This window comes from Mesoplodon bidens, assembly GCF_964165515.1.
Source record: "Mesoplodon bidens genome assembly, chromosome: 17".
NCBI classification, from domain to species: domain Eukaryota; kingdom Metazoa; phylum Chordata; class Mammalia; order Artiodactyla; family Ziphiidae; genus Mesoplodon; species Mesoplodon bidens.
Window position 1 is genome coordinate 14488446 of NC_138174.1, and position 144179 is coordinate 14632624.

The window sequence follows — 144179 nt, forward strand, 5'->3', positions numbered from 1 at the left end:
CCACCGCCCCACCAGGGAAGGCCTCTCACATACTTTTGAAATCTGCAGTTTATTCAAAAATATAAACTAGTGGATATATTTGGTTATTTGATAATAATCATTTTAAAGTATGTCTCACAGATGCACATGGGCAGCATTTAGTGTTTTTCAGATGGGATTATATAGATCCTGCTTTTATCTTGGTCTCTATAGTAAAATTATTGACAAAGTAATGAAACAAAAGATATATTGTTCTACAATTGTATGCCTTGTGCAATAGCTCTCAGCCTCTTATACCTTCCACCAGCAATTGTCTCCAATAGGTCTCAACATTAATGTTTTAGATTTATTAGATTAATTAATTTACTTATTTATTAGAAATTTAAAAGCCCTCACTTTCAGGAAAGGTCAGATTTCATAAATAGCCTGTTATTATGTTTATCATTTATTATGTTAAACCTGTGAAAAATTGTAGTTGAAATTGCTAAGGCTTTAAAATAAATAAGAACTATTCTTTTAGCAGTTGAAAATTGTAATTATATAGTTGAGTATAAGTTTTATTACTTTGATAACAGTAAAACATGTTCAATAAAAACTATTGCCATCAAAAGGTTTTGTAAATTCTAAAATGGCAGGTGGACAAAGCAGGAGAAAGGTGTTGGCATCTAGAGTTCAGGCGCTATGGAAATGAAGCTCAGGAGGTACAAAAAATAAATCAGGAACGTGGTTGGTCAAAAGAAATGCAAATGGGACAGTCAAATGGATATTCCTCAGTAAACAGGCTTATCGGGAAGCTGGACAACAAAGACTTGTTGCACACACGGGAAGCAAGGGTTAGAAGAAATTTAGTCCAAGGTGACAACAAGCATATCAAAAGTTGTAGATCCCTGGAAGCGAGGGTCAGAAGGAGGTGGCACGCCACAGACACGAGTGACAGCCAGTTATTAAGCTGCAATGTTAATTCTGTGTCTCCTCTAGGCTCTAGTGGGTTACAGAGCTTCTGGCCCGACAGTGGTACTTGGATCCCACGGTACTGGGATACCATCCCATGGCACTGGGATGCCTTAGCATATGTTGTGGCTCAGTGCTTTTTAGAAAACATGTTTTAGCTTGTTAGATATTCACAATGACTTCAATTATATGTCTGCTAAAATTTATTTTCCTTCTGAATATAAGAATGCATTGCTTGAAGTAAACAACATATAAAAATCAGAATTAAAAAAAGAAAGAAAGAAAGATGCTGATTTCAGCTCTGAGTTCAGAGAAAAGAATGTCACTTGCACACTGGCTAAGGTTTCCAACATAAGCCTGGGGACTGGAGAGGAGTGACAGTGGCAGGGACAGGCTCCAGCAGAGGTGGATGGCTTGCTGGCGGCAGCATTAATATCCTTCAACCTGCTCCCCTGGTTTGACTCATCTATCAAGCCTCTTCCTGATAATAATCTGGCTTTCCTTGTAGATTTGTCTACAGGGGAGCAAATGAACAAGCAAGAAGATCTGGTCTGGTCCTTTGCTTTATGTTTAATTGTAAATTAATCAATTGCCATTCTGGTTATTATACATCAGTAACTGGGGATCCAATTAATGTGAGTCTTTCTGGAGAGCAGGATCTACTCTTGATGTTCTGATCGATTGGGTTTCTTAGCATGCAGGACTCAGGACCAGACCCTGAGTAGCCATGAATTCACTTAATTCACCAAGGTTGTGGCATCCTTGGGGACGTCACTGGGAAATCTTTGCTACGTTTGCTTTTCCATTCAAACCATAACAGGAGGTCTGATAAGACTGACTTTTACAAACCCCATAATGATCCCAATGGTTCGAATTGGTACGTTTGATACACTTAATCTTGCTTACCTGAGCCTTGAGCTAACACAAATTCTAGAAATTTCCCTGGTTTGGGTATTGCTCAACACAAAACCTTCATACAAATCAGTTAACTGAAAGAACAAGGAACAAATCTAAAAAGGATAAAGTTTTCTTCTGTATTTTTCTTCTTGGGGGAGAGCTACTACAGTGTGAAAGAAATGACATATGTCATAACTCAGATACAAACTCTGAAGCTGGGATATTAAGCTAGAGTATTAAAGGTATTAACAGTGAGCTCTAAAAAAATGCAAGGATTGGGCTTCCCTGGTGGCGCAGTGGTTGAGAGTCCGCCTGCCGATGCAGGGGATGCGGGTTCGTGCCCCGGTCCGGGAAGATCCCACATGCCGCAGAGCGGCTGGGCCCGTGAGCCATGGACGCTGAGCCTGCGCGTCCGGAGCCTGTGCTCCGCAACGGGAGAGGCCACAACAGTGAGAGGCCCGCGTACCACAAAAATAAATAAATAAATAAATAAATAATGCAAGGATAGTTGGAAAATAATTAAGAGTAAAAAGACGGATATAGGAATGGAAAGACATTTTATTATCCCTCAGCTGACAAAGTAAACCTTGAGGCTGAGTGGAATTTTGCCCCTCAGAGCAATAAGTTGAACTGTAGATTATATCTATAAGCTAAGCCCCATAAGCTGAAATAAAGGCAAAGCATTTGAACTCACTTCTCCTTTAATTATTTATAATTTGTATATTTCCTAAAAGGACTGTGTGGTAGTTTATGCCATCTAGCATGGATATAATAAAAGGTAAAATCCAGTTATGTAAGTGTGAACCACTTGGCCACTTGAATAAAAAGAATCTTAGGTCCACCCCATCCCCCCACCAAATATCAAACAAAATCTGTTTTTGAGTAAGATTTTGTAAGATACACAAAATCAAATATTAATTTCGGTATCTTCCCCACCTTTATTAGAGTAAACTAGTACATTGCCCCAGCAATACAGGGAGGGTACTTGTTCTTAGTTGATGGAGTTGCTGACTGTTACATTCGCTTCAGAAGTGATCGGACCTGCGCAGCTGTCTGCCCGGCCCCGATGTTGAAGGAAGATCACAGAGACCCCCCTACAGTGGCTTCTTCTTTTGTTTCAGTCTCAACCACGGAAACGTTTCCTATTGTTTTTAGCACTGAGGCACTTGGTATGCACGTGGTTCCCCCTTATCCGAGTTCCTCCCATCTGTGGGGTGATATACGGGAGGGGTCATTGGTGTCTTCAGGGGTTTACATGTGTCCACCCCTCACAGTCCCCCGTCTTGTCTCCCAGGCCCGAGGTCTTGGAAACATGGCCATCTCCTGTCTTTGTTTTCATCCTCTCATTAAAGCTCAAATCCCCAGTTACTCTCCTGTTTAATGCCCATCTCCTTATTTGCTTCTCCCAAAGTGCTAAACGTTTCCAGAGACTGGGGGAAGGAATTATTTAGAGCTCTAGTCCTTGAAACACTGCCAAGTCTCCCAAAGGCAGAACTTCAGAACTCAGACCCCAAAGGCCTTGCTGTGCTTTCTATAAAGAAAGAAAAAGAGGAAATTACTTTTTTTCTTCTTTACAAAACTGTATCTATAGTACAAATATAATCAAGACCTCCAAGTGACTTCTTTTATGTAATAGCATAGAAATAAAATAACAAGACCTAAATGGTAAAAGATGTAAAATGATTATATTAGAAACCTCAGAAAATGAAGATTGGCTTTTTTTCCACTATTGTACAAACTTTTATCTGAGCATCTCAGCAGCTATGATGATAAAGGAAACAGTGGATTACCAAGCTCTTGCCTAAAAATAGTGGGTGAACACTTATCTGCACTGTATTGATAAACTACCTACACTAGTAAAGCATCTTCAGTATATGTTTAATGAAACACAGGACTCTGCAGAAATTTGCTAAAATACTACCAGTGATTTGCAAGTAGAATTAAGCTTTCAGGCACCTTTAACTCACGTCTGGGTCTGTTCTTGGAAAATGGTCTCCAGTTAGGATTTGGGGATTGCCTATAATTGTTGTCAAGGAGTTATTCATGTTTTTAAAAAGCACTTTGGTCTGATTTGTTGATGTAACTGTTACTTTCTGGTTTTCACTGTCAAACCTAAGAGTATGCAGTTGGCAGGTCTCACAAGAAGCTGTTACTGGCCCCTGGTGTCAGGGACGTCTTGGTGGGGAGAGCTCTGGAGACCCACTGGAGGGAAGGGTGGGTGTGCAAGCAGGGGAGGAGCTGCAGCTCAGAATGGCCAGAGCAACAGCCAGAGTGCAGAGAAAAGCTCACTCTGAGCCAGGGATGAAGGAAGGTGAGGAACTCAAGGACCCAGGGCTGTGCCAAACCAGGAAATGGAAATCCACATGCAACACCCAAGCGGAGGCAGGAGCTGGGAACAGAAGGAGCTGTGGTCAGTAGTCTAGAGCCAAACAGAATCCAGAGGAGGGGATGGGAATCTTTAACCATGTTACCTGTACTGCCAGATGGTCTGTGTTTTCTGTAATGCACACACAATCCGGATGGTAGGTATTATTATCTTTTTGTTTCACTTCATCACAGTAGCCAAGAACATGGTCCAGTGCATCACTAGCTTAAATGATAGAAGAAACTCATTAATATTCAGATCCATTTACTAATAAAACCCTCAATTTATATTAATAAAACGTTTATTTGTGGACACAATAAACACTGTGTACTTAACACAAGAGTTACCATTATCTTTAGTGGGAGAGTTGAAAGCAACAAGACCTAAGGGCCCAGCCCACCAGCGATGCTCGTCTTCCTGTGTGAGATGTACTTTTAGTAACTACAAGTGAATAAAAAGAAAAAAAAGAGGCAAATTTAGAAAGGCAAGAATTCTTTTTATAAAAGATGTAATTGCATACTTAGAAAGTTCAAGGACGGTAACCAAAAATTACTCATTACCATGAGGTGGAAAAAGAGATCCATAGAAAATCTTTTAGCTTTTTTTAAAATTTTATTTTATTTATTTTTTCATACAGCAGGTTCTTATTAGTCATCAATTTTATACACTTCAGTGTATACATGTCAATCCCAATTGCCCAATTCATCACACCACCACCTCCACCCTTTGTTCTCTACATCGTGTCTCAATTTCTGCCCTGCAAACCGGTTCATCTGTACCATTTTTCTAGGTTCCACCTACCTGAGTTAATATACGATATTTGTTTTTCTCTTTCTGACTTACTTCACTCTGTATGACAGTCTCTAGATCCATCCATGTCTCAACAAATGACCCAATTTTGTTCCTTTTTATGGCTGAGTAATATTCCATTGTATATATGTACCACATCTTCTTTATCCATTCGTCTGTTGATGAGCATTTAGGTTGCTTCCATGACCTGGCTATTGTAAATAGTGCTGCAATGAGCATTGTGGTATGTGACTCTTTTTGAAGAGTCACATATATGGGTATATGCCCAGTAGTGGGATTGCTGGATCATATGGTAATTCTATTTTTAGTTTTTTAAGGAACCTCCATACTGTTCTCCATAGTGGATTTATCAATTTACATTCCCACCAACGGTGCAAGAGGGTTCCCTTTTCTCCACACCCTCTCCAGCATTTATTCTTTGTAGATTTTCGGATGATGCCCATTCTAACTGGTGTGAGGTGATACCTCATTGTAGTTTTGATTTGCATTTCTCTAATAATTAGTGACGTTGGGCAGCTTTTCATGTGCTTCTTGGCCATCTGTATGTCTTCTTTGGAGAAATGTCTATTTAGATCTTTTGCCCATTTTTGGATTGGGTTGTTTGTTTTTTTAATATTGAGCTGAATGACCTGTTTATATATTTTGGAGATTAATCCTTTGTCTGTTGATTCGTTAGCAAATATTTTCTCCCATTCTGAGGGTTGTATTTTCATCTTGTTTATGGTTTCCTTTGCTGTGCAAAAGCTTTGAAGTTTCATTAGGTCCCATTTGTTTATTTCTGTTTTTATTTCCATTATTCTAGGAAGTGGATCAAAAAAGATTTTTCTGTGATTTATGTCAAAGAGTGTTCTTCCTATGTTTTCCTCTAAGAGTTTTATAGTGTCCGGTCTTACATTTAGGTCTCTAATCCATCTTGAGTTTATTTTTGTGTATGGTGTCAGGGAGTGTTCTAATTTCATTCTTTTACCTGTAGCTGTACAGTTTTCCCAGCACCACTTATTGAAGAGACTGTCTTTTCTCCATTGTATATCTTTGCCTCCTTTGTCATAGATTAGTTGACCATAGGTGCGTGGGTTTATCTCTGGGCTTTCTATCTTGTTCCATTGATCTATGTTTCTGTTTTTGTGCCAGTACCATGTTGTCTTGATTACTGTAGCTTTGTAGTATAGTCTGAAGCCAGTGAGTCTGATTCCTCCAGCTCCATTTTTTTCCCTCAAGACTGCTTTGGCTATTCGGGGTCTTTTATGTCTCCATACAAATTTTAAGATTTTTTGTTCTAGTTCCATAAAAAATGCCATTGGTAATTTGATAGGGATTGCATTGAATCTGTAGATTGCTTTGGGTAGTATAGCCATTTTCACAAAATTGAATCTTCCAATTCAGAAACATGGTATATCTCTCCATCTGTTGGTATCATCTTTAATTTCTTTCATCAGTGTCCTATAGTTTTCCGCATATAGGTCTTTTGTCTCTCTAGGTAGGTTTATTCCTAGGTATTTTATTCTTTTTTTTGCAGTGGTAAATGGGAGTGTTTCCTTAATTTCTCTTTCAGATTTTTCATCATTAGTGTATAGGAATGCAAGAGATTTCTGTGCATTAATTTTGCATCCTGCAACTTTACCAAATTCATTGATTAGCTCTAGTAGTTTTCTGGTGGCATCTTTAGGATTCTCTATGTATAGTATCATGTCATCTGCAAACAGGGACAGTTTTACTTCTTTTGCACTTTGTATTCCTTTTATTTCTTTTTCTTTTCTGATTGCCATGGCTAGGACTTCCAAAACTATGTTGAATAATAGTGGTGAGAGTGGACATCCTTGTCTTGTTCCTGATCTTAGTGGAAATGCTTTCAGATTTTCACCATTGAGAATGTTTGCTGTGGGTTTGTCGTATATGGCCTTTCTTATGTGGAGGTAGGTTCCCTCTATGCCCACTTTCTGGAGAGTTTTTATCATAAATGCGTGTTGAATTTTGTCAAAAGCTTTTTCTGCATCTATTGAGATGATCATATGGCTTTTATTCTTCAATTTGTTAATATGGTGTATCACATTGATTGATTTGCATATATTGAAGAATCCTTGCATCCCTGGGATAAATCCCACTTGATCATGGTGTATGATCCTTTTAATGTGTTGTTGGATTCTGTTTGCTAGTATTTTGTTGAGGATTTTTGCATCTATATTCATCAGTGAGATTGGTCTGTAATTTTCTTTTCTTGTAGTATCTTTGTCTGGTTTTGGTATCAGGGTGATGGTGGCCTCATAGAATGAGTTTGGGAGTGCTCCTCCCTCTGCAATTTTTTGGAAGAGTTTGAGAAGGATGGGTGTTAGCTCTTCTCTAAATGTTTGATAGAATTCACCTGTGAAGCCATCTGGTCCTGGACTTTTGTTTGTTGGAAGATTTTAAATCACAGTTTCAATTTCATTACTTGTGATTGGTCTGTTTATATTTTCTATTTCTTTCTGGTTCAGTCTTGGAAGGTTATACTTTTCTAAGAATTTGTCCGTTTCTTCCAGGTTGTCCATTTTATTGGCATAGAGTTGCTTGTAGTAGTCTCTTAGGATGCTTTGCATTTCTGTGGTGTCTGTTGTAACGTCTCCTTTTTCATTTCTAATTTTATTGATTTGAGTCCTCTCCCTCTTTTTCTTGATGAGTCTGGCTAGTGGTTTATCAATTTTGTTTACCTTCTCAAAGAACCAGCTTTTAGTTTTATTGATATTTGCTCTTGTTTTCTCTGTTTCTATTTCATTTATTTCTGCTCTGATCTTTATGATTTCTTTCCTTCTGCTAACTTTGGGTTTTGTTTGTTCTTCTTTCTCTAGGTCATTTAGGTGTAAGGTTAGATTGTTTATTTGAGATTTTTCTTGTTTCTTGAGGTAGGCTTGTATAGGTATAAACTTCCCTCTTAGAACTGCTGGTGCTGCATCCCATAGGTTTTGGATCATTGTGTTTTCGTTGTCATTTGTCTCTAGGTATTTTTTGATTTCCTCTTTGATTTCTTCAGTGATCTCTTGGTTATTTAGTAATGCATTGTTTAGCCTCCATGTGTTTGTGTTTTTTACGTTTATTCCCCTGTAATTCATTTCTAATATCATAGTGTTATGGTCAGAAAAGATGCTTGATATGATTTCAATTTTCTTAAATTTACTGAGGCTTGATTTGTGACCCAAGATGTGATCTATCCTGGAGAATGTTCTGTGCACACTTGAGAAGAAAGTGTAATCTGCTGTTTTTGGATGGAATGTCCTATAAATATCAATTAAATCTATCTGGTCTATTGTGTCATTTAAAGCTTCTGTTTCCTTATTTATTTTCATTTTGGATGGTCTGTCCATTGGTGTAAGTGAAGTGGTAAAGTCCCCCACTATTATTGTGTCACTGTCGATTTCCCCTTTTATAGTGGTTAGCAGTTGCCTTATGTATTGAGGTGCTCCTATGTTGGGTGCATATATATTTATAATTGTTATATCTTCTTCTTGGATTGATCCATTGATCATTATGTAGTGTCCTTCCTTGTCTCTTGTAACATTCTTTATTTTAAAGTCTATTTTATCTGATATGAGAATTGCTATTCCAGCTTTCTTTCGATTTCCATTTGCATGGAATATCTTTTTCCATCCCCTCACTTTCAGTCTGTATGTGTCCGTAGGTCTGAAGTGGGTCTCTTGTAGACAGCATATATATGGATCTTGTTTTTGTATTCATTCAGCAAGCCTGTGTCTTTTGCTTGGAGCATTTAATCCATTCATGTTTAAGGTAATTATCTATATGTATGTTCCTATGACAATTTTCTTAATTGTTTTGGGTTTGTTTTTGTAGGTCTTTTTCTTCCCTTGTGTTTCCCACTTAGAGAAGCTCCTTTAGCATTTGTTATAGAGCTGGTTTGGTGGTGCTGAATTCTCTTAGCTTTTGCTTGTCTGTAAAGCTTTTGATTTCTTCATTGAATCTGAATGAGATCCTTGCTGGGTAGAGTAATCTTGGTTGTAGTTTCTTCCCTTTCATCACTTTAAATATATCATGCCACTCCCTTCTGGCTTGTAGAGTTTCTGCTGAGAAATCAGCTGTTAACCTTATGGGAGTTCCCTTTTATGTTATTTGTCATTTTTCCCTTGCTGCTTTCAATAATTTTTCTTTGTCTTTAATATTTGCCAGTTTGATTACTATGTGTCTCGGCGTGTTTCTCCTTGGGTTTATCCTGTATGGGACTCTCTGAGCTTCCTGGCCTTGGGTGGCTTTTCCTTTTCCATGTTAGGGAAGTTTTTGACTCTAATCTCTTCAAATATTTTCTCTGGTCCTTTCTCTCTCTCTTCTCCTTCTGGGACCCCTATAATGCGAATGTCATTTCATTTAATATTGTCCCAGAGGTCTCTTAGGCTGTCTTCATTTCTTTTCATTCTTTTTTCTTTATTCTGTTCTGCAGCATTGAATTCCACCATTCTGTCTTCCAGGTCACTTATCTGTTCTTCTGCCTCAGTTAATATGCTATTGATTCCATGTAGTGTAGTTTTCATTTCAGTTATTGTATTGTTCATCTCTGTTTGTTTGTTCTTTAATTCTTCTAGGTCTTTGTTAAACATTTCTTGCGTCCTCTCGATCTTTGCCTCCGTTCTTTTTCCGAGGACCTGGAACATCTTCACTATCATTATTCTGAATTCTTTTTCTGGAAGGTTGCCTATCTCCACTTCATTTAGTTGTTTTTCTGAGGTTTATCTTGTTCCTTAATCCAGTACATAGCCCTCTGCTTTTTCATCTTGTCTCTCTATCTGTGAATGTGGTTTTTGTTCCACAGGCTGCAGGATTATAGTTCTTCTTGCTTCTGCTGTCTGCCCTCTGATGGATGAGGCTATCTAAGAGGCTTGTGCAAGTTTCCTGATGGGAGGGACTCAAAACCTTTTATCTTTATATGTAGTTTTGCTACTTTTTAATCATTGCATAACATAACATACATGGGATGTGATACTGAAGAAATTAAATTCCAATAGAAATACTGGGCCAGAAACAGTCAAAAGGTCACAGTTTTTCACATTAGTTAACATAATCAGCTCATTCATTTACTTATTCATTCATTAACTCATTCTTTTATTAGTTCTTTTTGTAAATATATAAAACTATAAGCCCTGTGTTGGGGAAGTGAGACAGCTTCCAGGGTTCCTGTGAAGTTTCCAGGCTACTGGAGGAGAAAGCTGTTAAATATGTTGTTATTAGGAAGGTTGAGAAGTGCTGTCATGGGCGAGATGCCACCATTTCCCCACACACCAGCACAGTGTAGGTTTCAGAGATAATTTTTGTGTCATACCAGAAAAACAGTTTTGTTAGTTTAAGGGTCTAGCTCATTTAATCAAACAAAGACAACACCAGCCAAACAAAAACTCTCCTTTTATGCTTTGCATTTACTGGGTAGCTTTACAAAGAGATAATATTGGCAATGTTGAATCTCATTCGCCTAACTGGGCTTCAGGTGACATTTGGATCTTTTCAAAGGACAAAGTTTTGTCATCACTGAGAATATGTGAAGAAGTGTTTTAGGCCCTGAAAGTACTCCCTTCAGAGGGGCAACAGTGCTGAGTGAGACCGCATCATTACGATAAATGTCAAATACCCCAAAGGGACTTCTACGAAGGAGACAAGACTCCCGGAGCTGCATCACCGCGGGTTTAAAAATGCTGTCTCCGAACTTAAACATCACCCCTTTTATGGTAGAGCTTGACCTGGTTTTGAATAGCTCTTACTGACCCAGAATTCAGTGCTTACCTGTACTGCAACCTTCCTTGAAACACTGAACAATAATGATTTTCTTAAATATTCCCATTGCTCATGGGAACTGGGATCAGATGAACTAGATTTGGGTCTCAGCCCATCCTCAGACTGTAACCTAAAGACAGGTTTCATCTCTCTAAGCCTCCATTTTTTCCCCATTTTATTATAAAAAATTTCAACTGAAAGACTTTTACAGTGAATACCCATAATCCTATCACCTAGACTTTACCATTAACCTTTACTATACTTTCTTCATCACATTATCTATTCATGTATGCAAACTTCCATCCATCCATTAGTTTATTCCATTTTTTTGATGGATTTCCAAGTAAATTTGCAGAGAGTAGTATACTTTCCCCTAAATACTTCAGCGTATATATTGTTAACTAGATTGGATATTTGCTTACAATTTTTATTTTTGATATAAAATGGATAAATCTTGTGTATGAACCACCATTTTTTAAGTGTTATAAAATGGAGTGGAGAGTACTTGTCTCAAAGAGTTGTGAGAATAACATGAGCTAATGTGAAAAGTTCTTTGTAACTTACAAAGTGAGGTATCAGGGTGAGGCATTATTTTTACAATTGTAATTAATTTAATCATTGTCTCTTTGATAACTCTGACTATTAGATGGGAAGCCAACTCTGAGAGAGTGGCAATTTCTGTTAGACACATAACCTTCATGAGTATAAAAGCTATCACGGCCCCAATGTTAATTGTCAAACAATTTGCACACAAGCACTCACACAATAATGACAGGGCTGCTTGTATGACATCCATCGCAGTAGTCTGGGAAACTGTGCAGCGTCTGGAATATGTCTGGCAAAATGATGATGGCAACGTTCCCTTCCTCTTGATTCGATTACCATCGCTCGATTGCATTTTCCATGCTATCTGGGTGGCCCCAGAGGCCGGCCCCGGCTTTACATCCATCTTTGAGTTCTGTCACATTTCATGAATGGTTGACAAATCAGAATGCTGTGGTCAGAGAGGGAGCTTGGTTTCCTGTCCCCCCTTAACAAAACCACCAATGGCACTAAAGTTTCAAATGTGGACATTTGTCAACCAAATGCTGATATTTGGTGCCAGTTAATCTTCATTATTACTATTGTTAATGATTAGGTTATAATGTATTTGGTTAATAAAATGATACTGTGCAGAAGCTTGGATAGGACTGGTCTGGAGCTTGACCTGCCTGAAAATACTGAGCAGGTGTTGGAAGTTTGTGGCTAGATTTGGGTCATAGGAGAAAGTCCTGTCCAGTGGTGTGGATGTGGCATGGCTGCTGAGAAGAGGTAGTTGAAGCAAGTTGCCAGCATCAGAGCATAATTATTCCACAAGGAATAAAGAGGGTATAACTACACATACATGGAACAGGGACTCTAAGGGTTATCACAGACTGTGAAGGGTCTGAGATTTTTACCCTTCTTGCAAACTAAGAAGTTAGCCTGCCACAGTTTCATGGATGTTGGCAGAAGACATGAGACTCTTGGTCAGAAACAAAGGGCTTTATTTGTCAGCAAGTGGCATGAGGTCAGGTTTGCACTGCTTCCCTTGGTTCTTGAACAATGGCCAATAATCGTAAAAGCAGTTAATATTTATGAGCACTTACTATGTGTTGGCACTGTTCTGAATACTTTTCTTCCTTACTTCGTTCAACAATACAGTGGCCTTATTTGTATCCTTATTTACAGATAAGAAAACAGGCACAGTGAAGTTAAGCAACCAGCTCAACTAGCAGCATAGTTGAAAGAAGTGGAATCAGGATTCCAGAGTAAGTAGCGTCTGAGCCTGTGGTTTTAATCCCTTTGACATGTATTTCCAGGTAACCAAGTCATAGAGAGCTATGGTCAGAGCTGCTTGTTCTCAGTCAGGGAGGTTCAGGTGACGGGTACCTGACAATGTTAAAGTCCAGAGCATCCCAGGAAATGAGTTTGGAATAGAGCATGCTAACACGACCTATTTTGTTAGTATAAATACTTTCAATTGTGTAGGACAAATGTGCCTGGGAGGCTACTTTGAATGAAGGTAGCAGTGGTTTCTCTCTTTTTTTATAGAGGGTTTCCCAACTACTGCAATACTATGGTAATGTGTTTTTCTGTAACCTTATAACTCAATGTAATTACCATTGCACATTACAAGCCCCAGTGAGCTCATTTGACACTTTAAATTGGAATTCTATATATGGCAACATCCAAGCAGAAGAGTTTACAATCCTATAATTCCTTAGTCTGTTCTGTCTCCCACATTCCATATTTTGTTACTTTCCTCAAACTTCTCATCACTTCACCCCCATCCATGCTCTCAGTTGACAACTTGCTTGCTGTTTAACTGAGATCAAAGCAATCACAAAAGAACTTGCACAAGTGTCCAAAGCATATTTAACTGACTCTGCATCTGAGTACTTATAGTCTATTTTCTCTTTTGCTATTATGAATATACTATCCTGGCTCCTTGCCAAGGGCAACCCTGCACTTGTACATGAAATTGGAATGCCATTTCCTGTGTTCTACCCAAGGATATTGCCCAGCAGTTTTCTCCTCTCTTTCTTTTTTTTTTTTTTTTTTTTTGCGGTACGCGGGCCTCTCACTGTTGCGGCCTCTCCCGCTGTGGAGCACAGGCTCCGGACGCACAGGCTCAGCGACCATGGCTCACAGGCCCAGCCGCTCCGCGGCATGTGGGATCTTCTTGGACTGGGGAATGAACCCGTGTCCCCTGCATCGGCAGACGGACTCTCAACTACTGTGCCACCAGGGAAGCCCATCCTCTCTTTCTTGAATAATCAGAAAGAGAGGAGAATAATTTCCAGAACAGTTATTTGTCCCATCTACTGTGCTACTTTTCTGCTACCCTTTACAGCAAAACTCCTTAACAGGGTTGACTCTCCTTCATGTCTCCTAACTTTCTCCTCCCATTCTCTCTCAAGTCTATCCCAGGTATGCTTTTGTTCTCACCTCTCCACCTACATTGCTTTTGTCGAGTTCATGAGTGACCTCCATATTGCTAAATCCAATAATCAAAACTTAAGCATATTCAAACCATTGTGGATCACTCCCTCCTCCTTGGAACTGTTTCTTCATGTGGCTTCCAAGTTACCACACTCCTAGTTTTCTGTTTATCTCTGGTAGCTCCTTCTCAGTCCTCTGCTGTTTCACTGTATGTCTCTGACCTCTAACACTGGAGTGTCCTTGGGATTCTTTCCTTTCACATTCATAGGTCATCTCATCCAGTTTCATTGCTATAAGTGCCCTCTTTATGCTCCCAGATTTATAGCTACAATTCCTACTGCTCTCCTGAGCTAGACTTAGAGTCCCTACTCAAGGAATTGGGAATATCAACTTTTGTTAGCCAAGAATGAAGGAAGGTAAGAATTGAAAAACACAACAGGAAGGAAGTGTGGCAGACCCTGTTAGTCGTCTACTCAAAACCCATTTCCTTCCCTGTTCCTTGCTAATAATATTCTGACTTTGTTCAGTTATCTATCCATATTTCAGGAGAACAATCTCCCACCTCACTCAAGGGTAAGTCCTGTATTATCCTAAACAATGAAGCTATACTATTGCTAATCATTTGTTTGGGAGAAATCATTTCTGGCAATAAGGTATGAGGTGAAATCTGCTGGAGGAATTCTGAGAAAGGCTTCCTCACTGATGCACAAAAAAAAGATGCACAAAAAAAAAAATAAATAAGAGATGCACAGAAAGGGATGGGCACTCTTCTACCAGTGGACTTGGTGGGGGATGCGGGATGGTCTGCCTGGAGCTGTTGCAGCCAACCAACAACACAGAACTAGGGTTTGCCTGAAGACACACCCCATACTGAGGGTGGTCAAGTGGAATGAAAGGAAGGGAATGAGTGCCTGATAATATCAGTCTTTGAGATAACTAATCCAGGAGCTGCTCTACAGCTGAACTTCCTGTTATGAGGATACAGCCTTGCCTTATTGTTTAATCCAGTTGTGTTGGGATTTTTTTTTATGGCTTTTAACATTAAAGCTGACATAGTGTGGAAGTTTTCAGGGAGGTACATTTGAATATACTTATCCAGGTTTAACTGATCCAGAGTCAAGGTCCAATCAGACTTTCTTCTGATCATCTATTCTTTCTATCTCAGAAGCCACAAAACAATTAACCACTAGATTACCTGCTGATTTCCCTACTTGACTATCTGTTGCATTGAACATCCTCTTTCTCACCATTCAGCTGAGAGGTGAGATTGGAATTTTTCAAAAGAAAGTTTATAGAAAACTAAGAATACAGAAAAAGAGTAGGTATTGTCCCCTCTCCCTCCCCCTTCCCCCCCCCTTTTTTTTGCGGTACACGGGACTCTCACTGTTGTGGCCTCTCCCGATGCGGAGCACAGGCTCCGGACGCGCAGGCTCAGTGCCCACGGCTCACGGGCCCAGCCGCTCCACGGCATGTGGGATCCTCCCGGACCGGGACATGAACCCGTGTCCCCTGCATCGGCAGGCGGACTCTCAACCACTGCGCCACCAGGGAAGCCCCTCTTCCTCCTTCTTGTCCTTCTCTTCCCGCTACTTCTTCCTCTTTTTTTTTTTTTTTAATTTAAGAGCACAAATGAGACTGGTACAGCTTCTAGACACTCATATTTAGTCCCTTTCCCTGCGTAAGCTCTCCATAGGATGGAAAAGATATGCAGAGCAACTTCTAAGCAAGAACAGCTTTAGACTGGTGATACTGCCAAGGTAGTGAATCAATTCTTTGTCTCTCTCAGACTTGATCTGGATAACAGTTTTTCTTTTAAGACAGTTTTGTGTTCCTGAGTCATTTATATATTCATTTATTCAACACATATTCATTAGGCATTAACTAGAAGGAAGCCATTGTTTTAGATGATGGGGGAAGAGTGCGGAAGGTGACAGACAGTGCCCCTACCTTCAAGGAGCTTACACTCTAGTGGGGAGGGTGTGGGGGGAAGGATACAGCCAGTAAACAGGTAAATAAACTATCAAGATAATTTCTGAAGGGCTTGGACAAAGTGACATGATCAAGGATAATGGGGTGGGGAAGGATTGTGGGTGGTCAGGTTAGTGTTCTTTAAGATGACTTTGGAGCTTAGATACAAAGAATGAGAAGGACCTACCCAGTTATGCAAAACCAGGGAAGGCTAATCCAGGCAGAGAAAAGCTCACTGCAAGGGCTCTGAAGTCAGCATGAGCTGAACTTGTTGAAGGAGTAGAAAGAAAGCCAGTGGAGCTAGAACACAGGGAGGGGCCAAAGAGGTACAGATGGCAGATCATGTGGGGTTTGTGACCTTGGGAAAACATACAATGTAAAAAAGTAGAGCCATGGAAACCACTGGATGGTTTATTCAGGGAGCAATTCAAACTGATTTATATTATTTATTTATTTATCTATCTATCTATCTATTTATTTATTTATTTTTAAAGAAGATGTTGGGGGTAGGAGTTTATTAATTAATTAATTTATTTTTGCTGTGTTGGGTCTTCGTTTCTGCGCGAGGGCTTTCTCTAGTTGTGGCAAGCGGGGGCCACTCTTCACCGCGGTGCCCGGGCCCCTCACTATTGCGGCCTCTCTTGTTGCGGAGCACAGGCTCCAGACACGCAGGCTCAGTAGTTGTGGCTCACAGGCCTAGTTGCTCCGCAGCATGTGGGATCCTCCCAGACCAGGGATCGAACCCGTGTCCCCTGCATTAGCAGGCAGATTCTCAACCACTGCGCCACCAGGGAAGCCCTGATTTATATATTTTAAAGTTTCCTCTGACTACTCTGGAGAAGCAGATTGGAGGGGACAAGATAGGAAATGGGAGATCTGTTTGGAGGCTGCTTTAGTACTTCAGGCAAGAGATGATGATCTTAGATAAGGTGATGGTAATGCTGATAGAGAAGTAGCCAGATTAAGGACATATTTTGGAGGTAGAACCAGAAGATACTGATGTTTATTTAGAATTGTGAGTGAGGTTGGGATGAAGGAAATAGAGAAATTCGAGATGATTCCAAGTTTTTGACCTGAGTAAGTAGTAGATGGTTGTGCCATTTGCAAAGATGAGAAAGATTAGGAGAGAGACTGGTTTAGGAATGGTAATCAAGAGTCTGTTCTGGACATTATATATGTACATAGAGATATCTAGTAGATAAATGGATGTATTACATGCACACACACACATCTGTTTGTGGTAACAAGCATGTATTAGCTTCTTGTGTCTGCCGTAACTAATTACCACAAACTTGGTGGCTTTAAATATCTATCCTCTCACAGTTCTAGAGGCCAGAAATCCAAAATGGTTTCACTAGGTTGGAATCAAGCTGTCATCAGGGCTACACTCCTTCCAGAAGCTCTAGGAGAGACTCTGTTCCTTGCCTCTTCCAGCTTCTGTTGGCCAGCATTCCTTGTCTTGTGGCCACATCACTCTAATCCCTACCTCTCTGGTCACATTGCCTTCTCCTCTTCTGTGGTCTAATATTCCTCTGCTTCTCTCCTGCAAGGAGACTTATGGTTGCATAGGGTACACCCAGATAATCCAGGTTAATCTCCCCATCTCAAAATCCTTAATTTAAGTTACATCTATGAAGTTTTTTTTTCCATATTAGGCTACATTTAAAGGTTGTAGGGATTAGAATGTGGATATCTTTTTGGGGGCATTATTCAGCCTCTCAAAATATATATATTCAGACAAATAGAAAGTTCCTGACTCCAAGAGTAAGGGTATACATCCTACCTAGCTCAAAGAATTTTCTTTATGGGTGCCCAACAAAGATGTGTCCTCTACCTGTCTTGATGCTCTCTGTGACTCTCAAAGTTCTTGTCCCTGTTTTTTTTTTTAATTCCATCTTGTTTGATCTTCCTGCAGTAAATACTTTCTGTTTGAATGAGGTTCACGATCTAATCAACTTTCACTGTTTGTTTACTGCTGTACTCCCATGCCTAGAACAGTTCCTGGCAGTAGGTGCTCAATGAATATTGGTTGATTGAATGAATGAATGAATGATGAGGAGATGGCACTGAACAAGCAGACATGTACTTGATACTTGAGTTCAGGTGACTCTAATTTCATGGCACTTACATCGAGCAAGTGATGATGGATTTCTGTATTTATAACACTAAGTCACTGTCTAGCCTTGTATCTTTGAAGACAGGTGCTAATGTTCTCTGGAACCTGGACACATTATAGCAGTTCATTCAATGCCCAGCAATAGATTAATTTCAGATTCATATTTCCAAGTGAGTGAATCAATTTTGGAATGCACTGAATTACTACTTTCTGTCAGAAATGTTCCTCCAATTCTCACAGCTTTGCAGAATGAGGTTGATGGAGGAGTTTTTGGTCTCAATGAAGAATCAAATGCTGCCTAACTCAGGTTATTCACTCCCTTACTTTCATGGGTTCTTTGATGACCTTTAATCCTTTGGGTCACATCTTATCCTGGAAGGAGGTATTCTTTTCAAATGCCTCAGCTGCATGTGCATTCATGGTGCTAGTAGAGCTTTTTACTGTTCGTTTTAATCACACTTTTACAATAACAATAACAAACAAAACTTCATTAAAGGAAAAGAGGGTTACATCTATTGATATATCATGCTCTGCTATTTTTTGGCCACTATTGAAAACACTCATTTTATAACTAACCTAGCAAGTTATGAGACTAGGGAAGTGGTAAAACAGCTCCTATCACTTTTGTTTAAAATGTAGCCTAGAGGAGAAAATTAAAATTCTGGGAAAACACCTAACAAAATAAGGGAAATTAGGCATTCTGGTGCAGAATTAAATTTAACATACATCTCAGAATTTTCAAACTCTGCCTCTTGGAATAAACAATTTAGGCTACCAAAACATGGTGATTGTTTCTGAATTGCTTTCAAACTTGGGGACAGACTTAGGCATCATAGCAGACATATCAATAAATGTGTCTGCACAAAAGGTATCCGTAAATTGTTTGTTATTTGAATAAAATGCCAGTGTGTGTTAAGAAGAGAGAATTACTTAGAAAAATATTATGCCACTATGGAAACTGACAATAAATTTGCAGTGTCAGCACCAGGATCTTTTAAAAACACAGTATCTAAAAATAGATGAATAGAAAAAGAAACTGACAAAGTAGCGCCAAGCAAATGGCTTTATATTAAAGGAGGAATAGAACTATGGAAAGAAGGACTTATTTAAATAAGCAGTAAATAAAATGTCTGCATCATTACTTTAAGAGTATCTTCAAGAGCAGAAATATAGTAGCTGTTACTGTCATCAACCATGTTATCATCATTACTATCATCATCATCATCATCAAAATCAATTAAGAGCATTTTACATCAATAAAAATGTGGCACCAATAAAAAAAGGGAATTTCATAGTTTTCTAGGAGTTAATATTTTAAAAGTAAATCACCCTGGGGCTTCCCTGGTGGCACAGTGGTTAAGAATCTCCCTGCCAATGTAGGAGACATGGGTTCGAGCCCTGGTCTGGGAAGATCCCACATGCCATGGAGCAACTAAGCCCATGCGCCATAACCACTGAGCCTGCACTCTAGAGCCCACGAGCCACAGCTACTGAAACCCGCTCATCTAGAGCCCATGCTCCACAACAACAGAAGCCACTGCAATGAGAAACCTGTGCACCACAACGAAGAGTAGCCCCAGCTAAAGAAAGCCCGTGTGCAGCAATGAGGAACCAACGCAGCCAAAAATAAATAAATAAATTTATAAAAAATAAAATATTAAAAAAAAAGTAAATCACCCTGAAATGTCTACACAAGTGAAAATCATACTATTGTCTACTTAAGTATAAGACATGCTGACATAGAAGAGTTATAGAAATTCTCACTTAAAATACAAATCTTGTATGGGAATTTTCTGGACTATCTTCTTTATTTTTCTGTTAACCTAAAAGTCTCCTAGGAAAATAAGTGTATTAAAAAAAACAACAACAACAAACTTTAGGTTCCATTCACTTTGGAAGTGATTGAAATTTGGTAGAGGTGACACAGTAAACATTGCAGAAGTACATGAAGAATGACAAGAAGTCAAGAAAACCCTTGAGTTCTCATCTGAGCAATTCGTTAAAGCGTTATGGAGAAAAACAGTACTTTCACAGCAGTTTGAAGGATGGAACCAAGATGGTTGGAGAGGAATGAAGTCGTTGTAGCCACATGGTTCACTTTGAAAGAGGGCTCACAGGTAGCTGTGAGGTGCCTGGACATTGGAGCTTCTGCAGGGCTTAGGAAGAAATAACATATAGATCTGAGAAGAGAACCCTAAGTAAGGAACCCTGCTTCCTAACAACCAATAGTGATATTTTGGATTTAGTAAATCATAATTTAGTTTAGACACTGTGAACTTGTATATTACAATCCATGAAATAAATGGAAATTTATTTATTTCTTAATTACAAGACCATAAGGGGACGTAACATTTCTAATTGCCCTGGTCTTCTGAACAGTTTGACTAGCTTAAAGTGGAGCCTGGTTTTAGAGAGCAGACCAATGTCTGTACTAAAGTTGTCTGTTTGTGCAACTAGAGGGAGCTAGATGCAGCCGGGACTGTGAAAGAGGACTGAAAAGATTTGCCAGAAGACTGATTATTTGGTTTAGAGGACAGAAGTCTATCTCACACCTTATTTCTATATAAATTCCAGATTAATTAATAATTTCCATGTGAAGTGGAAATGACACAAATATGTGAAGTAAAAAATCAATATATAATCTTGGGAGTGCAGAAGCACCTTTTTAAGCATACCAAAAGGAAATACAATTTAAAAAACAATCAATAGCTTTTTTAGCATTTTTAGCATGAATAGCCTAAGTAACATTTTTAGGCTTAGAGCACTGGAAAAAATATTTGTTGCATACATATCAGATAGAAGATTAAGATCCTTAAAATATAATGAGTCCTTAGAAATCAATGATTAATAAACAAGTGCAACAACAGGAAAATGGGAAAAGACATGAGTAGACACTGCCCAAAGAAGAAATACAGATGGTCAATACATATTTGATACAATGTTCACTTTTACTACAACAGACAGAATTTCAAATTAAGGCAAGAATAAGATACAATCCCCCCTCCATCAGTTGGTAAAGATTAAAAATGGTAATACCCAATGTTGGCTAGGGTGCAGGGTAACAAGAAAAAAATGGTAGCAGATGTAAAGATTTATCCTTCCATAGGAAAATTTGGCAATATTTATTACAAATATTTAATATTTATTAAAAACACTCCCTCTGCCACTGGAATTCCAACTACAAGAATGAGGATGAAGGTATAAGTATATTCATCTCAGGATTTTTATGATCAAAAATTTTGTAACATCTTAGCAGTTACAATCTGAAGAGTTTTCCAACTTTAGGAGAATTGAGAAATGAGTTAAATAAATTACACACCTTACATAGCCATTAAAAATTATATTGTAGAAGAATATTAATTAACATGGGCAAATGATCAGGCTCTGTTTTTTAAAGTCAAAACAGCAGATTTTAAAACTGTGCATTGTATGAGCTTATTGCTGTAGAATAATATTATGTACACATAGAGAAGATATGGAAGAACAAACAATAATGTGTTAATAAAAACTGTGTTTTAATGTTAGATTATAGGTAATACTGAGCAGTTGGATTGCAAAGTTCCTTATGCATTGCCCAGCAAAACCTGCTTTTGTCACCTTTAATTTGAATTGGTAATAGAATTTTGAGTCAGTGTTACCTTGTTGACAGACATTGAATACAGGACAAAACTTAGGCGGGACATCTAGTATGATGAAAAGTGAATGACAAAATGATTTGTTAGTGGAATGATTTTAAACCATTCTGTGTGGCTTAAAATGAGGACTTTAGAACAAAGAGGAGAATATGATCAGTGTAGCTGGACCAGTGGCATTCACTACTGGGATTTGGATCAGCTCCTTTGGTAGATTTCTCAGGAATCTGTTTGCATAAAGTCCTGAGCAGCCTACTGGGAGAGAGCACCTCAGGACAAGCTTGCCTCGTAGCAAAGCTTCCCAGCGAGGTGCTAAGTGGCTCTGTTATCACGGTGCCTGCCACTCACGTGTGTCCCAGTATAATCCTCGAGGATTTCCTGAGTCCTGGGAAGGGACCTGTTTCAGTTTAAAAACAAAAAACAGAAAAACAAAAACAACTTGGGCACACCATCGGGACTCAGTACACTGCTTTGATACCATTCTTGTAGAAAGAAACTCCAAAGGAGAGAAAGACATTCTGCCAAATGGCTCGGCTTGAAGCTTGTGGAATTACACCATCCTCTGCAGAAGCAGCGTGGCTCCCTGAATCATGCCACCCAACCTCACCTCTCAGGTGGACCTTGTCCTGGTGCTTATGCCCTGACAGCTCCAGATCAGTTTTTTTGGTTGTTTGTTTGTTTTGCAGTACGCGGGCCTCTCACTGTTGTGGCCTCTCCCGTTGTGGAGCACAGGCTCCGGACGTGCCGGCTCAGCGGCCATGGCTCACGGGCCCAGCCGCTCCGCGGCATGTGGGATCTTCCCAGACTGGGGCACGAACCCGCGTCCCCTGCATCGGCAGGCGGACTCTCAACCACTGTGCCACCAGGGAAGCCCCTCCAGATCAGTTTTGATCAGCTTTTAGTGGGGAATGCCAAGGAGAGGGAAATTAGAGTCTGTAATACTACTGAGCCCCAAATTATGTTAATATGGAATAGGAATGTCTTTTTGGTCCAGTGGTTTTTAAACTTTTCTTTTTAACAGTAAGATACTTTTTTGTGAATTAAATATTACATGTAATCCAAAATGTAATATTGATAAGGCAGAGCTGATTGACATGGGAATGAGGAGGGGCTAGAAACCCAGCTGCTCCATGTCACCCCCTCTCTAAGCTAGGGGTACTTCCTAGAACCACTAAGGCTGAAAACCACAAATACATCCAACTTCCAGAGATGTGCAATGACTTAGTCAAGATATGCAGCAGCAGGGGGAAGGCTGGAATCCAGAATTATTTACCCTGTGGTGTTTTTCCCACTACATCACTTTCTCTACCACTCCTGTAGCACTTCTTCCCTAGAAATCCTCCACAAACACTAGGTGAAGGATGTGTTAACTAACCTTATTGTGGTAAACATTTAGCAACATCTATGAAGATCAAACCATCACACTGTACACCTTAAACTTACATAATGTTATATGCCAATTACATCTCAATAAAGCTGGGGAAAAAATCAAAACAGAAAAAGAAAAAAAAAAAGGAGAAAACTTCTATGGTGCCGCTTTTAGAGAAACAGACTAAGTCTTGCAGGTAGAAATGGAGAGGAACAGAGTAGGTGTCACAGGTGGGATGGCTCTGGAGAGACATGACAAGCTACAAAAACCCCATGGAAGAGCCACACGGGGCCTCGACACATCTGCCCCTGAGCCCCTAGACAATACAGCCAAAATCTCCTTCGGGCTGTTTCCTGGGGGACGTGAAGGGGCCCTGACCTGAGTGGGTTCTCTGCAGGCGTTCCCTCCTGCTGTCTTCCTTCAATGTGGCTTGAATCTGCCGGGCTTCCAAGGTCACCGTGGGCCCTCTGATGGAGCCTTTGATTTAACATGTAAGGGAATTCCCACTGGCTGATAAAATATTTTTCTATTTTATCACTTTCCTGCAGCTAGCAGCTTTTGGCATGCAGGGTATTTTTATAAATGTTATAAGTAAATATTTTGGGGTCAATCACCGAGATGAGCATAGACCTGCAAGCCTGGGACTGGAAGATATTAGGCTCCACTGGAAAGAAGTGGGAATAGAAAAAGTAAAATATTGAGGACCCGAAATACTTGTCAGAGCACTGCAACTCTGCACTGTGGCTCCAACATCCAAAGTAAATAGAATTAGACCAATAAAAGCAAATTGATTTTAAGCAATATATCTAGATATCCAAGGGCTTTAAGTGCTTTTACTTGGATTATGGGCCATTTACTAGAGGAAGGAGAGTTAGTAGGGTTACATTTTCACATTAATGACCATCACTTTTGTTTTCCAGACAGAACCAGACCCCTCAAGACCCTTCCACAAAGCACGGCAGACAGATTCCTAAGATGCCAAGCCACTACTCAGGGTTTCCAGGAGTCATGGGCCACTTTTGGTCCAAATGTCCCTTTGAAAAATACCCCCCAAAATAAATAAAGTGTGGGCTATGGTGGTGTTATGCTCTAATGCCCTTTCGAGTAGTAAAGTCTCAATGAGCTGCTTGGAAGCTGAGGTCAGGAAAACTCTCTTTAACACTGGGTGATTCACTATGTAGGAAACTTACTCCTTCCTGGGGAACTGCTAAACCTCAGCAGTGGCTGGAAATCCGGGGAAATCCATGCAGTGTATTGGTCAGCAGATCCGAAGTGACATCTGCCCCGAGACCCACACAGCATATTTTCCACTTTTCTCTCAGCTCCCATAGTCCTTGGCGCAGGTCAGAATGAATGGGGGGTGCTCAACAGATACATTTAACTTGCCTTGTTGATCTCTTTTTGCCCCCTTAGTCTCACCCCACCTACTCTCCCAGTGGTTGGCTGTTTGCCCCATGCTCCCTTGAGTCTAAACTTATTTGAGTCCAAATCATTTCACAATTTTTCTAATTACCTCCAGTGCATTTATTCAACACACTCATAAACTTTCTTCCTGTTCAAGGTGCTTTCAACACTATTTACTGTCATCTTCAAATTTAAGAGCTTCATGTAAACTCAGATAATTAACAAAGTCTTAGTGCCAGGCATAGAGCAGACAGTCAATAATATATTGGCAGGAAGGAGGAAAGGAAGAGAGGGAGGGAGGGAAGGATGAAGCGGGGGAGGAATCACCCTGGACCACAGCCCACATTCCTCCAGGGTGATTTTGAAACACCTGGTGAACATCCTGATTGAAGGGTGGGACCCGGTCCAGCCTACGTAAGCATCCTCCTCTGGTGCAGTGGAGATAAGATGACAGCAAGGGCATGGCAGGAAGAAAAGTGCTGAAAGGTCAGATAGAGTAAGAACAGGGCTGAGGAGGCAGGAGAACGTTGCTGAGGATGCAGACCCAGGTCCAGGGAGGAAGTCGTGGTAAAGAACCTGCCACGTCCCACAGCATCAGTCTCTGTGGTCCTCAGGATCCTCTGTAAACCTTGTTTGAAAAACATGAGTGTAGATTGGGACATCCCTCAAGTGGATCCAAATGGACTGAAAACATTTCTGGGGTCTAGGTGTGATGATATCCTCTATTTCCTGCTTGCCTACCTGTCCTGTCTCTGGAACATGAGGAAAAGAGCACACAGTACTGGAGCCAGTCTCTGCCTGCATGGCTGCAGAATCTTCTTACCACTCACCCCACCTTTCCACGGACGCTGGCTGTGAAAGAGAATCACAGAAGGAGAGTCTCTGCCCTCTAGAAGCTACCCTAGAAGGTTGTCCTTTTTTGTTTTCTCTGATTGGAGCCTGTAGTACCAATTGACCATTTGGGTTTAGGTCATCCTTGGAGAAGGTCTGGTGGGGTTTCAGAAGAGGATCTTCTGAAAATATGTGAGGAGGAACCTACTACGGGACACAATTATTTCAGTTGCAGGAAATGAGACTTTATTTACATCCCAGGTAAATTCTTCAAGGTCAGAACATAGCTAGGGAGGGAACAGAGGGGAAAACAGTAATTTTTTAAACTTGGCAAATTGTGGCAAATTAAGGACAAGATTTACTGTCTAGATATGCAACATAGGTCTTTGATGATAATAGTAATATTGAATGAGATGAAATACTTACTAAGGGCCAGGTTGTGTTAAACTCTTAGCTCACTGCTTACAAGAAGCCTATGAATTAGGTTCTCTCATATCTCCATTTTACAGATGAGGAAACTGAGGCTGACAAAACGTGGCAAAGTGCTCAAGGGCACATAGCTGGTAGATGGTAGAACTTGAATCACTGAATTTGTATTTCCAGTTGAAATCCTATTCTCTGCACTTTGGGCCACATGTATATATACACAAACTGAATAAATCCTGTTGCAAGATTAAAACTGACAATTGCTTTCTCCCCCAGGTTCAAAAGCGTTTTCACTACTTCAACCTGCTGTTGCCTACCTCTGGGGCAGGTTTGCTTACCCACTAAATTATACCATCTGGGCTTCCCTGGTGGCGCAGTGGTTGAGAGTCCGCCTGCCAATGCAGGGGACACGGGTTCGTGCCCCGGTCTGGGAAGATCCCACATGCCGCGGAGCGGCTGGGCCCGTGAGCCATGGCTGTTGAGCCTGTGCGTCCGGAGCCTGTGCTCCGCAACGGGAGAGGCCACAACAGTGAGAGGCCCATGTAACGCAAAAAAAAAAAAAAATTATACCACCTGGTAAACTGGTGGGATCCCTGTCCCCACCTTCTGGGTAACCCCCCCAACCCCCCAGGCCCACAGCACAAGCGCATGTGTACTCACAGGGGTTTGCTCTTTCTGGTAGGTCTGGGACCCTGGACTAAAGATTCCCATTCCAGTTGACTGACTTTACTAGTCCAACTCAAGTTTCTTGGTTTTCTTTTTCTTCCCAAAGATGCTTCAGGGCCTTCTGGCCCACTGCTTCCGACCTAATTACTCTTTCCCTGATAGGGTATATCTTTTTTTTTTTTTTTTTGCGGTACGTGGGCCTCTCACTGTTGTGGCCTCTCCCATTGCAGAGCACAGGCTCCGGACGCACAGGCTCAGCGGCCATGGCTCACGGGCCCAGCCGCACCGCGACACGTGGGATCTTCCCGGACCGGGGCACGAACCCGAGTCCCCTGCATCGGCAGGCGGACTCTCAACCACTGCGCCACCAGGGAAGCCCTAGAGTATATCTTGATTATGGGGTTCTTGAGCCATCTTCCAATTTGGGTCCACTCTGCTTTTTTGCATTTATGCAGGGAGCTCTTGAAAGGAAGTTTAGGTTTTGTTCAGCAGTTTTTCTTGACTTGATCTTCTTATTTCCAGCCTCTGTGCAAACAAGATTACATATAAAACTTCAGCCCTGGATCACTCTGTAGCTAACCACAGTCCTTCAGTATGTGAAGGCTGTTCTCAGGATCTCAACAACACCTATTCTATGGCTTCTAGAAAAGTTTCATTGAAAAAGAGGCATATTTCCTAAATTCTAGCAATTGCCATTTCTTTTTTTTTTTTTTTTTTGCGGTATGCGGGCCTCCCACTGCTGTGGCCTCTCCCGTTGCGGAGCACAGGCTCCGGACGCGCAGGCTCAGCGGCCATGGCTCACGGGCGCAGCCGCTCTGCGGCATGTGGGGTCCTCCCGGTCCGGGGCACGAACCCGTGTCCCCTGCATCGGCAGGCGGACTCTCAACCACTGCGCCACCAGGGAAGCCCCAAGCAATTGCCCTTTCTTAATGGAAGTAATTGGAATGCGTAGTCTGTTCCTATGTTGGAAGTTACTGAGAAACCACAGGCCCCCATAGCAACAGTATTGCTCTGTCCTAGCCCACTGTTCCCACTTTCAAGATATGTTGAAACAATAATAATAATAAAGCTATTTCAAATATGCCAAATCTAAAAAATCTGCACTCCCAGACTCCACTATTGTGACTGTGTTTCTGGTTGATAGTCTATAATCTTATCACTGTTGGCCACACATCCACATACCATCCTGGGTTATTTATGAAGATAAATCCTGTGCTGAGATCAAAATCAACAATCATTTTTTTGCTGCGTCTAAATTTATTTTTGCTACTTAAAAAATGATTTTGAAAATATTTTCCAGTGGGTTTATTTGTTTTAAAAAGATTTTGGTAAAGAGATTCCTCTGAACAAAAAGTAGCTCTTGGGTTGTCAACTACCAACTGCGACATATTTGGAATATCTTGAATTGTTATCCAGTAACAGACAATTCAGTTTTAAGAGTATTTGTACCCTTGGCTATGTTATTACGTTTTAATGTTTTCAGAGTTTGTCTGTCTAAAAATATAACTCCAGTTATTAATTTCTGGCTCATTGAGAGCATGGGTTTATTAGCTAACTGAACTGTATGTTACCCATACTTTCTGAGTTTCGATTTCCTCATCTCTGAAGTGGAAAGAGTAACACCCACTTTATAGAACTGCCATGAGATTTCAACGATGTAATCCAGGTAAAATAATGATTTCCCATCACACAGTAAGTGCTCAGTAAAAGGTAACTTGAAAAGAGCATCTAAAGAGTGAAGTTTAAAATTAATAACTGAGGGACTTCCCTGGTGGTCCAGTGGTTAAGACTCCATGCTTCCACTGCAGGGGGCACAGGTTCAATCCCTGGTCTGGGAACTAAGATCCTGCATGCCGCATGGCATGGCCAAAATAAATAAATAAAATAAAATAAAACAAAATAATTGGGTTACAAAACTTGTGCCCACCTTCTATCCCCACAAGCCTGCGTGCTCAGGAAGGTAATAGCCTCCTTTGACCTCCAACCTTCCCCAGCTTTCAGCTCAGTTCTGACACAGAGCAGTCTCTCAATGGATATTGGTGGAATGAAATTCACATGAGTATCAACTTGCCCTGCCCTCCATTGCATTGATTAGTAGTTGTCTATGTTTATCTTCAGATTCGATTTCTTTTTTCTAAATACATTAAAAAATTTTTAATCTCTGATTTTCAAAGATACTGTTTTTGTTTCACTCTTCTGTTTAAGAAACTGACTTTGAAATTCTAATGCAAATTCAGTACAATGGTGTTAAGAGGCTTACACCTAAAAAGAGTCAGCGGATAAATGATGTAACTGGCTTTTCCAAGGAGAGGTAAATGGAGACAACTTGGGAGAACAGGAGGAATTTGTCATTTGCTTTGGGGCTTGTCTCAAAAATAATCAGCTATGGTCTGGAGAGCTGACCTACAGCTATGGAAAAATTTGACCACACATGTGAATGCACTGGCCACTCTGCTGTGAGAAGTCCAATGTCATCAGGGCCATTGCGTGAAAGAGGCAATTCAAAGCACACTGGGCTTGAACATAGAGCTTTTCCTCTATAAGGAATATATTTCCCAACTATTCATCTAATAGACCTTTTCTACTCTTTAACTATATACAAAGAAATGTATGGGCAAATGCTCCAAGCTAATTTATAAATATTTCTGGTGCTACTGAAATATTCTAAACATATTTGGCTCAGATTTAAATGTTAGGTGTGTGTGTGTTTAGAGAACTTTATTTCCTAAGACTGTATCAACATTAGCCTAACGAATATTTCAAGCACCCAATATGTGCTATGAATGGTGCAAAAGGCTAAATGCATGGCAAAAAGAGCAAGAGGAAAAGTGCCAAGATGCTAGAGCGGAAGATTGGGGCCAGATTGTGTTATGCTATGCTTTTGAATTTGGAATATATTTTGTCTTATAGGACAAGGTTGGAACATATGCTTACCTTGAAGGAAAAGCAGTGTCAGTACTGGCTACCTGGAGAGCTGTGACGGAAACCAGTCTATGACTGAAAGCCGCTTTCCTGATAAATCATGCCACAGGAGGTGAGAGTGAGGGTGACCGCCCACATGATAAGTGTTTGTCATTCTTTGTTTTGTAGTCAAAGGCAACCACTGGAAGTGTCTGGCAAAGGAAATGGGTCTCATCAGGTCTCTTCTTAAGAAGACTGTCAACAGGTCAACAGTGAGGGAGATGAATTAGAGAAGGGGCAATTAACATATTTGATCTCCCTTCCTAGGTAGCTCTTTTCTAGACACAGGAGACACTAGCTATCTCCCTGGGCACCCACCTTCTCAGTTTATGGGAAAGCAGGTTACTGTGGGACAGGTTACTGCAATGGATGGAGGATTGCTGCCCCACTCTGCCCACCCATGAAAGGAGGGCACTCTTCATTCACTTGTCTTGTGGGAATTGAGCCGTACATTTGTTCACCTCTCAGATTACACGACCAAGTTTCATGTTACACAAGAGACATTCTCTGAACTCCAAGCTGAGTATCATCCTGCTAAATATTACAAACTCATTCAGGAAAGTGAATTCCTATCTTTTCACCCAAAGTAGCCTCCTGAATATGCTGGTATCTGAGTACATTTCACCAAAATGAGAAGCATTTCTCAGAAAGAGAAATAGCAGCCAACAGTACAATGTGTTAGAGTTCCAGCAGGAAACAGATGGCACTCTCAAACTCAGTGAGGAGTGTTAACAAAAGAGTGATTTACAAAGATGTGGAAAGATTTAGGGACGTGTACAGAGGATGTTGAAGGACCCTGGGGCTAAAACAGCAGAGGTGATGGTGATTGGTTAGCTCTTCGTTACCACCAGGTTTAAAGGAAAATGTGCCAGTTCCAGGCCTCAGGGTGGGTAGCTCTAAGGAAAGGGTCACTGGAGAAGAGCCGTGACATTTGATGGAAAGACGTGGCCAACCTGTGTATACGGCGGGCAAAGAGTTAAATGCACAGCCTCCTTCTCATCCCACTGGGGCTGAGAACCCATTGATGTGGCCTGTACAGATCAGCCTGCAGCGCACAGACTAGAACAGAGGAGGGTGGAGTGTGGGTCTGCAAGGCAAAGAGAAAATAACAAGCTCAGTGCAATTTTTGGTATGTGATGAATTCACATGAAATAATAACGATAAGTGTGGCAACTCAGCTCCCACTTTCACTCTTTAAACCCCAGGGAGAGAGCAGACCTTATTTACAAATTATTGTGTATATCTGTTCTAACATGGCTGGGGATACCGGAGGATCTGACTCGCTGTCTCTTGCTTGCATAACACAGAACACATGCAGGAAAAGCTGTAGGCTCTGCTCACAAAAGCTACAAGGAGATTACACACCCACAGACACCTGGGGAAATAGATGCTCACTGGAGACATACAGTAGACCATCTAAGGGCCAGAGGAGAAAGTGGGATGAGACTTTTTGGGAAATGAGGAAATTCAAAATCAGCCAGTTATACAGGGGAATCTAGAAAGCCACATGCATAACCAAGTAAGACATATGCTCAGAAGAAAAAATAAGAAGACCTAAAAGTTTCACCTAAGTCTGATCCCTAGTCTCAGAGCAAACCTAACTAAGTAGAAGGAATACCCCAGCACAGAGTCAGTCTACCAAGACTGGGAGTTGTAATTGCGCTCTCTCTTTTTTCTCTCTGTGTTTTTTCTTTGTCCGTTTCAGCTCCTGGCATTCAAAGAAGTTTCTATCAAAACGTTAGTTGAACACAAACTAAAGTAAAAGAGATTTCAGTGAGAACACATGGCAAGAAATACACTTTGCAAAAATGGTTTGGAAAAGTCTCAAAACAAATGGACTATCATAGCCTTCAACAATCAAACAAACAACAAAAAGTGAATTCTGGGGAAGGGGGGAAATCTGATTCCCAGACTTAACACATTATAATGATCAAATGCCAAATTTTACTTTATCTCTAAGGACAGAATTAGGTTGGAAGGGAAAGGAAGAAAAAGATATTTAATGCAAATAGTAGCTAAAGAGAATTGGGGTGGCTATACTAATATTAGAGAAAATAGACTTTAAGTAAAAAATTATTACAAGAGACAAAGAAGGATATTATATATTGATAAAATATCAATTCAGCAAGAAGATATAACAATTATAAACATCAGAGCTCTAAAATATATCAAGCAAACATTGAAAGAATTGAAGGGAGAAATAGATGCTGTAAGATAATAGTAGGAGACTTCAATGCCCCCACTGTCAATAAAGAATAGAACAACCAGACAAAAGATCAATAAGGAAACAGTGGACTTGAACAGCACTGTAGACCAGCAGAATCTATCAGACATATACAGAACACTCACCCAACGATAACAGAAAACACATTTTTCTCAATTGAACATGAGCATTCTCCAGGACAGACTATATGTTAGACCACAAAACAAATTTTATTAAATGTTAAAAGATTGAAATCATATAAAGTTTCTTTTCTGAGCATCCTGGAATGAAGCTAGAAATCAATAACAGAAGAAAAACTGTAAAATCCACAAATATGTGCAAATTAAACAACATATTCTTAAATAACCAATGGATCAAAGAAGACATCACAAGGGAGATTAGAAAATATCTTGAGACAAAAAGATAATGAAAAACATAACATACCAAAATTAACGAATGCAGAGAAGCAGTGCTAAGAGGGAAATTTATAGCTGTAAATGCTTACATTAAAAAAAAGAGGGTTTCCCTGGTGGCGCACTGGTTGAGAGTCCACCTACCATTACAGGGGACACGGGTTCATGCCCCAGTCCAGGAGGATCCCACATGCCGCAGAGCAGCTGGGCCTGTGGGCCATGGCCGCTGAGCCTGTGCATCCGGAACCTGTGCTCCGCAATGGGAGAGGTCACAGTGGTTAGAGGTCCACGTACCGCAAAAAAAAAAAAAAAAAAAAAAAAAGAGAGAGAAAAATCAATAGCTTAACTTACTCTTTAAGGAACTAGAAAAAGTAAAGCAAACTAAAGCTAGCAAAAGGAAGGAAATAATAAACATTAGAAGAGAGATAAACAAAATAGAGGATAGAAAAACAATAGAGAAAAATCAATGAAACCAAAATTTGATTCTTTGAAAAGATCAACAAGACTGACAAACCTGTAGATGGATTGACTAAGAAAAAAGAGAAGACTCATATAACTAAAATCAGAAATCAAGTGGGACATTATGACTGATTTTACAGAAATAAAAACTATAAGAGAATATTATGAACATTTGTATGCCAACAAATTGGATAACCTAAATGAAATGGACAAATTCCTAGAAATACATATCTACCAAATCTGAATCATGAATAAATAGAAAATACGAGTAGATTTATAACTAATATGAAGATTAATCAGTAATCGAAACCTCTCAAAAAGAAAAGTCATGGGCCAAATGGCTTCACTGGAGAATTCTACCAAACATTTGAAGAAAAATTAACATCGATCCTCAACAGTTCCAAAAAATTGAAGAAGTGAGAACATTTCCTAACTCATGCTATGAAGCCAGAATTACCCTGTTAGCAAACCCAGCAAAGATGCTATAAGAAAAGAAAACTACAGGTCAATATTCTTTATGAACATTGATGCAAAAATCCTCAACAAACTACTAGCAAGCTGAATTCAACAGCCTATTAAGAAGGTCATATGCCATGGCCAAGTGAGAGTTATTCCTGGAATGCAAAGATAATTCAATATACAAAAATTAACCAATATAACACACCACATTAACAGGGTGAAGGAAAACCCCCTGCATGATCATCTCAACTGATGCAGAAAAAGCATTTGACAAACTATCAAAATATCAATATACAAAATATTAATTACAACTTCTCTTTATTTGGGATGTGCCATGCGCCAAGCAGTACCATTAGGCATTTGAAATAGAATGTTTCGAATCCACAAGGCAACACCCTAAGATATGTAATATTACATTAGCACATCCCTCTTACATATGAAGAAACTGAGGCTGAGGCTTCAAAACTGAAGTCATATGTCAAAATCACATACATAGTGAGAAGTAGAGTAAGTACATACGTTCTAGATTTTCAGCTTACAAAGCCTAGGACGTGTCTACGGTGTATGGTGGCTTTTGCTTCTGCTGTTTGTTTGTTTTATCAAACCATTTTATTGAGGGGCTTCAGGGAAGGAATGAAGCCTGGGAGGACAATGAAGATACAATGTCCTTGTCCCAGGTGGGATCTCCCCAGCTTCACAGTTGCTGAAATCTGCTTCTATATGAAGGAGAATCAAAATGAAGGTACCAAGAGCTGATTTGAGAAAGTCACTACCTAACTGATGGGCTTAATAAAATGGCCTTTGATGTCTTCACCCCTGTCCCCATCCCGACTGGTAATCAAGGGCTACAATTTTGATTGCATATTAACTTTCATTGCTGGAATGGAGGTCTGGCCCATCTCACTCCCAAACTGACTTTGGACTGCTGGATGATGTCTCTTCCCTTTCCACAGTCTCCCCAGGGAAAGAGCGGTTCACCTGGAACCAGCAGCCCAAGGATAGAGCAGACCCCACGTGGCAGCAGAAAGAACAGAAAACAAAAAGGCAGTTAATAAACTGAGAAAGCTGGAATCGATCTGGTTTTGACTCAGAGTCATACTCTGTCTCTCTCGGAAAAAAAAAAAATCTCTCTAAAAGATTGGTGCCAGCTCACTGTACTTGAGTTATAAATAAAAGTCAGAATTAGAGTTTCCAATTTTCTAATGAGTTTTAATGGATATATTGTTTAGCTTCCTGACAAATTGATGAAATGCAGACCAACTAAATTGCAAAAATGCCTCTGACATTTGTTTACTTGGACGATTACAAGAAAAGAGATTGTTCAAGATTATATCCTGTTTTTGGTAGTGAAACCCAAAAGTCTGCTTCTGCTGACTCCTGAATTTGTACATTTTCAACCTGAAAAATCGCTTTCCAGCTAATACCTTGCTTTAGCCCCACAGCTGGGGAGGCGGTGTACCTGTCAGGTCAAGTGCTTCTGCCCTATGAATGGTGGAAATGGTGACATCTCCAGACTAGGAAGTAAAAGAGCATTTGAGGATCCAGCTTTTGTGGATGAGGTGAAGGGGCGTTCACCTAACCTAAAAGCCTAGGTTTTTCTAAGACTTAGAGATCGGGGATTTCTGGGGAGAAGCTGCTGGTATGTGAACTCCTTTTCACTGGAGTTATCCACAGAAGTAACCCCACATTTTGTTTAGGTTCCATTGATTGCCCTCTGCTCTTTGATGGTTTTTACAGCCTCCCTTGTCTATCACTGGGCGTGCGTGTAGAGTGACAATGACAGAGGAAGCACTTAATGTTAATCAAGACATGAAAGCCCTTAAATGCTATATGTCATGTGAATGCTGGCTGCTCTAAAAAGTTATGTGATGTTATAACATGGTATGTCATGCCAGTTTCATCATTCCAACCCAAGTTGTCTTATGTGAACCTGGTCTATTAAAGGAAAAGCCTTCCTCCTTTAAGAAAATAGAAGTTAAAAAAATAAGAAAAACAAAAACCTCTTTCATTTCCACTTCTCACCAGGTCAGGTGACTTCTGTTATCTTCTCTGGGTTGAAGGCTTCAACCACGGGAAATAGAGTGGCATTCAGCAAGAATTTTCCTATCACTGAGAAAATCTGCTTATTAAGTTTGCCAGAAGCTGTCTACCTCTCAGCCAAAATGACAGGCTGGCGAATCTCATGCCAGTGGGTGTGGGCGGCTTATCGGGCTCTCATCTCTGAAGGCAGAGCGTACAAGTAGGTCACAGGCAAAGGAATTGGTGGCTTCCTTTCAGTCTTGCCTTTCCAGTTGGGATTTTAAAGAAAACCTCTGGAGTGGAGGCTCGGAGGCAAGTTAGCAGGTATGGGATACCTGGGGACCAAGTATAGCCCTGATCATGAGAAACGATTAGGAGGACAAAACCCACGTAGGCTAATTAGAGCCTGTGGTACCATCCCTTCCTACCAAAATATTTACTAAACCCTGAAATCAAAGACTGGCAAATTCCCAAAGATCAACTCTACCCTCTGGGGTTTGTCAAAGTCAATCCCATCCTTCTGGGTCTTAGGAGATGTGACCCTTGCCCTCTGCCTGTCTGCACTTCTGAGTTCTGACCATTAGTCAACTCTGCTGTCAGCATTAACTTTTGTTCAAGTTCAAATCTGGAAATATCTTCCCTTTATTCTCGGTGTTCCTTTTCTCAACCCACTGCAACACTCCCCTGTCAAAGAAAGCCTTTGTAGAGCTCAAAGCAAAATGCTGTTTCAGAATGGTCACCACGCCAGGGTGTAGCCTGCACTCAGCAGAATAGAAGCGGAATGTGGCCTTTGGCTTGTATAATTGTCGTGTCTAAAAATAGCAGAGACGCCCCTTACTGTACTGGTGACACAGACCCATGAGGGATGAATAATCATCTTGACAGTCATTGGGGGTGGGTAAGCAATAGAGAACAATGAGTAAAAACTGATCTCAAAATATAAAAATGAGGGGCTTCCCTGGTGGCACAGTGGTTGAGAGTCCGCCTGCCGATGCAGGGGACTCGGGTTCATGCCCCGGTCTTGGAAGATCCCACATGCCACGGAGCGGCTGGGCCCGTGAGCCATGGCTGCTGAGCCTGTGCATCCGGAGCCTGTGCTCCGCAACGGGAGAGGCCACAACAGTGAGAGGCCCACGTACCACAAAAAAAAAAAAAAAAAAAAAAAGAAAAAAAAAAATATATATATATATAAAAATGAGTAGCACAAACTTCAAAGGATGTTTTCATTGTAAACTAGGGTTTTCGTTCCTTGATCAATTCCTCTGCCCCTTTATTCTTTATTTCTAAAACCTGAGTTTGCCCTCATTCACATCTTCTATTGAACAGGCTGCTATAGGGGAACACTCTGACTCCACGGAGTTCTCTTTAAGGGGCCTGACTGCCAGACTAGAAGACGAACACAGTGTCAATCAGTACGCCCAGGTCTCCAGAGATGGAAGAGTTGTGAACCCACACCCGTCTGGTAAAGACACTTCCCCTACACTTTGCAATGATAAATCCACTTTTGCATTATGTAATTCAGATTTTCAGGTGACTATAAGCAGTCATTTCTCCCTTGCAAATGTAGGATACTCTTAACCAGCAATGTGCTCATTTTCAATAAATGGTAAAATAAAAGCAAGAACCATTCACTTAGAGTGAAAAGCAAAGTACATAACTTGACTTCTTTTCCTACTTATTACCCACGTTTTCCCCTTTCTCCTCTGGATTGCATGTATAAACACTGACATGAGGGCCAGTGTCTTGTATTTCAGAGCTACAGTGTTTTGATGATAACAGCACGTGGAGCCCTGGGGTGGAATGTCTTAGTAGCAGTTAAAGGTTAAGGAGCATGAGTAGACATGCTCATCAGTGTCTTTGAAGAAGGGCCACATTAAGTAATGCAAGGCCAAGGGTGAGATCTCTGACCGTCCTAAGCCTCTCTCTCCAAACTTCAAGACACAGCAGGTATTATTGCCACAAGTTGCCTTGGAGCATGTCTGGGCATGTCTGCAGCCTGGGGGTGGAACCTCAGCTGTGGCACGGAGTAAAGGATGCTCAAAGCTGGAAGGCACTTTTTAGTTCATAGAGGCCAATTTCCTTAATTCACAGTCTAAGGCCTGTGTAATTTAACTATGGTTGTCCAAGAGTATTTGCAAGTACTCTACACATTGTGAATCATTTTCATACGCATAATGTCATTTGGTTGTCCCCTTAAATTTGAAGTACAGATAATCATCCTTTTTTGCAGTTGAGGAAATTGAGGCTCAGAAAGATTAAGTGGCTAGTTCCAAATCATGAAACTGTAAGGAGTGGGGCTGAGACTGAGGCTCAGTTTTATACATTCTGTGCTCTTGTCACTAGGTTATGCCACCCTGTCTGCAGCTAGAAGAGCATACATCATCCAGCAAACCTTTATTGTGTGCTTTCTAGGTGCCGGTATCATACACAGCTCTGTAATCTGTGTTCCTGCTGCATCTAAGCCATTAATAAGATGATGCTGGGCTTCCCCAGCGGTCCAGTGGTTAAGACTTCGTAATCACACCGCAGGGGGACACGGGTTCGATCCCTGGTCATCCCGATGCTTTGCAGCATGGTCAAAAAAAAAAAAAAAAAGATGATGCTGCATAATCGGAATAAACTTTATCTTTTGGTCATTTTTATTTCATTAGAGAAATAAATACAAGGACTTTTTTTTTTTTGGTCTTCACTTTCCTGTGCAGGTAAGGAGTCTCATTTTGGCTTCGCTCATGAAAGTGGTACTAACATACCTAACAAAGGTGATCATAAAATCTCCTGGGGAGGTACCTGGGAGAGTACCAAATCCAACTTTGTCATGTTTAGAGATGAGAAAATGAACACCAGAAACTTCAAGTAACTTTTCTAAGGCCACACAGCTAGCTAGATGCTGAGCCAGCACTGAAAACCAAAATGTCTGATTTATTTCTCCTAGAAAATAAATTTTAGTTTATTTCTCCTAGAAACTGAATCGTTTTCAGCCAAGTGTAGTTTGACTGCTTCATATGAGTACTTCTTTTTCGAGGACAGTTTTTACAAAGTGGTAAGATAAAAAGGGACACCTTTAGGTTTTAGGTTATATATAAATATGTATATACCTGATAGAAGCATACAGGAAGATTAGCAATTAAGCACATTCATCTGAAAAAAATGAGAAAAATGCAGAGCGTCTCTGTTCTCACTTATATTTGCCCTTTCTAATCAAGACCATATGGAGCTAGAAAAGAACCAAGAGCCCCGCGTGACTGCCAAAGACAAAGAAAGAACAGCAGAGAAAGAAAACCGAGGGAAGAATGGAGTAGGGACATGGTGCTGTTTCCAGCATCTCAGCACAGGGTCACACTTCCAGCTCCTCATCAGCTAAGAATATTTTGCTCACATTGGGCCAGTTCACGCTGCACAGGAAAGCCGGTAGCCATCCTCTCACAGCCCACCGCTTCCTGTGGGAGCCAGCAGATCAGGCTCAGCCCTGCCATTCCTTTGACTGACATGCTTCCAAGCCCGAAGAAGGAGCTCGCTGCTCATCCTGCCCTTTGGTGGAAAAGGGTCCACCGTCACCTCCCGACAGCGATCAGGAAACGACTGTCCATTTCTCAGGTGTCTTTTTCCCACCTGTGTGTGTGTGTGTGTGTGTGTGTGTGTAGGAAAGCTCAACCTTCTTCTGGCTCACAGCACTCCAAGTGCTCACCATTCATGCAAGTTAATTATTTACAGTTGTAATCATAAGTTTCCTTTTTCCATGACAATGCAAGCAGCATTAGGTACAGGAAAAGGCCTTCTAACGGACTCCTTCCACCCCTTGGTTACCACAACATCTCTCCTGCAGGTTCCAGAGCCTTGCACCTGCCTGCAGAGAGATGAGAGACACATTGTTTCTTTACAGTCCCTCCTCCTAGGAGAGGAAAAGTTCCTTGCTGAGTCTGCCTGCTGAGATTCCCTCTTTGGATTTTCATTCTTAGATCAACTTCTCGTGAGGCCAAATGGCAAAAACAGATCAATAATATGGGCTCATTTAAGTGGTTCGAAAACAGTGCTCAAAAATGTTTGCCCAGGGCTTCCCTGGTGGCGCAGTGGTTGAGAGTCCACCTGACGGACACGGGTTCATGCCCTGGTCTGGGAAGATCCCACATGCCGCGGAGCGGCTGGGCCCGTGAGCCATGGCCTCTGAGCCTGCGCGTCCGGAGCCTGTGCTCCGCAGCGGGAGAGGCCACAGCAGTGAGAGGCCCGCGTACTGCAAAAAAAAAAAGTTTGCCCGTGATCATCTTCAAACTTCTTCCCAGCAATCCTCTGCCCTTCTCTTCCCTCGTCCTGCTCCCCTCCCTCCTTGACTACCTGTAGGCCACCATCCCCAAGCAACTGTTAAGCAGTTCTGTCATTCCAGCCTCCCACTTGGTGTTCCAGCAGGCGTGACATGGGAACCAGGAAGAGGATGTAGCTGGCTGACCTTGTTCAAACCCCCTGTCCCCAGAGCACTGCTTTTCTGTCTTGCTCCTCTTTGAGGGTTTTCCCTGGGGGGCTCCGGCCCCTCACCCCAGCCCGAATCTACTCATGTGAAAAACACTGCTCTAGCTGGAAGGTTCTTTAAGCCAAATGAGCCCTCAGAGTCTCTGGTCTCCTTGCACCTGCGGGCGCTCACCCTGGAGCCGATTCTAGGCTGGCATTGTGAATATGGGAAACAAAATGGTAACTTCTCGCTCAGGACCTGAGCCCAGTGCGATGAAATGACGTGCCCTCCATCACACACTTAGTGGAAAATGCAGTAACAAAAAGACTCAGATCTGAGTTTCAACTCCATTTTCTTTCCAGCATCCCAGTGTTGGCTGAGGCAAGCATCAGGGACCACTGGCACAGGGTCAGCTGGGGAAATGTCCTGCTCAGAGGACTTGGTCCTTCGCTTTTTGATTATATTTCTTACTGAGTAGAAGGAAATATTTATTTTCATTAGGAAAGCTAAAAGAATAGAAGACCCAGACGTCCTGGGTGGGATTGTATAATTCATAGAGAACTCCGTGGAGGGCAGGGCACAGGAAAAGAGAATGATTGATGTGCCCAAAGGTTCAAGAAATGAAAGAAACCCAAAGATCTTCATAAATGTCAGATTCTCAGATATTCTAAAGACACTCTTGCTCAGTGTTTTCCACATTTTTAAACCCACGTTCTCACACAATGCTTTTTCAATGAAGCCTCCATGAATCTCTAAAACCCAAGAAGATTTTGAGTAATTTCACTTGTTATATTTGGGATCATGAAAATATACACCCTTATAGATTTATGGGTGTCCCCAGGGCAACTAGGTACTTCTCCTCCCCACATCCACTGATAATCCCTGTAGCCCAATCCTGCAGATGAAGAAAATGCCAAGAGATGACCTGCCTAAGATCCTCTAGCTGGTTAGCTGCCTGCCCAAGATAAGAACATATGTTTCCTGTCTTCTAGTCAAGAGCTTTATCCTCTATAATGTCCTGTGTCCCAAGAGTTCAAGTGTATCAGAAATGTGAGCTGTACTTAGAGTATTCAATTCTTCAAATTCTTTAAAGCGCTCAAAATATTTCCTTGGGGAAGAGTTATTCTAGGCATCTTCTGGGAAACAAGCACATGGTATATCCATTATCCAAATGGCTCTTTAGTCAGAGAAAGAAACGTTGTTGTTAGCTGCAGAGAATAGAGCCCCAGCCAAAGTCTCAATCTGCCTCTGAACAAAGGGGTGGGAGAGTGAATGAGAAGAAGAATTACAGAAAAGAAGACACCAGTGTCCACTTGAATTTGGCGTAGTGAAAACTGATGAACACATAGCCCAAAGCAGTGTAAGCCCTCATTCCTAGACTTAAAATTGTAAGAAGAAAACTAATCAGCCAAGTGAAATGAGAATTATTAAATGCTTGGAAGTGCCTCAGGAATCTTTAGAAATTTAAGCAACACTCTATAATTAATACATATGGGATTTTTGTTTTAAAGAAAGGAAAAGTACAGCTGTACTGTGGACTCACAAAGGAAGATAGAGGATTTCATCTTGAAAGACAGAAAATGATCTCTCTCTGAGAATATGAAAGAAGGTGGACTCACACTGGAACATGCCTGAGAACTGCAAGGGACAGGAAAGGCCAGCAGCAGTCCCTGGAAGGAATGCGTGGGCAGAAGGATTATAGGAACTTTCAAGGCTTTTATAAAAGGATCGGAGAGAAAAGAAACATAGGAGGCCCATTAGTAAATCAGAAGAAAGATGGATTTAATGATGCACATGACATTATTGAGATCATGAACTGCATCATTAAATTCATCTTTTAAAAAGAAGAAAGAAAATATAGCCCCAGGAGTCTCTTTGTGGGGAGAGGAGGGGCAGGGAGGGTAGAAATCTGAATCTTTTAAAAAATGGTCACTTGTAAACAAGAAATTTTAAAACCAAACGAATTCAAAAGTAAGCAAAGCTAATCAATGGCGTGAGAAGTTGAGAGAGGGATAACCTTGGAGAGGAGGGGTGGGAGGCTTCTGGGATACGGGTGATGTTCTATGTCCACACCTGTGTGAGATTCCGGGGGTGGGAACTTTTTTATGAAAATTAATTGGGCTGGACACTGTGACCCATGTACTTGTGTGTATGTGTCATACAGTAATAAAAAGTAAAAATAGAAATGAAATGAGAGTTTTGAAAAAGGTAATTATTAAAATGATAGTGATGTGACACCAGAATCCAAGATGGGGTGGTAAGGTGATGAAATTATCAAGCAACACATAGGTAGTTTCAAAAATCATTAGAGGGCAAAGGCCTCCCTGGTGGCGCAGTGGTTGAGAGTCCGCCTGCCGATGCAGGGGATACGGGTTCGTGCCCCGGTCTGGGAGGATCCCATATGCCGCGGAGCGGCTGGGCCCGTGAGCCATGGCCGCTGAGCCTGCGTGTCTGGAGCCTGTGCTCCGCAACGGGAGAGGCCACAACAGTGAGAGGCCCGCATACCGCAAAAAGAAAAAAAAAAAAAAAAGAAAAAAAAAAAATCATTAGAGGGCTGAAATGTAATAGAATAACAATCAATCAGGGTACAACCACATTTTACTTTGCAATCAGTATATTCCTGTACAATTATATGTGTATGCATTTATGCATGTAATTTTGTGGTGGATAGTTCTCATTAAAAGGAATCTTATACCCCATTTGAAATTAAATCACCACTGTCTAATTTTTCTTATTTAAAAGCAAATCCAAATTTCCATATACACAATTTGTTTAAATTGAAGTGTATCCAAATTGGCAGAAAGGAATGAAATCATATAGCCATATGTGACTTTTAAGAAAAAGACTAGTCAATTCAACCAGAAATAATTTGATTGCTAATTACGTGGCCAATTCAGTACTAGTTATCACTGAGGATAAAAAAGAAGTAAAAGATTTTGTTTCTGTTAAGGACTAGTAATCTGGTTGGGGAGAGAAGACTAATAAATGTGAGTGGCACAGAAATGCTACATTGTTCACTCAGTGCTGTCTCTAAGTGGTAATATGAATGTAATAGTATGAACACATGGTATCTTAAATAGAGTATGATTTTGACTTTCTCTTTTCATAAAAAATGGTGAGATAAGAACTACTATATTGATTGAAATTTGTATAGACTATAAACTGAAAACTCATTTCATAGGAATTGTCTGATGGAGATCAAGTTAGATGTCATTTTATTAAACAGGTTCATTAAAATTTTCTAAGAAATTCTTTACGACAATAAAATATGCAGTTGTTTTACTAATCCATAACATTCTGTGAAAGCTCTAGAACATTTAAAAAGGGGGAAGGGGAGGAATAAGGTGATCTCTCAAGTTGAATGCCAGTACCACTGGAAATCAGTTACCAACATGGTATGTGGGAAGACATTGGTCAAGTCCAAGTGCTAAAAGCAATGCTGAGGTCAGAGTGCACAACAACCTACATTAGAATTCAGAACATGACTTAGTAGGAAATGGCAAAACAAATAAGCAGAGTCTAGGTCTCTGTCTACACAGTAGTGAAAACTCCCATGTTGAAAAGGAAAAAATAGTCTAGTAGAATGAGCAATAGCTCATCTGAATGTCCACATTTCAGCCTTGTTTCCAACCACATCTGTGAATGAATCAGAAGTTTCCCTCAGTCGAGTTGACTTCTGGCTGAGTACAATAGGCTGAATAAGGCTTCCCCCAAAATATCTCTGTCCTAATCCCAGGAGCCTGTGACTGTTACCTTATATGGCAAAAGGTACTTTGCACATGTAATTAACATAAGGTTTTTGATACGGGGATGCTCAGGGGCTCAATGTAATCCCAGTGGTCCTTATAAGAGGGAGGTGGGAAGGTCAAAAGAGGAATTAGAAGATATATGACCATGGAAACAAAAAGTTGAGCAATAAAAGGAATAGACTGTGCACGGACCAGGGAAGGCAGGCAGACTCCAGGAGCTGGAAAACACAAGGATGTGGATTCTACCCCAGACCTTTGAGACAGACCCAGCCCTGTGGACACCTGGATTTTAGCCCAGTGAAGCTTATTTCAGACTTCTGATCTCCTGAACATGAGGGAGTCGATTGGTGGTGTTTTACACCACTACCTTTGTGGTAATTTTTTATGGCAGCATTAGGAAACTAATACACTGTGTAAGACAATCAGTCTACTTAGACTTGATTTTCTCCAGGATGCCTGTCATGTCAGGCACTGGATTGGAGCATAGCTTTTGCAGAGTAACAGGTAGTTCACTGAGAAGCAGGGTCTCCTTTCAGGGTATTTCTTATGCCACTTTGAGTTTTTTTCACTGTTTTTGTGGCTTTAGAAATTCTAAGCTTGAATTTTAAATCCACGATGAAGCCCTTGGTATTATCAGCTCTGAATTATTGCAGGAAGCCAGTCCCTGAGCTAGTTTCCTGAAATTCATATCTATCAAGGCTATGGCCCACCTCTAGAATGCATGGGGACTGGTACCCAAACTCCAGGAAAAAAGAAACTAGCCACATGGCTAAAGAAAGATTGTTATAGCACACCTAAAACTAATATAATATTGTATGTCAACTATATTTCAGTTAAAAAAAAAAGAAAGATTGTTACACTTGGAAAATCATAGATAATTAAGACATCAGCTCTAAAGTGTAAGTTTTAATGTGTTTCTATAGGGATTGTTTGACTCAAATGTCCTTTTTGTAAGTAATTTGTTCCCCATCTCCACAGCAGCAAAAAAAAAGGGGGGGCGGAAATGATACTTTTAAAGAAAGGGCTTGTCCATTAACACATTTTCCTCCCTTACTGGATCATCAGCTCCTTGAGGATAGAGTCCATGAATTATTACTCTTTGGTTCCACAACAACTAGTTGAGTGCCTGCTCAATAGTAGCTGATGAGACTTTTTTTTTTTGTCCATAAGGGAGGGGAAGAAGGAAGAAGGAAGAAAGGAGAAAAAGAAACTCTTTTATTTTATTTTTTATTTATTTATTTATTTATTTTTGTGGTATGCAGGCCTCTCACTGCTGTGGCCTCTCCCATTGCGGAGCACAGCCTCCGGACGCGCAGGCTCAGCAGCCATGGCTCACGGGCCCAGCCGCTCCGCGGCATGTGGGATCTTCCCAGACCGGGACACGAACCCGTGTCCCCTGCATCGGCAGGCAGACTCTCAACCACTGCGCCACCAGGGAAGCCCAAGAAACTCTTTTAAAAAATATTTTTCTTGAAATCGTGAATTGGGGAACCTGAGTGGATTTCATCAGTCAGGAGCTGATTTTAAAAATTCATTTATAAAATTTAAAAATTCATTTATAAAAATATTGGTTTACTTTTTCATTAGTATCAGCTTACCAAGTAAGCTTACTACTGAGTCTAGATTGGAGAACAAAAATTAGGTACAATGGTTTGGGTATTGAAAAGTGATAGAAAGTGCTAACGTTGGTGAATGAAATTTCGAATGGAATTTGCAATAAATATTTTGGGTATTTTCACGCTAAATAACTAGCTCCACGTTTTTTTGGTGACTTTTGTTGTAAAACTGAGCTAACTGTATGCAGAACCTTAGGGAAGATTTCATACATTGTACGACCATGAAAATATTGGCATAAGAAAGATACTTGTCAACTCTTCTAGAAACTTAAGTAGAATGATAAGAAGTTAATACGTTAAAAGAAAAAGGTTAGTGCTTAAATAGGAAGGGCTCAATATATATTTGTTGTTTGATCAAATCTTTAGTAATGATGGCCCTAAGAAGAGAAGCATTTTAATGTGGAGACAGGAAGTACTTGGGTTACTTGTGGGATTGATGCAAAAACAAACGCTTACCAAATGTTGTAAGCTTTATTCAACTCTTCTAGGCTTATCATTTCTTTTTTTTTTTTTAGTTAATTTACTTATTTATTTTTGGCTGTGTTGGGTCTTCATTGCTGCGTGCGGGCTTTCTCTAGTAGCGGCGAGCGGGGCTACTCTTCGTTGTGGTGCATGGGCTTCTCGTTGCAGTGACTTCTCTTGTTGCAGAGCACGGGCTCTAAGCACATGGGCTTCAGTAGTTGTGGCACATGGGCTCAGTAGTTGTGGCTTGCGGGCTCTAGAGCGCAAGCTCAGTAGTTGTGGCGCACGGGCTTAGTTGCTCTGCGGCATGTGGGATCTTCCCGGACCAGGGTTCGAATCCTGGCATGGGTTCTTAACCACTGAACCACCAGGGAAGCCCCTAGTCTTATAATTTCTTAAGTGTGTTAGAATTTGCAGTATCCAGGCAAGGATGACAACCCATATGGACAAAGATGGTCTACATGATTTGTGTATGATTTGTACAAGGTATGGCATTGGACTAGCCTTGTGCTGGACCCCACCAGGAAGGGCACCCTCCATGCTCCACAGTGAAGGCATCTTCCCAGCACAGAAACAGTGGGAATTCAGGAAACATGGATTTGAGTCCAACTATGACCTTGTGAAAGTGACTTATTATCCTCAGACTTCAGTTTCCTCTTTTGGAACATGAGGGGGTTAAATTAGAGCGCTGCCCAAGTCCCTTCCTTTTCTGAAATCCTATAACTTTACACTTGGCCTAGAGAACAGCGCTATCCATTAAAAAGGAATTTTGTCCTCGGTCAAGTTCTTCTGCCCTAAATATTTCAGGTCTTGACTTGTACACAATAGGGAGCAAGAGGCACCTCCTTTTGATCCTGTGGTTAAAAATATTTAATTCTTTGGTGTTGGAAACATTTTCTTCAACTCAATATTGTAACCTTGACATAGCTGGATTTGTACATAACTATAAACACACACTATTGGCAAGACCTCATGAAATAATTGACTTACAGTGACCTTGGGGCTGGCAGCATAACAGCTCAAGTTTCTCATTAGCATTCTGTGCCAGATAAGATAATTTTCCTCCCATTCAGCTGATTTTCAGCCTTTGTTGGGAGGTGGGTAGTGAGAGCTTTAAAATGCTCAACATCATATGTTGTGATGTGAATTTCAGCAGCCGATTTTGGGGAGCTATTTTTAATCTCTTAATACATGATTAATGTGACCACTTTCTCCTTATCACTCTTAGATTTAATTAACAACTGGTGTGAGTACTCTTTTTGGTCATGATCCCAGACTATTAAGATTTTGAATCATGAATGCAGGCATGTTGGTTAAAAAGCCAACAAAACTGTTTTTGATGGGACAAGAGTGTCTCTGTGGGCTAGTGAGTTTTGTGAAGTCTGTTTGCAAGACCACATAAGGGATTGATTATAAAATACATTTAAGTGGTCCTGCCATTCAATTAGAAAGGACTATAACAAAAGTGAACTGTATTGCTCCATAAAAACCTTACGTATAAGCTTAATGAACATTTCTATTGTATAGAAAAAGACTTGGAAAGGTTACTGTTCAGCCTAGGTTATTCTCTTTCTTTGCATTATTCCTTTTCATATCAATTATATAACTGAGGAAGAAAGATGCTGGCTGCACCTCTAATATTTGACTGCTCCCATAAAGGCTATTTGTTCCTCCTAAATTAGAATCTGGTTAAATGGTGAGCAGTAGCCTTGGGGACAGGATCTTGATTTACCAAAACTGATAAAAATGTGTTTCGAGATATCTGGGAACTATGTGGCAAAATAAGACCTTTTGATCAATCTTCAGGAAGTAGATATTAACTGGAACTTATCATCTTTTCTTACTCCTGCCCACTTTATTATTCTCATCACAAATTAAAAACAATACATCAACCAAAAATGTTTAATCCCCTTAGTATTTACCCAAACTAACCAAAAGTATGAATTTGCAGTGAATCAAAGTTGCAGGACCTTGAAAGAGAAAATGGGTGAAAATAAATGAATGGAAAGAGCTTAGTACAAGGGCTGATACATTTTAGATGCTCAGTAAAAATGATAACTATTATTAACAGCATAAGATCTTTGACTTTGCCATTTGTCGTTTTGTTAATTTATTTCAGAGCAATCATACACCAGCCTTGTGTTCTGTCTTCTTCTTGCTGCTGAGGGATCTGATGCCTAAATTCACAGTAGCAAAATTCCTCTAGAATTAATTAACACATCCCATAGAATAAGTTATTATGGGATTTAAACTGCATCCCTAAAAATTGTATTATTACATTTATAAATTAAAAATCAGTTTTGAAAGGGGGTTCAAAATGGAGTCATTTATGGAGTCAAGAGGTATATACTTTTACTCCAAAAGACATTGGCTTGTGGATAATGTTATTTATCTTATAAAAGAAACAGTGTACTAATAAAATATCAGGAAGCTTCCGGAAGCTACTTGGAAGTTGATAATTTGAGCTTTGAGGGAATTTTAATCCAGACTCTATAATCAACTTGATTTGGTAGCTTAGGCAACTTAGTCATCTACCTTAATCTCTTCATCTATAAAATGAGAATTATGATATAACAGAGGATTCATATTTTATAAAATTGTGGTAGAAGTGTACATTCCTAGAAGAATTACCCTGAAATAAGGTACATTCCTTTCTTAGCATAATGGTGTAAAGTCACTTCTGACCAGGAAGATGGGTGAGATGGATCGTCCTGATGCATGTGTTTCTGTGATTTTGTGATTCTATGACTGCCCCAGATGGGGTAATGCCACTAGTTCTGAGTAGCTGAAGTTGAGGTGGCATAAAGAGAAGGAATCATGGTTATGGGAGAAAAATAATCTGAACCTCCACTTTACCTTCCCAGCTGATAAAATTTGCTTCTATTCAAATTTGAAAGAGTACAAATTTCAAGAACATATACTGGCTGATTATAGAGCTGTGATAGTAATGATGCCAAATCAAACTGGAGAAATGTTGCCGGGTACGTAGAAGGCCCTCAGTCAATGTTTGTAAAATTAAACCTGAATATAAATGATTGCAAGGCATTTTGGAAATTAAAAATTCCTTGAAATAGTAGATATCAAAAATACGAGCCAACTATTATCCAGAAAAAAATAAAGATCAAAGATGAGATGATTAGACTCCTAATCAATGATTCATCTCATAGGGATTTTCGGAGAAATGTTTAATTGATGAATATAAAGACTTTGGATTTTTAAATGACCTTCTGAATGCATTTTTAGCTTGTTTTATGAGTTTGCACATTTCACCTCTTTATCATCATATATTTATTGGCTGACGACCAGATGTCAGATACTATTCTAAGCCCTGGGGAAGCAGAAGTGAACAAACAGGAGAAAAATCATACCTTCATGAAACTTCCTTTAGAGCAGGGGAAACAAACAAATATGAAAAAGACATAGTATCTCAAAGGTAATGTTATACAGAGACAAGCAAAGCAGGGAAGGGGGGGAGGAGAACGCTTGGAGGAATGTGTTTTCATTATAAACAGAGTGGTCAGGAAAGCCTTGCTGAGAAGATGCTTCTGAGCAAAGATGTGATTCTGGAGGCAGGTAGTGAGCCCTGGGGGATCCTGGGGGACCGGCATCCCACGTAGAGCAAGGAGCACCACCTGTGGAGGCGCCGTGCCCTGGCTGTTTGAGGAAAACTAGGAGGTCACCGTGGCTGGAGTGGAGTGAGCGAGGGTGACAGTCAAGGTGCTTAGATGTCGGTGGGGGGGCGGGGCCTGCGTGGTGACGTGGAATCAGATCGCACAGAGCCTTTCAGTCAATATAAGAATTTATGCTTTGAGTCTGAGATGGGTGACCATTCACGTTATAGACATAACATAAAATTTATCATTTTCACCTTTTTTAAGTATACAGTGCAGTGGCATTAAGTACATTCACATGGCTGGGCAACTATCACCATCATCCATCTCCAGAACTTTTGCATCTTGTCCCACTGAAACTCTATACCTGTTCAACAATAATTCCCTTTTCCCTCCTACTCCCAGCTTCTGGCAACCACCATTCCACTTCCCTTGTCTATGAATTTGCCTGTTCCACATACCTCACTCATATAAGTGGAATCATACTACGTCTGTCCTTTTGTGAGAGGCTTATTTCATCCACAGGTGGATGCTCAGATTGCTTCAACCTTTTGGTTATTGTGCATAGCACTGTTATGAACATTGATGTGCAAGGATCTCTTTGGATCCTTACTTTCAGTTCTTTTGGGTCTATACTCAGAAGTGGAATCATTCAAGGCTTTTGACTAGAGTGGTGGCAGTTTTCTCTGTATTACTCTGGCTCTTATGAGAAGAATAGGCTGTGAAGAGACCAGGGTGAATAGAGGTGACCTATTAAGAAGATATTTTTTATTGGATCTTGAAGATCTTCTGAAGGAAGAGCCCACAAGATTTTCTGGCAGGTAGGCTTCTGGGAGTGAGAAATAGAGAGGGGGCTTCCCTGGTGGCGCAGTGGTTAAGAATCTGCCTGCCAGTGCAGGGGACACGGGTTCGAGCCCTGGTCGGGAAGATCCCACATGCTGCAGAGCAACTAAGCCCGTGCACCACAACTCTAGAACCTGCGCTCTAGAGCCCGCGAGCCACAACTACTGAAGCCCGTGCACCTAGAGCCCGCGCTCCGCAACAAGAGAAGCCACGGCAATGAGAAGCCCACGCACCGCAACGAAGAGTAGCCCCCACTTGCCGCAACTAGAGAAACCCCGCGCAGCCAAAAATAAATAAAGTAAAATAAATTAATTAAAAAAAAAGAAATAGAGAGGAATCAAGGTTGACTCCAAGAATTTTTCCTGTTATAATACTAAAAATGTTCATCATTTGTCATTTTGAAATAAAAAATCGACTGATGAAAGTTTCTAAATGGACATATTTCTGCACATTTCAAAGGCCTACTACATATTTGCAGGGAAGATTCAGGTGGTACAAAGAAGTCTATGCATTGACGTGGCTCTCCAAAGGCATATACTTGGTGATAGATATATCATCATATACCACCAAATATATATATGTGTGTATATATATATATATACATGTATATATATATATATATATATATATATATATATATATATGTATATATATATATATATATATATATATATATATATATATAGTAGGGCCCATTGAGGCTTTATGAGACCTTACAGGAAGCAAGAGGTAAATGCTATGTGCAAATATGACAAAGCCTCAGAAGTCGTGACCCAACATTGTTTGAATGCCTAGGAATCTGACACAAGTTTGGTTTATTTTTGAGCAAATATATTAGAGCTAAAATCTAAATGTTTATTTTCAATAAAAACTTTCATATTTACTGTTAACAATATTATTATAACAATATATAATATTATAAAAATAATATTTTACAATAATATTATAATGATAATATTTTAGTATGAAAATGCTAAATGAATCAACCTGAGGTTCAGTAGCTAGGCTTTTGTTTCTCATTACTACTACTATGCACACAAATGCTCTGTAATTATTACTTTTGAAAAAAATAACAGCTAGAATTTTAAAGAAAAATTTTTTAAAATCCTCCATTTCTTAAGCATTTGTCATGTGCCAGGCATTGTGCTCAGTCCTTTGCATGTCAAACTTTATCATCCTAACAGCTCCTGAGTCTATATGATTATTTTATAGATGGGGAGACTGATCTCTGAGAAGTGAATAATGTGTCCAAGATCACAGAGCTAATAAGTGGAGAATATTTTTGAGACTAATCAGTTGAGCAAATCATTTGCAGACTGGTTGAGAATTCAACCTCGTTAGTCTCAAAAGCTGCCTGATCGTGTACAAGGTACAGCCAGCAGGCAGATGGAAAGGGAATCTTATCCATCCCTGGACCCACTTACGCCAGAGTGTCTCAGGATTGGATGCTCTGGTCCATCAGAGCACACACCAGCTGGAAGAATGTTTTTTCAGAAGTCTGTAAACTTTTGAAAAAGATCTTTCCTTCCAGATACTCAACATCACCACAATTTCTCCAGAAAGGTTACCTGGGGATGACAGGCGAGGCTGCTAATTTTTCACTGTGTGTGAGTCCAGTGTGAAATATGCAACATGAAACCGATAACGTCACTCACTCAAAATGCATCCAAGCTCCACCTCTGGGCGTGAAGCAGCCTAGCATCTGGGCAGCTAACCTTCTCTGGCTTGACTTATGGAGGTAATGGGCTTCATAGGGTAGCACAGGTCTGCTGCTGATGAATATATCTGTGCCTGTTAGATGAATAGCATCTCGTTCTTGTGTGATGATACACGAAAAAAAAACAAATGATAGCGATGGAGACAAATTGGATTCATTCTAGCAAATTAGTCAAACCCAAGGAAGGCGTCATTGGAACCTCTGATCTATAGCCAGTGGGTCAGAAGCAAAGGTGAACTGGAGATTGGCATCTGAAGTGGGTGTGGTGGGCTGGGTAGCAGGCAGCCTTGCAGGACTTAGCCTTTTACCTGTGGGATCTGATGCTATCTCCAGCTTAATAATGTCAGAAAGGTGTTGAATCATAGGGCACCCAGCTGGTGTCAGAAAATTGCTTGATGGTATGGAAAACCCTCCACACGTTGTAACTGGTGATCAGAATTTTAGTAGTCTATTGATGGTGTTGTCCACTGCTGATCAATTATTCTCTTTGGAATCAATTTCTCATGCTTTGATTTCAATGATCCTCCACTTGTGTTCCTTCTCTTACAATTGTATCAACCTCTTCTTAGTCTGCCTTAATGTGGACTCTTTCTTTACTCACTTCTTGAAGTAAATATGCCTAAATTTCTGTTCTCAGCTCTCTCCCTGGGTTCCACTACATGCTCTCAAATGGTGACTTTATTTATTTCCAAGGCTTAAACTTCAAATCTATCCCTAAATTGATTCCTTAGTTCCATGAATTATTTCCAACAATCTTTTTGATATTTGAGCTATGATGTAATAACACCACGATGCTGAGTAATCCAGAGAAAGTCACACCTCTGACACAACTGCTCTGCTTTTGTGATATAAAAGAGTTTATCTTTCTGGTTTCACGTTGTCAGTCAAGGTTCTTGGTTGGAGAGGGAAATCTGAGCAGAGAGTGAATTATTATAGGCTATCTGTGAGTTTTAGAATTGTTAGCAAGGCTGGGGAGGCAGACTTAAGGACTGGCATAGGACACCTCCGGGAGTTTATGTGGCTGGAATTACCAGTCCTAGTAAAGGAAAAGTTGAGCTTTGCTGACAACCACTGCAGCCATGACCATGGACACTGTTGCCTCCACCACCATGACTGTGTCCCATGTGAGATGAAGTAACTCTACCTGGTCACCATCTTGGTATCACATGCAGGATTCAGTCTCCAATTGGCACAGCCAATGGGCTGATCCTGGGTCACATTGCCTGTGCCCTTGGAGCAGGCAGAGGAAAGATCTAGCTGACCCAACACACAAAGGGGATTTCCACCCCACAGGAATGGGGATTGGATGTGGGACAGCAAACCCCTCTCCTGATAAGAAATGTTACCATAGATTTCTCACGGCTACCTCAAACACAAGACACTTAAAGCAGGACACTGTCTGTTACCCAGGCAACTTGTGCCTGAAACATCTACCTCATGTACTCAGGCTAAGGAATCTTGCTTCACAAGGCTTTATTTTAATAGTTGTTTGGTTTTATTCAGTAATTGCATTGGTCAGAGTGTTAAATTTTGATCACTTCTTTCTTTTCTATTCCAGTCCTGGCACATAGGTTTTGTTAGGAAGTGATTGATGAAGGAATGATTTAGGGACTCAAGCCAACACAAAGCGAGTCTCAAGGCAGAGTTTTATTGATCCAGGGCAAAATAATCTTGACTTGAATTCTTGCTCTTTTATGTGATTTTCGTGACGGATTCTCCCTTGTAATTTTCAATGAGCTTCAGTTACCAAGCAATGCTTTTTCAACCCCTGAAACACCAATGACAGAGAGCAGAACCTGGTGATTCAGGGCTTACCTTCTATTAGAAAAGGAATGATTATGCATAAATCTCATGATTAATATCTAAACCAAAATTGGTGTCTTTAGAACTGACTTGACTGGCAGATATTATTGTTTTGCTTAATGCTTTTTGGTTTGTATGTTGGATAATAGAAAACAGAAAGTGTGTTTGGTAAGCCCTTTGGAAGAAATTAGAGAAAAAACATGGACTTAGAATAAGGAGTCCATGTAAAGGGTTGAAGAGTAGAGAGCCCTGGGAACAGTACCTTTTAACATTGTCTGAGTTCGTGCTGATTTGGAAATCTTTTATGTAAAGCTGAGACTGGTCCCCTTCTTTTTCAGTTCTTCCACAGTGCTATAAATTGTTTAAAGAGGCCATTCCAGCAGAAATCAGTATATAACAATTGATTACTCCTCTCTTTCTTTTTCTCTCAACATTATTGAAGGCCTTGTCTCTTTTGATTCTTGTCAGGCATGGTATTTTAGAGTGCATGCAGTATATCGTTGAGCATTGTAACCTCAAGGAAAATATTTTTGGTTTGGATAGGTAGCATGGTATTATTCCTTAAGGCAGAACTTTAAAGAACTTTCATACAAGGTTCTACAAGGTTCTACAACAATTGTATTTTTTATAATATTTTCCCTTGCATTGTCATTTTAAGTACTTATCATTTTATAGTACATGTGTAAAGTTAAGATAGATTTTAAACATCTGAGCCTTGTATAAAATAATGATTCATTTAGCTGGGTTGTATTGACTAAATATTGACAATAAATCTATTTTATATTGACTGAAGTTTGTTAATCTAGCTCTGTAACATCTTGGAGCATAATTAAAATGAATACTCTCCCCATTTAAAAAAAAGAAAAGAAAAGAAGAGCATACAGAGGCAAAGCTTTCCTTGGTCTTTTTTTTTAAATTTATTTTTGACTGTGTTGAGTCTTTGTTGCTGCACGCGGGCTTTCTCTAGTTGCCACGATCGGGAGCTATTCTTCGTTGCGGTGCGCGGGGTTCTCATTGTGATGACTTCTTTTGTTGCGGAGCATGGGCTCTAGGCGCGCAGGCTTCAGTAGTTGTGGCTCGTGGGCTCTAGAGCGTAAGCTCAGTAGTTGTGGTGCACGGGCTTAGCTGCTCCGTGGCATGTGCGATCTTCCCCGACCAGGACTCGAACCCATGTCCTCTGCATTGGCAGGCGGATTCTTAACCACTGTGCCACCAGGGAAGCCCTCCCTAGTCTTTTACTCTTTCACTATGAAGCAGATCACAACACCCTCAACACTTAGAATAATCACCATCTTTGGAAAGTATATTTAATTCAACTATTTAAACATTTTCATGTGTTGATGAGGAAACCATCCCAATACATTAAGCCTGATTTGTACCTGTGGAAGTCTACAGACGAAGTGGAGGTGAAGGTGTGTCCTTGTTCAAAGACACATATTTCCCCTTGCTTTTGTTGATGAAACTCAGCATGTCCCCTGCATTCACAAAACGATAAAGGAGATAATGTGATGTTATTTGAACATCTATAAATATCCACAGAGGATAATAAACGCCTTTGCTACCTTTAAGCCCATGTGTTACATGAATTTTCAGTGTCTGGCAGTTATCACAGATGCACTTTATGGTTTTTAAACTTAGGATCTGATTATATACTCGCTGGGCTCTTCACTGAATTACCTATTTGAAAAAGGAAACCACCCACCATATTTAAAATTAGAACCTCCCCCTACCACCTAAGCATTCCTAATCCCTTGACCCAGCTCTGCTTTTCTTTTTATTTCCTATAGCAACCTGTAGCCTTCTAAAATACTATATGATCTAATTTTATGTGTTATTTATTGTCTATTTTCTATCTCTTTCTGTTAAACAGTAAGTTCTGTGGGGCTTCCCTGGTGGCGCAGTGGTTGGGAGTCTGCCTGCCGATGCAGGGGACGCGGGTTCGTGCCCCGGTCCGGGAGGATCCCACATGCCGCGGAGCAGCTGGGCCCGTGAGCCATGGCCACTGAGCCTGCGCATCCGGAGCCTGTGCTCCGCAACGGGAGAGGCCGCAACAGTGAGAGGCCCGCGTACCACAAAAAAAAGTAAGCTCTGTGAGGACAGGAGACTTTATCTGTTTGATTCATTTATGTCCTAAGAGCTCCAAACATTACTTTTGCACATTCTAGGCATGTAATTAACATCTGTTGAATGAATGAACAAACAGCATCCAGATGGCATTGAGTCCAGCTGTCATGCCTGAGACCTATGTCTCTGATGTGTCTCCTATTGTGCTCAATTTGTGGTCTGTGGTCCCTTCCCCCATAAAAATCTGCTTTTCCAAGGGATCTAAAACCTGCTCATAGCAAGCCTTCAAAGACTCCTCACAGGTTAATGCACTCCTATTTCCTGCAGTAATTGCATTTTAACAAGGATCACAGTATCAAGCTACAGTAATACAATTTTTTTGAGACTTTATTTTTTTCAGAGCAGTTTTAGGTTCACAGCAAAATTGAGAGGAAGGTACAGAGATTTCCCATAGGTCTCCTCTGCCCACACATGCATAGCCTCCCTCATTACCAACATCCTTCTTCAGGGGGGTACATTTGTTACAACTGATGAACCTACATGGACATATCATAATCACCCAAAGTCTATAGTTTACATTAGTGTTCACTCTTGGTGGCGTATGTTCTATGGGTTTGGACAAATGTATAATAACATGCATCCGTCATTGTAGTGTCATATAGAATAGTTTCACTGTCATAAAAATCGTCTGTGCTCTACCTGTTCACTCCCCACCTTCCACAACCTCTGGCAATTCCTGATCTTTTACCTGTATCCATAGTTTTACCTTTCCCAGAACGTCATGTCCGTTGGAATCATACAGTATGTAGCCTTTTCAGATTGGCTTCTTTTATTTACTAGTATGCATTTATCATTCTTGCATGTCTTTTCATGGCTTGATAGGTCATTTCTTTTTAGTGCTGAATAATATTCCACTGTCTGGATGTACCACAGTTTATTTATTCATTCACCTACTGAAAAGCATGTTGATTGCTTCTAAATTTTGGCAACTATGAATAAAGCTGCTATAAACATCTACATGCAGGTTTTGTGTGGACATAAGTTTTGGTATTTACCCATAACTTCTTTGGATAAATACCAAGGAGCACAACTGCTGGATCATATGGTAAGAGTATATTTAGTTTTATAGGAAACTGCGAACCTCGCTTCCAAAGTGGCTGCACCATTTCGCATTCCCACTAGCAATGTATGAGAGTCCCTTGGGGACTCTTGGTTGGGGATCTTAGTTCCCCAACCGGGTATCAAACCCTCCCCCACTGCAGTGGAAGCATGGAGCCTCACATCTTCACCAGCATTTAGTGTTTTAGGAATACAATTTTAACTGCAAAATTTCCACCACTTTTTTTTTTTTTTTTGGGGTACGCAGGCCTCTCACTGTTGTGGCCTCTCCCATTGCGGAGCACAGGCTCCGGATGCGCAGGCTCAGCGGCCATGGCTCATGGGCCCAGCCACTCCGCGGCATGTGGGATCTTCCCGGACCGGGGCATGAACCCGTGTCCCCTGCATCGGCAGGGGGACTCTCGACCACTGCGCCACCAGGGAAGCCCTCCACCACTTTGTGTGTGTGTGTGTGTGTGTGTGTACATGGCTTATATAGTCTAGCAGGGGTAACTTTGGTTTGAAGAGAATTAGACTCAATCTCTTGGATCATTACAAGAGATTCCTAATGTATGCATTTGTTGTGAAGGGATATTTGTCCAAGGAGAGTTGTGACCTCTTTTTCAAGATTTTACTGAAAACTATGTGTTACGTAGAAAACAAAATAAGCATAAATCATAGTCTAATCACGTGATGCTTGGTATTTTCCTCAACTGCCCTAGAAGACCTGAACTCACCATCTTAATGTGAATTGCTTTTATTTTACTTTCTTTCTTTTTAAAATCTATAAATCATCACCATCATCATTGTCATGGTCATCATCACCATCACCAACATCGGCATCATCATCACCATCTCATCAGCATCAGCATCATCAGTATCATCACCATCGCTATCACCATCCTCATCATCCCAAGAAGTTTGTTATTACATTATTTAAAATTTCTTAACCAAATACAGTAAAACCTTGCTTATCTGAAGGTCATAACCAGAAACCACAACTCTGGAACTGAGTCAATAAATGGTCTCTAGCTGTTTTGAATCACCTAATTAAAAGTATCTTTTCCAGATCTCCCTTCCTTTCTTCTTGCCAGCTTTTACTATTCTGCTGGCTCTTGGCCTGCAGTGGAGGTCCTCTGGGGCAACCTGGTTTCTTGCAGCCATTTGGCCTTGGCTGTTAAAGGGGAATTAGGAAGAATGTGGTTGGGCCGGAGCTGGGGAGGAAAGCAGGGCCTGAGGGAAACACGATATGACTACGCTATTGTTTTCTAAGCTAATCTCATTGTAAATTAAAGAAAAGAAAGTTTAGTCATTTGAGATGCCTATTCTAACTTTACACTTGATTTATTGTTTGAGTGGTCATTAGAAGTTAAATTAAAAAAATTTTTTGCTGATTTTAGAGGCATTTCTCCTTTGGCTTTTATCCCTGTATTTGGCCTGTTTTCCTTTTCTTTCTCTTCTTTTTTTCTTTTGTTTTTGGCCACGCCACATGGCATGTGGGATCTTAGTTCCCCAACCAGGGATCAAACCCTCCCCCACTGCAGTGGAAGCATGAAGCCTTAACCACTGAACTGCCCTGGAAGTCCCCTTCTTTCTTTTAAATCTCTACAAGCTTTTATTTTCTTCATCATTAGTGGGCTGAAATTTCTAATTAGTGAGTCCTTACGTAGGTCTCTTTTCGAAACAAAGTTGTTTTGGCTATATGTTTGAAGAGCCGTCTCAAAACGAGGGTCCTGAATCCTTCAGTCTGAGAAATTTTTCTTGCATAATTTCTTCTTGGCTTTTTTTTTGTTTTTGTTTTTGTTTTTTTTGTGGTACGCGGGCCTCTCATTGTTGTGGCCTCTCCCGTTGTGGAGCACAGGCTCCGGACGTGCAGGCTCAGCGTCCATGGCTCACGGGCCCAGCCGCTCCGCGGCATGTGGGATCCTCCCAGACCGGGGCACGAACTCGTGTCCCCTGCATCGGCAGGTGGACTCTCAACCACTTCGCCACCAGGGAAGCCCTGTTTGTAGATTTTTTGATTATGGCCATTCTGACTGGTGTGAGGTGAAACCTCATTGTAGTTTTGATTTGCATTTCTCTAATGATTAGTGATGTTGAGCATTCTTTCATGTGTTTGTTGGCAGTCTGTATATCTTCTCTGGAGAAATGTCTATTTAGGTCTTCTGCCCATTTTTGGATTGGGTTGTTGGTTTTTTTGATATTGAGCTGCATGAGCTGCTTGTATATTTTGGAGTTAATCCTTTGTCAGTTGCTTCATTTGCAAATATTTTCTCCCATTTTGAGGGTTGTCTTTTCGTCTTATTTATGGTTTCCTTTGCCGTGCAAAAGATTTTAAGTTTCATTAGGTCCCATTTGATTATTTTTGTTTTTATTTCCATTTCTCTAGGAGGTGGGTCAAAAAGGATCTTGCTGTGATTTATATTATAAAGTGTTCTGCCTATGTTTTCCTCTAAGAGTTGGATAGTGTCTGGCCTTACGTTTAGGTCTTTAATCCATTTTGAGTTTATTTTTGTGTACGGTGTTAGGGAGTGTTCTAATTTCATTCTTTTACCTGTAGCTGTCCAATTTTCCCAGCACCACTTATTGAAGAGGCTGTCTTTTCTCCATTGTACATTCTTGGGCAGGCAGATTCTTAACCACTGCACCACCAGGGAAGTTCCTGCCTTTAATTTGTATTTGTGTAATACAAATTTATTTAGCTTTATTTAGTTCAAGTGATCAGCTCCTTGATCATTTGGAAGCTGATTTTGCTTTAAGTTACATATTTTCTCAATTTTGGATGAAAAAAGACAATTTTTGGAGGTTGGCTGGAAACTTACTTCGGTTGGTAAGTTAAGAGCATCATTCGTCACCACTGGCTCCTTCTCCAGTGCTCTCTAGCTCGGTAGCTGATATCACTAGTGTCTCAGGGTACGAGTTTCCTGGGCTGCCTTAACAAATACTGCAAACTGAGTGATTTAAACAGTAGAAATTTATTGTCTCACAGTTCTAGAGATTAAAAGTTTGGGATCGAGGTTTCAGTAGTATTGGTGCCTTATGAGGGCTGTGAGGGAGGATCTGTCCCATGCCTCTCCCCTAGCTTCTGGAGCTTTGCTGTCAATTTTTGGCCTTCCTTGGTGTGTAGAACATCACCTTGATCTCTGCCTTCATCTTCACATAGTGTTCTTCTCATGTGCATGTCTGTCTCCAAATTTCCCCTTTTTATAAGGACACCAGTCATATTAGATTAGAGCCTATGCTAATGAACTTGTTTTAACTAGAGAATCTCTGTAAAGACTCTATCTCCAAATAAAGTCACATTCTGAGGAACTAGGGGTTAGGACTTCAACATATGAATTTGGTGGGGTCACAATTCAACCCACAATACTCAGGAACCTAGATGTCATTTCTGGAACCTCATTCCCTTCCCTCTCTGCATCCAATCCATGGCTGACTCTAAGTGTTCAGCCAGTCCTACCTTAACCACTTTGAGTCTAGCTATTTCTTTCTATCCTTAAGCCAACACTATCATGCTTTCTCTTGGACTATGGTAGTAATTTCCTCACTAGTCTTCTTCTTCCACTCTACTCTCTCCTAAACTATTTTCCAGACACTAGCCAGAGAGCTTCCAAAAGTACATATTTGATTATATCTCTCCTCCTCTTACAGCATTCTATGGCTTCCCACTGCCTAGAGATAAACGTAGAACGCCTTCATGTGGCTTACATGCAATTTGGCTCCAGCCCTGTCTCTCTTATTTTATTCTCCCAGTGCTCTGAGCTGGGGCCAAACAGGAACTTCTTTCAGTTCCTTGATTGCACCATGCTCTTGCCTCTACGATTTGGACATGCTATTCCCAGTCTGGAACACTCCTCAACCCCAACTGCCCAGACACTGAGTCATGCTTTAGGCCTCAACTTTAACGTCGACTAGTTTCAGGAAGTCTAGCTCTCTGTAACAGGCTGGATTGTGGCCCTCAAAAAGATATGTCCATGTCTTCATCCCTGGAATCTGTCACTATGACCTTGTCTCAAAGGAAGGTCTTTGTAAATGTGATTAAAATTCATGGCTGTATCCCCAATGTGTAGCCCAGTGCCTGTGGCACATCACAGGTGCTAATAGTCAATATTAACAATGTTAATAAAAATAACCTTTCTTGAATAAATAAATGAATGACTTAGCCCATGCTTCAATCTAGGCACTATTCAAATAGTACAGATTGGGAAAAATATCAGAGATCTGGCACCCGTGAACACTCCATAGATCTGACCTTCCTAGTATCTTAAGAAATTTTCAGTCTCCCTAGCAGACAAAATGCTCACATCTGGCGAGATACTTTATAAGCCCCCAAATAACACCACTCCCCAAAATGAAAATAAGTACAATATAACTTGACTTTTACAAATATTTTAAGGGATTCTCATATCAAGACATTTGTCAAAATGTAATTTTTATGGAATGCCACGTTAGTTATTTAAAGCTGTTCTTAAAGGAGTGACCTGGTTCTTAACCTAGAAAATTCCATAGTTTGAATGAGAGAAAAGGAGAACACCAGTTTTCTTCTTATATGCAAAAAATTCGAAATATATGAGAAGATATATATTATTAAAGACTAAAAGAAAACTAACAATGACAGGAAGGAATAATAATAAGCAAATTCACAAGTTCCATGTCTGTTTACATTCCATTCTTAGAGCTCAACGTCATAACCAGTGGTACTTCCTTGAATGTCCAGCTGCTTTTCCTTTCAGAAATGGCTCCTTCCCAAATTCCTGGTGAGCAATAAATCCCATGACCCTACCCCTTCTGCCTTGGGAGGGGCTGATGAGAGTATCCCTTATTCCTGGATATCACAATTTTTTCAACGGTGAGCATGAATTTCAAGTCAGATCAATCAGACTGATTTTCAGGAATCGCTGTGGATTTCATGAGAAAGAGGTGATTTTATTATTTTCTTTTTCTTCTGAGATTGCTCGTTCTAAAGACAGTGCAATCTAAGCTTCTCATGGCCATCATACCCAGCATGGAAGCCAACAAAGAGGAAAGCAAAAGCAAAAAAAGGAAGAGAGAGACAGAATCTTGTTGAAGTTGTTTCAACGTTGAGACCCAGGAGTGCTTGGGACTCAGTTTACCCTTAGATTATTCCTATTGTGATACAAGATAAGAAGGGGTCTGGGTGATGTGCTAGGGAGAGGACGGATGGAGGGGAATGTGACAGAGATGGCTAGATGTTCTTAAAAAAACCGATGCTCCCACTTCCATGGGGTAGAGCTGTCACTGGGCAGTGGCTGTCCATTAGGGACTACATTTCCCAGCTCCCTGGCAGCTGGATAAGGACATGTGATGTTGTTTTTGCAAATGGAATGAGGGTGGGAATGAAATTTGCCCCTTTATTTATTTTCTGTGAATAGACTTAAACATTTTCAAAATTCCATGTGAATCATCCTGTTAATATTATAAAACTAAGCAACTTTTCCCAGTTGTATTGAAATATAATTGACATAGAACATTGTGTAAGTTTAATAAGCCTGTCCCCTTAGACCCGAGGAGGTTCAGACCTGGGTGTGCTTCCTCTACACTCTCTTGCCCTCCTTTGTGGTTTCCAGGGCGTTTTTACTTCAGATCAATAGAAAAGGGAGTCGATTCCTGAAAATTAGTCTATAAAAAGATGCACAGGAATTTAAGACTGAACTAGTAAGAAAGGGACATTTAAAGAATATCTCAGTGCTGAAATGTTTTGTGCCGTTTTTGAGCTAAAAGAAATAATCCAATCTGATTAATGGTGATGACAGTTAAAAGACCTACCAAACCATGTCCCTATTACGTGAATACCAAGCATCATAACCTTACTTTCCTGGTCTGGAAGCTCTCTGCCTCACTGGAAAAGCATTTGGTTTTGGTCACTTCTCAAGCCCTCAGTTTCGTCATACAGATCATTGTTTCCTTCCCGCCCTACTGCCCAGATTCCATCATCTCTTTGCCTCATTGGAGCTCTTGCAGCCACCAGCCTACCACTCACTGGGGGACATTTCAGCCCAGACTTTGTGTTGGAGCCAAAGAGTGAAATTGTCAGGGCTTTGTAGTTGATAGGCTTTCCTGTCTGTTAAAACTTAGTCCCATTATTTTGCCAACAAAGCCTCCTCTGTTTGGCCTATGCTGTTCTACTATTTTTAGCCTTTCTTCCGGGTGTGTGCAAGTTTGAAATTTAAGCTGAAATGGGACATGGATTCTTTAACTGTATCTAGGAGGCTCAGTGGATATTTGAACTTTCAAGTAAGAATTAACCAGTTAGCCACAGAAAGAGAGGAAATGTTTCAATTGTTTTAAGATAACAGTAATCCTATTGTTTTGATTTGGAAACTTTAGGTTTGAAGAAACCTTCCAGAGCCTAAATAGACTTTGAAGATGTGTCCGTACTCCGCCACAGGCTAACTTGCACTGTAAATGCCAGACTCCTGGGATAGTTGTTTAGCTTTATGAAGCAGCAAATTATAGGTCCCCTGGAGCCAGAAGAACTTTTCTCTTTTATATTATCCATGTGATCACCTATTCCAGAAGCATCCCTGGCAGTCATGAATGTTGCATGCTTGAGAAATGTGCTTTCTTCTTCACTGAGCCAGTTGTTGGTAATTGGGTTATTATTAAAAGATAGGTAGTCAGCCAGAGCACCACTGCTTGACACCGATATTCTTCCCCTGGGATCTTTGGATAAGTGACTGTCCATTTTGATTGTCTTGTCCTTGTAGACATGCCTTGAACTACTTTGGATTAGCAGTGGGATGAGTGAGGAGTGGTGGATGGTGTTGGTTTGGAAAACAACAGATTGAAAAGCCAGAAGTCAGGAATTCTTTGGTGGTCCAGTGGTTAGGACTCAGTGCTCTCACTGTTGGGACCCCGGGTTCAATCCCTGGTCAGGGAACGAAGATCTCGCAAGCTGCAGGGCGCTGGGGGAAGCAGGGGGGAAGAAAAGGCAGAAATGTCGTGAAGAAAGACATGAGAATGGGAGAGAGAGGAAGGGAAAGTGAAGGAGAGGAGTGGGGAGGGGAGATCAGTCCAAAGGCCAACCAGCTGGGATGATTTCATAATATTGTAGGAATAGAAATGTTGGCTGAAGGAGTTGGAGGGCTGCCCGCATGAAAACTATGGCCAAGCACGTTTGGATCATCCATGCATTTATTATTATAGACAATAAACATGTAATTGAGTTGCCCACTATGTCCCAAACTTCAGATCAGAAGCCACATCTTCTGAAAGAAGGCCATTATTTTACCTCGGTATTTTGCAAGTGTTTCATGATAATTTTCATGAGTGCTGACACTAATGTGCACATTTTGCAGATGAGGAAATGTGAACCCACTGAGAGGTTAAGTGACTTGCCTAAGGTCACAAAACAAATGACTGGCTGCGTAGTGATTAGAAGATAGAGACTTTTAAATTTCAAATGTATTGCCTCTGGCTAGATAGCAACTAAGGTTTAATTGATCTAACATGATCTTTTAAAGAACAATTTTCTTCTAAGAGACATAAGACTGGGTTTATCAGCAAATATAAAGCTCACAATGCTTGCCCTTTTCCGGGACCGTTCCCTTGTAGTATGAAGCCAAAAACATTGAATGCTAATTACTCATTTGATCATTTTATAAAACTTATTATCAGATGATGTCCTTGGTGGAGAAAAGGCTTTTTGATTTTTTTAATATGCTTTTGCAAATCGGGGCAAGAGCAGTGATACTGTAGCATCTGGGCTTTCTTCACAAACATCAGCCATTTGTGACTGTCATCTTGTCTCCTAGACTAAAATTACTCATAAAATTGGACTCCAGAGCATAACATACCAGAGAATGGAGCTACAGGAATCCCAACTAATATGAGAAAGAAGAGAATCAAAAATCAAGGAATTATAATCTCAAGAGGAACCAAATAATTTGAACTCTTGAAGTGTAGGAAGTGCCTCGGTCCAATTATACTTCACCCAGAGATAAGCCAATAGATGTATAAAGAAGTGAGAAGGGATTGAGTGAAAGGGTGAAGATTTGCAAATTGTCTGAGATCCATCAATTCCAGCCTGATGTTGGTCATTGGATAAAGAATTTGAATCCTCTCAGCCTTGCTGAGAATTATCCTGCCTGTTTTAAACTTCAAGGATAATGGCTTGATGACTAGTGATGGAAGCCAGTCTTTCTTGGTTGCTGTTGGGTGGCACTTCCCTTGATTTATACACCCTGTAAGAGGGACAGAACCTGACATCCTGTTTGTTGTCACAAACAGCTATAAATTGTAAATCAGGTGACAGACATACTCGTCTATTTAAAGGATATCCTCCTTTTTTTTTCTAAACAACTTTTTCTGCCTATTGTCCTGGCTTTATAATCTTTGGAAGCAACCGTTTGAAGCATGAGGGTTTTCCTCAGTAAATGCATCAGACCTCATGGCAAATGCCACATTATCTCCTTAACCAGAAGGTACTGAACTGCAGATGGTAGGTGGCAGTTAGAAATTGTGTCAAGTCAGACAGGAGTTTGAAAATTACCTTCTCATGAACTCAAAGTTGCCTATTCCTCATTTTGGAAATAGAGGATTCACATTCAATAGTCAAGGGGCTATGAATGGCTTCCAGGGTCCGGAAACCTAACTTCCTCTCTGCTTTTTTCTGAGACAGAGGTCCACTGCTTTTAATAAATTATGTTTTAAAGTTTAGGACCCCACTGTAGTATTGCATACCTGCTTAATTGTGCATTTTGGATTCTCTTTAGCCAAGTCTGATATACTGAATATGATTTGACAAGGGGACCAGAATGGGAGTGCCAGCCCAGTCTTTATGTCTGCTTGTATCTGACCATTTTTAGATATATATAACCAATGTAAAGATTTCCCATGCTGATGGAGAGAAGAGGTGTAAACAATACACAGAAAGGTGGCCGAAAAGGTGAAATTGGCTCTAATATCCCATGGGAAGTTCACATCCAATGAGACATACAATCATAAACTTATATTGTGTCTTACTGTGTGCAGCACAATTCCATCTCGTCATGAACATATCTTTGAAAGTCTGTCATGTCAGGCAGTTGAGCGGGTGGACCTTAAGTCCTTATGAAGAATCTACATAACAGAGAGTGTTCTTTCTCATGACTGACTGAGAATTACTAGTTCTTTTCCGTGGTGCAGCAGTCTCAGTCATGTCTGCTGGGATGGGAATCAGCAGGTTCTACTGGGGAAAATAATTTTGGATGCATCAGAAGGGATTGGAAAGAGAACATTGGATGAGGTGAGCTTTCTGCCTGAGAAGGTGCTAGAAAAGGTACACGTCTGACCATGACCACGTCTTCTGTCAATAAGAGGTGACCTATTGAATGTCTGCTTTTTCACAAGAGCCAGTCATCTGGAATTCAAGGAAGAAGCAGATGGGAAAAGTACTCTTGTAGTTCAAGATGAAATAATTCAGACCTTTGAAAGTGATCACTTATTTCTGTACTTTTCTTTGAACAATTCCGCACTCTTTAAATAATAATTCATTCCTATATTTTCCTTCTCATTTTCATTTTTATTCTGTTTCCAGCAACTCCCTTCCTACTATATAATCCCATAATACTCATTCTTCTCATCTCAGTAAATGTGTGATCTGGGCAAAGATGATGAGATGGAGCTCAAAACTGGAAAAGAGAAGGGAGACTGGTGCTTTCTATTGGGTGTCCGTCAAGCCATGTCAGTCTGTGGCCAGATAGTGGAGGAAGGCATGTGGGCTTTGGAAAGAAAACATCTCTCTGTTCCTGCATGTTCGTTTTGGCCTTTCTAATGTGTCTTCTCTGTATGGACTCTTGAAAAACTAACCTCGATTGTCTTGAAATTAAGAGAAAAGGGATTTGCCCACACTCTGTCAAGAATGGTTATAGGCTTTACTGTGAGACGAGGGGTAGCAGTGGAACAGCCAGCTCTGAATGGGAGGGGAGTCAGGAGAACCAGTGGGACGGGGAGGGGTTGGGGCAGTGATGGGAAAAGGAAGCAGGAAGCCTGGATGGACTCAGGCAGGCACAGGTGGGTGTGCCACCTGCTTTCTTGAGTCTTTGAATGCAGGCTCTTTCCAATGGTGTGTACCCTTTCTCCTTCCCCAACTCACTACAAATAGTGCACATCATGAATTACTGGAGGCTTCCCTCTTAAGAGGACCAGATATCCCAGTTGTACTCGGCAGCCTCCCCCTACATTTCAGTGTTCACTTTTCCTCATTTCCATGGCTCCCCCAGCCCCAGCATAATTTGGGGGTTTGGCTAGAGATAGAGGTTGTCCCTTTTTCTATTTTGTCCTTATCCGGTCGTCTTTCATTCCTTAATACCTTCTAATGTATTTCTCCCTAATACTTAAACATGATTCCATTTACATAGGTTTTAAACGTTTTTGTTAAACATTCAAAATTATTCTTTTACATAATTTGAATATCAAATCGTTTTTCAAGATTTGTTTTTAAAACAACCCCAGCAAGTGCATCCTCTACACTTCCCTCCTTTCCCCATTTCTGAGAGGTTATCATTTTCAAGTATTCATCTCCATATTTCCAAATAATCTACTTCTTGGTTTTTCAGCTTCAGGCAATTTTGGACCTCCTGTTACAGGTGAGGACTCACTCTCTTTTGCCTTGCTTGACATGCTTCTTCTATGCATGTCTTACCTAATCAGCAATCACATAGTTATGACAATGTAAATGCTGCTTATAGCTGAGTCATATGAGAAATGGAAGTTTTCTTGTGTAACTTTATATTCTCCTTGGAATTTTTTTCCAGTTTTATTGAGATATAATTGACATCCAACACTGTAAGCCTAAGGAGTACAGCGTGACTTGACATATATATTGTGAAATAATAACCATAATAAGAAGAGTTAGCATCCATCATCTCATAGAGATTTTTTTTTAATGTGTTTTCCTTTTGATGAAAAGTCTTAGGATCTCTTAGGATTGGATGAAGGTGGTCAAAAGGTACAAACTTCCAGTTACAGGGTAAATTACTATTGGGGATGTAACATACAACATGATAACTATACCTAACAGAGCTGTTCAGTATATTTGAAAGTTAAGAGAGTAGATCCTAAGAGTTCTCCTTGGAATTAATAATTACCTTGGTTCTGGTTTCCTCGGCTTTCTATGTCCTTATTACTAAACACCCCCGAACTCTCCTCCAGTTTCTCCATTGTCTGTTCTAGAACTCCTAATTTCTTAATGTTGGTCATCCTAGACTGATCCTCCAATTTTCTTCTCTTTTCTTTTCTACTTTTTCAAAGATTTCTCAGCTTTGCAATCCAATATCCCTATCAAGTTTTTCATTCCTTCTAGTATATATATATATATATATATATATATATATATATATATATATATATATATATATGTTTGTTTGTTTTGCGGTACGCAGGCCTCTCACTATTGTGGCCTCTCCCGTTGCAGAGCACAGGCTCCGGACGCGCAGGCTCAGCGGCCATGGCTCACGGGCCCAGCCACTCCACAGCATGTGGGATCTTCCCGGACCGGGGCACGAACCCGCGTCCCCTGCATCGGCCGGCGGACCCTCAACCACTGCGCCACCAGGGAAGCCCCCCTTCTAGTATATTTTAAATTTATAATTCTTTTTTTCAGAATGTTTCTTTTAAAGAATAATATTCTTGTATTGTGCTTTGTGGAGCTAATATCTTCTCTGATTTCCGCAAAAATATCGATAGTTTTTTTTTTTATCTCCCTGCATAGGTTCTGTTTCCTCAACTTGTTTTTTTCCTATTCGTGACTGTTGGTCTCTGCTATTCGTGATTGAGACTTTTCTCAGATAGTTGGAGATCCTCTGCTGCTCTGCTAAAATTTAGGAAAGAGGCCCTCGAAAGCTGAAAGGCAGCCCTGTGTGTGGTCCCACCTTTAGGACGCACAAGAGGGTGATCTGGGAACCCCCACTGTCAGATCAGGGGTCTGATCAGGATGGTCAGATTTCAAGTGAAGAAGGTTTTGTCCTCTGTAGGGTATGAGCCTGGCTGCCAGTGTCCTGGAAACTGAGTCGTTATAGAGGATTTATGGTCCCAGTATTCAACAGCCGAGTGGACTTTGACTTGACCACCTATTTTCAATAGGTACCCCCATCTTCCACTGTGCCTGTTTTCCCTCATTCCAGAGACCCCCTTATTCTTCCTGTCCTGAGAACAAACCTCCAGGCTTCCACCAAGGTGGGGAGATGCTGAGCTGAATGAGAACTGTTCAGGGAATCTGACCGTCTGAGTGTTTCTTATGCAGATTTTCAGATAATCACCCTGTCTTCATCTCTGCTGTCATTCCCAAGTCCATAGTTACCTAGTGCTGCCAATTTCTAATCTTTGGGGAGGGTTCTACAGTGCAAATCATGTTCAGCTGTTACCACTGGCAAGTTTAGTATTCATTTTAATTCCCGCTATTTCACTTATCATTCATCCCTTTGCTTGCTAGCTTTCACAATTTTATTGCTATTTCTTTCTCTCTTGCTCTTTTTGACCTTGTAGATGAAGGCCTTGATTTTTTTTTCTTTTACTTTCATTTTAGTGAGGTTTCAGGAGAGTGAGTTCAACCTACCATATTTAACCACAAGTCCTCTTGTGATCTCTAAAAGTAGTTTTCTCAGGAGCAAGGGCACAAGAGCAGGGTTGTCATGTGCAGTTGCATAGGTTGTACAGGGCACAACTCGAAGGGGAACTATTCCCATCGTATGTTGTACACTTCTATATTTATTTCAACAAATGTCTGGAAAATGACAGTAAAATGTCTTGTTCTATAAAAATAAGTATAACATAGCAATTGTTTAATAGATAGAAGTAAAGTTTCTTCAGGAAGAGATTACTTTTTCTAAATTCAAGCAAAGGAGCCATGTGTGCTAATAGCTGTTCTGAACAAGGGATTTGAACGAGACTTCTGAATTCAATGATGTTTCTGAGTCTTCTAGTTTAAGTTGGACCAGACTGGCTTCCAAAAATGGGCTGAGAAGAATCTGAGAGTGCCAAGCAAATAGGGAGTTTCAACAGGTGGCCTCTCCGTAGTCTGATCAGGATTTTTAAAATGTCTACTGTGAGGGAAATAACCGAAATTCTCTTGCCAACATGGTGAAACAAGATCTTCCTAATTGGTAATAGTTGTAGACAAAATTGTATTTAAAAATAAAATCAGCAGCAGATTTCTGGTTGAAAGTCAGTTGGCTAACAGATCCTGACAGAACCTCTCTTAACTTCCTATTCAAATAACCATAAAGACAGCAAAAAAAAAAAAAAAAAAAAAGAACATTTGTACAAAACCCAAACTCACAGCCAACCTATTGACAGAATCTTGGAAGAAAGTCCACCAATAATGAGGTCTATGGGGTGAAACTAGACATCAGAATTGGTGCCCTAGGTGTGCGTTTCCAGCTGAAATGGAACTCAATCAACTGCTTTAGATGAGGTAGGAGATCTGAGGGGCCCGGTTCAGAGATCCAAGGTCCACATAAAGCCCCAAACAGGGGGCTGGGCCACCATGCAGTTGCATGGATACTTCTTTTGGATTCACAGGACTGATGTCTCCGTATACACCTGACCCCATCAGTAATTTCCCTTCCTCATTTACTTGGAAATTTTAACCCCTTGGAAAATATGTAGCAGGAAGTGTGTCTGGAGGGAGATGAGAAGAGAAAAAGGCAGGAGAAGGCGTGGCAGTGGCATGTTGCATCCTGGGCAAATCCCAACAAATAGATAGAGGTGGGAGCAGATACCAGAAGGGCATGCTGGGATTCATTTATCAGGATAAGGAACCACATTGGGTGTAAGAGACTGCCTCAGTCTACAACAATTGTACTAGTGGGATGTGGGCCAGTCACTGGGAATTAGGCAAGAAATTGTGCACCTCAACTTGCGCTCCAATTATAAATCATTTCCAATTGTAAATGAACAATGCATGAGGTCAAGGGCAAGTCACAGTTCTTGTCTTCTGGAGAACACCAACCTCTAAGATAAGCAAATAGGAAAAACTACAATAGTACAAGGAGTATGTGAGAAAAATACTGTAGAGCAATAGAGTGGAGACTTGAGAAAGTCTCCTGAAATATCACAAAATGATTTCCTGGATGTTTGGTAAACTTGGTATCATGATTTCAAGTTTTACACACATTGTTACCATACCAGTAAGAAGGAAAGAAACAATATTTTTTAAAAATTGAAAAGACACAGCTGGTGCCACACTGAAAGATGCGCGTCTCTGTGCACCAGAGGTAGAGCAGAAATTAGAAAGCCGTCAGGGACTGCTTAAGCTCTCACACTAGAATCGATCAAGGTAACTGGGTGGAGCTGATTCCTTTAGAATATTGGAAACACAGGATGCCCCATATGTGTCAGCAGCCCAAAGCCAGCCCACTGCTGAAACCGGCACTTGCGGTGGGGCACCCCAACTCTGAAAGGAAGTGGAAAAACTTACAATTGCTGCCGAGAGCTTTGGCTTGCATAAATGTACTTACACGGGCTACACAGAGTGAGCAAAGATAACTGGGTAACCAGGACCTGGGCCAGCTGCTGCTACAGGCTCTGGGGCTGGATCTGTGATGCACGCCCAATCTCATGATGGAAGGAGCCCAAGCACCAGTCCAAAACCTGATTCTGGTTATGCTGCTAGATGTGTGTGTGTGTGTGTGTGTGTGTGTGTGTGTGTGAAAGAAAGAGAGAGAGAGAAATGAGATAAAATAGCGAAGAAATAAGAACAATAAAAACAACTGGAGAATAAACTCCTAAAGAAATGCAAATAATAGAGCAATATAAAAATGACTTATTATAAAGTTCTTGTAAACTATGTCTAAGAAAGTATAGCTCATAATGTATCAAATCCTTCTAAACCTAGCTCTATGTCTTATTAACTGTGCGACCTGAGCAAGTCACTGCTGAGTCTTGGTGTCCTCATCCCCAAAAATGGGGATTAAAATAGTACCTATTTCATTGAATTATTGGGACTATTAAATTAGTTACAACAGTGCCTAGCATAGATCAAATTAAAATGCAATGATGGAATTAAAATCATCATTAGAAATGGTAAAAAATCAGAATTCGTAACAGAAACTCTGATGAATAACCTAGAAGATAAACTTGAGAAGTTCTGTCAAAGTTTCTAAGAAAATGAAAAGAGATTAAAAAATAATGATAGAAAATAAAATAAGCATAGAGGACACAGAAAAGCATCCTGACATTTAAATAAGGACGTACATTTTTGAATTATTGTTGATAACCTTGAATTAACAATATATAAATCTGTGTGAAAAGATAGTTTGCCTTCTTTTCAAGGATCCATGAAATATATCTCTTGATTATATACTAAGACACATTGTGCTATGCAAAGCCATAGGTTTTCAAGAGATCCTTCGGGTTGCCTTGGTCAAAACCAAGAGTCCCTAATTGTAAGTAGGTTTCTAGGCCTCTCAATTCTCCATTCAACTAAAAATGTTCTGCTTTTTATCTTTTTTACAAATAGTAGTTTCAGTTAAGGTTTACATTTTTTTAGTGTTACATTGGTTAAAAAATAATGGATTGAAAACTGCTGCTCAAAAGTTAATAAATTCCTAAGAGTTGAGATAGGGTATATAAACCCAATTCTCAGACTATCAGAAAAGTGATACCAGAAATTAGTAATGAAAGTTAAAAACAAAGCAAAACACCCCCCCGGCTGTTTGGACATTAAAATTGTTGTTATAACACATTATTGACTTAAAGAGGTAATCAAACTACAATTATAATCAAACTACAATTAAATTACAATTTCATATACATGAAAATGTAAATGTTACATATCGAAACCTATAAGATGTGATGAAAAAATAGTCAGGGTATAATTATAACCTAATATTTCCATTATTAAATGAGATTTTTTAAAAAACATGTACTTCACTCTCCTATTAGGAAATTTTAAAAAATTAACTCAATGAAAAAGGGAATTTTAGAGATAAAAGTAAAAAATAAGTGAAAGCAAGAAATAAATATTATAATCAATACATCTAAGAGTTGAAACTTTGTGAGTTAAAAAACAAACAGAACCACTAAATTAGACAAGTCTCTGGCACTTATAATTTTTAAAAGGAGAAAAAACACAAATTAACAAAATTCAATTAATAAAGAGTAGTAATGAGGTAATAAGGAGTAGTAATGTATAGTAATGAGGAAGTGGTTATAATCCCAGACCCAAAGGATATCATAGGTTTATAAGAGAATTTATATACTCTGGGCAGGGACTATAAATCAATCCCATACATTAGGAAAGAATTTGATATATGAGTCAAAATTCTGTAAAATGTGCCAACGTTTTGACCCAGAAATTTGTTTCTAGTCATAAGTTTGATAAAATTATTATAGAGGTGAACCAGAACTTATTTAAAAGGGAGTTTATTTTTGCATTATCCAAAAGAGCAAAACACTAGAAATTTCATAAATGTTCAACCACAAGGGACTATTAAATAAGATATAGTACATTTATTCAGTTCAATGCCATGTAACCATTAAAAAGTTTTAGAATATTTGACATGTTTATTTCACTTGGGAAAGTGAAAAAGGCAAGCTTCAAAACATCAGTCCAGGCTCTTTGGGTGGATTAAATGATTTCATTAATTTATGTCATGCCATCAATGGAGAAGACATTTAACATATATTAGTTTTCTCTCCTGCTCAGGATTATTTTGAGAGCTCGTTGTATATAAGGTGGCTGCTCCAGGCCTGGCATGTGGTTATTATCCATCATGTAGACTCTGCCGCTCTACCTCTCGCCTGTGTTGAGGAGAGCTAAGGTTTAACTCTTGCACACATTGGCATTTTTGTCCCAGGATGCAACAAGCTAAAATGTGGTTTTTGATGTGGTGAGAAAACGACAACCTGATAGCGTGTGTGTGTTGACCTCTTACCTACTGCTCTCTCTAAACACGTGTTGAGCACTGAAAGTCTTGCTGATAAATCAGAAAAGAGCCACTGCATGAAAACTAGAGATCATGGGACTTCCCTGGTGGTGCAGTGGTTAAGAATCCGCCTGCTAATGCGGAGACAAGAGTTCGAACCCTGGTCCAGGAAGATCCCACGTGCTGTGGAGCAACTAAGTCCGTGCACCACAACTACTGAGTCTGTGCTCTAGAGCCCATGAGCCACAACTACTGAGCCCACATGCCGCAACTGCTGAAGCCTGCACGCCTAGAACCTGTACTCCCCAACAAAGAGAAGTCACCACAATAAGAAGCCTGCGCACGGCAAAGAAGAGTAGCCCCCGCTTGCCACAACTAGAGAAAGTCCACGCGTAGCAACGAAGACCCAATGCAGCCAAAAATAAATAAATAAATAAATAGCTTAATTAATTAAAAAACTAGAGATCATACTAGAGATCCAGCCACTATTTCTTAGTTAGTCTGGCCATGAGCCAAGCTCTCTGTGCATATGTCTTCTCTAGCTCTACAGCATGTGTTCAGAGAGACCCTGGGACATCCTACTAGTTGCCACATCCATTAGAAGACAAAACTCCCCTTATGACTGTTTTCCTTAAACTTAGTGTATTTTACCAAGAGCGTTCATAAAATTCTCTAGGTAGGAAGTCTGCAACCATTACAGTTGATTTTAATTTTTATAACGTGTTATGTTGAGTTAGAAATGGACTCGGTCTTCCTTGAAGGAATAGTTTCCCTGAAATATTCAAAATATGATCTTGCTCCTGACCCCTTCTTTTGCCTTCGCACGGTCAAGGTGATGGATCCTATTACGTGTGTCTGATGGAGGTTCTGAGGGAAAGCTGCAGCAAGTCTTTGCCGGGTACCTCAGCATTAATGACTGTTATGTATTCTGGCACCAGCCCTGCATAAAATACCATCTTTGCAAAGTGTGATGGCATAATCTGCCTAGGGTTCTCTCCCCCGACAATTGGGATTTTTAGAACTCTCATTGCAGGAACGTGTGGGTTCATGCCCTTCAGGTGCACGACTCCCTATGTGGCTTACTGGGTAGGATTTCTTTATCCTCCTGTCCTTCCGTATTTCTGATAATCCCAAGCACTATTTTGCATCTATTTCAAGCTTTCAATTATCCTTCTATTTTGTGTCTTTTATGGATATTTTTATTCCTAATTCATCTACTGTTATCCCAATATTGGGCAAGACACATTTGTTGCTATCTAAGGGCCTCTGGAGTCATTGGTTGTTTTGGTAGCACACATACACACTTATTTCCTTTCTTGGAATTGGGAAATCATGTGGTATCAACCCATTAAATTAGAATTGTTTCAGGGATCTGGTTTATGAATGTATACTAATAAGTTCAGGTTCTAGGGCCCATGGGCAAATGTGACCTCTTTGTAGAAAGAGGACTTTCATGGTGTGAGAAGCAGAGTTCCAACGATGCTCAGAAGTTTTCCTGGTTACCTAAATAATCTTACAAAACAACATTTTAATGACTTAAGTGTAAATAGATTCGACACATATGGATTCAATTTCCCTTCAAATACACAAGACTTGGTAAAATCCAGGGGAAAGAGCTTAGGGAAAAATGTGTTTTGGTTTATAAAAACCCAAACATTGGAAAATAACAACTGGAACGTTTGTCTAGCCCCAAATACCATGGGGTCAGCTTTTCCTTACCGTCAATTTACAGCTTGTTCCAGGAAAGTGGAACATGTCTCATCTATTCTTGTCTTATGTGATAAAGTACTCTTAAAATAAGGGGACATCTTTGAGAAAAATCTTTGAAGATGAACTCATCAAGCCTCCCAAATGTAGGGCATCATTTGCTCTGTCCAATGGGACTCTGATATCTTTCCTCTCCTTTTGGTTCCATCTTTGGGTCTTGGCATTTGCTTACTTTGGATTATTTGGTGAGTACTTGGCAGCTCCTTGGGGAAAACTCGTAATGGCAATAATGAATAATATATATATAAATATTATATATAACAATATATATAATATATATATTATATATAGTAATTATATATTTTTTTTCAAAGACTCAACACTCTCTGAAAATAAAAAGTACTTTGAAACACAGTATAAAATTGTTTGAAGCTCCTCTAAATCCACTGGGCCTGTAAGCTCACCCCATTTCACTGCAGTGCCTCTCAAGTTTTTGTTCAAAGAGGGGGAGTGCAATGGATCACCCCATCTTTTCGTTAAGGTGATATGTAAGAAGGGCCAGTGATTGTGCAGCCCGTGAGGATAGTGGGTGTTTAAGACTTGCCCACCAAACAGAGAGGTAATTCATTACACACAGCACAGTGTGTGTGCATGAGTGACTGTGTGTTTGGTGGTGGTGGTGACTTGTCCCTAATTCCTAAAAAAAACAGACAAGAGCTCTGAGTGGGAAAAATGTGACTAATCAGTAAATCAAGTCAAATTGTTGTTGATAGACCCTGCCTTCAGCCCGTTGTAACCATTTATATTGGGCATTGTGCATTCTGATTGTTAGAAATATTTACATTTACTTGTGTGAGTTTTTTTTTCTTTGCATTAATGCAAGGGTGTTCCAGTGCTGCAATTTGGGATACAAACTAAAAATAAAAAGGTGTACCTTGATAACAATGGAAATTCTTCAAAACGGATGCTCACGCACTGACATTCTGATGGAGTCAGCATTGCCACAGATAAATAAAATCAGTTGATAATCAAAATTGTTAGTCAATAATATCACACCCTCCCTTACTGAATCATTTTATCAGAAGTGCTCACCCGGAAGGTCATAAGGGTGGTGATAATGATAAACATCTACTAAGTGCTGTGTGTTTTATCTCAAGTATTCCTGAGCTTCACCAAAACTCTTCCACTTAGACATTCTTAACCCCATTGTCTGGATGAGAAAACTGAGAATCAGAGTCTATAAATGACTTAACAAAGGTCCCACACTTGTAAGTAATGGAGATGCTATTTGAATCCAGATCTGGGCGATCACAAATCCATTCTGTTCCTTTTCCAAGTCCTCCACCAGCCCTTTGGTTATAAGATGATAAGGAGGGGCAGGAAAACTATGACAATGGTAATAACAGCAAAATAACAGCCAACAGTTACTGAGATATTATGATAGGAGAAGCAACATTTTAAGTTCCTTGTGAAATAGTCCTCAGAACAACCACATTTATTGAGTGCTTATTGGGTGGCAGACTATGTTTTAACCCTTAATGCATTTCATGTTTAATGTAATCAAAACTACTTTGATTCTCATGGTGTCAGAAATATTATCAGTATGGATTAGATAAGGAAACTAACTAGGTTAACTTTTCCAGGGTCATCCAGCTGGTAAGTGGCAGAGTCAGGATTCAAGCGCGTGGAGTATTCTTTAGAGCATCAGAATCTGTGATAGACTGTCTTTCTTAGACAAGTTGCTGGAGAAGGAAGAAGCCGGGGCCCAGAGATTTGGGGAAGTTGAAGGTTTCAGGAAGAGACAACACTGGCAAAGACCAGAGCCTTCCTCTGAATTGAGTGATGTAAAAGGATCAGGGATGGAGAGGTGAGCAGGCTTGCATTGGATAATTTAGATATTCTTACAGAATGGAGCACAAACCTCTGATCTGAGTAAGAAGGTGAGGTTAGAATTGAGGGCTTGCAAATCGTGAAAAAATAAGTAAAACATCCTCACAGGATAGACCAAAAAGGAATCCTCAAGAAATTAATGGAGTTGCAGTGGACCCAGCTTTTGTCAGGACAGATGAATGGTGGGGAGGGATGAGGGGCAACAATCATTGTCACAAGGTGAGGACCGAGAGCTGCTTTTCCAGTCTCAGAAAAACATTTGTGTTGCTCCACTGGCCCCAACCTCCCCTTATCACAGACACGAGGCTTTGAAGCAGCTTCCAGGGGCAGGAGGACTAGAGCCTGTGACCTGGGGTAGGGTGAAGCTGCCTGGCCTCCTGCAGGGAGGAACTTGTGGATCCATCCCATCATCTTCCGGCTGGTCCCAACCAAGGCTGTCATCTGCAGAACAAAATTACGCATGTCACCTACACCAAGGGACCAGAGAAAGCCCTTCTGACAGAAAATCTCCCAAAGATTATTTCAACGTTGCCATTTCTTTCAATTTCTTTCTTTTTTCATTAGTGTGAAATAAAACATAACTTTATCTATTTTATGATGAATTTCTATTGAAGTATAGTTGACTTACAATGTTGTATTAGTTTCGGGTGTACAACACAGTGATTCAATAATTTCTAATAGAAATCTCAATCTGTAGAGGGGCTGGGAGCTCTAATTTTTTGGAATGGTTCTAATTTAATATCAGATTGAATCTGTGTCCCAATTCTAGGAGAAGCAAACAGATACTCCATTTAACTTACCTTAGGTTGCCCGGTTTGGCTTAAATCCAACGCATCCATCCTAACTTTAGGGGCACAGGACAGTAGCTTGTGTGTGTGTGTGTGTTCACAAATCATTCCAAGAAGTTTCCTTTGCTCACCTGCTCTCAGCAGCTGTAGATTATGAAGGGAAGTTTCTACAATCCCATCTGCATCAGTGCCTGTTTCAGGCAGAGAGATTCCCGCTGTAAGTCACAGGTATCCTGAACAGCCTGCTTAAATGATAGGATGTGTATTGAATGTGTAACTGGAGATTTAGAAAGAGAGAGTCAGAGTCAGTTTAACCCAGTGGCTCCAACTCCACCTCCTCACGGTTCCCCAGGCTACTCCCTTCTCTGTGTGCAGCTTCCCTTGGGGCAGCAGAAATAGATGCCGTGGTTTCGGACTACACATCCACACACCACAATGTCCAGAGGAGGAGAAAACAGCTGCCTCTTCCAATGGCTCAGTCTTCAAAGAGAGGAAATTTCTTACCTAGAAGCTCTCATCACACTCCTTCTAGTATCTAACTGACCCACATTCCTCTGGTGCAGGGAACGCTCTGCGTTGATTGACTTAGTCTTGGTATCTCTGTCAACCAATGGCAAGAGGGATGCGGCTGTCCCGAGACCAACCAGGTCTGCTCCTGGTCGTGGATGGGGCAGCTTTCCTGAAGCCCAAGAGTGCTGAGAGGAGTGGTGGGTAACAGCCCAGAGGTGGGGTTCCCTTAGGCAGAAGAAAAGGGTAAAAGGGGTTTGGGGCATGTTATGCTCTGAAGGGAATGGGGGGGGGGGACGGGGTAGGGGAAATGAAGAGGAGCATGAAGCTTAGCAGCTCCTGCAGAGCTGAACTCTGCCAGTGGTACCAAGAGGGTGATGAGCCCTATACTGCAGTCCCTCTCAAGGGGGCTCCATGGAGACAGCTGCCTGGCTCTAGGAGCCGGCCCATGGGGCTGGATCCTGCTCTAGCAATGGCTGCAAAGAATTGCTTGGAGATGTGATCCTTGCTGTGCTCCTATGATAGTACTTTAGTGGGATTCTTTCAATAAGTTCCAGAAGTGTTGTTTTTGCATGGTCCTGTGCATCCTGACAGCAGTCACTAGAGGGCTCACGGGGACACCTTTCCCAGCTGCCCTCTAGAGGTGGAGGCCAGAAAGCTGATGCTAAGCTGTCCTGTGGTTCAGAGCCCTGGGAGCTGATTGGAAGGCAGGCGGTCACAGGAGACCTTGGAGGAGCAGGCCTGGGGATGAACAAGCTGGTTGAGCTCTCAAAGACAACGTAGTAGTCACGCATGAGAATGACATGTGGAAGAGTGATACTGATGTCTGTGGGGTTCAATATGGAGCCAAGAGCCGTGTGTGGTTACTGAGTGCTTGAAATGTGGCTCCTTCAAATGGAGAGGTCCTCAAAGTGCAAAATACACACCGGATCTCAAAGGCTTAGGATGAAAGAAAAAAATGTAAAATGTCTCAATTTTGTATATTGATTATATGTTGAAATTATAATATTTGAATATATTGAGTTAAGTAAAATATATTATTAAAATTAATGTCACTTGATTTACTTTTGTTATTTAAAAGTAATTTACTTATTTTATTATTATTTTCTAAACAATGTGAATGGACTTAGGACCTTGTGTAAATAGTCATTTTCCCATATAATTTTTTTTGTGTGTGTTTTTTTAATTGAAAGGTAGTCGACCTACAATATTGTATTAGTGTTAGGTATACAACATAGTGATTTGACATTTATAAAAGAAATTTAAAATTGCCTATGTTTGTGGCTCGCATTGTATTTCTGTTAGATGGCGCTGTGCTGAGCCATTTGCTAAGGAGACAGTAGCTTGGTGGAGGTCGAGGGGAAGCTTGAGCCAATTCACCGAGACCCCCCCACACACACAAGTGCGTGGCCTGGGGTCAGAGGCGCTCGCTAAGATTTTGGTGATGATGACAGTGATGGCAACAGTGACTTTCCCTTCATGAAATGGTCCAGCCTCTATCAGGTGCCACCTTCATCCTCTAGGCACTCCTGAAAAACAGCTCCATTGCCTGGATGCTCATGCCACTACCACAGTTTCTGCTTTCCCAGCTCCACAGCTCACTTTCCTTATACATAAAACCACATGCCTGATGAACCTGCCCCAAATCGCACCATTAAAAAATCCTGCATGTCAGATTAAACTCAACACCCAGCGTATTAAATGCATCCCACGGTTGCCCCAGAGTTTCTGTGTGAATCAGAACAGATGACTAATGTCAAACCTGGATACAGAGAAAAAAGAAAAAACACCTTACACATGCATTTATCTTTTTTTTTTTTTTTTTGCAGTATTTGACCATTTAGCATCTAGAGACTGGGAAAATGAGCTTTCATGAAACGCTGTTGCTTGTATGGTCTGTCTCTTCAGAGGCAGACGCCTCTGACCTCTTTTTGAACATGACCTATCGCTGCTCGGCATGTGTCAGGCAGGTAAGTATGTTGTGCGTCACCTCTTTTTTCGGAGAACACAGTGGAAATCTTCCAGCCCCTTCCTCTCTCAGAAGGCAGAAGTTCATTACTTTTCAATACTCTTTACGTAACTTGAAGACAGATGAATAATATAAGCCGTTAAAACAGAGGCTTCCCAAAAGGTTTGGCCAAGGCTAAGGCAAAGAATCCAATCACATAGAAATGGAAGCAATCATGTGAAGCAACAGCTAAAATGGTGACTCCGAGTTATAAATCCTGGGGCATCAATGTGGGCCTTCCTGAGACTCTCAAAGTGGCAGGAGCTCATGGTATCAATAGCTAAGGTTCTGTTCCCAGAATAAGTCCCGGGCCTTCTTGTGCCACCCGATCCTTCTTGTTCACCATCTCTGCCCCTGACCTCCAGGGCAGTGTCCACTTTTGACTTCAGAGGCACCCCCAAGGCCGTACCACAGGACACTTCATCCCTCTATTTTTCCCCTCCAACCTTCCCAAAGTGAAGAAACCAAGATTCCTCCCCCTGCCAACCGAAGCTGGGGACTCCTCTTATTCCATAACTGGCAATATTGATTAAAATGTAAAGATTTATTTCACATTAAGGAAGGCAGGATTAGCATTGAACAATGGATCGGGTTTCATTCTAGAAATCATACGACCAAACTCTGTGCATCTTTTAGCCGTAGTGTCAGGGGTTAACTTAAAAACACCCACACCTAAGGAATTCCCTGGCGGTCCAGTGGTTAAGACACTGTGCTCTCACTGCCGAGGGCCTGAGGGCCTGAGTTCGAACCCTGGTCGGGGAGCTAAGACCCCACATGGCAGCGCGGCCAAAAAAAAAAAAAAAAAACAAACCCATACCTCAAACAGGCACCGTCCCCACATGCTGCAACTCTAAAGGGGACACCCCTCATTGGAACGTACAAGGTCGAGTGGATCTGACAAATGTCAACCCCACCACTGATGCAAACGTTACCCGATTCAAGAGCGTTGCATTCCTTTTTGCCTGAATTCTATTTCATTCCTTTCAAAGCAAAAGCAAAGCTCATTTTGCCTTTTGTTTAGGATTTTTCAGAGAATTTTTCAGACCTCCTGAAGTGATGGCATGCTTCCTTCTTCACTCACCTTCCAAATCCAGTGCAAGTCACGGAACACGTACTGCAGGCGTCTTAACAAAGCACCGAGGAGGCTTAGTACAAAGAGAATAAGATGCAGCTAAGGTGAGCATGTAAAACCTGCTTCTTGATCTTGTTTAGAGCCTAAGTACTCCTTTCATGAATCAATAATTCGACTCTGCCTAAGACCCTGTGGTAGAAGCTGTGAGAGATACAAGGGTCAAGAAAACAGGATTGCTGTCTTCAAGGTGCAGTTAGAAGGAAGAACTAAACAAGTACACCGATAACTCTAGGGCCCCCATAATATGTGAGTGCCTGGGGCACACACAAGGCAGTAGTCCTTTAAAACCCCACTCCACTGTTTCAATGTTTAGTATTGAACCCCTATCTATTGCTAATGAAGACTCTTCTGAAAATGCCAAAAAAAAAAAATTGCTGTATACACTACTGATAGTATGTATAAAAGAGACAACTAAGGAGAACATACTGTACGGCACAGGGAAGTCTACTTAATTCACTGTGGTGACCTAAATGGGAAGGAAATCCAAAAAAGAGAGGATATATGCATACGTATAGCTGATTCATTTTGCTGTGCAGCAGAAACTAACACAACATTGTAAAGCAGCTAAACTCCAATAAAAATTAGTTTTAAAAAATTGCTGTACTTATATGCAACAAAGTTCAAGCACAATGCAGGTCCTGCTGTGAGCTACCTCTGTTTCATTCTGTGGCCAATATTTTGTGTCTGCAGGGCGGGGTGGGTCTAGAAGCCACAGGTGTTGCAGAGGCGCAGCTGCAAAGAACAGGTGGGTGGTAGAGGAGGGGCAGGAAGGAGAGGTCAGGAGAGGGCTGGGACCAGCTGGAGTGCCGGGTACGGAGGGGAATGATGCAAAAGCTTTGGGCTTTGTCAGAGGCATAGGTGGGGCCACTGAGACGAGACATGGAGGGCGGTGTTCCCTGAGCTGCGGTTTGGGGCTAGCTATATAACACGAGCACTTTGAAGCTTCTGGGCAAAGCGTTCTAGCTGCCTTCCTATCAGCCCAATGTTCAAGGGAAAGTATACAATTCCTTTCCTTTCCTTTTTATCTCCACACTTTATATTTCCACGCGGCCAGGAACTTTCAACAAATCAAGACACCTTTTTTCTTCTAAAGACTCTGTTACTCTAATCTGCGGTTCTATCTCCTAAGAGTCATTTGATATCTTTGTATTAGGTTTTATTTTTACATTTCAGCAAAGAATTCCTTGGTTTTCGAACAATTTTATTTGTTCTCATGCTCCAAGTAGTTTATTTCAGAATGCTGGGATCTTTGAAGTAAAAAGCCCAAGGAACTGTTAGATAGTTAACAGGAACGGCAGCTTTGGTTCTTGGTTAGTGTGCATATTATCAGGAATATTATTATTGATAACAATACAGCCCTCTTTAAAAGAAATGAGGAGACGAAAAGCTCTCTTATCATGAGAATTCTTGTGCTGCAGTATTAAGGTAGTGTCAGGTTTTTAAAGGGGGGGACCAGGATATTTTAAATATAGCCTTTCCTCGCCCCCTCAGAAGATAAAAAGTAGTGCTTTTGGCCCTGGTGGTAATTTCATACAAAGAATAAAAATTTAAAAACCACTAATACATCAGAAAATACAATTTACCAAATTTTACTGACTGGTAAGTTATAGACTGCACGAAGGCCTCCCTGGTGGCACAGTGGTTAAGAATCCACCTGCCAATGTAGGGGACATGGGTTCGAGCCCTTGGCCAGGAAGATCCCACATGCCACGGAGGAACTAAGCCCGTACACAACTACTGAGCCTGCTCTCTAGAGCCCGCAAGCCACAACTACTGAGCCTGTGTGCCACAACTGCTGAAGCCCGCGCGCCTAAGAGAAGCCACTGCAGTGAGAAGCCCGGGCACAGCAACGAAGAGTAGGCCCCGCTCGCCGCGACTAGAGAAAGCCTGCATGCAACAACGAAGACCCAACACAGCCAGAAATAAAATAAATAAAATTTTAAAATAGACTGCGTTGAGTTACTATGAAAAATAGTTAATGGAATATGGGAATTTAAATGCTGTTTTCCCATTGGCTGGTGACTGGTCTTTAACTGTGAGAGAAAACAAGCATGGTAAACAGGAAGCCATCTCCATGGCAACGGGCCATTCAGCTTAACTTTTTAACCCATGAAGAGGTAATTACTTTATTTTTTATTTCCATTTTTACAATTTTCACAGTTTATAATAGCAGTGAGGACCTCTGGGTCAGGCATTTCCTGGCTGTTAATAACAGGCTGATTTCAGGCCACCAGTGCTTGAACATTGTGCCAATTTTTTTTTTTTTTTTAATGAAAAGAGAGCTGTGATTTTCTTTTTCTCCTTCCTGAAGTCTGCAGCGTAAATAAATGACAGGATTTGATGCTCGCACACATGGTGTTTTGATTTCCTGCAGATGACAGCATTAGGGCGGACACTGATCATCACTGGTGGGTGGCCAAGAGGGTGGGGCTTGGGATGGAAACGCCACGGGGGATCCCTCTGGATGGCAGGTTAGAAGATGACCCTGGGGAACTGAGAGAGAACATGACACCCGCGGCCACACAAGGCAGAACTCAGAACACGAAGATGCACAGCCTCAGAGACCAGGGAAGGGTCTGGTGGAGGCTATCATCAGTCAGTTCTTCTTTCTGAACTCACCACAGAGGCCAGAATCCTGGGCAGCTTCCCTGGCCTTTGCTCGCCCAGGAAAATTGGTCTTCCAGAGTAGAAACCTTAGTGATCTATGCATTTAAAAATCAAAAGGCAACCTACAGTCATGAGTTGTCTTGGGAACAAAAGGAGAAGATTGGGCAAAGCCATTATTTTAGGTACCAGAGCATCACCTTAGGTAGCTAGAACACCCACCAGCCACTCCCTGCAGGAGAGACAGGTACCAGACACAGAGGCGCATCCCTCCCCAGCAGACTGTGGAAAATTATTTTATTTTATTTTTTACAACATATATCACTTTTTATTTTATTTTATTATTTTTTATTTATTTATTTTTGTTCGTGCCGAGCGGCTTGCGGGATCTTGGTTCACCGACCAGGGATCGAACCAGTGCCCTTGGCAGTGAAAGCTCGGAGTCCTAACCACTGGACCACTGGGGAAGTCCCATTTTTTGTTTTTGTTTTTTGTTTTGTTCTGTTTTTTACAAACCTATCAATAATTACTTTATTTTTTAAAATTTTACGTATGTAGGTAAGTATAGTTGATTTACAATATTAAATAAGTTTCAGGTATACAATATAGTGATTCACGGGGTTGTTTGTTTGTTTTCGCCGTACCACACGGGATCTCAGTTCCTGGACCAAGGATGGAACCTGTGCCCCCTGCAGTGGAAGGGCAGAGTCTTAACCATCGGACCACCAGGGAAGTCCCTGGGCAATGTTTAATCCAGCTTTAAAGTCTCTTCTCCCCCAGCTTCTGGTCTCTGAAGGGGAGCGGGAAAGGACACAAGAACTCTGTAGCAATCCTCTTCAGCGGTCCTGACCATAGCCCAATCCGCTTAACCATCAATGTGGAGGCATCAGTGTGAAAGAGAGAAGACAGTAAGGAGGAAAATCTCTGAAGCCACAGCTACTGCCGCCAGAGCCCGGGGTGGCCAGCCCCCTGCCGCCAGGCCCCAGAGAGGCGAAGGGAAAAGAGGAGTCATGGGGTGCAGGTGGGGATGGGCTGGGGGTAGGGGGCAGAGAGGAACAAAATCCGGCCACCGGCCAAATGCCTCCCAATCCAGAACTCAAACCCGAGTAGGCTCTCAAAACAAAGAGAGAGGTGCCACCCACCCACAGGAAGAGAGGCAAGACTGATGCCAGAGAAGAGGGAAGAATTCTGCCTGAAAAAGGAGACGCACACGGCTCAGGCCCGGGTCCCCAGAATCCCTGAGATGCCCGGAGAGTTTGCAGTTCCTTGATAAATGCTGGTATTCTAATGACCACGCAGTTTGAGATAAGATTATTTTCAAGTTTTATTAAAAAAAAAACAAAAATTCATTTTGCATTTCTTCTTAAGCTGTGTTATTAGCGCACAGAACCCATCCCTGTAGGAGAAAGGATAAATGCCCCTGATAGAATGTCTCCGGAGCTGGACGACAATGAAGGGACAAGGAGAACTTGCAAGGGTTCCTCCTGGACTCCTCTTGCAGGGATTTTGTGACCGTCACCCTCTTCAGCCACGTTGACACAACTGTCTTTGGATGAGGGACCATTAAAATTAGTTCTTTCCTTTCCTTCCCTTTCCTTTCCAGTCTCTCATCACAGGTTTTGTTACCCTGAAATCTGAGCTTTGGTGACCTGCCCCCCTGCCTGTGGTCAAAAACCAGGCCATCTGGATTTTCTAGCACTATCCTTAAGACGACATGGCTCCCAGGGGGGGCCAGAACTAGTTTTCTCAGATTTAGAATTCTGTTATTTTTCTTCTATTCCTTCAAAGTCAGGGTCACCTTGTGAAAAGTTGTTATACGATGTACTAAATGTGGACGTGTCCATGTGCCCTCTAAACTTTTCTTATCCAAACTGTACAATGAGAACATCACTGGATTTTATCGTGCCTTCATATTTTTAGCACCCTCCAGAGGAGTTTTATGCTCTTATGTGCTATCACGCACGTCCTGCCTACATTACCCTAAATATTAATAAAAAGAATCCTTAATAAGCTGGATAGAATTGAGGGTAAACAGCAGTGCCTATCACGTGTCTTCTGTCAGCCAAGCACTCTGCGGCTAAAGCAGGAACTTTTGACTCTCCTGTGTCTGCGGATTCCGCGGTTGGTTGAATCCGCAGATAAGGAGGACAGTCTGTACTAAGCAATTTTATACAACGGACTGGAGCATCTGTGGATTTTGATATCTGTGGGGTTCCTGGAAGCAACCCCTTGTGGATACAGAGGGACAGCAGTATCTCCGCCAGCCCACACGAGGCTGGGTGGAGCAAAGCAAGCAAGGGGCTCTGCTCTGCAGCTGGCTTGCAGAAGAGTCTTTCCAACTGAGCCCTTCTTTTAATCAGGTTGAGAGAAGAATCCAGACATCTCATTCATCTTCTCAAGAGTGTTCCTAGCTGTCAAGGGATGCTGGGGCCTCACTGGGGATGGGGGTCATGGGCAGTACCCCTCCTGCACTCTGATGCTGATGGCAGATGCTTCCTCTGGTCTGCGCTGCAAGGCAGGACCAGTTTCATTAACTGTAGCCTCCTGTCAGGAACAAAGTTTCTTCTTCATGGTATTGTGGGTCGGTTGGATTTCCATTGACTAGGTTGAAAGCTTTGCGAGGATAGGTGTGATCTGATGTCATCTCAGTGTCAGGCATAAAGTGGGCACTCAATATTTTTGAGTGACTGGAATTGACTCCAGCTGCAGCCAGCACTGGTCCCAGGAAATCCACTGGCTTAACTCTCCTGGGGCAACTTCCAATTCACACTCCTCCAGCCAGCCCTCTCAACCGTACTCAGAAGATTCATTCCCTAACACCAAGGAGTGTCATCAATTATGCATTCTCTCTCTCACACTCAAGTCTTCTGTGACATACAAAACCGAGTTCCTTTACTGTTAATCTCTCCTTCCACAACTTTATTCCCTTTCGTGTCCCCTCTGATCTCAATCCTGTGCTAACTGAATACTAATCTACCAGAGTCAGATGACTAAAACTGCTACTGTCGATAACATCATTAAGGTACTAAAATTGCTATAATAGATATCACCATTAATGTACAAACTCAGGTTGTTTCTCCAGGGTAAGATGAGCTCACAGACCCTTGAGCCATGGACCACCTGGCCTGAGAATTGTAAACCAGAGACATCATGACTCCAGAAACCACGGTTAAGAAATGCCACAGAAATGTCACAAGATGATGATTAATCCCAGCCGCTTTGTTCTTCCCCTTTAAAAAAAATAACTTAACTCCAAGACCAAGTTGGAGTGGATCTGAGGCTTGTCTCCCACTCCTTTGCTTGGGGCCCTGCAAATGAACCCTAACTTTGCTACAAATACCAGCTGTCAGATTTTGGCTTTCTGCCGTGCAGACATACGAGCCCTTGCTCTGTTACATACCCACTTTACTTATTCTTTCTTTTCTTTCATTTGGCAACTATTTATTGAATACTCACTAACCTCTAGACACTATATTACGTACTAAGGACACACTGATAGTCAAGACAGACTCGGTCTCTGTAATCATGGAGCTCATAGTCTAGGACAGGGGTTGGCAAATATTTTTTGTAATGGGACACTTGGTAAATATGTTGTGGTCCCTTTTGCAACTACTCAGCTTTGACATTGTAGCATGAAAGGAGCCATAGACAGCACACGGACGAATGAGCATGGCTGTGTTTTGAAACTTTATTTCCAAAAACAGGTGGAGGTCCAGATTTGGCTTGTGGGTCATAGCTTGCTGACCCCTGGTCTAGAAGGGAAGTCCCTAGGCATGTAATTACAGTGAGCGTGCTGACTGTTTTGAAAGGGGAAGAGTGAAAAGAGAACAGATGAAGGGATCCTAAGTTGTCGAGCTTTCTAGAACTGAGGATGTGGTGTTCAGGCTGAAATCCAAATGCTTAATAATGAGTTAGCAGAGAATATTCCAAGGAGAGGGACAAAGATGAACAAATGCCCAGGCATGAGAGAGAGCATAGGAAGCATTCAGCATGGCTGGAAGGAAGAATAAAGGTGGAAACCACTGAAGTTGAGACTATAGATGTGTGCAAGGGTCAGATTCTGGAGGACCTGGTAAGACATGCTGATAAGTCTGGACTTTGCCTAACCTAAGACAATAGGAAGTTCTTACCAGGTTTTAAGCCTCAGATTCTGGAGGACCTGGTAAGACGTGCTGATAAGTTTGGACTTCGCCTAACCTAAGGCAATAGGAAGTTCTTAGCAGGTTTTCAACACTGGAGTGTCATGACCACATCTGTGTTGGAAAGCTCTCTGCACTGTGGAATGGAGTCAGGTAGAAGTTATCAAACTGCTAGCCAGTTAGGAAGCTGAGGCCCAGCCCACACAAGAAACGATGATGGTCTCGGGGATTGTGGTGGCGGGGATGATGGGGATTAATTTAATTTTACAAATAGGAGGTAGTCCTGGAATAAGCAACAAGCTCAAAAACTGCTTTTGTGGTTTGAGGAGGTGACTTCTACCTAGCTTGGAGCCTCATTTTACTGCTTTTTGCTTTCTGGGAAGAGGAAAGCTCTGATGGGGGAAGGGATAGCATTACGGAGGGCAGGAGCTAACTGTGGGAAGGCAAGTGGAGGAGCAGGATTGAGAGGCAGCTTGAAGTGAAATGGACCAACTCCTGCATCTCCTTCTCTCCCTGGTACACAAGCACGTGTGCCAGGTTAGACATTCTGGATGGGTTATTTGGGCTTTGTGGATTGAAAGCTCTTGTTTATAAAGAGTTAAACCTGTGCTGGTGTTGATGAATGACTTCCCTGTACCTAATACTTTTGAACACTTGGAAGGACTTCCTCTGAATATGGCAGCCAGGAGTGTGCCCACTGGGCTGCTTAAAAATATCAACCGACCTGATTTGACATCTTGGAATGTCTCACAGAGAGAAGAATCTTCTTCTTAGCACTCTTAAAGATGGCTTCAGAGAGAGCAAGAGAATCAGCTGTCATCTCCAAATATGTTAAGGATCTTTGAAAGGGACAGGTGATTTTGAAAAGTCTGGAAATTCTAAAACTAGATGCTGAACCATTAGTTCCAATTCCACTAAGCATCACATTGGGTTTTATCTTGGTAATCAGGCAAGCAAGATTCATGGAAAGGAAAAAACCCAAGAAATCTCTTCGCTTATGACAAAAAATTTTTTGATGATCATTTTATTGGGGAGAAAACGAAAGAAACTATTGCTAACAGTAGATGTGTATTTAAAGCACATTACTCTTTTTAAAATATGGTGTTAGAGAATGTTCTAATTTCATTCTTTCACGTGTAGCTGTCCAGTTTTCCCAGCACCACTTATTGAAGAGACTGTCTTTTCTCCATTGCATATTCTTGCCTCTTTTATTGTAGATTAATTGCCCATATGTACATGGGTTTATTTCTGGGCTTTCTATCCTGTTCCATTGATCTATATGCCTGTTTTTGTGCCAGTACCATGCTGTTTTGATTTCTGTAGCTCCATAGTATAGTCTGAAGTCAGGGAGTATGATTCCTCCAGCTCCAATCTTCTTTGCTGTACACTTGAAACTAACACAACATTGTATACTATACTTCAATTAAAACATTTTTTTAGTAAAAATAAAGCAGATTACAACATTCCTGTTGAAAATCTCACTCACTTCATGCATTTCGTGCAGGTACAGACAGAAGAATAAAATAAGAGCCAGTGTGTGTGTCTCTCAACAGAAAAGAATACAATTTGAAGGGTGAGAGCTAAGATAAACCTTGCCAGTCTGCCTCTTCATACAGCATCCCCTTTTGTGTACCAAAGCCCCAAACTTGTAAGTCAACAGGAAACAGTCAGCAACATCCATTGAGCCCTGGGCACACTCAGGATCTTGAAGCCCAGGGTCATGACTACTGTGTGACCTGACATCACTGTATATACAGGTAAAGAGAAGCGAAGGGGATGGAAACCAACTGCTTAATGCTGGCTCCCTCCAACCCTGCTCTTACTGAATGAGTCTTCTCTTACCCCACCTCACCCTCCTTACGCATGTTCACTGAGTTGACTGATTTTATTATCTAAGTACTTGACATAAATAAGTGCCTAATTGTCCCTTTTTTTCCTCATAAAACAACTCAGGTGATGCCATTTTGTGCAGCTGGGTGTGAACAACATGGAGAATGCTGAGGCTTCACGAAAGTCTGGAGTTGTGGATTGCCTCATGTAACCCAACAAGACTGTAAACCACTTGTAGGCAGAGACTGTTTTCTACACTTTTTTGTATTCTTCTCAACACCATGAACACAGGCTCAATAAATGTTGAGAAATGCACAGTTTGGTTCATGGTCTTCCCATTGCATTGAGGGCTGTGACTCTCAAAGGAGGCTCACACAAAAACCCAAGCCTTTGAGTTGGTTTTGGTTAGGTACCACTCAGGACGATGAAACTGTTTTGAAAAATGGAAGCTTTTTTGACCAACCTTAATACTAATTTCAAGCAGATTCCTTGCAATGACTTGCAGCTGTGACTGTCATCCTGCCATGAGGAAAGTGTCAGCAAGACCAAGAATAGTAGCAGTCTGTCATCTCCCTGTTTTTGACGTTCTCATCTAAAATGTTAATTAACTAGTTGCTCTGCACAGAATGAAAATAAAAGTCAAGAAAAGTAGCAAAGGCAAAAAGTGCAATCGTGCTAGTATTAAAATGCGGAGTTTGTTTCCCTGGGTTGTACATGAGCCCCATTCTCCTCATTTAGGCTGTAAACATGTTGTAACTAGCAAACAACTAAATACTGATGCCCACCAAATGAGAGGAAAACTCAGTAGGTACCTGATTTTTGTTTCTGTTTAAAATGATTAACAAAGATGGTTACTTAAGTAGATTCTCTTTTGATTAATCCCTTAGTAACTGAAACTGCTTTTCTTTCACACATATGTTTGAGTTTCCTATGTCTTGCATTTCACAGTAGAGAGGGCAATTCAGCAATAACTTCATGAATCAGTGCCTCAGATGAATCCACAAGACCTTAATTTTTTAAACTAACTTTAATGAAAAGGTGATCAGAAGATTTTAACTGTTAATTAGCATGGTTAGACAAATATACATACTTTTGTGATAATGCTAGAATTTGAAATCGGAAGACTATTATTTCTAAGACCAGTTTAGTAAAAATTCATGTTTACTTAAGGGCTTATATGGTGATTACCTTTTATGTTTTAGGTTAATTCTTTTCCAGAATAATAAAGCTCCCAGAGAGTATTTGAAAATGTTATTTATTTGTAAACAAACAATGGTGTCATTCATAGAATCAGAGCCTTCTCTGTCTGGGAAGGAGTTCCTGTCAGAAATAGCAAAGCCTGGATGGAACTGAAGTTTGGCATTTAACCTTTGCCGGAAGCATGATATTTCAATTATCTTAAGAATGTGTCAGATAAGGCAAGTGAGTCAACAAGATAAACGGAGACAGAGAGAAAGGAAATTATACTGGACCAGAGAAATCAATGAACCAATAATATTTGTTGATCAACTACTCTGTATAGGTGCTATGGAGATTTTAAAAATAAAGGTTAAAAAATGGATTACTTATTCTCAAAATGTAGTGGGATATATAGGAATAATACAGGGAAGTAACAGCAAAAAGTTCAAGAGAATCTTAGATTACGTCTTACATATATGCCTTATAGAAATCCAAAAGAGACAGTGGTCCACGAAGGCCTGAATAGAGAGGAGAGGGGTTCGCAGAGGACTGGAATCTGAAGTGGGTGTACTGCAAGATTCAGACAGGAAGAGAAGAAATGGTGGGTTTTGTTTGTTGTTTTGCAAGGGAACAAGGTCCTGACAAGCAGAGCAGTGAGGACCATGTGTCTTTGGAGCGGTGAAGTGTCTGGTCTGATTTGATGACTGGGTTGTTACTGAGAAGTCAGAAGAAAAGCCAGAAGAAAGGGTGGAGCCATAGGGCAGAAGCCCTGGCAGTCATGTTTGACACAGTCCGTTCTATATACAGAATAAGGGAATAGCATTTAGGGAAGATCCGTCTGGAAATGGGCCCCAGGATGGATGAATAGATGCTCTCAGGGCAGGATGGGAAGGGGTTGGAGCAGCTGCCATCAGAGAAACCAGGAGCAAACTGTTGCAGGAATTCACGTACGCCATGATAGGGGCCTGGGCCACAGTACGGGGGGAGCTGGCAGAACAACTTGTTAATTCCATTCAGGTCAGAGGGTGAGTGCGTAAATGTTCTTGGCAAATTTAGCCTAGAAAGGGCGCTCATAAACAGTCTTGTAAGTGTCCTCTTCTGACTTCCACCTCCAAACCACCGCTGAGTACTGACTACCCGATCCTCTGCTGGATTGAAACCCACTTTGGAATAAATTTCTCCTCTGTAGCCTCAGCACCATCCCTTGCAGGATGATGATGGCTGTGGCCCAAGGCCTCTGTCCATATCCCAGGTCTTTACCGGAGTCTAAATCTCTCTCACTCCCGGAATCTGTATGGCCATGAAGACCCAGCATGAGGACAGAAGAAGCTACTTTTATTAATATAAATATAGGCTGTTTTGAAGAGGTCATCTTTCTCTTTTTTCTTCTAGTACTTTGATTACAGATTTATTGGATGTCACTACTGTCTAAAATGTATGGTACTAAAACTTTTTCATTTTGCACTCCTACCAATAAAACACTAGCATCCTTCTCAGTATTGGTATATTTATTTATAATGGTGCATTTTCTTGGTTAAAAGTCATATTTTAGGGAGAATAAAACATATAAATGTGCTATAAATTTTTAAAATCTTGGTTTACCGCCCTGTGATACAATCATATATTCAGGATATAAATTGGGTTTATTTACATACTTGGTTTAAACCTGTCATAGCTGGCAAAGATACCCCAAACTATGAGCGGTTCCAGGTAGAGGATGTGCATCAAGCTGCTTCTACTAAATGGTGCTTTTTATCCATCTTCTCCAATAATTATGTAAAAGTTTTAGTTGAAATGTGGCTAGTAATTTTCCATCTTCCCTGATGTCAATCAGGTGTTCTTCCAACTAATCAGAACTTGTTACATTTTAACATGTTTGACAAATGGGCTTAAAAACCACTGAAACACATTTTGGGGGAAGATTTTTTTAAACATGGTAGAAAAAAGTTTGCAAGTTTCCTAAATGTATCAATTATGAGTTTTTAAGGCGAAACACATTGCTCCTGGCACTAAGATAATAAAACAATGGAAACACTTCCAGTGCTTCCACGGTGTTCTCTCTATAGCCAGTTTCTTTCAAAAAGCAGGTGGTTTTTTATTCATTGTTGTACTGTCACCTTTACACTGAAGGAAAAGTTTGCATTTACATCTAATAAAAGTTTGTGTTAGAAGGAGAAGCTTTACTTACTGATAACTTACTCTTTCATTGTTAGAATTGCACTGAATGTTATCTATATTTAATTTTTAGAAACATTTTTGCACCACTTGTATAGTTGGGGGAATATTAATTTAGTTAGAATTAAATGGTACAATCCAGTTAATTATGTCACACACCAACTGCAACACATCACAGTGCGTAGACTCAGGGAGGTAACTGACTTCATCCCTCACCGGCCATTGGTGATCTGGGACCACCAGACGTATGGACTGAGTGAGGAAGCCAGTATTAATCCTTACATCACATATAAGTACATTTCATTTCATTTATCCTTTTATATATGATAATATATAAAAATAGAAGTTCAAATGTTTTCCCATACCTCCCCAGGGGATCATCTTTTTTTATATAGACTTCGGTTTTTTTTAATTTATTTTTTTTGTTTTTTTGCAGTATGCGGGCCTCTCACTGGTGCGGCCTCTCCCGTTGTGGAGCACAGGCTCCGGACGCGCAGGCTCAGCAGCCATGGCTCACGTGCCCAGCCTCTCCGTGGCATGTGGGATTTTCCCGAACCGGGGTATGAACCCGTGTCCCCTGCATCAGCAGGTGGACTCTCAACCACTGCGCCACCAGGGAAGCCCTAGACTTTGTTTTTTAAGAGCAGTTTTAGGTTCATTGGACCATTTTGTAAATCCATCCTTGACCATCACTATCTTAAATGAATGGTGGTAGGGTGGTACCAAAACTATAATAATGACTTCTTATAGCTGTATCATCGGAACCTCCCTGAACCTCACAAGAAAGATTATTAACAGCGACATTTTAAATTTCACAGTCATCTTGAACTTACCTGCCTATTGTAAGACATCCAATTTCTCCTAAAGTCTCAATAAATAATTGCTGGGTCTTCCTGGTGGCATCTTACCCGTATTTATAAATCATCTTTTCAAGCTCTCCTCCATGCCTTCCACATTGGTTTCTGCTGCCCAGGCAGTCACCCAAGGTGTGTGTTTGGCCACTGTCCCCAGGGCTACTGTCCTTGGTGAAGATGGATTCTTTGCCCAGAGCCCTGCATCCTGGGACTCCCTTGAGATGCCAACATTTCAAAATGTTGTTTTGGAGGAAAACAAGTAACTGAAGACAATAATTTGGTTGAAATGATAACATGATCTAAATGAAATATCCCCAATTGATATTTTGTTCCTTGACAATTATTTCTACTTATACAATTTTTAATTTCAAAATTATTTCAGCCAAATGTTCCTGCCTGTACAAGTTGTAATATTGTGGAGTTGGAAACAATCTTTAAATTGCTGCCACATTTTCACGATTATGAACTCCACAGAGTACAACGATTTCACTGGCAGAAAATATATTGGAAGGAAGAAAATCAGGGGAAAAGAAAGAAAGAAATGTATCCAGCTACTAATAAATTCTTTCAAAAAGCAAAAATAATTGATGTTTGTGTAAATAGCTGTAAAACTGGCTGATGATGAAACCAAATTATCAACACAGATAAAATACAGTATTTGAGAAACATTCTTTTCTTTAAAAGAAATCATCCAAATACTCATCCTAAGACAAGTTGTTGATTTTCATCACTGCCATGTTTTTGTTTTAAGATCTTTTGATGTCCATCATTTTTAAAGTCTTTATTGAATTTGTTACAATATTGTTTCTGTTTTATGTTTTGGGCTTTTGGCCCCCAGGCATGTGGGATCTTAATTCCCCTATCAGGGATTGAACCCGCACTCCCTGCATTGGAAGCCGAAGTCTTAACCACTGGACTGCCACGGAAGTCCCTGCCATTTTGTTTTGAATTAAATTGCTTATGATCAAATTATTTTTAGCCAAATTACCTAAGGGAAATATCTTCCTCCCCAGTTCTGAGTCACTTTCTGTCACTCAAGTTCTGAAGGTGCACTCTTTGGGTCCTGGTTATTTTCAGAGCGTTTCATGGAAACGGGTTCTTACTTCAGCCAGCAGCCTCGCCCACCAAGAGGCGTCAACCAATCGCTGCAGCCTATTGGACGCTGTCGCCTCTTCCTTCTGGGAGCTCTTCCCAACCACCCTCTCTCCTCCCTCAAGACAACTCATAAGACCTGGCAGTTTGATCGAGCTGCATACTGGGTCAGCATTGAAAACCTCTAGGTTGAATAGCATTTTATGTTTAAAAAACCCACGTGATTTAAAATGCATATTACAAAACAGCATTTTATAATTTAAAAACACCACATTCGGGGCTTCCCTGGTGGCGCAGTGGTTGAGAGTCCGTCTGCCGATGCAGGGGACACGGGTTCGTGCCCCAGTCCGGGGAAGTCCCACGTGCCGCGGAGCGACTGGGCCCGTGGGCCATGGCCGCTGAGCCTGCGCGTCTGGAGCCTGTGCTCCGCAACGGGAGAGGCCACAACAGTGAGAGGCCCGTGTACCGCAAAAAAAAAAAAAAAAAAAAAAAAAGTAAGAAAAAAAAACACCACATTCACATCCATTATTATTTGTTTAATTCTGCCAACACATCTATAAGGAAGTCAGAGAAGAATTGGTTTGATCATTTTACAGATGACAAAAACAAGTTTTAGGCCTGGAAGGAAACTTCACTATGATTTAAAAAGTCCAATTTCCTCACTTTCCATGGTGCATAAGGTAGTCTGGACAATTTCACACTTTTTTTTTTTTTTTAAACAGGGACATTCCTCCTCCTCACTCTTACCCAACCAGTTCTTCCAGGGAAGCACAGTATGTACATAGACATCAAGAAATATTTTATAAATGTGAATTTATTGATATGAATTGAAATGCATGACTAGTTCAATCAGTGAAAAAAATGAGGGTAGCCTACTGAATGCAAAAAGTTGAAATTTGAAGCTAGAGATGATAATAGCCCTCTTACCCTCAGCATCAAGTCATTTCTCATCTTTGTTTCGGTTTCACAACGTTTGGAATACAACGTTCCACCCCGTGTGGTAAACTGACTTCTAAGATGGTCCCCAGTGATCCTTGCTTCCTAGTGTCCGTGTCTTTGTGTAATTTCCTCCTTTGAATATAGGCTGGACTTCTGACTTGCTTCTAAATACTAGAATACAGCATAGGGAATAAGATGTCACTTCTGAGATAAGATTATAAAAAGACTGTGGCTTCTGTCTTGCTAGCATTCATGTTCCTTGTTTCTTCTCCCTTGCTTGTTCTGGTGAAGTCAGCTGCCATGTTGTGAGTTGCCCAATGGAGAGACCCACATGGCAAGGAACTGAGAGAGGCCTCCAGTCAATAGCCTGTAAAGAACTGAATCCTGCCATCAACCAGGGGAGTGAACTTAGAATGGAATTCTTCCCCAATGGGGCCTTTAGATGACTACAGCCAACATCTTGATTGCAGCCTGGGAGAAACTCAGAGAACCAGTTAAGCTGTGCCCAGATTCCTGACCTACAGAAACTGTGAGATAACCAATGTTAGTTTAAGCCATTAAATTGTGAGACAACTTTTTATGCAGCAATAACTAATACACCAGGCAAGCAGTTACAAAAGGTAATGGACTTTTAACATCTCCCCTTGCAATCTCTGGATTCTCTTGAATTAGACAGAGAAGGCAGACAGGGGGAGCTTTAGTCCATTTTCCACATAAATTTAATAAACTCAACAGCAGAAAGTAATGTCTCCAATGTTGTAGACTGTGTAATAAATACACTTGAGTGTACTTTTTGGGTTTGTTACACTGTAAACAGTAAACACAGAGTTTTTCTTTTTTAACACCTTTATTGGAGTATAATTGCTTTACAATGGTGTGTTAGTTTCTGCTTTATAACAAAGTGAATCAGTTATACATATACATATATCCCCATATCTCCTCCCTCTTGCATCTCCCTCCCACCCTCCCTATCCCACCCCTCTAGGTGGTCACAAAGCACCGAGCTGATCTCCCTGTGCTATGCGGCTGCTTCCCACTAGCTATCTATTTTACATTTGGTAGTGTATATATGTCCATGCCATTCTCTCACTTTGTCCCAGCTTACCCTTCCCCCTCCCCGTGTCCTCAAGTCCATTCTCTATGTCTGTGTCTTTATTCCTGTCCTGCCCCTAAGTTCTTCAGAACCACTGTTTTTAAATTCCATATATATGTGTTAGTATACAGTATTTTTCTCTTTCTGACTTACTTCACTCTGTATGAGACTCTAGGTCCATCCACATCACTACAAGTAACTCAATTTCATTTCTTTTTATGGCTGAGTAGTATTCCATTTAAACACAGATGTTTAAAAAGTGAATTTTATATGAAATGTGGAAATCATGGAAGATTACACATGTAGTGGAAAGAGACCAGGTCTTAAAAGTAGACTGACTTGTGGAGGCTTGGTTTCCTCATCGTAAAATTGGAATAATAACCCCCAGCTCATAGATCCTAAATGACATTGGCACTCAGTTCAGTGCCTGATCAACCAATGCTCTTTAGCTTCCCTTGTGGCACTGAGATAGGTGAGGTGACTTGATGTACCCAAAGAGGATGGGATATAGGACTCGAATTTGAAATACCCCAAAATTACCAATCTATTGAATGGCAGCTTTTGAATTCTGAATCCAGGTCTCTGGCTTCTTCCATTTCACACAGGGGGCGCCAACCCACCACCTCTGTGTCTAACTCCCAAGAAGAATTCTCCTTGGGACTCCTGTTTAAGCTGATAACTCTAGTGGAGCTTGTAACACACTGAGAACAAAGGCTTACAAATATAGATGGAAGAAGAGTGGCATTTCGTTTAGCTAATCCACATTTAAAATACCACATTTAAAATATCACATTTAAAATATCTTTCTAAACACAGTCTTTTCTCCACCCTCTATCTTTGATTTTGACATTGATAGAGAAGCTTTCAAGAGAGCAGCATCGCTCAATTAGATGAAGCTACTAATTTGAAGGAACAATACGTGATGAATGGCACTTACATGTGGTGATTGTAACAGCAAATGTCTTCTACCATTTCTCTCCCTGAAACATTTTATCTTGTCTTTTCCTCCATTTATGTATTGTTAAGGACTATTGAAAGAGAGAGAGAGTGAAAAGAAGAAAGAGAGTAGAAGTACTCTCTTTGGAAGAATAAAGGTTGTAGAAAAAGATGAGCCTGATGACAGGTGTACATGGCAGAAGTAAGAGCACCCAGACCACTTAAGAGGGGATTGGGTCCTTTCCCAAGTGCTCAGGTCTGGGTGGCCTGATCCACAGGATGAACGAACCAGAAAAAAGCCATCCTTCAAACCTCCTGGAGTGCCTTGAATTAGCACAGGACCCTGCTATGCTCCTTCGGCTTCTCATCCTATAAAGACTGGTGCAGAGAACTTCAGGACACCCGTCCAATCTTTTGTCTTTCATTTGGCAGATAGCTAACGTCCTCTTGGACGCTAAAAGGAAAATCTTTGAGCTTACTAATAATTTATTGCCCATTCTTATACAACAAAAGCATCTGGGTAAATATGTTCCAAATAAAAACCATTTATGAATACATAAATGAATGATTAAAAGGAAAATAGAAAACTAGATATAATCTCTTACTCACTTTTTCTCCCTTCATTTTACTTCAAATATCCATGTCACTGGTGTGTTATACTTTTCGACAGCCCTTCAAACCAAAGGGTTTTGACTGAGAGCCAAAAAAATAGTATTTGCCCAAGCTTTATACATCTTTTTACTCTTTAGAATTGGCATCATGTCGTGGAAAAACCACTGCCAAGGAGTGGGGAAGACCTGGTTTCTAGTTTTGGTCTGGCAGTAATTAACCAGCTGGGTCATAAGCAGCAGTGTGCTTTCTGCAAGGCTCTCTCCTTCCTGCTCTGTCCAGGGCAAACACTGAAACTTCTCCCAACTTCACGGTCATTATCTTGTCTGAGTCATGCTCCCCTCTTACCTGCACCACCTGAAATAGCCTTTATGCTAGTCTGCCAGCTTCACCTTCACCCACTCCGGTCCATTCTTTCCCACACAGCTGTCGGAATGTACTTACAGAAGTGAATCAAGGCATGTCACTCTTTACTTAAGAGTGGTTTCCCACTGCCCATCTTTCATGTCTCATCTTGGCCAGTCCCCTGTACGTCCACTACATGCCTTACAGTCTGGTCTTTTGTCACTTCTTAAGCCAAGCTCTTTCCTCAGAGCATTTTCCTTTCTTCTTACCTCTGCCTAGGCTACGCTTCCCCCAGTTCTTCTCCCAAATCACTCCAGAGTTGGTGTGTAATAAATATTAATTGAAGTAAATGAATAAATGAACCCAATTCCTAATTTGCTCCTTGTCATACTTCAACTTAGATATCAGGTCCTAAGAGAATCTTCTCCCAATCATTTGAACTAAAGGAACAACTCTTTCTCATTATTTTCCCACATCCGTCTTTATTTTCTTTTCAGCGCTCACTGCAAAGGTGACTATTTTTTCTTTTATCTTTGTTTGCTTATTGTGAACCTTTTCCATCAGAATTTAAGTTTCCTGAGGGTACAGGCCATTTCTGTCTTTTCAGCATTATATTCTCTGTGCTCAGCATGGAACAATGCCCAGACCAGAGTTGGTTTGTAATAAACATTCATTGAATCAAATGACTAAATGAATGCACGCAAATTCTACCATATTTATTCCTTACCTAAAGTCTTTCCAAGGCTGTCCATAGCCTATCAGAGAAACACTAGATTCTGCATGATCTAGGGATGTCACTTAAAAAAAAATTGAAGTATATAGTTGATTCACAATGTTGTGTTAGTTTCAGGTGTACAGTACAGTGATTCAGCCATATACATATATATATATATATATATATATATATATATACATATATATTTATATTGTATTCTTTTTCAGATTCTTTTCCCTTATAGGTTGTCAAAAAATATTGACTATAGTTCCCTGTGCTGTGCAGTAGGTCCTTTTTGGTTATCTATTGATATTTTATAGATAATAGTGTGTATATGTTAATCCCAAACTCCTAATTTGTCCCTCCCCTGCTTTCCCCTTTGGTAACCATAAGTTTGTTTTCTATGTCTGTGAGTCTGTTTCTGGTTTGTAAATAAGTTCATTGGTATCATTTTTTAAATTTTTTTAGATTCCACATATAAGCGACATCATATGATATTTGTCTTTCTCTGTCTGACTTACTTCACTTAGTATGATAATCTCTAGGTCCATCCATGTTGCTGCAAATGGCATTCTTTCTTTTTTATGGCTGAGTAATATTCCATTGTATATATATTTATGACATCTAGAGATGTCATCTTGTTGTGGCTCCTCCTCTCTTATCTAGAGTTTTAAAATTACTTACGTTTCCAATTAAGCCATATTCTTTTTAGCTTCCATTTTTGGGGACACAAAGTGTTTGCCTGGAATGTCAGCCATTACCTCTCCTGCACATGATCTTCCTGGCTGATTTCTGTTTGTCATTCAAAACTCAGTTCAAGCATTCCCTTCCTCTGGGAAGCCCTCTTGGATTACTTTCTCCTGCTGTCTCTCCTACTCTGTACCTGTTGGTAACCCATGCTTCCTTCTATCATAGCACATGTCACACTCGAGCGGGATGTCTTCCTGACCAGGGGGGTTGTTTCTCAAGAGCCAAGATTGTTTCTTATTACTCTTGTCTGTTTTTTGCCCAGTACATAGTAGATATTCAATAAAAGTTTGTGAATAAATATTAGTGAATGGCTGACTCACTCCTCCTCCATGGTATAAGAGTGTAAGAAGTGCCATTGCTAAGGGCACATCCTACAGAATGCACTCATGAACGGGTAGTAAGTCAAGTGCATTTAGTGCTAAAATAAACCACCTTGATACCATGGCTTAAATTCATATTTCAAGCTGCCAAAGCTTTTGACTTTGCAAACCATTGTCACTTGAGGTCATCCTCTCCAAAAAGGTTGCATATACCCTGGGCAGTCATCAGACTGTCCTGATTTTGTTCTTGCAATAAAAATGTAAACTCCAACTTGCTTTTGGCCATGGAATTGAGCACTTAGATGGAATAAGTGCACCACATGGTCAAGCTGAAATCTAAGCATCATGTGAAGTCTTGGGACTTTAAAAGTTGTCAGATAAATGAAGAAGAGATGAAGGGTCCTGTGTGCCTGGTTTGTCAGAGTGGCTAGTGGCCTACTTGCCTCGGAATCGTTGGGGCCTCAGGGGTCACTGGGGGACAGAGTGCGCCTCTTGAGTGGGAATGGTCGAGCTAAGTTCTGCCTCAAACCCAGCCAGAGTAAACTCGCCTGCAGTCTCTCTCTGCTTTTGTGTAGTTCTTGACATTCCCTTTCTTTCTTCTACCTTGTAAAGTGAGGGAAGAATCAAGGTGATTTTCAGTAAAGCCGATTTTATCCTAGAAAAATATTCAAAATAATAAACATAACACCTTATATTTGTTTACTTGTCTAACGTTTTATAATTGTAGGATGTTGTCATTCGTGGGAAACAATTGTAAGCCTGATGGAAAATTTGAAACTGTGTATTTGGAAGCGAAAAATGTCTTGTAAAGCAGTGTTTCTCAAAATCTACCCAAAAACCACCTAGGATTTTTTGTTGAAAATATAAGTTGCCAGACCCCTGAAAGACATACAGAGGCAGAACCCCTCTGGGTACAGCCCGAGAATTTGCATATTTCAATGAGCTCTCTGGTGAGTCTTAGTCATACGCAAGTTTGAGAAACCACATTGAAAGCATGTGACATTTTCATTAAAGGAAATCAAGGCCATGGAGGTAATATCAGGACAAGTGTCCCTGGGAACATGTAACTAGAGGATTTGGGCAGAACTGAAAAGATAGGTTATTTTAGAGGAAAAGAATGAAAGAAACTCAAGATCCTGCATTGAAAAGGCTAAAATTTATATTGTAGAACTGAGGCCCTGACTACAAAGGACAGCCTATTTTTCCCAGTGTGGGGATAGGGTGTGTGGGCACAATTACCATCATCAAAGTGTTGTTCCTTGTCACTAAATAAAAAGTAGCTCTGGGACCACAGTCGCCTATTATTAGAAATGTAATAGTCATATCTTATTTTAAAACCTGTTTTTAATCTATTGCCACCTGTAAAACTAGACTAAACAGATCAGATGTTAAGGCTATCTAAAAATACTGTGAGCAGAAACATAATTAGGGTTCTAATTGGGATTATCATTAAGTAGGCTATGCAGACAAGCTTGAAGAGATAAGCCCCTATCAGAGGCATTAAGTTCTAAGTGTTTATTAGATTTATGGGACCAAGCCATGTGTTTTTGGACAGTATAGAAATTATGTTGAATGGGTTTCAAAATCCAAGTAATGATTGCAATTTATTTTCATTTAAAGAATATTCTAAGTGCCTTGGTTTCAAAAGACTAAACAATGTGTTGCTTTGAGGCTTCTGGCTCATGAGAAAACTTAGCTATAGGTCTGATGCTTTCTGAATTTTCAGGTACCACTTCAGGAGAAAACTCAGAGCAATTTTGATTTCCCCTCTCAAGGTTCTCATATTTGTGCCATATGCTATAGGACCATGTGAAATCTCTTGATTTGATCACATATCATAGAAGCTACTCTCTGTGCAGAAGACAAAAAGTAAATATGTTCAACAATAGTCAATACTTTATTTTTTTTGTTCTAACAAGGAAACCTAGAAGGGTCATTATTTTATATATGATCTTTGGTGTTTGTATATTAAATGATCATATCAAAGTGGTCATTGGAAAAAAAACCTCACATACTCAAAATTAACAATTCAAAATAGCTGAAATAATAGGGTTTCACTGTAGAAACTAATCTTAAAATGAGAAGAAAAATGTTTAAGCCTCCCTATCTGGTTCCCTTAATATAATATTTCATTCTGGAAATGAATTCTTTTTTTTTTTTTTATCTCTCCACATAAACTTTATTTTTTTTTAATTTTTTTTATTAGTTTCTGCTTTATAACAAAGTGAATCAGTCATACATATACATCTGTTCCCACATCCCTTCCCTCATGCATCTCCCTCCCTCCCACCCTCCCCATCCCACCCCTCCAGGCGGTCACAAAGCACCGAGCTGATCTCCCTGTGCTATGTGGCTGCTTCCCACTAGCTATCTACCTTACGTTTGGTAGTGTATATATGTCCATGCCGCTCTTTCGCTTTGTCACAGCTTACCCTTCCCCCTCCCCATATCCTCAAGTCCATTCTCAAGTAGGTCTGTGTCTTTATTCCCGTTTTACCCCTAGGTTCTTCATGACATTTTTTTTAATTCCATATATATGTGTTAGCATACAGTATTTGTCTTTCTCTTTCTGACTTACTTCACTCTGTATGACAGACTCTAGGTCTATCCACCTCATTACAAATAGCTCAGTTTCGTTTCTTTTTATGGCTGAGTAATATTCCACTGTTTATATATGCCACATCTTCTTTATCCATTCATCCGATGATGGACACTTAGGTTGTTTCCAGCTCCGGGCTATTGTGAATAGAGCTGCAATGAACATGGAAATGAATTCTTTAGCAGATGAAAAAAAACTAGCTTAAGGAAAATTATCTATCCTGCCTCCTTAAATCACCTGCCCTGACTCACAGTTTCCTTGAGCTTGGAAAAGGTTATTAGAAGTTTTAGCTGAAAAGATGGAAGGATCTAAGGGAGGCTCAACTCCAGTTGTCTGCAAGCCCAGCTGGGGAACTTGTTGGCCAAGACGGCATCTGTGCTTCTGTGCCAGTGATGTGTTCTCTCTGGAATTGGTGAGTCTACCAGGTTCCTTATCTCAAAAATGTGTCTCAGAGATCTTATGCCTTCCTCACCCACAAACCAGCTCTTTTCTCATAAACTCATAAATGTCACTACAGTTCTTCAAACAGAACCTTGAGAGGCATCTTGACTCTTCTTCCCCATCATCCCTGCATCCAGTCCTACCAAGTATTAGCTTTGTCACTTTTTTCCTTCTAGATACACCTCACATTTTTCTCTTCTCTGTCTTCAGTGACATTTTTGTCCAAGTCACTATCACATCTTGTCTGATTAGTGCAATAGCCTAAGTAGGTACCCTTACATCTACTCTTTACATCCCCTGATACATTTCACACACAGCCGCCAGAGTGATTATAAATATACGTTGTATCTTATCACTCCCTTTCTCAAAAGCCTTTAATGACTTCCCATTGCACTTAGAACGAAACCTGAAATACTTAACAGTGCCTACAAAATTCAGTATTACCTGGACACTGCTTATCTGTCCAACATGATTGCCTGCCATGCTTTCCCTTGCCTGGTACCATCTAGAGATCTTCTTCCAAGAGATCAAGGTCTTTCCTCCCTCACTGTTCCCTGCCCCAGAGTGTTCCACCCTCCCCCTAGCACAACCTAACTACTTGGCCAATCCTACACATCCATCATCCCTCAGCTCCAACATCATTGCCTCAGGGAGGATTTCTCTGATTCCCCACCCATCTAACTTGGATTCCCTCTCTACTTATCTGATTGATTTTATCTTCCTCTATGGATTAGAAGCTCCACAAGGGTAGGGACCATATATATTTTGCTCACCACTGTCTCCCCAACCTTGCATAGTTCAGGAAAAAGTTTTAGAGTAAATGAATAATTGAGAGAACAATTTCCTTTAGTATCTTAACACAAAAACCAAAAATGCCAAGAGAAATAGAAACAAGTGGATTTCCAGTTATTCTATGTCAGGTTCCACTTTTCCATAGAAGAACTGCAACACAGCAGGCATTACACCAGAGCCCTAAAGTTCTTTCCCCTCCAAAGCTCATATTCATGAACTCGAAAAAGATCAGTAAAACTTCTTTTCCATAGGAAATGTTTGTATTTGTTTTTGAAGCAATGCAGGAAGAGAAGTTTTCTCCTGGTGAATGGCCTTTGCATTAACCAAGTTGTTTTCACTTCCTTTGAAGTATTCCATCAGACTCTTCAAAAAGAACGAGGCTCCTTGAGAGAACCAGTCTCCTTGACATTGGTCTGGGCAATGATTTTTTGGATATGACACCAAAAGCACAAGCAATAAAAGCAAAAATCAACAAGTGGCACTATACCAAACTAAAAAGCTCTGTACCTCAAAAGAAACAATCAACAAAACGAAAAAGCAACCTGCAGAATGGGAGAAAATATTTGCAAGCCATATATCGGATAAAGCATTAATGTCCAAAGTATATAAAGAACTCCTGCAACTCAATGAAAAACCAAACTACCCAATTAAAAAATGGGCAGAGAAACTAAATAGACATTTCTTCAGAGAAGACTTCCAATGGCCAACAGGCACATGAAAAGATACTTGATATCACTAATCTTCAGGGAAATGCAAATCAAAACCACAATGAGATATCACCTCACACTAATGTTAGAATAGCTATCATCAAGAAGACAAGAGATAATAAATGTTGACAAGTGTGTGGAGAAAAGGGAACCCTGGTGCGCTGTTGGTGGGATGTACACTGTTGGTAAAGCCACTATGGAAAACAGCACAGAGGTTCCTCAAAAAATTAAAAATAGAACTACCTTATGATCCAGCAATTCCACTGCTGGGTATATATCCAAAGGAAATGAAAACAGGATATTGAAAAGATATATGCACTCCCATGTTTACTGTAGCATTATTCACAATAACCAAGGTATAGAAACAACCTAAGTGTCTGTCAATATTTACACAATGGAGTATTATTCAGTCATGAGAAAGAAGGAAAACCCACCATTTGTGACAACATGGATGGACCTGGAGAGCATTATGCCAATGAGATAAGTCAGACTGAGAAAAACAAATACTGTATATTACTTATATGTGGAATTGAAAAAAGCCAAACTCATAGAAACAGTGAGTAGAATGGTGGTTGCCAAGGGCTGGGGGGTGGGGGGTAGGAGTAAGGAATAGGGATGTTGGTCAAAGGATACAAACTTGCAGTTAGAAGAGAAATAAGTTCTGGATATCTAATGCACAACACTGTTATTATAGACAACCATACTGTAGTCTATACTTTAAAATGGCTGAGAGACTAGATCTTAAATATTCTCACCACAAAATGAAATGATCTTTATGTGATGCGATGGAGGTGTTAGCTAACTTTGTGTTGGTAATCATACTGCAATATACACATGTATCAAATCAACATGTGGACCCTTAAACTTTCCTAAAGTTATATGTCATTTAGGGCTCAAAAAAAAAAAAAGAACAAGGAAATTGAAGGACAGATGTTGAAGAGCTGCTGTTATTCAGCCATGAATTATACAACAACCCCCTGGGTAGTCAGGTTCCCTTTGCTTGGTTAATCCTGGTTTTTCCACTTCTCAGTTTTCCTTGTACCCTTCTATCTTTAAAATGGGCACAAGATTTAATAGAGAATTATTTTTCTGAGCCTTTGAGAATATAGAACTTACAGGGGTAGCAGAGGGTATCAACATGAAATATAAGAAGCATTAAATTAGCAGACTGAGCTGCATTTCCGAGGATAGATTTGAACTTCTGAACTCATAGAATGTGTCTGAGAACAATGATACCCAACCTGATTGTTGGGCTTAGATGAAATAAAAAGAATGCTGTGTTTGTCAACTAATCATTTGCATTAAGTATCCTGACATTTGCACTATTCCAATGCAAATCTTCAATAATCTTTCCTCCCTCCCTTCATTCCTTCCTTCCTTCTCTCCCTCCCTCCTTTCTTTCTCCCTCTTTCTTTCTTTCTCTTTCTTTTTCTTTCTTTTCCTTCCTTTCTTTCTTTCTTTCTTTCTTCCTTCCTTCCTCTCTTCCTTCTTTCCTCCCTCTCTCCCTCTCTTCTTTCTTTCCTTTCAAAAATTATTCTGCTCTTTGACTTTCTCTAAATATCAACTAATATTTGTTCTTAGAAAATGAATATCTAGTATTGCCTCCGTGGAAGGGGGAAGAGGATTGAAATTAAAAAGGGGGATGTAAAAAACATCAACTTTTTTTTGCAGAGTTTTATTTCATAAAAAAAGAATTGAGGCAAATATTATAAAATGTTGGTATATTTTAAATTCAGTGTGTTGGTTACATGGGTATTTGTTATATTAACTTTTTTTTTTTTTTTTTTTTTTTTTTTGCGTTACGCGGGCCTCTCACTGTTGTGGCCTCTCCCCTTGCGGAGCGCAGGCTCCGGACGCACAGGCTCAGCGGCCATGGCTCACGGGCCTAGCCGCTCCGCGGCATGTGGGATCCTCCCAGACCGGGGCACGAACCCACGTCCCCTGCATCTGCAGGCGGACTCTCAACCACTGCGCCACCAGGGAAGCCCCTATATATTAACTTTTTTATGATGCATTTTTAAAATTAGAGAATCTGATTTGAAATCCTACAACTAGTTCATATGTTAATTAATTATTAATTGATACACACAGCAAAGAGCCACCAGGCACCTACGACATTCCTGGATTTGTGCTGAGAAATGTGATATGAAGACAGCACCCTACCCATGTACAGTGTCTTACTGTATATGAACTTCCTGATTTAGGTTTCCCTGCAGTAAGAGATGATTTTTGATTTTTAATTGAGATTGGATGACAGGCCTATTTATGGAGTGTTTAAAATGGCCGGGCTATTTACAACCCGATATAGGGCAAATGCCTTCCCTACTTATCTCCTCTTTTTATCCCGTCTTCCTTTCCAAGTCCATTCCAACTGCTAACTCATTTCTTCTAAAGTAACAAGTCTTCATAAAGTGTTTGAGTAGACACGTTCAATCAAATAAGAGTGTTAAATATTCTGTCAAACAAAAGACTTGGAAGATCTCAAGCGAGAATCCAAGAATGGATATCTTTTATGCCAAAAGATCCTAGGTAAGCTTGCTTGTTGTTGGTTCAGTTTCTAAATTGAGTTAGCATAACCAACAAGTTTGGGGATGAATTACAAGAACTTTTTTTCAAATATTGTCTTAATTTATGATGGTTACTTAAATAAGAGCTAAGCTCCTTAAATCAAATATTACAGAAGGGTGCTGCCAATGTCAGTTGGCCCAATCAGTGAGTCTAAAATTGAAACTACAAATTTGAGCGCCATGCATAATCATTCATGTTCATCATACCTTTGAATGGTTAAGGACTTACCTGAACATGGGTGATTACCTACTAAGATTTAGATAACTTACCAATGACAAGAGATTAAAGGAATCTCACTCAGGCAGTCAATGAGCAAATATTGCCTCCGTGTTATTAAATAGGTCTTTGCCAGTGTTTCTATCCCTTCATCTAATTCCTGACACAATGGTATTCTAATCATGAAAGGCTTCTCTACTGAAAGTACATAATTCCTTCTGTATTCAGGCTCATATACTCATCATTTTCATGGCGAAGACAAAGAAGACAATAACCAACAAGACACAAAAGACTGAAAGCAATGGGTCTCTTGAGCTTTGTGCCATTTTTTAAAAAATTCATTAACAAGAATGGCATTGTGCATGTATTGCCATTATTATGATTACGGATAAGCGAATACATTAATAATTTAGTCCCTTTTTTGTTTTTTTATATTACTTCAAAGTTTGTCTCATTTATAAGTATATTGACTGATGTGCTCATAAGTGATGGAAACAAAATATTCTTTTCATAATATATTCTGTAACCTTGAGCACCAATGTGGTAGGGAAAAGCTGAGCAATGGAAATGAGGGGCTCGAATCCTGGCTGAGTCCAGAGTATTACTTTGTTATTTTGCTGTAATTTCTTCCCTGTGAAGAATATGTGAGATGGGGAATTCTTAGAATAAATAACAGTTTAGTAGCTAGTATGAAAAAGGGAGTGAGCTTATGTGGAGTATCTGTCCATTTCAGTCCACGTCAGAGACCTACTCTCCAACAAAGATGGGCTTGTAATTTCAATTTCACCTAAATGCAGCTGGAATTCTGGGGCACAGGACACCTTGTCTGGAATCTAATTTAGTGCATCTTTATTAAATTCCTTTCTCAGTGTCTTCTTTAATCATTATTAGGATGAGCAACAAGTAGTTTTTGCCCAGATTCCTTTTTTGAAACCTTAGCTCTCACCTTAGCAAGCTTATATCCCAAATTGGGGGTCCACACCTCTGAAAAGCCTTATTCCTACAAAGTTTCATGTAACGGCCTCAGAGGAGGCTTGTGCCTGAAAATGACAAGATACAATGGGGAGGATTGGCAACAACATTAAAAAAAAGACACAAAATAGTCTCCACCTACCAGTCAGATGCTGCTCCATCAGAATGGAAAACAATGGAAGGAACGAAGATCATTCAGTTGCACAGGATCCATTTTGAGCAATCACTAATCAATTCAGGGACACCTCCTCTCCACCCCCTTTCCCCCTCCATCATCTGTCTGCCTTTGTGTAGCTCTGAGAGCAGCATTAAGAATACTTTGACAAGGGTGTCATTTTAATCTGAATGTCTCAAAATGATTGGGGAGAAAAAAAGTTCTCCTTTGCCTTCAACTCCAAAATAAAATGATCTGGGAAGGAGAAAAAAAGCTTTCCTCCAAGAGATCTTCTTTTTGTGCCAAGTCTTCTAGGACTGCCCTGAGGATGGAGATAATTTGGGGATAGAAGGGAAGGTGTGACATTTGTCATCATTCATCAGGAAAGGATTAGTCAAGCCAGCCCAACAGAGGCTGATTTCTCCCCACTTACAAGGACTTTAAGGAGAAAGAACTTAGAATCTGTAGCCAGGAGTTTGAATTCAGGTTCTGTGCCTTATTTTCTATGTGACCTTGCTCATCTCTTTCATATCTTGGAGCCTGTTTTTTTTATTTGTAAAGAAGAGATAATACCTAAGTCAGGGTAGTGTGAATATTAAATTAGTGATGTATGTGAAAATGCTTCTGGCATATTTACCCATTATTTACATAGGTAAATAATGATATTTGAAATGAATAAAGACACAGTGTGTAAAGTCTGTGATAATGAGAACTTAACCTAGGGTTACCATTAGGTTGAGAGGTGATCCCTAGATGCGGTAACATGCATTAAGCCATACACCCCGTATATGCCCCAAATGTACCCGTACATTTCTTAAGCCAGGTCAACCTTGAGCATGAGTGGAAGGAGGGAAAACTTGGCATTAGGGCCTCCACTCACTCTATTTGTGTGGTTTCCTCTCTGAGGTCTCCCACTCGCCCTCCAGTAGCAATGACCTCCCACAGGATTTGCTTGCAGATGACACATCCTCAATCATCAGTACCTTTGAAACTATGCCGATGTGTTTCTTGTCCCAAGAGTTCTTGCTGTATGCATTTGGTTGCTACATCTCCTATCACATCTATAGGTTCTCTCCCTCTCAGTTCTTCTCTCTCTCCTATTGCAATATACTTATTAAAGAAATTGGGCGATTTGTTCTGAAGAGCTTCCTACATTCTGGATTTGCTACCTGCATCCCTATGTTTTCAACCTTTTTCTTTATCTCTTCTATTTTTTGTAAAGTGGAAGCTAGACCCAGAGGTTTTTAGATTCAGGTTGGATGTGTGGTTAAGAATAGCTTACAGGGCTTCCCTGGTGGCGCAGTGGTTGAGAGTCCGCCTGCCGATGCAGGGGACACGGGTTCGTGCCCCTATCCCGGAAGATCCCACATGCCGCGCAGCGGCTGGGCCCGCGAGCCATGGCCGCGGAGCCTGTGTGTCCGGAGCCTGTGCTCCGCAGCGGGAGAGGCCACAGCAGTGAGAGGCCCGCATACAGCAAAAAAAAAAAAAAAAAAAAAAAAAAAAAAAAAAGAATAGCTTACAGATGATGTGGTGGGCTTTCCACTGCAGCTTCAAGAGGCATGTATTCTCTGGTTGTTTCTCTTTTCAATGACATTGAGATTGATTGGTGGGTTGGAGCATGACTGGCCTGATTCATTCTTCATAAAGTTCAATGGTTTACACAGTCCCTGGTAAGTGCTGGGAGATTCACTATTTCAAGAGGGTTTGCAAAATACTAATATTCCAATTCTATCATTTTTAATTATTGGTTGTCATTCTTTTATAAGTAAAAACTCACACACATCAAGTGTACTTACTCTTAGGTAAAACATGGGCAAGAAATACAATATAAATATTTGCATCTTTCACTTTGCCAGTTTTCAGAATAATGAGTTGGTTCGCAAGCATTCTTCAAATGTGACCAATGATGTTGCTGTGGTTTCTATTTTTTAGTGTAATAATGAATGTGTAGATTTTAACATTTTTAATATGTTTCAATTCATTATGGTTACTCTCTTTTGTAACATTCAAATGATCTCAGCTTTGGCCAGTGGAACTGCCTACAAGTTGGCTACTAAATTCTTTTAACATGACTCCAGTAACCTTGAATTATGCTTTTCAGAAGCTTCTTGCTTAGCTCCTTAAACTCCCAGATTCAGGTAACTATCTTGAAGGGAGAACCATCCATGTGCTAGGCCTAGTTCTCTGACCCACTCTTTTCACCAGGATCTTACTCTATCAAGACTCTAATTTTGACTTTTCATCCCCATGTGACTGCCACAGTCTCTGTTGGTTTTTCTTTTTCTGTGGTGGCCTCTGCCTGGGGAAAGCTCAGTTTCTTTTCCTGAACCCAGAATCAGCAACTGTTCCCAGGCAGATGGGAACTCTCATTTTCCACTGTTTGGCCTCTTTTCAGAATCTTGAGGTTCCTAGTCCTGGTTGTTTCAGCATCTCTCTGATGCACTAAAATAGAGTTTTTGTAATTTACCAGGCAAGAGTTATTGTTTAGCTGCAAACTATTTTAGCAACCCAGATCTTCTGATATTAAGCTGGGTGCTTTCCCAGGATCATCACAGCAGTAGATGTGTTTGGTGGACAGCAGCACAGGTGGAAACAATGGACTTGGTGTGGTGACATCAGGATGGAGAAAGTGTGGTTGGCTGAACTTTGCAGTTGGCTGGACCTCAGAGACCTTGGCAGTGATGTTCGGCCTGGGTCTGAGCCAAGCAGGCCCTGCTGAACAATGGGAAGCTGGCAACAGTCACTTCCTGCACACTCAGCTCTCCATTTAGGTGATGTCAGAGAAAACCAAGCAGAGACTGCCTGAAACTCCAGGCCCTGGGCTGGAGCTTTGTCCTGGGCACAACAATTTAAAGGAGCAAAAATTTAATATAATAACTTGCAAACTTTTTCCTGCCTTTAATTGCCCTCCTCTATCAGCAAATATACTGTAACTGCTTCTCCAGGGATCATGGTAATATCTTTCCTGGCCTTGAATCAGACACCAACATGGCCAGTTGAGGGGATGGATGTGGTTGGATATTCAAGGTAAAAGGTGGGAGGTCTCCAGTCTGGGCCTTCTCCTCTTCCTTCTTCTTCCTCATCTAGGGTATTTTTTGTGCCACTTGCTTTGCACCAATGACGTAATTTCCTGCTATTGGGCACCAGGCCTCCATCCACCAGATTCCAGGAGCTATAATTTCTCCCCTTACTGTTAGCAAAATCTTCTCAGGGGGTTCTGAACTAATTTACCCTGATGAGGAAGGACAGGCAAATCAACAAATGGGATCTTATCTCACTCTCGGGTGTTTCCACTGTGTGGGGTTTAGAAAAACCCTGAGCTCAAAGCTTGACGGACTGACCAACTCAAACAGCTTTCTAAGGAGAGAGGGGATTTCTGGTTTTTTACCTTGTTTTTCCCTATCCTGAAATTTCAAAGTGCCATTTCCTATGCATAATGGACTGCCCAAAGCAAAGTCAAATTTTTAATCAATAAAATATTTTAAAAGGGAGCAAAGAGATCATACATTTGCCAGGCAAGATGAATATTCTGGGAAAACACTGAGTTGCTATCATGGATTAGAGAAACAAAAAATGTCCTCTTAAAAATTATTCCATACGTGATGACTAAATGTAATGTAGCATCCTGGATGGGATCTTGAAACAGAAAAAAAGCACAGTGGGTAAAACTAAGGAAATCTGAATAAAAAATGGATTTTAGTTAATAATAAGGTATCAGGTAAGATGTTAATAACAGGGGAAACTGGGTGTAGGGCAATAGAGGAACTTTCTGCAGTGTCTTCACAACTTTTTGGTAGATCTAAAGTTATTCTGAAATAAAAGGCTTATTTTAAACAATGATTTCATATACAGAGAAGGTGTTGAAAAGCAAAGGGAGATGAGACAATAAAAGGTTACACTTATGACTCAAGTTATAAAACAAAATAGGAATATAATATTCCATGCAGATTTGCAGAAATGATGTCAGCAAATCACATTTATCTAGAAATAGCAATAGTGGAATAGAGCATTTCAAATGGGGAAAGCAGCATTACAGAGCCCAGCATCACCAAGTTCTTGCTCACTTACAGATAACCCTGAGAAACTTTCTGTGAATGAAAATGTATATAATTTCCAGTTTTTAAAGAGCTATGGGCTGGGAGCCAAAATACATCCTTGGGCTCCATTCTTTCAGTATCCTAAAATTAACCTATTGGAATGAACTATTCTACTCAGCTGTTACAAATGGGAAATCTATCTCTAAAAGTAAACATTTTATTTGAGGTGTTTTGAAATGAAGCATTTGATTTAAAAAAAATGTCAGACATACACACAAAAGTGTATAGAACAGTGTAAGAACCCCTATGTGTCCATTACGCAGCTTTATCAGTAGTGGAGACTCACTAAGCTTATTTCAGCTCTTCCCTCTCCCCTCTCATATCTTTCCCTAGAATAATATAAAGCAACTCTCAGATAGTAGAGTCATTTGCTTTTTAAATAAACCTACACTTTAGATGTTCTTTTGTAAACATTTAAGGAGTACCTACTTTTTAAAAATCCTTATTTTATATTAGAGTACAGTTGATTTACAATGTTATGTTAGTTTCAGGTGTACAGCAAAGTGATTCACTTATACATATACATATATTTATTCTTGTTCAAGTTCTTTCCCTATTTAGGTTATTACAGAATATTGAGCAGAGTTCCCTGTGCTATACAGTAGGTCCTTATCTATTTTACATATAGCCGTGCATACGTGTCAATCCCAAACTCCCAGTCTATCCCTCCCCCGCACCACTCCCCGCCGGTAACCATAAGTTTGTTCTCTAAGTCTGGAGCACCTACCTTCCAGGCAACTATTTTAGGAGGTGAACATAGAGATGAGTGAGATATGGCTCTCGCTGGAAAGGAGGAGCTTAGTTTCAGAAGAAAACTACGACATAAACATAATATCCCCAATCACAATATAATGGGATAAATGCTGTGATGGATACCCAGAAAGCGTGCTGTAGGGGTTCAGAGTAGCGGTAAAGAACTTCAGTTGGGATGACTGAGAGGAAACATTGTAGGAGAGACTGCATCTGACTCAGATCGCAAATGATGACCAGAATTACACGCACAGAAGGACAAAGGGTGAGGAAGACCTGGCTGCTGCCCCCAGGCTGTGCCCCTAGCCTGTGCCCACCCCTTCTCCTTCAGTCACACACGCAGGGCAGGGGCATCTCAGAAGAAAGCTATTTCTCCTAAAAGAAAATGGATCCACCATAATGGGCCAAATATCAGAAGCAGCTTCAGCCTAATTTTGATAAAAGAGAACCTGAAGGAAGTTAAGTTTTCTACGAACCTGACAGAATGGGGACTCTGAAAGAAATGAAATCATTATTAAAAAATCAAAATAATTCTAGTTCTTTCACCCCTGAGTTTGAGATATAACCCGCTGTGACAATTTGAAGATGTTGGCGTGAGACTAGATAATTATTATTATTTTTTTAACATCTTTATTGGAGTATAATTGCTTTACAATGGTGTGTTAGTTTCTGCTGTATAACAAAGGGGATCAGCTATATGGATACATATATCCCCATATCCCCTCCCTCTTGTGTCTCCCTCCCACCCTTCCTATCCCACCCCTCTAGGTGGTCACAAAGCACCGAGCTAATCTCCCTGTGCTATGTGGCTGCTTCCCACTATCTATCTATTTTACATTTGGTAGTGTGTATATGTCCATGCCACTCTCTCACTTCGTCCCAGCTTACCCTTCTCCCCACCCCGTGTCCTCAAGTCCATTCTCTATGTCTGTGTCTTTATTCCTGTCCTGCCCCTAGGTTCTTCAGAACCATATTTTTAAAATTAGAGTCCATATATATGTGTTAGCATATGACATTTGTTTTTCTCTTTTGGACTTACTTCACTCTGTATGACAGAGTCTAGGTCCATCCACCTCACTACAAATAACTCAATTTCGTTTCTTTTTATGGCTGAGTAATATTCTATTGTATCTATGTGCCACATCTTCTTCATCCCTTCTTCTGTCAATGGACACTTAGGTTGCTTCCATGTCCTGGCTATTGTAAATAGTGCTGCAATGAACATTGTGATACACGACTCTTTTTGAATTATGGTTTTCTCAGGGTATATGCCCAGTTGTGGGATTGCTGGGTTGTATGGTAGTTCTATTTTTATTTTTTTAAGGAACCTCCATACTGTTCTCCATAGTGGCTGTATCAATTTACATTCCCACCAACAGTGCAAGAGGGTTCCCTTTTCTCCACACCCTCTCCAGCATTTATTGTTTGTAGACTTTTTGATGATGGTCATTCTGACCAGTGTGAGGTGATATCTCATTGTAGTTCTGATTTGCATTTCTCTAATAATTAATGATGTTGAGCATCCTTTCATGCGTTTGTTGGCCATCTGTATATCTTCTTTGGAGAAATGTCTATTTAGGTCTTCTGCCCATTTTTGGATTGGGTTGTTTGCTTTTTTGATATTGAGCTGCATGAGCTGCTTGTATATTTTGGAGATTAATCCTTTGTCAGTTGCTTCGTTTGAGAATATTGTCTCTCATTCTGAGGGTTGTCTTTTCGTCTTGGTTTCCTTTGCTGTGCAAAAGCTTTTAAGTTTCATTAGGTCCCATTTGTTTCTTTTTGTTTTTATTTCCATTCCTCTAGAAGGTGGGTCAGGATCATGCTGTGATTTATGTCATAGAGTGTTCTGCCTATGTTTTCCTCTAAGAGTTTGATAGTGTCTGGCCTTACATTTAGATCTTTAATCCATATTGACTTTATTTTTGTATATGGTGTTAGGGAGTGTTCTAATTTCATTCTTTTACATGTAGCTGCCCAGTTTTCCCAGCACCACTTATTGAAGAGGCTGTCTTTTCTCCATTGTATATTCTTGCCTCCTTTATCAAAAACAAGGTGACCGGACTTCTCTGGTGGCGCAGTTGTTGAGAGTCCACCTGCCGGTGCAGGGGACGCGGGTTCATGCCCCAGTCCAGGAAGATCCCACATGCCGTGGAGCGGCTGGGCCCGTGAACCATGGCCGCTGAGCCTGTGCATCGGGAGCCTGTGCTCCACAATGGGAGAGGCCACAGCAGTGAGAGGCCCACGTACCGCAAAGAAAAAAAAAACAACAACAAGGTGACCAAATGTGTGTGAGTTTATCTCTGGGCTTTCTACCCTGTTCCATTGATCTATATTTCTGTTTTTGTGTTGGTACCATCCTGTCTTAATTACTGTAGCCTTGTAGTATAGTCTGAAGTCAGGGAGCCAGATTCCTCCAGCTCCATTTTTCTTTCTCAGGATTGCTTTGGCTCTTCGGGGTCTTTTGTGTTTCCATACAAATTGTGAAATGTTTTGTTCTACTTCTGTGAAAAATGCCATTCGTAGTTTGATAAGGATTGCATTGAATCTATAGATTGCTTTGGGTAGTTTAATCATTTTCACAATCCAAGAACATGGTATATCTCTCCATCTGTTTGTGTCCTCTTTAATTTCTTTCAACAGTGAGACTAGATATTTATAGAATTAAGTTTGGGCTTGGAGGTAGCAAAAATGTCAAAGAGAAAAGGAGCATAGTGACCAAGAAAACCTTAGAAATGAGGGGAGCCACTGCTTCAGCCTCTTGGAGTTGAGATATCAAGGAAAAGGAGGGATGAGATAGGAGGAAGTGATTGTCATAATAACTTCGTTTTTCTCAGTGAAGTGGAAGTAGGATCATGTGCTAACCATGGGAAGCAAAGGAATTAGCTAGCAATGGTGGCACCAGTGGTGCTCCCTCCACTCTCCAGGCTCTTCCCTACAATTTCCAGCCAACTAGAGATGAGGTGAGACCACGTGGCTAGTCCAGGCCCATGGTATGTGACCATAAATGACTTGTGTCCCTTGCATGATGAGGCACTGGGGAACTGGAGTGCCAACTTTATTCAGCCTTCTCTTCTCTGGCCACAGCAACCCTGGGAGCCACGTGGTGAGATGGTGGCATCCCAAGACTGGGAAGGCTGGATCCCTAATTATTGTACAGTGGAGAGCCAGCCAATTGACTGTGGCCGTGACCCAACTGAGGTGTGACCTTCTGTTCTGACATCTTGAGGTTTATTTGTTAGTGCAGCCCAGCGTAGCTACCTTCACTAGAGCCACACTCAGTGTCCCACTGAATTTAGGTTACATTTGTAGCCAGGCTCACCATGGAACCACCTGTAAGATTTCCTCTACTGGGTCTTCTGGATCCCAGTAACTAGGTGAAACTCTAAGAACAGAGACCATGTCTCACGTGCCCTTCAGTGGACCCAACAAAGCGTTTTACAAAGGTTCACACAATGTGAAAATAGATGGAAGGAAACCTCAGAGAGTGACCTTTTGGAATTCTCACGCTTCATAAAGAGAAAGGCACAAATCTCAAATGTTTCAGTTGGAAAAATAAGGCGGTGGTCTAAAAAGAAAACTCTGGGAAGAGTGTTTGGATTTTCAGGGTCATCTTTTCATCACATTCAATAACAATGAAATGATTGTGTGGGGTGAGTTCTCACAGGCAAAGGTTCGGTTTAAGTGTTAGATCAGAGGCCAGGATGCTAACTTGGACACCATGCTGACTTAGAAATTATACTTACTCTCAGTTGTTCCCCCAATTATTTTGATCAACTATACAGTTTCAAAGCAACTGTAGATGTGAGTCCTGGATATGGAACTGTCTCGGGGAATGTTTCAAAAACAACAAAATCATGATAGAAACAAGACATTTTAGAGATGATCTGCAGGTATCATAAACCTGTGTACTTGGGGGGAAAAAGGCATCTCCTGCCAACAACACTGACGTTAGGTCAGTAGGTTTCCCATCTTGAGCGCCTACAAAACTCAGGGGAAAAAACATGGAGAAAATATAAGTAACAGCCTAAGAAATCATGATAGAGAATAGAATTCCATAATATTTTGATAGACACAGCAGTTTAGTACTTAAAAGAGTGAACTAGAATAAACTCACAGTTTCTTATTATAGAAGATAATAATTATAATTCACATTTGTATAGCATTTTGTAATAAAAAGCATTCTGTGTCATTTATTTCTTAGAACAAATGTCTGGGGTTGGTAATATTATTAGTTCTCTTTACAGTAAAGCAAACAACAGGCTATAGACACTTATCACTTTCTATTATAGGAACACTGGCAGAAATTAGGCATCAGCGTGGGTGCCCCACTGAGCCCCTTTTGCTGCTTGAGCAAGAGTTGGGTGGAAGCACGGAGTGGTCAGCTGGACCAGAGGGAGCCCCTCACTCCCCGCTTCCCTATGGGCTGGCTTGTCTGTCAGGTGGGATCCTTGCAGCATGGTGTACCAAGTCCAGGGAGCAAGTGACACCCACCCCTGGATGACCCAGGGCATCAATGAGCCATGTTACTTCTCAGATACACCCAACCTTCCTTGTGTTTTTCCGGTGAGGATCTAAAGACACGGAAGAGAAGTTTGCTTATTGTTGACTAGCCGATGCATGCTGGTCGTCAGGTGTGTGTGCATCTTTCAGCAGACTGATGTCTCTTGCACAGACAGAGAAGTCTCTAGGTTTGGGTTAATGGTGGAGACTAGCTTGTTGCTCTAACCACACGCTGCTCTATGGCTGGTGCTTGCAGTCTGGCAGCGTCTTCATTTGCAGAAGATGAAGATGCTCGTTTGCAGGAGAAGCAGAACCATGACAGAGAGGACATGGACTGGGCGACCTCTCCGTGCTTGCGGAGAGCTTGGGAAGGAGTCGGGAAGAGGCTGGTGCAGTTCATCGTGGACTGGGTCATCCTTCTCTCACACACAGTGTTGTTTCAAATGGAATAGCCTAGGCTCTGGTAAATCTACTGATAAGGAGGTATTGTAGCATTTTCTGGAAGTCTTAGGTGCAGATCACACCTGTGGAAAGGGTGAGCTATTTCCTAAAGGGAAGGAGTATTTATATAGTCAATCATCCTGGAGAAGATGATCCTAGGAAGGAAAGGAGGAAGCTGGCCTTAGGCTGGGTCAAGAGACAGCTCACTCCATCCTCTGAATTAACTGTGGCCTGCACAGTGGTGTAAAATGCTTCCGGTGGTGGAAGGGACATTGGCTCTGTCGTGCAGCGTGAGCTGGTGGCTACACAAGGAGGTGGTCCAGTAAGCAACCCCTTGCTAAGGGCTCATGTGGTGCATATCTACATTATAATCCACATAATATTATTTACATTGGTCATAGTATCTACCGGGTACTTTTCTTCCATTATCTCCAAATCCTCAGTATAATCATGTCAAAAGTGAAAGTCTAGCTTTCGTTGTGAGGAATTCCTGAGAGACGGTCTGTCCCCAGTTTGTCACTGAGTGTAGAAGGCAAGGAGGAGTTGTAGGGACCATGGGGCCGCGGGGAGATGCTGCTGGGCTTGGTGGAGGGGTGACCATAGGATGAGGGTGAGCAGCACAGGCAACAACTGGGCAGCACAGAGACAAGACGGGAACCAAGGAACGAGGTCCCTGGAGTCTGCAAGCCAAGGATGCTCCAAAAACAATGGGCAGAGGAAGCTGCGCCAATCAAGAGATGGGGCCTCCGACTACTGAACTGGGCTCCACTTAGAGATGGGACAGATTAAAACCATTTCTATCCAGAAGGTTCTGTAGGAAAGAAAATGAGTCCAATGGTTGATATGTGTTATTGTACCGCTGAAAAATCTGGGGTAAAATCATAGCAAATTCCTTTCATTTTAATTGTTTTTAGCTACATTTACAGGAGAAAGAGAAAAATTGCAAGAAAACAATCAGAGCTCAATAGTTTCTAGTATGTGTTTCAACAATTCCATGACCAGAAAGATTACTTGAGACAATGCAAAATCTTCAGTCAATTTTGAAGTGTTTTTGTTGTATCCTATTTATTAAGATTAGAAAGTCAACTAATGTGTTCTAGAAACGTTTTTCATGACAGTTATTGAAACGTTATGGTAATGTCATCAATAGGAAATATCTGTGCTAAAATATGCAATAGTAATTCTAAATTTTCAGGTCTAAGACTGGGTGAGCTCAGGCTTTATGGACAAAGAAACTTGATTTTTTGACTCCTAACACCTGGATTTACACCTGGCAGTCTTCCAGGTAAAGGGCGGAATGGGGGAAAATTTGGATGGAACGTTTTCCTCTAGTGGGGGGAAATTCTTTATAGGGGAAAAAAAAACCTCAAAAGACAGATTCCACCAATTTAGTTAATTTGGATTAACCTTTTATCCCTACTACTGACTTATGAGTTGGGTGCTGTGTACAAGTTGTTAAATGTAACTCAATCTCAGTTTTGTCATCCTTAAAATGGGGTAATAATAGTTCTACCTCATAGCTGTTCTAAGAATTAAGAGACCCAGAGCATGGTACACACAGCAAGTGCTCAGTACATATCTGCTATTGTTCCAACACTATTGTCCAGTCAAAGACACTTTTACAGCGATGCACAGCAAGCAGTTCGCAAATGTTTTCTATTTCACTTATACTATAGTTATGATCATATCGCCTGTTTTGGAGATTGAATTTTCAAAGCACTCAACCTACATATAGAAAACACTTTCCTGCCCGAAAAAAGTTTTAATCATTCCATAATCTTTATCATTATAAATCTTTATCATCATAAGTTGTGATTTTTCCCAATACCTGAATTACACGGATATATCTGAAAGTAGCCCAGGTATCTACACTGAGGGAACTGTTAGGAATTTGCAGACAGTGCCCCTAAATATTCTCACATAGACACGTGTTTGCAATTTTTATTATGTGCAATTGACACATATTTGTCAAGATATTTTTAAGGAACAGACTATGTGTTTCATTTGAAAGAGCAAAATTGCTCCCCACCAGAGCCAGGGAACACTTGTAGAGAAAGAAGAAAGAGTAGTGTGTCTGCAGCGGGTGGAGAGCCCTGAAAGTCTGAAGCTGGGTGTGTTATTTCTGGCTTCCCCACTGGCCTCCTCCATGACTTTGGCAAAGCTACACAGGGCGTGGAATCAAGAGCCTACCCACACGATAGCATGGTTATTCTGGCATGAGAGTGGGTGTTGCAAATTGGTGAGCTACTTCCAAAGAACTGGAAAATAGAAGCAGATGTGAGTTTTGACATACGCTCTGGGAGGGAGTTGGGGAAGGCGAGCATGCAGAAGGGGAAATACTCCTTTTGGTTTAAGCCGGCAAAGGATCCAACTATTGAAGTAGGAGGTTTGCTCAACTGATGCTTTTATAAGTGAACTAGACTTTACATATTGGATTCCTTGCTCCCAAATGTTTTGATTTGCTTTGGGGGGTGTCTTGAGAAACACTTTTTTTCTCTTCCTCATTCTTAGGATTCTCCTCTCCGTTTGTTTCTCTGTCCCACCAAATCGAAATCCATCGGTGGGAATAGAAGTCTCTTTCTATTTGAAGATTTATGAGGGCCTTGTAGTAATCCTCTCTAAAGAGGAGCAACAAGAACCCCATGACAAAGTGTCACTGTAATATCTGATGACCATCTTCCTCGTTTGCCAGTAACATTGAGACGTTTTCTGGCAATGCAAAGAATTGGCCAGGTCCACTCAATTCCATTTCCTTGTCAAAACTGAGCGGCACTAAAAGCACAGCCTTTGGGAACCTCTGAATGTTTGGGATGCTGAGGAAGAGAACGCACAAGCTCCCATTATGAGGGGGCAGCTGCAAACTGTGAGGGGAGGAGAGACAGAGAACCAGAGCAGAATCGTGGCACCCTGCCCATCCGCAGGAGAAGCTGGCAGCTCACCTGAGAAATGGAAACAACATTCCTCCAATTAGTTATCTCTCATCTTAGAAGCCTTTGTGAAGGAGCCTGTGTTCTGGGGAGGCAGTCGAAGCCCTACAAAGTGATTAAGTCATTTTGAGGACCTATGGAATTGCTCATCAAGGAAGGAGTTGGCTTTAGAGGGCAGATGAAGAGAACAGGGCAAGGGAAAGAAGTGTAAGTGGTACCGTGTAGGGTGATTGGTGACGTTTATACTAAAGGGTTTAAGAAAAGAGTGGTGCATCCTCTTTTCAGTATCTTTGGAGAACGTTTTCTTCCCACCTTTCTGGTCCCTCCTCAGTCTCCCAAGGCAAATCAACCCAGCCCTTCAATGCAGGTGCTTCTTGAGACTCTATTGGGTCCCTTTCCTTCTCATATTATGCACTGTCCCTGGATAACCCCAAATATTTCTGTGGTGTCAATAACTAACTGAATTTTGTAGATTCCTCCAAGCATAGCCTCAAGTCAAACGCTTCTCTTGAGCCTCATATTATACCTCTAACGGCCCACTGGGCTTCTCTGCATGAGTACCCCCAGAGACCTCAAACTCAGCAAGGTCAAGACAACTCACCAGTTTGGTCCAGGCTTGTCCTCAAATCCTGCTCTTCTCTCTCTATGTCATGTATTTGCCAACAGCATGGTCACTCACCCAACACTCAACCTCAATGAATATCTCACAAATCCATCTCCTCCTCTCCATTCCCATGACCACTACTTCAGTTCAGACTCCATTCATTTCTCACCTGGATTGCTACCTGAAATCCCTCTCTCACGTCTCATCTCCTTCACCTCAGTTCTTCACAGTGTTATCATGGTACTATTTATACAAGATGAAGCATATTGTGAAATGGGGTTTTGCTCTTGTCCTGATCTTTGTCTGGAATCCCATTACTAAGAGCCATAGGCCACTCTGAAGAGCCATGGAACGAGCAGGCTCTCCCTCCCAGAGCTGACTGACAAGGGGCCAAATGAGATGCAGATCTCACTCCCAACACTGTCTCCAAAATATGTCTATGGAAGACTGGAGCTCAATAAGTTATCAGGGAAGAGGAGGTCATTGGGGCCTGGGGTAAAGGAAAACAATGTTTTGGCTTTTCTCTTCTCTTTCTCATTGGGACAAGAGGCTTCACTGTCCCTTGAGTCAAGGAAAGTGGGATATAAGAATTGTTCATGAAGAGTGGAGGTGCCTTCAAGGAAGGACACTGGAAACTCACTTCCCAGCTTGATGTTCACTGAACGACATTAGCTTGGAGCAGAGGGTTCTCGGGAAAACTTGACTTGTATCCTCTGGAGTTTGCCAACATGTGTGATGATAGAGGCAGATGTCTGCTTTTCTCCTGGAGTAGTCTGAAGACAACTCAACTGGGGAAAAAGAAGAACCAGTGGGTCAGCCTGAATTCCCAGCAAGGATACACACATTTTCATGGGAAAGTCATGTCACAGAGGGAAGCTAGACTACTACCATCTTTAAGGTATCCTGACCTGCCAGGAGAAAGGGATTGGAGGATACGCTTTTGGACACAGGAGCTGGGGAGGTCTCACAAGTGCTGATCTCTGGAAAACATCACCCATGTCAGGGAAGTACATGGTACAGAGAGCTTACAGAGTCTTCCAAATCTGAAAATGAACCCACAGAAGGACACTTTCCTCTTTTCCTTGAATCCCACCTTCCTTCAAATCTTCTCCTGGAGGAGCCAAAACAGAAATGATAGAACAAACAGCAGGCTCCAAGCTCCAGCTCAGGACTGAGCTGAAGGAAAAGAAGAAGCTGTGGATTGATTGTGAGATTGCTGTTTGTATGTAGACTCTACTGGACTTTTTAATATCTGTAAATGAGTCCATTGTCAAAGCAAGACTGTTCTTATAGCTGAACCTGACTGGAAACCTACAGGATCCTCTAGAGATGTTGTTAAAGGTTGAGGACAAAGGATCTGGCAAACACATCTGAAAGCAGTGCTGGGAGAAAAACAAAGTCATGTGTCATGTTCCAAAGTCAAAAATAACATGTCATTCCTGCTTAAAATCCCTCAGTGGCTTCCAAGCATAACTCTTGGCACAAAATAAGCCTAACTGTTATTTTTTGTTTTATTGACTCTTTTCATATGCTTAATTTTCTTGTTTTTCATCTATTTATTTATTGTTTTTGGCTGCATTGGGTTTTCGTTGCTGCACGTGGGCTTTCTCTAGTTGTGGTGAGCAGGGGCTACTCTTTGTTGTGGTGCATGGGCTTCTCATTGCAGTGGCTTCTCTTGTTGCAGAGCATGGGCTCTAGGCATGTGGGCTTCAGTAGTTGTGGCACGTGGGCTTCAGTAGTTGCAGTGCATGGGCTTCAGTAGTTGTGGGGTGCAGGCTCAGTAGTTGTGGCGCACGGGCTTAGTTGCTCCCTGGCATGTGGGATCTTCCCGGACCAGGGATTGAACCTGTGCCCCCTGCATTGGCAGGCGGATTCTTAACCACTGTGCCACCAGGGAAGTCCCAGCATAACTGTTTTTAAAAAAAATAAATGAATGAGCACATCCATATTAGAAAAAAAAAGTAAACCTACTCCTACTCACATATTTCTGACCTACAAAAGAGAAAGACATTGAGAAGGCAGGTTATTAAACACTTTCAGAATATTAAGTAGACCACGAATTGACCATCTCTTGTTCTTCCAGCTCCACCCATCTTGCCCCAAATATAATGTCTATACTGTATCTCTATCTATAGCTACATCTAAATCCATACTCTTGTCCGTATTGTATCTTATGTCATTAATGAAAACATATGGACAGATGTTCTTACTTTGTAGCTTTCATTACTTTGAGTGCTCATAGAACGTTTTACCATGTTCAAATCAGTAACCAATGAAGATAAGGAAATGAAATATAATTTGTTAGATATTGATATCTATATAGTTATCCATATCTATAGAGATGTATAGATACAGGTATTCCTTTTTCCTTCCTTTTTTCCCGGCCTGTTTCAGCTTTGCTGCTGAGAATCCCCCGGAAGTGTGGCTGCAACTGGTCCCTGGGACTCTCTCTGGCCACCACAGTGAACCCAGTGGCAATATTGCAGGCCAGCATCATTAGCTACCCACCCAAGGCTCAGAAACTCTTTAGAAAATCCTTTTCACTCTTGACAAAGCCTAGCTCTCAAGACTTGATGCAAAATCATATTCTGGTAATTTTAAAAAATAAATGAACAAATGACTTTTTCTTTCTCTTTGCATTCCCATCTCAACAACCCTGTAGATGATATTTCAGGCTGACTTGAGAGAAAGGCTTAGAAATGTGAAAAAGGAAATAAAAGGATATATTTTTTTCTTTTAAATTATGCTGATACAAATTTAAACCATGAACTGGATCAGGCTCTGTGCTTGTCTATGGAGTTAAAGAGATGAAAGAGATATGACCCCAGCATACAAAATGCTCTTTCTGGTGGAGATTTATGTAAATGGATAATTATAACATGGAATGAAAATGCACAGATAGACTCAACACTCAGACATTCCCGGGCTCCTGAATTCCTCCTTCCTCTGCTTTATTTTGTGATTTCCTGAACACTGGCTGGGCAGTGAAAAATCCAAAGTTAAGACTTCTTATTTGGGCTCAGTTATTTGGCAAATAGTTTATTAAGGGCGGTCAAGAGAACATATCCAAACATTTCCAAACATACACTCTGGAAAGCAGGGGCCTCGTGGCACCCAAGGTGAAGAGCTGACAGGGGTGGCAAGAAATGATTCTTTTTCTAATGGAAGAGTTTCAAAAAGATACTAAAAATCTGTTGCTATGTAACATTTTGAAAAAAATAAGTTGTGCATGAATCCGAATCTACACCTCCTAAAATGAACAATAGCTACAGATTTAGTAGCTTTCATAGCAAAATTGATCTGGAAAGTTGGTGAAAATGGATACCAAAACATCAGATGGGAAAGCCCATTGCAAAATAGCTTTATAATCTTAAGCACGAAAGGATGATACCGTCTCCATTAGATATGATTGATCAAAACTATTTTCTAATTTCTTGTGTCATTTTTACCAAACATTATGTTGCTGCAATAATAATGATTCAAATAAAAATGGAAATATCCAATCAATTAGATAATCTTGGCTAACTGAGTACTAAATCAGAATCTCACACACACAGAGTATTTTCCCCTGCAAATAAGTAACTCCTGGGGTGTGTGTACTGTGGGGTTTGTGAAGCCAGGATTGCTTGTGTGAATCAAGTAACTCCTTCTAACTGCATTGTTTTTTAGACGCTCTGCTATCCAAAAATCATGTTTGACCTTGTGGGGTTTTTTTTGTAAATGGTCCCCAGGAATTAAATATATTAGTAAGTTCACTTGGTTCTAAATATTATTAGCATAATCATGTAAAGCCTAAATCCTTCCAGTTATAATGTACACAGCTATTTGGTCCAAACTTTAAACAAAAGGAAAGCAGCTCTTCAGCAATGCATAGTGGGAATGAGGGCTTGTTTTATAAGTTCATTGCCAATAATTTTATAAGGTTAATGATGCTGCTTTGATAATGGATCTTGTAGACTTTTCCCCAGTATCAATCCTTCTAAGTATGATTTTATCATGTGTGGAGAGACTTGTTAGTCATAAAAATCAGGAATTTTTAAAATCAAACATGTATACATTATTGCAAATGATCTAAATATGAACTTACTGAAGAGTTGGATTAGATGTCCTGGAATTGATGTCTAAGCCTATTCCAAGTGTTCTATGCTGAGAGTGTGTTTATCTCTGGGTTCTGACCATCAATTAATCATTCCAATAACATGTGAACTGAAAGGTAAATCCTCTTTAAAAGTTGAAGGCTGAAATGCAGATATCTGGCACCAACTATTTCCCAACACTCCATTTAAGAATCCTCCTGATTCATGGTTACCAAATTGCCCATCAATCAACGAAGAAGAACTTGTAAACTGGGCAGGTGGATGAACCTGGACCAGGTGTATTTAGGCACAATTTACTGTCTGTCTGCTTCTCTTGTTTGGAGGGGACTGAGTGGGCGTGAAATGGGGGCAAAGCCATGGGGAGCAAGGGCAGCAGGTTTCTGGAAGCACCCGGGGCTGGAGAAAAACATGAAACTGGGTCGTACCAGCAAGTTGTACTCTTGTGGTAGCAAGTTTTGATACTAGTAACTATTAGACCTCTGAAATCTCTAAATCTTAGGTAAGATCTGAATGATCAACAAGTTTGGGGTCCCCAGTAAATTGGGGGAGACTAATTTTCTCTTCTTTAACCCTTCCCTTTTCAGATCCATCATAAGTTCTATGTGCAGGTATATTATTCCCAAGCCCCCTATCACTCTCCTCTGTACTTTCTCTCTCCTACACACACACACACACACACACACACACACACACACACAGCAGAACACACTCGAGAAACCCAATCTGGACCATCTTGACTAATTGTGTCTTGTCTACTTTCTGTAGTAATCTTTTTAGGGGAAACATTTGAGCTGTTTTAGAAATGAGACGGGGCTTTTTGGGTTCTGTGTGGCTGCCATCTTCTTCTCCTGCCTTTCATCAAGGAGGCCAAACCCTGAGAACTGCTGCTTTGGCATCAAGAATCACAAGAACTGTGTTGAGACATGGGTGAGCCATCAGGAAAACTCTTCACTGGGCTGGGAGGGAGGCGGAGCTGGCCACTTCTGAGGAGGGACTGACTAGGTGGGGGCAACCCGCTGCAGAGGACCCCTGGGGCACCAGATACCCTGTACCGCAAAAACGCTCCCTAAAGGCAGGACCATAGAGACAAAGGAATAGAAACCCAGGAACAGTGACCCAGAATGACTGAATCATAAGAATGAAAGTCACCAGGAGCCTGTTTTCTGTTTCCCCTAAAGCCAACCAGCAAAGGTTGCCCTTCGGCTATATCAGCAGAAAGACTGATCTCAAGAAACATGCTCCCTGTCTGGCAAGCCTCCTTTGGCATTTGAGACTCTGGTATCCACAGTCTTGGAACAAAGAAGTTTCATTTTTCAAGAGCTGGCTGGGAATTTTAGAGAAGGAGAATTCCTCTTGAGTTTCACACATTCGAGAGATTAAAAGAAGGGTGGGGTACAAGTGTGTTGACATATTCTACTTTTACTCCCTGATTTCTTGGAAAACACCATGTAGTCACTGATTCCAAGGGCTTCAGAACTATCCAGGTGTGGCTGCTCCAATGAATGGGCTGTCCCCAAGCTGGTATCTGGGCAACCCTGTCTTTAGTTCAGTACAAATCAAAGCACATGACACAGTCAGTGATGAAGGGCTGACTGCTGTAGCATACCCACATCACCAAAGTTAGGGGTCACAAGAACAGCCACAACAAGAACAGTCTGTTCCTGTGGGGTCTCGGCTTTCGCTTATAGTTTCTTGTTTGCTCCTGATCTCCTCCTGGTTGCCTGCCGTGTGTGCCTTGAGTTCCATATCAGATCCAGAGACAGAGCCTTAAAGAGATGACTTAACCAAAACCCACATTTGCTTAAGCCCATTCTCTGTTATATGTCGATTTAATTTGGTTAAATCTGAGGCAGTAACTTGCCAAGACACGGCAGCCTTTGATTGCTGTTGCACAGCGTGGTAGGAGCACTAGATTTAGGAGAGGACATGAATTTTGATACTTACCATGTATCACGTACATGGCTTTGACAAGCCATGTAACTTCTGTTTCTTCATGAATGGAGTGGAGCTCAGAGGTTTGTGGGATGAAATTGGATAGAGGTATGTATGGTGCTTTCAAACTATAGTGCTGTAGCATTGTTAAGGGATTAGGTCCTGTATTAGTCAGAATAACTGATGTTAGTTGATGTAACAAACAAACCCTAAACCAGGGGTTTAAGAAAGTAAAGGTCTATTTCTTGCTCATGACAGTGCCCAGTGCAGGTTGGTGGGGTGGGAACTAGGTGGGTGGACTTTGCTGCTAGCTGTCATGTAACGACCCAGGCTCCTTCCTTTACGTTGCTCTACCTTCTTCTAATGCCTTGTCCTCAACCAAGGAAAGAGGTAAAATATGGGGAAACGTATCTGCTCTTAACTGCCTTGACTGGAAAGTGACTCACACGCCAGGGGGTTGGAAGCAGCATTCTGGCTGTGCCCATGAAGAAGGGGACAGCATAGATATTGGTGAACACTAGAATTCTCTGCTACAGAGCCCGACAGTGTTCATTATTGTATCCCTCCATGGAGAAATTATTTCATGCTTATTACACTCTGTTTAAAGTCAAATGCCGTTAGAAAAGACACACTCTCTTTTTTTTTAAATTTTTTTAAGTAACAAATTTAATCAGTTATACATATACATATGTTCCCATATCCCCTCCCTTTTGCATCTCCCTCCCGCCCTCCCTATCCCACCCCTCCAGGCGGTCACAAAGCACCGAGCTGATCTCCCTGTGCTATGCGGCTGCTTCCCACTAGCTATCTACCTTACGTTTGGTAGTGTATATATGTCCATGCCGCTCTTTCGCTTTGTCACAGCTTACCCTTCCCCCTCCCCATATCCTCAAGTCCATTCTCTAGTAGATCTGAAGACACACTCTCTTTGATAATCGCCGTCAGAGATCAAGTTGAACAAGCTGCTTTGAATGTTTAATAAATACATTCAATCTTTCAATGCAAATTTTAGGCAATGGATCATAAAGAAAGAAGCTTATTTTGGAGCTGCTGAATAAAATAGAAAAAAAGAAAAAGAATCCTCTGATTGAAGGATGACAATCAGTATTTATGTATGTCAATCACATAGCCAGGTCATTTGCTTCCTCTTACAGTTAGGATTGACTAGTATGCTAGTACACTTCAGTAACAGCCAATGCTAAAATTGCTCGGTGGCTAAGGTTTGTTATTTCCTGCTCATGTTTTATGTCAAGCACAGTTGGCAGAGGGCTGTGCTGATCATCATCACTCATGGAGCCAGCATCTCTCTCTACACGTGCTCCTATAATCACGAGGGCAGGAAAAGAGGACAGAAGCTCTTAAAGTTTCCCTCTGGAAGAAGCAGACCTCACTTCTACTCACATTTCATTAGCCAAAAAGGTCATGTGACCATGCCAAACTTCAAAGGAAGCAGAACATGACCCAGTAGGAAAGATGAATTGGTACCTGGGTCAATGGTTTTCGCTCACACCCTTTCTGCCTCTTATTCCTTGTTGGGAGAAAAAGCAAGTGAATGAAGACAGGGTGAATGGAGAGACAAACAGAAATATTTTGTCTAATGATCTGGAGGCATTTCAAACTATGTTGATAGAAAAAAATCATCTGCATCATCAAACAGAACTTACAAATAATGTTGAAGTCGTATTGCCCTTGAACCCAGAGCCAAAGCTGTATACAACCCTGAAGTTATTTTAAACAAGGACATGGATGAACCTCAAAAGATGTATGCTAAGCAAAAGAAGCCAGATGCAAAAGACCACATACTGCATGGTGCCATTTATATGAGATTTTAGAAAAGGCAAAACTATAGTGTCAGAAAGGAGATTAGTGGCTGCTGAGGACTGGTGTGTGGGTGGAGAAGATTGACTGCAAAGGGACATGAGGACACTTTTTAAGGTGATGGAAATATTATATATCATGATTGTGCTGGTGGTACCATCACTATATGCATTTGTGAAACTTATCAGATTGTACTCTTAAAATTGACAAGTTGTACTGTGCTTAGATTGTATGTCAGTACAAAGCCAGTGCTTTAGAGACCTTATGGTGCATAATTTGTAAACTTTGTTTTAAACTTAGGTTTGTATTTGAACTATGTGTTCTTGAAAACTTACACGAAGTGTTTTATTGAGGATAAACATGTTATTCTCTTTGTTTCAATGAATATGACTACGGGGAATCTAGAAGTTCCTGACTGCACAGATGAAGAGTCCATGAAACCCTAATAGATTGCTCTGTCCAGTGCTTCCTTCTGAACTAAAATCATCAAAGGGGTTGTTGACATTGTTTTTATTCCTAGGCTGTCCCATTTGAAGTAGTGTAACTACAGCTGTGGACAGAACCAATAGACAGGAGAGCAGTGTCTCAGACGTTGGCAGAAGTCTGTGGGTTGGGCCTGAAGGTAGCCTGTGGCCTGAGGTATGATTGGACTCCAGAGCTCTTCCTAAATACAGTGCTCTATAGCAGAAAACAGAACAAAATAAAAAACCAAAACCTCTTCCTTGGAGAGTATAAAATACACAGAGCAGAAGTCCACAGGAAGAGCACAGATCCTCCAAGTTCATTCTCCTAAACATGGGCCTTTTCAACTTTTTTTAAAAATTTTTATTTGTTTATTTTTGGCTGTGTTGGGTCTTCGTTTCTGTGCGAGGGCTTTCTCTAGTTGTGGTAAGTGGGGGCCACTCCTCATCGCGGTGCGCGGGCCTCTCACTATCGCGGCCTCTCTTGTTGCGGAGCACAGGCTCCAGACGCGCAGGCTCAGTAATTGTGGCTCACGGGGCCAGCTGCTCCGTGGCATGTGGGATCTTCCCAGACCAGGGCTCAAACCCGTGTGTCCTGCATTGGCAGGCGGACTCTCAACCACTGCGCCACCAGGGAAGCCCCTTTTCAACTTTTTATCAAGGCTATTGAGACCAGGATGATGAAAATTAGAGGAAGTGTAGGAAAGAAAAATGGAGAGAAAAGGGCGTCCAAGGTGGACCATGTTCTCTGGACTTGCCTTCTCTCCCATCAGTAGCAGGCCCTGACTCCCCTTATCTGAATTCTTCCCCCACGTGAGAACCTGCCTGCAGCTCAGCTCTGAGAAGGAGACCCCAGCAGGAGCTGCAGGCAGAAGCCATGGGAGAAAAGCCAGCAGCTGTCACTAGTGGGGTGACCGTTGATGGTATGATAAGCCCATGCGGTAGAGTGAAGGGAGGATAAACAGAGAGCAGAGTGGGATCAGAATAGGCTCTCAGAGCAGAAGCAGAGGCCGCGGTAGACAGCTGAACAACGATGGGCACCAGAGTTACTTGTATCCTACACAACGTCCAACTTTTGGTGGGACATGAGTGGGCAGCAGCTGCTGACTGACTTCATCTGCTTTTCTCAATTCCCTGCACATCTATCTACCACGGGTTGCATCCTTTCTTCTTTACTCCAGCTCTTTTCCATCTGTGTCAGTTCTTCCGGTTTTACAAATCAACTGGTATCGTTTTCTTCTCAAGTTCAGACCTCCCAGCTCTGTGGTTGGCCTCTCTTACCTGACACAAGTTAAAGGTCCTAACCTTTATTTTTGTGCCAAATCAGGGGACTGGTGGCCCAATGGCAGCCATCTCCAACTTTGCACTTACTGTTAGTACCTCTCCCTTGTCAATTGATGGCATCTATTTGTGCATCTCTTGAACTCTGCTTGAAGGTAAAGATCACGTCTTACATCTTTTTACCCAAACAGCGCTGTAAATTTGACCCAATAGGTGTGAAATACAGAACTGTTGCTTTTATTTAATTTTTCTTGGAGTAACAAAGATCTGGAATTCTCTGACAAATCAGTTTGTCTAGAAACCGGTGGTATCTCTAGGTTTTCCTAGAAAATATCAGTACCACTATACTTAAGCTATTTTATATGGTGATCTTTAATATTTCAACAAATTCCCACCTAACTATGCTAGAGACCCCAGGGTCCTTCCAGATACTTCCAAGAAGGTCCAGAATTTAACAAATAAGATTAGTTTTAACTTACTGAAGATTAGAACAAGATGGAATCTTGGGCTTTCCTGGTGGCGCAGTGGTTGAGAGTCTGCCGGCCGATGCAGGGGACGCGGGTTCGTGCCCCGGTCCGGGAGGATCCCACATGCCACGGAGCGGCTGGGTCCGTGAGCCATGGCCGCTGAGCCTGTGCGTCCGGAGCCTGTGCTCCGCAACGGGAGAGGCCACAGCAGTGAGAGGCACGCGTGCCGCAAAAAAAAAAAAAAAAAAAAAAAAAAGATGGACTCTTAAAGATGAGTACGTTCAACTCTTTAATGCAGAAAACTGCATCCCTGGGATTTCACTGGCTTTGCCTAAAACTCTACAGCCAGTTAATGGCAGAAATGAGTCTTAAACCAAGATTTACTAATGTTTATTCTTTTCTGTTTATCATGACAGGAGGCCTCTTCTCTACTTAATTTTTAAAATAAAATAAATGCATGGAAATTTTAACAGGAGTGGGGAGTCTCACTGAAAAACCAGTGACAACTTGGTACAGTGATTTTCAGGTAGGATTTTCTTCAGCATCACTGGTGGGCTTTGTAAAAGAGACTGATTCCCAAGTATCCCTTCAATCAGCAGGATAAAAAATCTCAAGGTAGACCCAGAAATGTGTAATATAAAAATAGTTATTATTGATTCTGATGAACCTCAGTTAAGAGCCACTGAAAGTAGGAAAAACTGGACTTTGATTTCAATGGCTCTGAAATGGAATCTGAGATATTCTACTTACTGTGTGATCTTGAGCCAGTTGCTTAACCTCTCTGAGCTTCAAATTCCTCATCTGTAAAAAAGGAGATGACAATGGTAGTTCTATAGAGTTAATGACATGAAACACTTAGCACAGTTCCTAGCACAAAAGACAAACACAATAAACACTGTTTTTACACGGCATCCTGGAAGTTCTCATATTCTTCTCTAAGAAGAGATCACATTTGCCCTAGTAGTTGAAGGCATGGGCTCCAAGATCAGAGAAACCTGAGTTCCAAGCCCATCTCTGCCATTTAATGTTCATATAGCTTTGGAAAAATTACTCAAATTGTCTATGTCTGAGTGTTTTCTTCTGCAGGGGGTAACAATAGCATAGTGGTTGGCATATGCAAAAAATAAAACCCCAAAACCCTATATTATTATTACCCTTATTATTACTATTATTACCACTCTATTCTGACACCTAATATACAGATTTCACCAGCTGAAGGCTCTTCATTTTATTGTGACTAAATGGGACTAGCTATTCAGGTGCTGAATAAGACATCATAAGATGGCATAAATCCACCATTAGAAACTGTTTTATGGTGCACTTATATTTTTATTGACATAATTTACATACAATTGAATGTGTAGATATTCACTGTACAGATGAATTTGTTCTGAAAAATGCAAACACTCATTTAATTCACTTGTCTATCAGGTATGGAACTATTTTTTTCACTCCAGAAAGTTCCCACACACCCCTTCCCAGTCAAGTCCACCTCTCCACCCGTGAAGAGACAACTACCATCCAGATTTCTGTCATGATGGATTAGCCTGACTTTTCTGGAACATTTTCCGTAATGTTTTCAAAATCTTCCACGTTGTTGCCTGTATCGATAGTTTACTCCTGAATACACTTTGTTATTGTAGTATAGTTAATTTACAATGTTGTGTTAATTTCTGCTGTACAGCTGAATACACTTTTAATTATTTAATAGTTGAAAGATTACTTCACTCACTGCACTCATTCTGTAAGTCCTATGCCAGAGAAATAACTTACATGATCAACTTTTAAAAAAGAAATAGTAAGGATTATAGACACAACATTGCTGATGCAGAATTCTTATCAGCTGGTGGCAGGAATAAAACTAAAACATGATAACTGTAAAATCTGAATTTGGCTATTTTGTCACCTCAGTGGGGAAAAGGTAGACTAGTCTTGGCTTGATAGCTTTATTCCAGTCTGATATTTTCATGGAGATATCTGAAAATTAAAATGGGGTACTACCAGGGTCACAAAATGCCTTCAGTGTGTTTTCAAAATTAGGAGGCACCACATTTGAAAAAGTCCCTAGAGCAGCGATGTCCAATGTGCATGGCTTCACAGGCACAACTGGAAAGCAGTCTATTAGGTCTTCCACATTTATCTAAAAATAAAAAAGATCTTGAGCTTTACTAACATGTATGATGTGGATTGCCACGGCTCCTTGTTTCCATGGTGGGAAGTCAGGTGAGGGAGGAAGAGGAGGTCCACCAGCATCCTTCTGCTGCTCTTAGCACTTTTCAGTGTATGGCATTTACGTGAGTCCTTGTGGAAAGGACTTAAGGATGATATCATCCAGTTTTATATTGTTTGTGTGTTTTGTTTTGTTTTGTTTTGTTTTTTGCGGTACGCGGGCCTCTCACTGTTGTGGCCTCTGCCGCTGTGGAGCACAGGCTCGGGACGCGCAGGCTCAGAGGCCATGGCTCACGGGCCCAGCCACTCCGCGGCATGTGGGATCTTCCAGGACCGGGGCACGAACCTGCGTCCCCTGCATCGGCAGGCGGGCTCTCAACCACTGCGTCACCAGGGAAGCCCCATCTAGTTTTAATTAAATCAACCATCACAAAATATGGGCTTAAAATTAATCCTGCAAAGGGCTCACAATGAAAGGTAACACGGTGAAGTAAGCACCAGCAAAGATGGCAGCATTGACCTTTCTCTTCCTGGGAAGTTCTTTGTCAACTGCATTGTGAACTTAAGGCATTAATAGTCTCATCACACCTGAGAAGAATTGGGCAGAAAACATTTGAAATTATCAAGAAGACTATTTGAAACAGGGACTCACTTTCATTATCATTAAAGATGAGCTTTGGCTGAGTTTATGCTGAGCCCGTCTGTTAACTCACGATAAAATGAAACCATCATGGGCTTCCCTGGTGGCGCAGTGGTTGAGAGTCTGCTTGCCGATGCAGGAGACACGGGTTCGTGCCCCGGTCCGGGAGGATCCCACATGCCGTGGAGCGGCTGGGCCCATGAGCCATGGCCGCTGAGCGTGCGTGTCCGGAGCCTGTGCTCCGCAATGGCAGAGGCCACTGCAGTGAGAGGCCCGCGTGCCGCAAAAAAAAAAAAAAAAAAAAATGAAGCCAGCGAGTATTGCCGATTTTATCTTCATCCTTTAAAGTGCTCTATTTTTAGGACATTCTGGTCCTATTTTCTATGTTTTAATATATATATACTATTTCGTATGTTAAGTAATTTCTGAATAAATATACATGTATTGGAGGTATTCAAATACTTTACCACAAGAATGAACAATCTAGTGTAATGCAACATGAAGCTACTTCTGTGCATACTCTCCACTGTGAAGTACTTCTTATCTCTGAATGACAAAGTGAAGAGCAATGAACTTAGGGATACATGGATCAAGTTCACTACATTCTAATGACATGTGTGGTTTGGTCTCATGAAGCTGCTTCGCCTTGCCGTTGTGCTTCTGGAATGTGGTTAGATGTAATGTATATTACATTTAAAGAATATAGTGCCTTCCAAAGTAATGCAAAGCACCCTTTTTTTTGACTATTCTTCCAGAAATTTGCATATTCCCTTACTACCTCGAAGTGTTGAACACTCACTACCAGGTTCCTTAATGTCCACACTCATGTAGATTCACACAACTATGTTTTGCTATTTTGAATCTTGAATTTATTCTACCCCCATGAGCTTGCTTATTGTTTTACTGGAATGTTTCATGAGTGGGAAGAGGAAAAAGAAATAGAAAACAGAGAAAGAGAAAAATAGAAGCTTCTAAATATCAGAAGTGAAACTGGGATTATTTTTAGGCAACTAATAGTAGTATCTGCTACCATAATAATCCTCTGCTTTGTGTAGTGCTTTTCTTCCAAAGAATGGAAAACACTTTATAGACAGCTTGAGATCACGTGATGAATCCACATCAAAACCAGGAAGAAGTTAGCTCCTGGTTAATTTTTATTGATAAATGCCTTTGGGACTTATACCTGAGGTCAGGGTTTAATTACTCATCTAAGAAATGAGAGGGGAATTTTGATGGGAAGAGGAAAAAATAAAAAAGAGAGAAATAAAACAGCAGAAAGAGTGATAGCAAACGTCACTGGTTATTTTCCAGTTAACTTTGTTTCCCTCTGTCACTTACCACCTCTGCAAAATTTAATTGGTTTTCATCAGGTGGTGGCCAGATCCTAGTATGGTGATTACCTTCTGCCTGTTCAGAGAGTTCCTAGCAGTTTCAATTTTCTCTCTTTTTTAAGTTGCTTGTGCTGCTACTTGGTGGAACTGTGTTTATGTGAGGGACAAAGCATTTGCTGAGAAATATTTTTCGTGTGCCCACATTATAGACTAAACATTCCCAATACATGTGCTTGAGACCTTCTCATAAACATTCCTCAAATGTGCTTATTCTATAACGTGTAGATGAGCATATCCTTAAAAGTACTTTCTAGTTTTGGGCATGAATTGATTTATTTCTACATAACAGATGCTTTTCTGATAAAGCTCCTTGACTCACCATTTTTAGAAGTCAGCCCATGCTGGATGTAACTGCTCCTGTTGATATGCTGTTCCGTAGATCTAGTCTATTTTTTTCTTGCATTGTATGTTTAGTCTACCTGATTAGTTTGCAATCTCTCAAGGACAGTAGCTGTACTCATTGCTTCCTTTGGCGGTATTTACTCAGTGGAAGCATTTTCTTCACTACTGTGATCATAAGCTAGAGTTCCCCCACCCCCCCAGTTTTCAGGAGGCATGCGGAGCCTCCCATACAGGGTACATTTAGATGACAGTGTAGAGCTTATGCTTATGATTTGCTCATTCATTCAACTAATATTTTTGATCTCCTACTACCTGCCAGAAGCTGTTTTAAACTCAACAGTCAACGGACAAAAATTTCTGACCTCGTGTGGCTGGCGTTTCAGTGAGGCAAAACAGGTAATAAACAAAATAAGCAGGGAAAATATTGAGTAAGTTAGCTAGTTCTAAATACCAAAAGGAATAAAACACCTAAAAGGTAGCATCTGAATATAGACCAAGAACATGAGGGAGTAATCCATGGAACAATTTGGAAGGAAAACGTTCCCTGCAGGGGAGAGAAAGTGCAGTAAGGCGGGAGCAGGAATGGTTTGTTCAAGGAAGAGCAAAGAGGCCGTCAGGCAGGAGCAGAGTGAGCATCTGGGAAAGCAGTGGGAGGAGAACTCAGAAACGTACTGGGCCCAGCAGTGAAGGGGCTTGTGGGTTACTGAAGAGACCTTACTTTTACTCTGAGGAGAAGGAAAGCTATTTGTTTACTAAGGCTGCTGTAACAAGTCACCACGAATTGGGTGAGTTAGGCAACAGAAATTTATTGTCTCACCATCCTGGAGGCTAGAATTTCAAAATCAAGGTGTTGGCAGGGTCGATTCCTCCTGAGGAAGAATCTGGAGCAAGCCTCTCTCCTTGGCTTGTAGATGGCCGTGTTCATGTTCACATGACATTCTCCCTGTATTTGAGTCTGTGCCCAAATTTCCCTTTTTAATAAGGACACCAGTCGTGTTGGATTACGGTCCACCCGCATGATGTCATTTTAAGTTAGTAAAGACCCTCTCTCCAAATAAGGTCATACTCTGAATTACAAGAGTTGAGGATTTCAACATATGAATTTTGGAGGGACACAGTTCAATCCATAACAGAAGCTACTGGAGGTTGTGGAGTACAGAAGTACAGGCTCTAACTCTACTTAAAAGAATCGCTTGTCCTTCAGTGCCAAGAATGGAAGCTAGGACACTGGGCAGGAAGCTCTTGCAATAACCCAGGTGAGAAATAATGGTGGTGGCCATGGAAGCAAGGGATGAAAGCAGTCAGGTTCTGGATGTACTCTGAAGGTGAGCCAGTAGGCTTTTCTGGTAGATAAGCAGTAGAGTCTGAGAAAAAGTAGTCTAGAATAACTCTCAGTCACCTTTTTTATAAGGTTGGGGATACACAGCAAGAGGAACAAGTTTGGAGGGGAATAAAAGGACATTTAAGACATGTTGCGTTTGACATGCCTGTGACACATCCAAGAGGAGATGCCAAGATCCAGCTCAATAAATGTGTCTGGAGTTCAGAGGGGAGGTCCATGCTCAACACACAGATAGTCCTTAAAGCCAAGAGGCTGGAGTGTGAATAGAGAAGAGATTAAAGAACTAAGCCTCTGGCTATTTAATTTGAGATTTAAAGATATGAAAAGAAAACAGCAAAGGAGACTGAGAAGTAGCAGCTACAAAAGAAGTGAGAAAACTGGTCGAGGATGCTGTTCCGGAAGTGAAGGAAAGAAAATTATTCAAGAGATCCATGCAGTTAAGTGACACTAGGAAGCCAAGTAGTATGAATACCAAGAGCTGACCATTGGGTCAGGCAACGTGAGTGTCCTTGGTGACCTTGTTGAGAGTCTTGGTGAGGAAAGGGGCCAAAAGCCTGGTTGAAATGGGTTCCAGTGAAGCTGAGAATGTTGGACCAGCAAATACGGAAGATGTCAAGAGGTCTTGCTGTGAAGGGAGGGGAGGCATGGAGCAGTGGCTGAAGGTGTAATGCTGGGCACCAAGCACACTCATGTGCTGATGGGAAGGATCTAAAAGGAAAAGAAAATTAACAATGCAAGTAAGAGAAGAGCATTGATCATTGTAGAAACTGTGTCAAGATATCTCCCAAGTCTTAGTTTTTTTTTAATATACTATTTTTAACATCTTTACTGGAGTATAATTGCATTACAATGTTGTGTTAGTTTCTACTGTACAACAAAGTGAATCAGCTATACATATACCTATATCTCCATATCTCCTTTCTCTTGCGTCTCCTTCACACCCTCCTATCCCACCCCTCTAGGTGATCTCCCTGTGCTATGTGGCTGCTTCCCACTAGCTATCTATTTTACATTTGGTAGTGTATATATGTCCATGCCACTCTCTCACTTCACCCCATCTTACCTTTCTCCTGCCCCACTGTGTCCTGAAGTCCATTCTCTACATCTGCGTCTTTATTCCTGTCCTGCCCCTAGTTTCATCAGAACTTTTTCTTTTTTTTTTAGATGCCATATATATGCGTTAGCATACAGTATTTGTTTTTCTCTTTCTGACTTACTTCACTCTGTATGACAGACTCTAGGTCCATCCACCTCACTACAAATAACTCAATTTCGTTCCTTTTTATGGCTGAGTAATATGCCATTGTATATATGTGCCACATCTTCTTTATCCATTCACCTGTTGATGGACACTTAGGTTGCTTCCATTTAAAATGGGATAATAATACTTGCCTAGTAGTTTTGTTATGAAGATCAAATGAAATAATACATGGGAAGTATTTTGAAAGATGTTTAAGATTATACATACAATAACTGTTGAAAATTATAGTAACCATATACATGTGTATAAATATACATGTTATGGTTGTTTTATACACTTACTCACACACAGACCTTTTGAGTTGAACTTCTAGTTCTGTGGTTCTGTAGAAGTCGAGATACGGTGCATCTTTGTGGGTGCAGCTATTCATCAATGGAAAAGAAGCAGCTGTGGCAAAGAGGAAAGGCCAGAGGCTTGCTAGCTAGTTGTCCTGGTCATGCTATTTAACCTGTCCAAGACTCAGTCTCCTGACCTATAAAATGAATATTAAAATCTCTACCTTAAAGGAAGAGATTAATATAAGGAAGTGAAAGGGTTTATATCAAAGTTCCAACATGTAGGAAACATTCAGTACACTCTTCCTGGATTACAGAAGCCAAGCCCCACCCACGTCAGTCTAATCATCTTCTAGGCTTTAAAGGTATCAGTCAATGTTTTCCAAAGGTGCTTTTCGGAACCTATGTGATTAAAAAGATTTTAAAGTAGCCATACTTTAAAGAAGCCCTGCTCTTCATCATGTCTTTGAAAAGTGAGGCAAAATCTTGCTGTTCAGAGCATTGTACTTGCATAATAATCGAGCACAGTCCCAGTATGATAAAATAAGCAGATCAGCCTCTTTATGGGCCATAAGACAACGTGGCTTATGTGAAACAAATCTGTATGTTTAACGAGAGGGCCTCCATCAGTCTCTGCTACTGAAGATGTTTACTATTAGTGATTCTTGCTATGGAGGGACTAAATGTTTCCCCACTTCCCCTGCCGTAGGGAACAATTGCTCCACGGAAGTTACAACCAGTAGATTTGTTGGCTGAGAAGAAGAATGGATTTTGGTGTTTTTGGAGGCCACCGCAGGTATAGCTCAGTTATAGGAACGGCAGTAATACATCCTGAGGAGGGTGGGATTGAGTGCAGGCAGGAAGCATCTCTCTGAACCACAAAGATGGAGTCCTTCTCTAATGTTGACGTCATAAAAGGTCAAGGATGGGCAGGGCCCCAAAAGTCAGCAGGCTCATCCAAAATTAAACCACCCTAGGAAAATAATCAACCGTTTTGTTTTTAAAAAATGACTCCAGAGCTTCCCTGGTGGCGCAGTGGTTGAGAATCCGCCTGCCGATGCAGGGGACACGGGTTCGTGCCCCGGTCCGGGAGGATCCCACATGCCGTGGAGCGGCTGGGCCCGTGAGCCATGGCCGCTGAGCCTGCGCGTCCAGAGCCTGTGCTCCGCAACGGGAGAGGCCACAACAGTGAGAGGCCCGCGTACCACACACACAAAAAAAAGACTCCAGAGAAGGTCATTACAATAGTGGCCAAGGTTGGGCTCCTAAGCAAAGTAATTTTTCTTGTCTCTAACTTGGATGATTTTCTTTTCCTTTAAGATACCTTTTAAAAGTCATATATCACACCAATAACAAATCAACATCAACTTTTATATGATGAGAGGCATATTCATGGATTTTAGTTTTAGATAGACATTTACTTTTCAGATAATTTGAAACTTGAGAATTTAACAAATTAGCTCATTTCATCTAAGAACTAATGGCCTTTCTCTGAGTCATTCACAACTGAGGGATTAAAGAAAACATCTTCTTGCTATATTAGTCATGGAGGACCCTTGACTTAGCTTGGAGAATGTTTATGGGAATGATAAGTAGTTTTTCAGTTTCAGATTTCTCATGTGCTAATTTCCTTTTATGAGTAAACCAGTCATGAGTTTGGAAAGATGAGCATCAACATGAATGCAACTTACTGATTTGGTGGTTATTTGAACAAGAATCTATATCATTCAGCAGATATCAGGAGGCTTACATGAAGTTCTGACAGTTCATGTGAACTTTAGTCATGAAAACATCTATAATATGGGTAATGAAATACCGGGAAAACTATTTGGAGACAATTTTCCATGGATCTCTTGGGTTTCTGCAAGTCTTGTGAGTCGAGACGCTGACGGGCTTTGTTCTGGACTATCTTTTCAAGGATAGTTATACCAACAGCCTTGGAAGACAGACACTTCTCTTCCCAGAGCAAAGGGCAGGCTTGTTTATAACATTGGAGGATGGAGATAGTGTCTCCTTCCAGAGTAAGGATAGGCGTGCTTATTGCTCAGTATAGTAAAGGTAGTACGTCCTTTGGAGCAAAGGGAAGGCATGATTACTGCCCATTATAAAAAAAAAATCTGGGTTCCTTAAGCTCAGGGCTTGTCCCCTGTAATGCAAACCTCTGTGTGTGCAGGTGTCCCCTGTCCCTCTTTGTGTTTCATGGGAGCACTGAGTCTTGGGGGAACAACAAGGAAACGCTGATATTCTTACTACCACTACTGCTGTGAGTAATAAAGTCCTCTGTCTCTGATTCAGGCATCTCATGTCTTCTACCAGCGTCTGGCAGACTGTGACAGGCTAACTTCTTAGCTTGCAAGTAGGGTAAAATCTCAGACCCGACACAGTTTTTTTGTTTGTTTGTTTTGTTTTTATAAATTTATTTATTTATGTATGTAATTTATTTATTTGGCTGCGTTGGGTCTTCATTGCTGTGCGTGGGCTTTCTCTAGTTGCGGCCAGCGGGGGCTACTCTTCGTTGCAGTGCACGGGCTTCTCATTGCAGTGGCTTCTCTTGTTGCAGAGCACAGGCTCTAGGTGCACAGGCTCAGTAGTTGTGGCTCACGGGCTTAGTTGCTCCACGGCGTCTGGGATCTCCCCAGACCAGGGCTTGAACCCTGCAATGGCAGGCAGATTCTTAACCACTGCGCCATCAGGGAAGCCCCCAACACAGTTTTGACAGTCACATTGATATGCATTGGAAAGGTATTGTGTGTGTGCGTGTGTGTGTGTGTGTGTGTGTGTGAGAGAGAGAGAGAGAGAGAGACCTTCCATGTAAATGAGTTGATTTCGAATTTCTGATAAACTAGGAAAATAACTAAAAATTTTTAAAAGGCTGTCTCCACCACTGTCACATTTTAAAGCTGGTGATTATCCCCTAGATTGTAGATTCTTAACCGGAAAGAACTATGCCTTCATTTCTGAAGTCATAGCTCCTTGCTCTGTGCCTGACACATAGTAGGTATTCAATAAATATTTGTGGAACCAAAGTTAAATAAAGCACACCACTATAGAGTGCTTTTCTATTGCACAGTCTCGTTTAATAATTTCATTTGATAATTATTAAGCTTTACTCTTGAAAAGGGGTGTTACTAACATTTTGAGTATTAGATAATACAACTTTGCATTTTACTATAATTTTATCAAAAACTAGTTTTCCTTTAAAGGCTGATTATCAAGCTGCTCTGCATTTTCTAATGTGTTTTGACTATATCCAGCCTCATGGAATAAAGCAGAGTTGGCAAGTTAAGATATTTTACTTCTCCTCATTGGACACAATGAGGTTGAAAATCATTTTCAACCTCTGTGATCCTATGGTACTGATCTCCTATTTTTCTCCCATGAATCTAAAGAATATTAATATTCATTGCAAAGTCATTTTCTTTGTAAGTCACATTTTCTGGGATTCCTTTGCTCTCTTTAGGAAGGCACACCTGTCTTTGCCTGGAGATGGAAAAATGTAAACAAAAAAATAATTCACCAGGAGGGAAAAGAGGTGCAAATCCTAAGCCTGTGGTTATTTGTGCATCTGAGGCTGGGATTGTCTCTCACAGTCCATTCCAGACAGTTTATCTGAGTCCAGGCAGGTCAGGTGTTCTTTGGGTCTGGGGCCGGGATGGAGTGCAAAGCTGGAGCTGAAGATTGGGAACTCTCCTTATAAAGTTCCCATTTCCATCCTTGGAATAGAGCAAGGATTACTTTACTCTAAACGACTTGTATTAAAAATATTGCTGTGAATGAAAAATTCAGTTTAATGGTTGAAAGCATGAGGCTTAGAGTCGGGCAGATCTCCTGTCTGGCCTGGGAATGAAACCCGCGCCCCAGAGCTGAGTGGGGACGAAATGTCATCGTATCTGTCGTGGCCCCAGTGCTGTGACTGCCCTGTGGAGAAGGGTTCAGAAATCTTAATTATAGCAACTGCTATTTCACCTATTATTTGTATGCCAGGTAGGCAGGCCAGAAAGAAACACATTTGCCTTCGCAGTGGCATGGGGTAGGGTGGGAATGGGGTGGAGGGTAGGGTCCGGTGAGGAACTGGGACAGAAAAAGAAATAGCATCTGTGAATAGATCTCCTGTTAGAGAAGGTTCTGGCGAAGGTGATGTCTCTACATCCCAATGTCCTGGGGTTTTTTTCTGTGTTTTTATTTTTGTCACAGGTGCTTGGGAGACAATAACTCTCATAAAGATTCATCACTCCACAGGTGTTTTGAATCAGAAAATAATGAACAATAGGACCCGGGTTCTGGCCTCAGAATCTCCTACAGTCCATTCAAAGGTCTTTCATAAACGGTATCTTAAATAGGGATCAGGGCACTAATTCTATTAGAACTGAATATTTCTCTTCTTAGAAAAGCGCCTTGTACCTTTTCTGGCTGAAAT